This window comes from Hyperolius riggenbachi, chromosome 1 (assembly GCF_040937935.1).
Source record: "Hyperolius riggenbachi isolate aHypRig1 chromosome 1, aHypRig1.pri, whole genome shotgun sequence".
In the NCBI taxonomy this organism is placed as follows: Eukaryota; Metazoa; Chordata; class Amphibia; order Anura; family Hyperoliidae; genus Hyperolius; species Hyperolius riggenbachi.
The window spans coordinates 593,626,990-593,744,146 of record NC_090646.1 but is presented as its reverse complement, the minus strand read 5'-3'; the positions used below and the strand labels follow the sequence as shown (position 1 = coordinate 593,744,146).

Here is a 117,157-nt window from a genome sequence, read left to right as displayed (position 1 = left end):
ACACTGATTGTGTGCCTCTTTGTGATTACACACACTACCACTAATGAATATTGTGAGTATTACTGCATAACCCCAATATGGAAAAAATGGCAGGCAGAGGCAGGCCAGCCCTCAGGTCTTTTCGAGGTCGTGCTGGTGTGATTTTGTGTGGCCCTCGACCAATGCACAGTGTTCAGACGGCACGTACCATCAACCCTCAAAATTCTGAGGACTTAGTTGACTTAACGATGACATATCTTCCTCCTCCTACTCTGATTCTGGCGCCCTACAACTATTTACCACTCAGCCAGCAGCCACCACCACTACTACTAGCACCACACCCACTCCACTTGAAATGTTGGATGAATTTACTGATGCACAACCATTTTTGGTACAAGATAAAGGCGCTAAGGATGTTACACCAACACCACCTCATATGTCTGAGTTAGGCCTCACTACACACATGGATGTAAGTTGTCAGGATTATGATAAACTACCTGTTGTTTTTAATGTTTTGGAAGTGACTGATACAAGCAAAGCTATGGATGATGATGATGATGTGGGCGTGGATGCCACGTGGGAGCCCAGAAGACGAGATGAGCCTGGGGACAGTTCAGAGGGGGAGACAGAGAGAAAGCGGAGATGAGTTGCTGTAAGCAGCAGGGGGAGCTCTTCACAAACAGCTCGTGGCAGTGTCGGACGGCATATATCGCCACCTAGGGTCAGCCAGCCAAAAGGCCCTTCAACGCCTGCCGCTGCCACCACCAGAATGCCATTATCCCAGAGCTCACCAGAGTGGCATTTTTTTGTGTCTCTGCCTCAGATTACAGCGATGAAAAAAGCAACACCTACCTAGGGACAACTGCCTTACGAAGGCATTTAATCTCCTATCACAGACACCAAAGGGATAAGCACATAAGGAAAAGCAGCACACAAATGCAAAGACACCCTCCGCCTCCTCTTCCTCCTCCAGGTGCAGCATCTTCAGCCGCTTTATCCTCTGTTACCCTTGCACCTTCACAGCCACCCTTTTCCACTCCGACTCTTACCTTGAGCAGTTCCTGCTCCTATGTCCACAGCCAGGTGTCCGTTAAGGAAATATTTGTGCAGAAAAAGCCAATGTCTGCCAGTCACCCCCTTGCCTGGCATCTGACAGCTGGCTTGTCGGAACTGTCAGTCCACTAGCTGCTACCATACAAGCTGGTGGACTCTGAGACCTTCTGAAAATTTGTGGCAATTTGGGCACCCCAGTGGAAGATACCAGGCTGCAATTATTTTTCAAAAAAGGCGATACCCAAACTGTACTGTGATGTTGAAAGGCAAGTGGTGTCATCTCTGGCACACAGCTTTGGGTCAAGGGTCTGCAAAGCATGGTCAGGGCAGGTATATTACTTATACGGCACATTGGGTAAACCTGCTGACCACTACCAAGCATGGAGTATGTGGCTGTGCAGCGGACTCCTTGGCTGAATCCTACTCTACTGCTGCGCTCTCCTCTCAAACTGCACACCCCCAGCTCCCCTGGGCCTATTCCACATGCCAGGTATGACAGTATCACGCCATCTTGGACATGTCTTGCCTTAAAGCCGAGAGTCACACTGGACCAGCACTCCTGGCCGCTCTGAACAAACAGGTAGATCAGTGGCTGACCCCGCACCAACTGGAGATCGGCAACATGGTGTGTGACAATGGAAGCAATCTCTTGTCGGCTTTGAGTTTGGGCAGGTTGACACATGTGCCCTGCATGGCACATGTGCTGAATCTTATACTGTAATCCAACGATTTGTGTGTAAGTTCCCAGGCTTACAGGAGGTCCTGAAGCAGTCCAGGAAGGTGTGTTGACATTTCAGGCATTCCTACACGTCCATGGCGCACTTCACCGATATTCAGCAGAAAAAGAACTTGCCATTGAGGCGCTTGATTTGCGGTAGCTCGACTCGCTGGAATTCAACACTCCTCAAAATTGACCGCCTGCTATAACAGGAGAAAGCCAGCTACGGTGCTAGGGCAGGATCTAGGGGGCAAGGGATTTTCTTGCTGAGGTACTGGACACTCATGTGTAATGCCATGCAGGCGCATGCATCCGTTTGAGGAGGTGACAAACCTGGTGAGTCGCAGTGAAGGTACCATCAGCGACCTGATCCCATACGCCAGGTGCGAGCTAGGGGGGGTCGGGGTAGGACAAGTGCCCCGGGGCGCCTGGTCCCCAAGGGCGCCCAGCTGAGCTTCGGGGTTTTTTTAAAAAAAATTTATAATTTTTTTTGCGGGGGGGGGGGGGGGGGGGGGGGTGAGGGGAGCAGCGCAGAGAAGAGGGAGAGCTGTGCGGACGGTGGGGAAGGGGGGCCATCTCCAGCCTCCTTCCCTCCCCTTAGGTGCTCTCCCTTCCTCGCTCTCCCCTCCAATGTCCGGGTGGCTGGCTGGCAGCGGCGGGCGGAACTCACCTCCGTCTCGCTCCAGCGCCGGCCGGAAGTTCGGGTGCGTAGCCGCTGCTCTGGTCTGGACCAGACCAGAGTAGTGGCAGATCCATCCGGCGCTGCGACGAGACGGAGGTAAGTTCCGCCCGCCGCTGCCAGCCAGCCACCCGGACATTGGAGGGGAGAGCGAGGAACGGAGAGCAGCTCTTCTCTGCGCTGCTCCCCTCCTGCTGGGGAGGGGGGACACCTGGCTACCTACTCTGGGCACATATACCCCTGCCTACATATATTGGGCACATATACCCCTAACTACATATACTGGGCATATACCCCTGGCTACCTACTCTGGGCACATATACCCCTGGCTACCTACTCTGGGCACATATACCCCTGCCTACATTGGGCACATATACCTCTAACTACATATACTGGGCATATACCCCTGGCTACCTACTCTGGGCACATATACCCCTGCCTACATATATTGGGCATATACCCCTAACTACATATACTGGGCATATACCCCTGGCTACCTACTCTGGGCACATATACCCCTGGCTACCTACTCTGGGCACATATACCCCTGACTACATATATTGGGCACATATACCCCTAACTACATATACTGGGCATATACTCCTGGCTACCTACTCTGGGCACATATACCCCTGGCTACCTACTCTGGGCACATATACCCCTGCCTACATACGGTATACTGGGCACATAAACCCCTAACTACGTATACTGGGTGCATATACCCCTGGCTACATATACTGGGCATATATACCCCTGGCTACATATACTGGGCACATATACCCCTGGCTACATATACTGGGCATATATACCCCTGGCTACATATACTGGGCACATATACCCCTGACTATATATACTGGGCACATATTATACCCCTGGCTACATATACTGGACACATATAACCCTGACTACATATACTGGGCACATATACCCCTGGCTACATATACTGGGCACATATACCCCTGGCTATATATACTGGGCACATATACCCCTGACTATATATACTGGGCACATATATCCCTGGCTACATATACTGGGCACATATACTGGGGACACATACCCCTGCCTACATATACTGGGCACATATACCCCTGGCTACCTGTTCTGTGGACATCTCTACCCCTGGCTACCTGTTCTGGGGACATCTATACTGCTGGCCACCTATTCTGGGGACACCTATAGACCTGGGGCTACCTATTTTTGGGGAAGCACTGCTGTCAGATTGAGTGTATTTTGGGGAACTGCTGCCAGGTGAGAGGTGTCTACCATATTAAGGGGGCATTCTGCCTATTTAAGTGAAATGCTGTCTATTTATGTGCCTCATGACTGCTGAATTTGTCTTGTTGGGGGCCTCATGGTTACTGAATTTGTCTTGTTGGGGGCCTCATGATTTGTTGGGGGCCTCAAGATCGCTGAATTTGTCTTGTTAGGGGTCTCATGATTGCTGAATTTGTCTTGTTAGAGGCCTCATGATTGCTGAATTTGTCTTGTTGGGGGCCTCAGGATTGCCAAATTTGTCTTGTTGGGGGCCTCATGATTGCTGAGTTGGTCATGTTGGGGGCCTCATGTTTGCTCATGATTGCGGAATTTGTCTTGATGGGGGGGGCTCATGATTGCTGAATTTGTCTTGGAACATGCTGGAAGGTACATACTGAGGGAGGGTGGGTGAGCGTGAGCCTGCTAACCTCCATGTACATTTGAAGGGGCGTGACCAAATGTGGAGCACCCATAACCACGCCACATTTGGTCACGACCCTTCACCTTAGGGGGCGCATTAATAGTCTTTGTCCCCGGGCGCTAAAAAACCCTAGCTACGCCTCTGCCATACGCTTTCTTCCTGGAGTGTGCCATGAATAGAGTGGTGGATCAAGCTGTATAGGAGCATGAACAGAAAAAGAAAGAGTTGTGGGCACCATCACCACCAGAACCAGATTTGTCATCAACACCTGCGACAGCACAGAGAGGGGGGAGGATGAGGAGTCTGAGGAAGAGAAGTCAGAGGAGGAAGGTGGCTTAGAAGAGCAGATGGAAGAACAACCACAGCAGCAGTGGTGCTCAGCAAGATTTCTGATATCCGAACTACCCAGATAATCCAACCTTTTTCCACTATCCGAACTTCGAATAAAAATTTGGATATTTTTTAAAATCTGAATAGACTATCCGAGCAAACTCAGATTTCCCATAGTTAGTTAGTTCAGATATCCGAGCAGAAGCCAAAATCACCTTCAAGGGAAAAAATCCCTTTCGGAGAGAGAGAGAGAGAGAAGAGGAGAGAGAGAGAGGGAGAGAGAGAGAGGGAGAGAGAGAGAGAGAGAGAAGAGAGAGAGAGAGAGAGAGAGAGAGAGAGAGAGAGAGACCACCAAAAGGGATTTTGGCCATTTGAAGAGACTTTTGGAAGCATTTTGAGCCATTTTCAGGTCACTTCCGGTTTTCTATCTGGATACCCGTATCCGGCCAGATACTGAGGTCGGATATCCGATTCGGATCCGGATTGGAAAATTTTAAACTCGATGTCCGACCTGTATCGGATATCTGGGTATCCGAATCCGAATTGGATCCAGATAGTGAAAAGTGGTATCCGAGCAGCACTGCACAGCAGATGTCGCAGGGGGCTTTTGCTGCTCACCTTTCAGGTACCCGTGGTATTGATCGTGGCTGGGGGGAGGAGGAGAACTTCCATGACATCAGTGAGGAAGAGGAAGAGGAGATGACGACTAGGTCAGAATTCAACCTTGTGCAGATGGGGTCTTTCATGCTATCCAATTTGTTGAGTGACCCTCGGATAAAAAAAATCAAGGCAAAGTGGCGGAGATGTTACCAAATTACCAGAAGGCTGAAAAGATGCAGCACTTACACAACAATCTGGCAAGTATGTTTTACACTACATTTAAGGGTGATGTCACAACACAATGGGAAAGAGGTGCCAGTATTCTTCCTCCTCTTCCTCCTATGTCCACGCAGGCAAGGACAGGATGCTCTAGCGATCTGATGGTTATGTTGGACATGCGGACATGTGGACATTTCTTTAGTCCAAAGCGTCACCTCAGCCCTTCGGGATCCACCATCTAACAATGGCTTCGACTGGCAGGTAGCCGACTACCTGACCTTAAGTGCGGATATAGACACTATGAGCACATGTCACAATTTGCCATCCAACTTCTGGCTTGCCCCGCCTCAATCTTCCTGTCAGAAAGGACCTTCAGCGCAGCGGGAGGCATTGTCACTGCCAAGTAGAGATGGAGCAAACCTCAGATTTTCTTTGGGGACAGGGGAAGGGCGGACGTCTCCCCTCCCTTCCCTCACCTTGGGGCTCCCCTTCCTGGCTCTCCCCTCCGGTATTTTTTAAATCTCGGCGGCTAAAGTGGGCGGAGACTTACCACCGTTCCTCCAGCCGCAAGGGACGGTCTGCTCTGTGCGCGGCTAGTCTGGTCTTGAGTAGATCAGACTAGCCGTGCACAGAGTAGAGCTCCATCCAGCGTCTGGAAGAACGGTGGTAAGTCTCCGCCCACTTTAGCCTCCGAGATTTAAAAAATACCGGAGGGGAGAGCCAGGAAGGGGAGCCCCAAGCTGAGGGAAGGGAGGGGAGACATCTGCCCTTCCCCGCTGTCCCCAAAGCTCTCCTTCTCTGCGCTGCTCCCCTCCTGCTGGGGGGACACCTGGCTACCTGGGGACATATACACCTGCCTACATATACTGGTCACATATCCCCCTGCCTACATATACTGGGCACATATCCCCCTGCCTACATATACTGGGCACATATCCCCCTGCCTACATATACTGGGCACATATCCCCCTGCCTACATATACTGGGGACATATCCCCCTGGCTACATATACTGGGCACATTTACCCCTGGCTACATATACTGGGGACTACTATACCCCTGACTACATATACTGGGGACTACTATACCCCTGACTACATATACTGGGGACTACTATACATCTGGCTACATATACTGGGCACATATACCCCTGACTACATATACTGGGGACATATACCCCTGATTACATATACTGGGGACTACTATACACCTGCCTATATATGCTGGGCACATATACCCCTGACTACATATACTGGGGACATATACCCCTGCCTACATATACTGGGCACATATACCCCTGACTACATATACTGGGCATATATACCACTGACTACATATACTGGGCACATATACCCCTGACTACATATACTGGGCACATATCCCCCTGACTACATATACTGAGCACATTTTCCCCTGCCTACATATACTGGGCACATATACGCCTGCCTACATATACTGGGCACACATACCCCTGGTTACATATACTGGTCACATATACACCTGGCTACATATACTGGGGACATATTCCCCTGCCTACATATACTGGGCACATATACCCCTGACTACATATACTGGGCATATATACCACTGACTACATATACTGGGCACATATACCCCTGACTACATATACTGGGCACATATCCCCCTGACTACATATACTGGGCACATATCCCCCTGCCTACATATACTGGGCACATATACGCCTGCCTACATATACTGGGCACACATACCCCTGGTTACATATACTGGGCACATATACCCCTGGCTACATTTACTGGGGACTACTATACCCCTGACCACATATACTGGGCCCCTATACCCCTTGCTACATATACTAGGTACATATACCTCTGCCTACATATACTGGGGATATATACCCCTGCCTACATATACTGGGGATATATACCCCTGCCTACATATACTGGGGATATATACCCCTGCCTACATATACTGGGCACATATACCCCTGCCTACTTTTAATGGGCACATATACCTCTGGCTACATATACTGGGCACATATACCTCTGGTTACATATACTGGGCACATATACCCCCTGGCTACATCTACTGGGGACAGCTATACACCTGGCTACATATACTGAGGACTACTACACACCTGGCTACTTATGGAACATATATACCTGGCCACCTATTCTGTGGACATCTATACACATGGCTACCTATTCTGGGGACATTATACACCTGGCTACCTATTCTGGGGACAACTATACTCATGGCTTCTTATACTGGGGACACCTGTAGACCTGTCTACCTATGCTGGGGGTACCTATTTTGGGGGAACTGCTGTCAGATTATCTGCATTTTTGGGGAACCACTGTTAACAGATTAAGTGTATTTTGGGGAACCGCTGCCAGATTATGTGTATGTTAGGGGAATGGCTGCTGCCAGATTTCACGTATTTCGGGGAACTGCTGCCAGGTTGTGTATGTTTGGGGGACCACTGCTGCCAGATTACATGTATTTTGGGTGTTACATGTATTTTGGGTGATCCGCTGTCAGGTTTTGCGTATTTTGGGGAACTGCTTCCAGATTATGTGTATGTTGGGGGAACTGCTACTGCCACATTGTCTGTTTTGGGGGAACCGAACCACTGCCATATTATCTGTATTTTGGAGGAACTTCTACCAGATTACGTGTCTTTTTGGTGAAATGCTGTCAGATTACATCTATTTTGGGGGGATACACTACGGCAGAGCTCAAACTTCCCCGGCAGACCTTTTACATCACTGCTAAGGTCATGTATAGTTGGCCCCACCCATTACCACACCCATGTTGTGCTTGACCACGCCCATTTTTGGTGCACCGCGCGTAGGTCTTTTCCTAGGACTAGACCCCTGCTTTCAATGGTTCTTTCTCTAGCATTGTTAAAGCTTACATGTATTTTTTTTAATTACTTTACACGCAGGTACAGAGAAAATGAATAAATGCAGTGACTGCTGCTGGTAGTATATAATACAATTACTGTGGTCACACACAGGTACAGGTATGCAGCGTGGACTGGGGGTGGTATGGTCTTAAACAATTCAATGTGCGGCTTACACACACATGCAGGTACAGAGAAAATGAATAAATACAGTGACTGCTTCTGCTGGTGAGGTGACATATAATACAATTACTGCGGTCACACACAGGTATGCAGCGTGGACTGGTGGTGGTATGGTCTTACACAATTCAATGTGTGGCTTTCACACACGCAGGTACATTGAAAATGAATAAATGCAGTGACTGCTGCTGGTGGTGATATATACTGTAATACAATTAGAGATGTTGCGATCATCCGATTTTTGGTTTGCGAACCCAGTTCACTTATGCTGGCCAGAAAAGTGATGGAAAAGATGTTTCAAGGGCTCTAACACCTGGAGGGGGGCATGGCGGAGTGGCATACATGCCAAAAGTCCTGGGGAAAAATCTGGATTTGACGCAAAGCAGCGTTTTAAGGGCAGAAATCACATTGAATGCTAAATTGCAGGCCTAAAGTGCTTTAAAACATCTTGCATGTGTATACATCAATCAGGTAGTGTAATTAGTGTACTGCTTCACACCAAACTCACTATGTTACGCACCGCAACCAGCTGTTTGTGTAGTGACAGCCGTGCTGGACTGGTGTGCAACATGGCGAGACTGCAGGCCGTGGCGGTTTTCCAGCCCATATGGTCGCCGGGCTGTGGTAGCTCAATGATAGAACAACAGTGACTGTCCAGCTGATCAAATTTGGTCTGACCACAATGAAGCAACGACCTTATTATCTTTGGTGTGCCATCCCCACCCGAGACACTCATATAGCCGGCGGTCATTGCTTCATTGTAATACGCAAGCCCCTTCACCACGGCAAGGTAATGATCACGCAGTGCAGCCAGAAAAATGAGGCAGGCATGTACACGCACCAGAAAAATTACTATAACGGCTGCGGCTAGCAGTGGCCTTAAAAATTCAGGAATTCGCCTAGAGTCCTGGACCCTGTTGGTGGTGACGGAGAAGGCAAGCGGCCTGCAGGCAGAGATGCTGTGTGTGGGGACGGACTTAGTCTTCGGGCGGGCAGTAGCCCTCCGGGATCCATGCCTCATTCATTTTGATAAAGGTGAGGTACTGAACACTTTTGTGACTTAGGCGACTTCTCTTCTCAGTGACAATGCCTCCAGCTGCACTGAAGGTCCTTTCTAAAAGGACGCTTGCGGCAGGGCAAGAGAGAAGTTAGATGGCAAATCGGGACAGCTCTGGCCACAGGTCAAGCCTGCACACCCAGTAGTCCAAGGGTTCATCATCGCTGCTCGCAGTGTCTACATCCACAGTTAAGGCCAGGTAGTCAGCTACCTGCCGGTCCAGGCGTTGGTGGAGGGTGGATCCGGAAGGGCTACGGCGAGGCGTTGGACTAAAGAATGTCCGCATGTCTGACATCACCATGAGATCGCTGGAGCGTCCTGTCCTTGCCTGCGTGGACATGGGAGGAGGATTACTGGCAGTGGTACCTTTGCGTTGTGGTGTGACATCACCCTTAAATTCATTGTAAAGCATACTTGCCAGCTTGTTCTGCAAGTGCTGCATACTTTCCACCTTCTGTTGAGTTGGTAACAGGTCCGCCACTTTGTGCCTGTACCGAGGGTCTAGTAGCGTGGTCACCCAGTACAGGTCATTCCCTTTGAGTTTTTTGATACGGGGGTCCCTCAACAGGCTGGACAACATGAAAGAGGCCATCTGCACAAAGTCGGATCCATACATACTATCCATCTCCTCTTGCTCTTCCTGAGTGACGTCACGTAAGTCCTCTTCCTCCCCCCAGCCACGAACAATACCATGGGAACGTGGAGCAGCACAAGCCCCCTGTGACGGCTGCTGCGGTTGTTCTTCTGTCACCGCCTCTTCCTCCTCCACAGAAACACCTTCCTCATCATTCGAGTCTGACTCCTCTTCTTCCCCACATGACTCCTCTTCTTCCTCCTCCTCCCCCCCTCTGTGCTGCCGCAGGTGTTGAGGAAACATCTGGTTCGGATGAAAATTGCTCCCATGACTTCTCCTGCCGTAACTGTTCTTCTTCACACTCCTCCACAGCACGCTCCAGAAAGTAAGCGTAGGGGATCAAGTCGCTGATGGTGCCTTCAGCGTGACTCACCAGGTTGGTCACCTCCTCGAACGGCCGCATGATCCTGCATGCATTTCACATCAGTGTCCAGTTGTTGGGCCACAACATCCCCATCTTCCCAGATTGTGTCCTTCTACTGTAATTGTACAGGTACTGGGTGACGGCTTTCTCCTGGTCTAGCAGGCGAGAGAACATGAGCAGGGTCGAATTCCAGCGAGTCGGACTATCGCATATCAAGAATCTCACCGGCAAGTTGTTTCTCCGTTGAATGTCCGCAAAGCGTGGCATGGCCGTGTAACACCGCCTGAAATGCCCACACAACTTCCTGGCCTGCTTCAGGACGTCCTCTAAGCCTGGGTATTTTGACACAAATCTTTGAACGACCAGATTCAGCACATGTGCCATGCAGGGTACATGTGTCAGCTTTCCCAAATTCAAAGTGGAAAGGAGATTGCTGTCGTTGTCACACACCACGTTGCCAATCTCCAGCTGGTGCGGGGTCAGCCATTGCTCCACCTGTTTGTTAAGAGCAGCCAGGAGAGCTGGTCCAGTGTGACTCTCCGCTTTGAGGCAAGACATGTCTAAAATGGCGTGACACGGTCGTACCTGGCATGCAGCGTAGGCTCTGGGGAGATGGGGCTGTGTAGCTGGAGAGGAGGAGATGGCAGAACCACTAGAGTTGAACTGCCACTCAGCCAAGGAGGAGGAGGAGGATGACAGCGAAGAGGATGTAGCAGGAGGAGAAGGAGAGGAGGTGGCAGGAAGCCTGCCTGCAAGCCGTGGAGGTGCCACAAGTTGGTCCGCTGCGCAGCCACATACTCCCTGCTTGCCATCGGTCACCAGGTTGACCCAATGGGCTGTGTACGTAATGTAGCGGCCCTGCCCGTGCTTGGCAGACCAGGCATCCGTGGTCAGGTGGACCCTTGACCCAACACTCTTCGCCAGAGATGACACCACTTGCCTCTCAACTGCACAGTACAGTTTGGGTATGGCCTTTTTTGAAAAATAATTGCGGCCTGGTATCTTGAACTGTGGTGTCCCAATGGCCACACATTTACGGAAAGCCTCAGTCTCCACCAGCTTGTATGGTAATAGCTAGCGAGCTAATAGTTCAGCAGAAATGGGCTTCTCCCGCTCAAAGACTTCCTTCACGGACACCTGGCTGCTGTGGGCAGAGGAGCAGGAACCGCTCAAGGGCAGAGGTGGTGTGGAGGAGGGTGGCTGTGAAGGTGCAAGGGAGAAAGCGGCTGAAGATGATGCACGTGAAGGAGGAAGAGGAGGCGGAGGGTGGCTTGTCTTTTGGGTGCTGCTTTTCCTCAGGTGTTCTTGCCATAGCTGTTTGTGCCTTTTTTCCAGGTGCCTTCGTAAGGCACTTGTCCCTACGTGAGTTTTGGCCTTTCCACGGCAGAGACAACAGATGGCTTTGCTCCGATCTGAGGCACACACGTTAAAAAATGTCCAAACCGCTGAGCTCCCCTGGGGTGATGGCACTATGGTGGCATCAGCAGGTGACGTTGAAGGGCATGTTGGCTGGCTGTCCATAGCTGGCAATACATGGCGCCGGACACTGCCCCCAGCTTTTTCTGAGGATGAGCTCCCTCTGCTTCTTTCATGGACTCGTCTCCTCCTACTCCTCTCTGACTCCCCCTCTAAACTGTCCCCCTGGTGATCTCCTCTATTGGGAACATACGTGGCATCCGTATAATCATCATCATAATCCTCCTGCCCAGCTCCACTTTCCTCAGACACCTCCAAAACTGCACCAACACCAGGTACTTCATCATCCCCCTCCTCAAACGTTACGTCCATACTATTGCCACCTAACTCAGTTGTATGGGGTGGTGTAACTTGCTTCATCTTGTTGTAGCAGTATTGGCTGTGAATCAGTGATTTCCACACCAAATAACTCCTGCAAAGTGTTAAATGCAGCGGATGTGGTGCTTGTAGTAGCGCTGGTGGCTGCGGGAGATGAGGTGTTCTGTGTTAAATAGTCAAGCACGTCCTGACAACCTTGGGAAGTGATGGCACGTGCCTTCTTCTGAGCACTGTACTTTGGACCAGGGCCGCACAAAATCACATCAACACAACCTTGCACAGACCTGCCAGTGCCAGGTGGCCTTCCTCTGGGTCTGCCTCTACCTCTTCCTCTACCTGGTTTGTCCATTTTGTCCATCTCGGGGGGATGCTAGGTGTATGCAGTGAGGTGGGTTCACTGAACACAAAAGGTAGTTATATGCATTGAGGTGGGTTCACTCAACACAACAGCTAGGTATATGCAGTGAGGTGGGTTCACTGAACACAAAAGGTAGGTAGATGCAGTGAGGTGGGTTCACTGAACACAAAAGGTAGTTATATGCAGTCAGGTGGGTTAACTCAACACAACAGCTAGGTATATGCAGTGAGGTGGGTTCACTGAACACAAAAGGTAGTTAGATGCAGTGAAGTAGGTTCACTGAACGCAAAAGGTAGTTATATGCAAATAGGTGGGTTCACTCAACACAAAAGGTAGTTAGATGCAGTGAGGTGGGTTCACTGAACGCAAAAGGTAGTTATATGCAGTGAGGTGGGTTAACTCAACACACAGTTAGAATTATCAAGGCTGTGTATGCAACACAAGTGTCAGTGGGACACACATAAGAAAAAAAATAGATCACAAGAACAGGATTAGCTCTGAAAAGAGCTGTTGTGGGGTGCTATTACAGCAATAAGATTCAGCCAGGAGCAAGCTAACAAGCCAAGAGCCTAACTATTCTTTCCCTAGGAGAAACAATCTGCGGCAGCTTACCCTAATCTGACTATTGCAGCCACACGAGTGAGTGTAATGGCCGGCGGAGCCTGCTTTATATAAGGGGGGGAGCGGCTCCAGGGCTGAGTGTAGCCTGATTGGCTACAATGTGCCTGCTGACTGTAGAGGGTCAAAGTTGACCCTAATAGAGCACTATGGGGCAAATCGAACTTCCAGGAAAGTTCGCCTTCGCCGTTCGGGTGAACCGTTCGGGCCATCTCTAAATACAATCACTGCGGTCACACACAGTTACAGGTATGCATTGTGGACTGGTGGTGGTATGGTATTACACAATACAGTACAATGTGCAACTGGCACAGTCTGTCACACACACAGGTCCAATGCCAGTGAAGTATACAGTAAATGTGCTGGCCCTGGCTGGCACAGTATTAATTAGCAATTGCAAGAGGCAGCTGCAACACACAGCAGGGCTGTATAATGCAGTGCAGTGGGCCAGACACACACACAAAAAAACAGATCACACTATAACAGTAGTTCTGAAAAGAACTGTTTGGGTGGTGCTTCTCAGCAACAAATAGCAGCTAGGAGGAAGCTACAAGAGCATAACTACGCTTTCCCTATCTCCAGCAAGCACTGTCCCTTCCTCTCACTATAGCAAGATCAGCAGAATGAGATATTGGCCCGACGCTGCGCTGTTTTTATAGGGGGGGGGGGGGCGTGGGTCCAGGAGGGTGTGCAGTCTGATTGGCTGCCATGTGTCTGCTGACTGTGATGTATAGGGTCAAAGTTTAGCCCCATGATGTGGTATAGGGGGCAGGTCGAACTCGCTATGTGTTCGCGGTTCGCGAACCACCAAGGTTTGAGCGACAAGTTCGCCGGCGAACCGTTCGGGCCATCTCTACTGACAAGAGAAGTAACCTAGATCAAAAAAGTGTTCAGCATCTCACCTTTATTAAAATGAATGAGGCATGGATCCCGCAGGGCTACTGCCTGCCCGAAGACTAAGTCAGTCCCCACACGGCATCTCTGCCTGCACACCGCATGACTGCCTGCCCGAAGAGTGAAGACTAACTCCCCACAAGGCATATCTGCCTGCAGGTATCTCTGCCTGACTGCCTGTCCGAAGACTAAGTCAGTCCCTACACACAGCATCTCTGCCTGCAGGCCGCTTGACTGCCTTCTCCGCCACCACCAACAGGGTCCAGAACTCCTGGTGGATTCCTGAATGTTTAAGGCCACTGCTAGCAGCAGCCGCTACCAAAAATTTATATTTTTTCCTGGTTTGTGTACATGCCTAATTTTTCTGGATGTACTGTGGCTGCAACAACAACAAAACAAAAGGCATGTACATGTGTCAATTCCCCTTTGTGATCATTAACTTGCTGCGGTGAAGGGGCTTGCATATTCCAATGAAGCAATGACCTATATGAGTGTGTTGGGGGGCACACCCAAGGTAATAAGGTCTTTGCTTTATTGTGGAAAGACCAAATTCAATCAGCTGGACAGTCACTGTTGTTCTGTCATGGAGCTACCTCAGCCCGACCACATGGGCTATAAAACCGCCACCACCTGCTCTCTCGCCAACGTGCACAACAACACGGCCATCACTACACAAACAACTGTTTGTGGTGCATTAAACAGTGAGTTTGGTCTGTCAGTGTGAAGCAGTACACTACTTACACTACCTGATCGATGTATACAGTCCTGGCCAAAAGTTTTGAGACTGTCAAAAATATTAGTTTTCACAAAGTTTGCTGCTAAACTGTGTTTAGATCTTTGTTTCAGTTGTTTATGTGATGTACTGACATATAATTATAAGCACTTCATATGTTTCAAAGGCTTTTATTGACAATTACATGAGATTTATGCAAAGAGTCAGTATTTGCAGTCAGTGGCGTAGCTAAGGAGCTGTGGGCCCCGATGCAAGTTTTACAATGGGGCCCCCCCATGCACTCTATACATAACAATTGATACGGCGCACTAAAAGCTGGCAATGGCAACTACAGTGTCAGAGGTGCAAGAAGGGGATGGGGAACAGTTTGTTAATGATTACCACTATTCAAAGTATATATAGAAATGATTATTATGAGCACAGGAGCAATATAGAGCTAATACTGTAGTTGAGGTAGGGCCATTCGGGGCCCCACTGGCCCAAGGGCCCCGATGCGGTCGCTACCTCTGCACCCCCTATTGCTACGCCCCTGTTTGCAGTGTTGGCCCTTCTTTTTCAGGACCTCTTCTATTCGACTGGGCATGCTCTCAATTAACTTCTGGGCCAAATCCTGACTGATAGCAGCACTTTCTTTCATAATCACTTCTTTCAGTTTCTCAGAATTAGTTGGTTTTTGTTTGTACACCCGGGAGTTTCTAGGCCATGGACCCAAAAATTTCAAAGTTTTGGTCCCAGAGCCACTTAGTTATCACTTTTGCCTTATTACTCCATCGTGCTGGAAAATGCATTGTTCTTCACCAAACTGTTGTTGGATTGTTGGAAGAAGTTGCTGTTGGAGGGTGTTTTGGTACCATTCTTTATTCATGGCTGTGTTTTTTTGGCAAAATTGTGAGTGAGCCGACTCCCTTGGATGAGAAGCAACCCCACACATGAATGGTCTCAGGATGCTTTACTGTTGGCATGACACAGGGTTGATGGTAGCGCTCACCTTTTCTTCTCCTGACAAGCCTTTTTCCAGATGCCCCAAACAATCGGAAAGGGGCTTCATCAGAGAATATGACTTTGCCCCAGTCCTCAGCCGTCCATTCACCATACTTTCTGCAGAAGATCAATCTGTCCCTGATGTTTTTTTGGGAGAGAAGTGGCTTCTTTGCTTCCCTTCTTGATACCAGGCCATTTTCCAAAAGTCTTGACCTCACTGTGCGTGCAGATGCGCTCACACCTGCCTGCTGCCATTTCTGAGCAACCTCTGCACTGGTTGCACTCCGATCCCGCAGCTGAATCCTCTTTAAAGAGAATCTGTATTGATAAAATCGCACAAAAGTTAACATACCAGTGCGTTAGGGGACATCTCCCATTACCCTCTGTCACAATTTCGCCGCTCCCCGCCGCATTAAAAGTGGTTAACAACAGTTTTAGAAAGTTTGTTTGTAAACAAACAAAATGGCCACCAAAACAGGAAGTAGGTTGATGTACACATAGAAAATACATCCATACACAAGCAGGCTGTATACAGCCTTCCTTTTTAATCTCAAGAGATCATTTGTGTGTTTCTTTCCCTCTGCAGCTATCTTCCACTGAAGTGTCAGGCTGTTTCTTCCTGCAGAGTGCAGACAGCTCTGCCTGTATGTAATTCTTCAGTATGTGAAAGCCCAGCCAGCTCAGAGGAGGATTTATCCAGCTTGTAAAAGATAATAGAGCAGAGAGAAGCTGCACTAATCTAAATAATACACAGGCAGTGTGCAGAGAGGGGCCTGGAGGGGGAGATGCATCACAGAACCACAACACTGAAGAACTTGGCAGCCTTCCAGACACAGGCTGACAAGTCTGACAAGAGAGAGATAAGTTGATTTATTACAGAGATGGTGATAGTAGAACGTGCTGCAGTAAGCCAGAACACATTAGAATAGCTTTTGGAACTTGTAGGATGGAAGAAAACCGGATGAAATTTTTGTTACGGAGTCTCTTTAAGAGATGATCCTGGCACTAGTGTTGGGCGAACACCTAGATGTTCGGGTTCGGGCCGAACAGGTCGAACATGGCCGCGATGTCCGGGTGTTCGAGCTGAACTCCGAACATAATGGAAGTCAATGGGGACCCGAACTTTTGTGCTTTGTAAAGCCTCCTTACATGCTACATACCCCAAATTTACAGGGTATGTGCACCTTGGGAGTGGGTACAAGAGGAAGAAAAAATTTAGCAAAAAGAGCTTATAGTTTTTGAGAAAATCGATTTTAAAGTTTCAAAGGGAAAACTGTCTTTTAAATGGGGGAAATGTCTGTTTTCTTTGCACAGGTAACATGCTTTTTGTCGGCATGCAGTCATAAATGTAATACATATAAGAGGTTCCAGGAAAAGGGACCGGTAACGCTAACCCAGCAGCAGCACACGTGATGGAACAGGAGGAGGGTGGCGCAGGATGAGAAGGCCACGCTTTAAGACACAACAACCCAGGCCTTGCATGAGGACAAGAAGCGTGCGGATAGCAATTTGCATTTTGTCGCCATGCAGTCATAAATTTAATACAGATGAGAGGTTCAATAAACAGGGAACGGAAACGCTAACCCATCACAGATGTTCATTGTTCATGTTACTTGGTTGGGGTCCGGGAGTGTTGCGTAGTCGTTTCCAATCCAGGATTGATTCATTTTAATTTGAGTCAGACGGTCTGCATTTTCTGTGGAGAGGCGGATACGCCGATCTGTGACGATGCCTCCGGCAGCACTAAAACAGCGTTCCGACATAACGCTGGCTGCCGGGCAAGCCAGCACCTCTATTGCGTACATTGCTAGTTTGTGCCAGGTGTCTAGCTTCGATACCCAATAGTTGAAGGGTGCAGATGGATTGTTCAACACAGCTATGCCATCTGACATGTAGTCCTTGACCATCTTCTCCAGGCGATCGGTGTTGGAGGTGGATCTGCACGCTTGCTGTTCTGTGTGCTGCTGCATGGGTGTCAGAAAATTTTCCCACTCCAAGGACACTGCCGATACCATTCCCTTTTGGGCACTAGCTGCGGCTTGTGTTGTTTGCTGCCCTCCTGGTCGTCCTGGGTTTGCGGAAGTCAGTCTGTCGGCGTACAACTGGCTAGAGGAGGGGGAGGATGTCAATCTCCTCTTTAAAGTCTCCACAAGGGCCTGCTGGTATTCTTCCATTTTGACCTGTCGGACTCTTTCTTCAAGCAGTTTTGGAACATTGTGTTTGTACCGTGGATCCAGATCGCGTTCAATGCAGTCCTAGGCCGAAGAGGTCATAGCCTAGGGTCACAAAAACCTGTTTATTTGGGCTATTTCAATGGTAGTGACGGTGACGTACATAAATCTCAGCCATGGCCGTTAGCAACGTCTGAATTTCACGAAATGTCTCATGCAGGTAGAAGACATATTGTTAGACTTGGATTCCAAAGATGGGGTCCCTACATCTCTGCAAACCAGAGTTACAGGGGTCCAAAATTGGTAAAATCCCCCATAGGCTTTCATTGGGCCTCCTATTTACAGTTCCAAAATCTCACATCTTTTCAAAGGGCAATTGATCAGCAGTGGCAAATTTTCTAGCATTGTAGGGACCCTTAAGGGGGAACATGACTGGTGAGTTTCGGGCCCCTAGGCCAAAGAGGTCATAGCCTAGGGTCACAAAAACCTGTTTATTTGGGTTATTTCAATGGTAGTGATGGTGATGTACATAAATCTCAGCCATGGCCGTTAGCAACGTCTGAATTTCACGAAATGTCTCATGCAGGTAGAAGACATATTGTTAGACTTGGATTCCAAAGATGGGGTCCCTACATCTCTGCAAACCAGAGTTACAGGGGTCCAAAATTGGTAAAATCCCCCATAGACTTTCATTGCCTCCCTATTTCACTTTCCAAAATCTCACATCTTTTCAAAGGGCAATGGCTCAGCAGTACCAAATTTTCTAGCATTGTAGGGACCCTTAGGGGGAACATGACTGGTGAGTTTCGGGCCCCTAGGCCAAAGAGGTCATAGCCTAGGGTCACAAAAACCTGTTTATTTGGGCTATTTCAATGGTAGTGATGGTGACGTACATAAATCTCAGCTATGGCCGTTAGCAACGTCTGAATTTCACGAAATGTCTCATGCAGGTAGAAGACATATTGTTAGACTTGGATTCCAAAGATGGGGTCCCTACATCTCTGCAAACCAGAGTTACAGGGGTCCAAAATTGGTAAAATCCCCCATAGACTTTAATTGCCTCCCTATTTCACTTTCCAAAATCTCACATCTTTTCAAAGGGCAATGGCTCAGCAGTACCAAATTTTCTAGCATTGTAGGGACCCTTAGGGGGAACATGACTGGTGAGTTTCGGGCCCCTAGGCCAAAGAGGTCATAGCCTAGGGTCACAAAAACCTGTTTATTTGGGCTATTTCAATGGTAGTGATGGTGACGTACATAAATCTCAGCTATGGCCGTTAGCAACGTCTGAATTTCACGAAATGTCTCATGCAGGTAGAAGACATATTGTTAGACTTGGATTCCAAAGATGGGGTCCCTACATCTCTGCAAACCAGAGTTACAGGGGTCCAAAATTGGTAAAATCCCCCATAGACTTTCATTGCCTCCCTATTTCACTTTCCAAAATCTCACATCTTTTCAAAGGGCAATGGCTCAGCAGTACTAAATTTTCTAGCATTGTAGGGACCCTTAGGGGGATCATGACTGGTGAGTTTTGCCACTGCTGAGCCATTGCCCTTTGAAATGGTGTGAGATTTTGGAACAGTAAATAGTAGGCCCAATGAAAGCCTATGGGGGATTTTACCAATTTTGGACCCCTGTAACTCTGGTTTGCAGAGATGTAGGGACCCCATCTTTGGAATCCAAGTCTAACAATATGTCTTCTACCTGCATGAGACATTTCGTGAAATTCAGACGTTGCCAACGGCCATAGCTGAGATTTATGTACGTCACCATCACTACCATTGAAATAGCCCAAATAAACAGGTTTTTGTGACCCTAGGCTATGACCTCTTTGGCCTAGGGGCCCGAAACTCACCAGTCATGTTCCCCCTAAGGGTCCCTACAATGCTAGAAAATTTGGTACTGCTGAGCCATTGCCCTTTGAAAAGATGTGAGATTTTGGAAAGTGAAATAGGGAGGCAATGAAAGTCTGTGGGGGATTTTACCAATTTTGGACCTCTGTAACTCTGGTTTGCAGAGATGTAGGGACCCCATCTTTGGAATCCAAGTCTAACAATATGTCTTCTACCTGCATGAGACATTTCGTGAAATTCAGACGTTGCTAACGGCCATAGCTGAGATTTATGTACGTCACCATCACTACCATTGAAATAGCCCAAATAAACAGGTTTTTGTGACCCTAGGCTATGACCTCTTTGGCCTAGGGGCCCGAAACTCACCAGTCATGTTCCCCCTAAGGGTCCCTACAATGCTAGAAAATGTGGTACTGCTGAGCCATTGCCCTTTGAAAAGATGTGAGATTTTGGAAAGTGAAATAGGGAGGCAATGAAAGTCTATGGGGGATTTTACCAATTTTGGACCCCTGTAACTCTGGTTTGCAGAGATGTAGGGACCCCATCTTTGGAATCCAAGCCTAACAATATGTCTTCTACCTGCATGAGACATTTCGTGAAATTCAGACGTTGCTAACGGCCATAGCTGAGATTTATGTACGTCACCATCACTACCATTGAAATAGCCCAAATAAACAGGTTTTTGTGACCCTAGGCTATGACCTCTTTGGCCTAGGGGCCCGAAACTCACCAGTCATGTTCCCCCTAAGGGTCCCTACAATGCTAGAAAATTTGGTACTGCTGAGCCATTGCCCTTTGAAAAGATGTGAGATTTTGGAAAGTGAAATAGGGAGGCAATGAAAGTCTATGGGGGATTTTACCAATTTTGGACCCCTGTAACTCTGGTTTGCAGAGATGTAGGGACCCCATCTTTGGAATCCAAGTCTAACAATATGTCTTCTACCTGCATGAGACATTTCGTGAAATTCAGACGTTGCTAACGGCCATAGCTGAGATTTATGTACGTCACCATCACTACCATTGAAATAGCCCAAATAAACAGGTTTTTGTGACCCTAGGCTATGACCTCTTTGGCCTAGGGGCCCGAAACTCACCAGTCATGTTCCCCCTAAGGGTCCCTACAATGCTAGAAAATTTGGTACTGCTGAGCCATTGCCCTTTGAAAAGATGTGAGATTTTGGAAAGTGAAATAGGGAGGCAATGAAAGTCTATGGGGGATTTTACCAATTTTGGACCCCTGTAACTCTGGTTTGCAGAGATGTAGGGACCCCATCTTTGGAATCCAAGTCTAACAATATGTCTTCTACCTGCATGAGACATTTCGTGAAATTCAGACGTTGCTAACGGCCATGGCTGAGATTTATGTACATCACCATCACTACCATTGAAATAACCCAAATAAACAGGTTTTTGTGACCCTAGGCTATGACCTCTTTGGCCTAGGGGCCCGAAACTCACCAGTCATGTTCCCCCTTAAGGGTCCCTACAATGCTAGAAAATTTGCCACTGCTGATCAATTGCCCTTTGAAAAGATGTGAGATTTTGGAACTGTAAATAGGAGGCCCAATGAAAGCCTATGGGGGATTTTACCAATTTTGGACCCCTGTAACTCTGGTTTGCAGAGATGTAGGGACCCCATCTTTGGAATCCAAGTCTAACAATATGTCTTCTACCTGCATGAGACATTTCGTGAAATTCAGACGTTGCTAACGGCCATGGCTGAGATTTATGTACGTCACCATCACTACCATTGAAATAGCCCAAATAAACAGGTTTTTGTGACCCTAGGCTATGACCTCTTCGGCCTAGGACTGCATTGAACGCGACCCACGCATTGTGCGCATTCTGGACAACACCAATTACTGGGTTTATACCCTTCTGGATCCACGGTACAAACACAATGTTCCAAAACTGCTTGAAGAAAGAGTCCGACAGGTCAAAATGGAAGAATACCAGCAGGCCCTTGTGGAGACTTTAAAGAGGAGATTGACATCCTCCCCCTCCTCTAGCCAGTTGTTCGCCGACAGACTGACTTCCGCAAACCCAGGACGACCAGGAGGGCAGCAAACAACACAAGCCGCAGCTAGTGCCCAAAAGGGAATGGTATCGGCAGTGTCCTTGGAGTGGGAAAATTTTCTGACACCCATGCAGCAGCACACAGAACAGCAAGCGTGCAGATCCACCTCCAACACCGATCGCCTGGAGAAGATGGTCAAGGACTACATGTCAGATGGCATAGCTGTGTTGAACAATCCATCTGCACCCTTCAACTATTGGGTATCGAAGCTAGACACCTGGCACAAACTGGCAATGTACGCAATAGAGGTGCTGGCTTGCCCGGCAGCCAGCGTTATGTCGGAACGCTGTTTCAGTGCTGCCGGAGGCATTGTCACAGATCGGCGTATCCGCCTCTCCACAGAAAATGCAGACCGTCTGACTCAAATTAAAATGAATCAATCCTGGATTGGAAACGACTACGCAACACTCCCGGACCCCAACCAAGTAACATGAACAATGAACATCTGTGATGTGTTAGCGTTTCCGGTCCCTGTTTATTGAACCTCTCATCTGTATTACATTTATGACTGCATGGCGACAAAACGCAAATTGCTATCCGCACGCTTTTTGTCCTCATGCAAGGCCTGGGTTGTTGTGTCTCAAAGCGTGGCCTTCTCCTCCTGCGCCACCCTCCTCTTGTTCCATCACGTGTGCTGCTGCTGGGTTAGCGTTACCGGTCCCTTTTCCTGGAACCTCTTATATGTATTACATTTATGACTGCATGCCGACAAAAAGCATGTTACCTGTGCAAAGAAAACAGACATTTCCCGCATTTAAAAGACAGTTTTCCCTTTGAAACTTTAAAATCGATTTTCTCAAAAACTATAAGCTCTTTTTGCTAATTTTTTTTCCCTCTTGTACCCACTCCCAAGGTGCATATACCCTGTAAATTTGGGGTATGTAGCATATAAGGAGGCTTTACAAAGCACGAAAGTTCGGGTCCCCATTGACTTCCATTATGTTCGGAGTTCGGCTCGAACACCCGAACATCGCGGCCATGTTCGGCCCGAACCCGAACATCTAGATGTTCGCCCAACACTACACGTGACCCGTTCGGCCAATCACAGCGCTAGCCGAACGTTCGGGTAACGTTCGGCCATGCGCTCTTAGTTCGGCCATATGGCTGAACAGTTTGGCCGAACACCATCAGGTGTTCGGCCGAACCCGAACATCACCCGAACAGGGTGATGTTCTGCAGAACCCGAACAGTGGCGAACACTGTTCGCCCAACACTACCTGGCACTTGCTGGACTTTCTTGGATGCCCTGAAGCCTTCTTAACAAGAATTGAACCTCTTTCCTTGAAGTTATTGATGATCCTATAAATTGTTGATTTAGGTGCAATCTTAGTAGCCACAATATTCTTGCCTGTGAACCCATTTTTATGCAACGCAACGATGGCTGCATGCGTTTCTTTGCTGATCACCATGGTTAACAATGGAAGATCAATGATTTCAAGCATCACCCTCCTTTTAACATGTCAAGTCTGCCAATCTAGCCCAATCAGCCTGACATAATGATCTCCAGCCTTGTGCTCGACAACATTCTCACCTGATTTAACAAGAGTACAAGACAATTACTGAAATGATCCCAGCAGGTCCTTTAATGACAGCAATGAAATGCAGTGGAAAGGTTTTTTTTGGGATTCATTTAATTTTCATGGCAAAGAAGGACTATGCAATTCATCTGAACACTCTTCAAAACATTCTGAAGTATATGCAAATTGCTATTATAAAAATTTAAGCACCAACTTTTTTCATTTCCAATATTTTTGACAGTCTCAAAACGTTTGGCCAGGACTGTACACACGCAAAATATTTTAAAGCACTTTATGCCTCCAATTTAGAACCGTAATGTGATTTCTGCCCTTACGGATTATAACCCTACTCTGCATCAAATACGTATTTTTTCGAGGGACTTTTCGCATGTATCCCACTCCATCATGCCCCCCCCCTCCAGGTGTTAGACCCCTTGAAACAACTTTTCCATCACTTTTGTGGCCAGAAATAGTCCCTGCATGTTTTTAAATTTGCCTGCCCAATGAAGTCTATGGTGGTTCGCCCGATTCACGAGAACTCAGACTTTTGTGGAAGTTCGCGTTCGCTGTTCGCGAACCCAAAATCTAATGTTCAGGCCATCTCTAATAACTAAAAATCATGGGGCCCCCCAGCAAAACTTTGATGATGCTACCCATTGTTCACACCTTTTCCAAACTCTACCGCTACTTGGAATAGCCAATCTCCATCTTTGCTATCCCTGCCACTGGCCAGAGTTTGGTGACACAGTACCTGAATTAATCTCTCGCTACTGAACTCTGGCACCTCTGGTAATTTAAAGAGAATCTGAAGCCAGATTAAAAATGGCTTTTTACCTTATATACATGTGAGGCATGTTTGCCCCAGCTAAAATGCTGCTATCACGCGGCATAACGAGGGGTCTTTACCCCCTAAATCCCCTCTGTGGTGCCCGGGGAGAACTTCCGTGTGAGGCAGGGCTATGAGCTGCAGCCCTGCCTCACACACGTCTGTCAGCGGCGGATCTCCGCCTCTCCCCCGCCCCTCCCAGTCTTCCTTCACTGAGAGGGGCGGGGAAGAGGCGGAGATACGCGCTGACAGACGCGTGTGAGGCAGGGCTGCAGCTCGTAGCCCGGCCTCACACGGAAGCGCACAGGGGCAGCAAAGTCCACGACCAAGAAAGTCGTGGATTTTGCAGGGGGGGTTTGGGGGGTAAAGACCCCTCGTTATGCCGCAGGATAGCGGCATTTTAGCTGGGGCAAACATGCCTCACATGTACAGTGGTGTGAAAAACTATTTGCCCCCTTCCTGATTTCTTATTATTTTGCATGTTTGTCACACTTAAATGTTTCTGCTCATCAAAAACCGTTAACTATTAGTCAAAGATAACATAATTGAACACAAAATGCAGTTTTAAATGATGGTTTTTATTATTTAGTGAGAAAAATAACTCAAAACCTACATGGCCCTGTGTGAAAAAGAAATTGCCCCCTGAACCTAATAACTGGTTGGGCCACCCTTAGCAGCAATAACTGCAATCAAGCGTTTGCGATAACTTGCAACAAGTTTTTTACAGCGCTCTACAGGAATTTTGGCCCACTCATCTTTGCAGAATTGTTGTAATTCAGCTTTATTTGAGGGTTTTCTAGCATGAACCACCTGTTTAAGGTCATGCCACAACATTTCAATAGGATTCAGGTCAGGACTTTGACTAGGCCACTCCAAAGTCTTCATTTTGTTTTTCTTCAGCCATTCAGAGATGGATTTGCTGGTGTGTTTTGGGTCATTGTCCTGCTGCAGCACCCAAGATCGCTTCAGCTTGAGTTGACGAACAGATGGCCAGACATTCTCCTTCAGGATTTTTTGGTAGACAGTAGAAATCATGGTTCCATCTATCACAGCAAGCCTTCCAGGTCCTGAAGCAGCAAAACAACCCCAGAAAATCACACTACCACCACCATATTTTACTATTGGTATGATGTTCTTTTGCTGAAATTCTGTGTTACTTCTACGCCGGATGTAACGGGACACGCACCTTCCAAAAAGTTCAACTTTTGTCTCGTCGGTCAACAAGGTATTTTCCCAAAAGTCTTGGCAATCATTGAGATGTTTTTTAGCAAAATTGAGACGAGCCTTAATGTTCTTTTTGCTTAAAAGTGGTTTGCGCCTTGGATATCTGCCTTGCAGCCCGTTTTTGCTCAGTCTCTTTCTTATGGTGGAGTCGTGAACACTGACCTTAATTGAGGCAAGTGAGGCCTGCAGTTCTTTAGATGTTGTTCTGGGGTCTTTTGTAGCCTCTCGGATGAGTTTTCTCTGCGCTCTTGGGAAGGTTCATCACTGTTCCATGTTTTTGGCATTTGTGGATAATGGCTCTCACTGTGGTTCGCTGGAGTCCCAAAGCTTTAGAAATGGCTTTATAACCTTTACCAGACTGATAGATCTCAATTACTTTTGTTCTCATGTGTTCCTGAATTGCTTTGGATCTTGGCATGATGTCTAGCTTTTGAGGTGCTTTTGGTCTACTTCTCTGTGTCAGATATCTCCTATTTAAGTGATTTCTTGATTGAAACAGGTGTGGCAGTAATCAGGCCTGGGGGTGACTACAGAAATTGAACTCAGGTGTGATAAACCACAGTTATTTTTTAACAAGGGGGGCAATCACTTTTTCACACAGGGCCATGTAGATTTGGAGTTTTTTTTCTCACTAAATAATAAAAAACATCATTTAAAACTGCATTTTGTGTTCAATGATGTTATCTTTGACTAATAGTTAACATTTTTTGACGAGCAGAAACATTTAAGTGTGACAAACATGCAAAAGAATAAGAAATCAGGAGGGGGGCAAATAGTTTTTCACACCACTGTATATAAGGTAAAAAGCCATTTTTAATCTGGCTTCAGATTCTCTTTAAGAAATTAATCGTGGTGCCTATGGTGGTGCCCAATTTCTGGGCCACAAATCGCGTCAAAATTATCTGCTTCGGATACAGACAGAGATTAGGGAGAGAAAAAGGAGGATAAAGGGGGAGACACAGGGGAGCACAGATAGAGAGATCTGGCCTTGACAGCTCCAAAATGTCTGCTTCTACTATCCTTAAAATGTTTGAAAAGTCAGCAGGAAAGGAGAAGAGATGTTTCTGTTGTGTTAGCAAATCAGTTGAGAGCTAAGTGCAGCACACAGGGGTCAGAAGTCCAGACAGAGACCCACAGGAGACTGCATTACAGCCATCAGTATGTGTGCCTCTGCCAGTCAATTTGCACAACTGCGCTTCAGATTCCCCCTGTACAGAGCAGTCACCAGGTACTCCCTCTCTGTTGTGCAATATGCAGCCTTTGTGCATTTCTAGCATTGGGTCTCCCGCAGTGCACCAGTTCTCTCCTCTGCTCCACCCCCTGAGTCACATGATACTGAGCAGACTCGAGATTCCAGCTGCCCTTGTGTCTTCTGCAGGACACGGGAGGAGAAAGAGAGCGATCAAAGACACAGCAGCACTGCGCCCCCTAGTGGTTTAAAGGAGGAGTCGCCCATGACACATGCCATGCATGCACCCCTGTAAATGGGCATCTGCATGTGCTACTATTATGTTCCCCTATATAACAAATTCCACCATTATATTACCATGTATAAATGCCACCATGACACCCCCTTTCATGTCTGACGACAAATGCAGGAATCCTGCTATACATCATCCCCACTGTAAATCTTGCACCATGTGGGCCCACATCCCAAGTGCTTTGCTATTGTGTGGACCTACTGAGGTGGGTTCTTTTGCTAGGTATGACCACCTAAATAGTAAATTATTAGAATGAGGCAGAAGCCTGGAATGATCAGGAACCCCCCTTGTTATCTTCTGTGCCCATGTCTAGTTATGCTGTAGCCGGGTGAGGGGGAGATGGATGCCCATTGCTTGCTGTTGATTACTGGCCTCATAAACCTTTCACTTACTGAATGATTAAGTCATTTTCCTGTAAAAATAATTAGAAATACAAACAAACAAAAAACACACAAGCACAGCCACAAGGTGACTAAATGAATGAAATACTTTATTTCTTTGCACAATATACTAGAAAAAGCAAGGCACAGAATTGCAGTTGTATTAACAAATAGATGGTCCAGACAATGGACTTATTCTCACCTAATATGAGATCTTCATTTTTAAATGTATTTAATTGTTGCTCCAATCTAACTGTTTTTTATCCTTCTCTTCTTTCAGCTACTAATATGGCATTATTGGCAGCAAATAAGCACACAAGCAAGCAAAGAAAACAAAACAGTTGGTAAAAGCTGCTCATTTTCATTTCTTTTTGATTTCTCTTTTAATCCAGTTGACGTTTTTGATTGTTCCTTTAATCCAGTTGACGTTTTTGATTGTTCCTTTAATCCAGTTGACAATATTTTCATTGAGGAAAGCATATCCTGGTGGAAATTCAGTATGTCCACAATTATTTTTTGGGCCAAAAGAAACAACTCCTCGGAGCTCGTCCTGGCAAATCAAAGGTCCTCCAGAATCACCCTAAGGCAAAAAAAGAAAGAAACATCAAATCTATATTATTGATTGTACTGATTGTTGCCCATTGTTGTCTGCAGTTAGGTGATATGTTTTCTGTTTAAATGGTAATTAGTACAGTATAAAGTAAAAGGCTCCTATATTAAAAATACAATAGCCAACATACAGTACATAATTTTTAAATTATAAACTAAGGCTAGGCTCACAGTGCTCAGTTGCATTGCATAATAAGTCTGCATGTGAAATCACTACCCTTACTATTCTATGGGCCTGTTCACATATCTGTGTTGTGAGTGATCCCGTTACTCTAAAGCTTCGTACACACATACAACAAATATCGTTAGTTGTGAACAACGAACAATCTTTTAATTGACGAAAGAACGACCTAGCTTTTAAAGGTGTGTAACAATCTGATCGTTCGTTAACGAACGATCTGTTCCGCCCGCACGTAACGAACGGTTCAAAACGTACGTTACACTGTAAAACTAACGTTACGCATATGACATAACTAAATTTCTATTTCATACTGTCGGTATGTAATAGAGCATCTAGATAATATAGTGTTGACAAAACATAAAAAAAATACACTTTGTCCTGTTAAAATAAAAATTATGGTATAATCATGTAGTACACAACACGTCACTGGGCACAATCATAGAACAAACGTTACATCGCGAGGGGAAAATTTAATGTGCTGTGACTATAAAACGAAGTGCGCATGTCTTGCCTACTACGAACGACCGTTTCTTAAAGAGACTCCGTAACAAAAATTGCATCCTGTTTTTTATCATCCTACAAGTTCCAAAAGCTCTTCTAATGTGTTCTGGCTTACTGCAGCACTTTCTGCTATCACAGTCTCTGTAATAAATCAATGTATCTTTCCCCTGTCCGACTTGTCGGCTTGTGTCTGGAAGGCTGCCAAGTTCTTCAGTGTTGTGGTTCTGCTATGAATTCCCCTTTTCAGGACCCTCTCTGCACACTGCCTGTGTGATATTTAAATTAGTGCAGCTTCTCTCTGCTCTCTTATCTTTTACAAGCTGGATAAATCGTCCTCTGAGCTGGCTGGGCTTTCACATACTGAGGAAATTCAGACAAGGGCAAAGCTGTTTGCAGGAAGAAAAGAGCAGCCTGAAACTTCAGTGCATGAGAACAGGGGGAAAGAAACACACAAATGATCTCATGAGATTCAAAAGGAAGGCTGTATACTTGTGTATGGATGTATTTTCTATGTGTGGACATACTGTACATCAACCTACTTCCTGTGTTGGTGGCCATTTTGTTTGTTTATAAACAAACTTTTAAAAACGGTTTTTAACCACTTTTAATGCGGCGGGGAGCGGCGAAATTGTGACAGAGGGTAATAGGAGATGTCCCCTAACGCACTGGTATGTTTACTTTTGTGCGATTTTAACAATACAGATTCTCTTTAACGATGCACTACTTTTGCTAACGATCGTCATCTAAAAAAATCCGCCAGGACAGATCTTTCATTTTTAACGATCTAGCTCGTCCATCGGTTGACTTAATGATTGTTGGCTGTTTTTTTTAAACGATCGTCGTTTGAAATGATCGGGGAATGATCGTTTCAAGCGACTATAGTCGCATGTGTGTACGCACCTTAACTTGCTGCATGCAAGCTCTGAATCAATGTCTATCTATGTCCAGTCTCCATTGTAGTTCACACACTGTTTAATACATACGTTACAACACACACCGTGAATGTAGCCTTAAAGGACAACTAAAGTGAGAAGACTGTGGAGGCTGTCATGGTTATTTCCTTTAAAACAATGCTAGTTTCTGCAGCTCTGTTGATCTCTGTGGCTGCAGTAGATGGAATCACACAAGGAACAAGTATGCAGCTAATCTTGTCAGATCTGACAATATTGTCAGAAATACCCGATCTGTTGCATGCTTGTTCAGGGGCTATGGCCGAATGTTTTAGAGGCAGAGGACCATCAGGACTGCCAGGCAACTGGTATTGCTTAAATGGAAATAAATATGGCAGTCTCCATATCACTCTCACTTCAGTTGTCCTTTAACCGACAAAAAGTGGTTTTAAAGCACACCTGAACTGAAAGAGCTATGGGGGCCAACATATTTTTTTTATTTTAAACAATGCAAATTAAGTAGTGATCGTAATCGCCAATAATTCCCATAATTACATTCATAATCATTATTATAAATAGAAATGAAAATTATATTACAATTACGGGTCATAATTACTATTAAATAACATACATACACACATACATACATTTAAAGGAACACTATCAAACTAAGTGTTCTAAAATGACAATGTACAAATAATGTTTAAGTAGCTGTGTAAACATTTTCCTACTTTCTATGTTAAATATCAGAGCCAAAAGCTGTACCATATATACTTGAATGTAAGCCGACCCATGTATAAGCCGAGGTACCCACTTTTCCCTCAAAAACCAGGGCAAAGTGATTGACTTGCACATAAGGCCCCTCCCCAGTATAGCCCATCCACAGTAGACAGATGTCCCGCCAGTACAAGTCAGCGCCCCTCCCCACAACCAGATGTGCCCCAAAGATGATACAGCTGTGTTTCAAGATGCCACTAGATGGCATCATTGATAAGACACACAGTGATTGCCATACAGAAAGAATCCCTGATCACTACAATGCTGACATGTTGCTTGCACACTCTGCTCACAAGCAATGGCACACATGTAGTTTTGAACAGAACACTCTGCACACCATGTTGCAGAGGATGGGGCGCACTGACTCAGCAGGGAGTCAGCTGGCAAGAGCAAGACCACTAGTGCACGATCATTACGCTTCTCTGCCAGTAACAAAACCTGCTCCACCATCCGTTCTGTTCCATTGACTCGCATATGAGGCAAGGGGGTAACTTTCCACTATATTTTTTGTGCTGAAAAATTAGGCTTATATATGGATATATAAGGTAATTCATCGTGTGTAGATTTTAGTTTGGTTGGAATGTCTCATTTGCATAGGTGCATCTCAGCAGTCTGACATGCTAAGAACAGTAACAGTATAATATTTAAGCAGAGTTATATGACATGCCTCTGGTGTCAGGTTTCACACTCTATTACAAATGTTTATGTTGCACATAAGATACATTTCCTCTGCTTTCTGCAGAGAGCTCTCAGAGACAGGCAGCTGCAGTGAGAGCTATCTCTCTCACACAGGGTTAACAGATGTACTGTGTCAGCTAAATTTGTGTATTTGTATATACATGTCCATAACTATAATCTAGTGTGGGAAATGCTTTGGTCATAAATTACGAATTAGCAAAATGATTTAGTGGCTTCTGGTGTATATGTCAATCTTATCAGGGAGTTCATACGTTGATACAGGGCTCATTGCACCCCCACATATATCCAATCCAAAATTACTCTAAATGAATTCAACCTTTTCCTGGATGATTCCAGAATTTATTATTGCATTCCCAACAGCTGTTACATAACAGCAAAAAAAGTGCTTTTTTTTTGCTGCTATGTAACCGCTGTTGAGAATGCAACAATAAATTCTGGAATCATTCATGAAAATGTTGAGTTCTGTTGGAATAATTTTGAATTGATTGGTCTTAATCAATACATACATAAGAGATCTCATACTAATTAGAGGCTCTATTCATGCGCCAAGTATGGAAAATGTTTGGGGATTAAATCAAACCTTTGTATGCATAAGAAATATCACACCGGTGAGAATCTCTATGCATGTTCTGAGTGTGGGAAATGTTTTGCCCAGAAATCAGGCCTTGTCAAACACGAGAGATCACACACTCTTGAGAAGCCCTATAGATGTGCTGAGTGTGGGAAATATTTTGCTTGGAAACCACATCTTGTCAAACCAGAGATACAGTGGGCCTGATTCACAAAGCGGTGCTAACAGTTTGCACGCTGGTGAAAAGCCCTTTATCACGCCTAAACTCAGTTTAGGCATGATAAGTTTAGGTGTGATAAGTCTGGGTGTGATAAGTTTAGGCATGATAAGTTTAGGTGTGATAAGTTTAGGCGTGATAAGTTTAAGCACCAACTGGGTTAGCACTGCAGTGCACAGCTGATCAAAAGTTTTGCGCTAGCAAAGTCTGGTGCACTTCGCATAGAGTTTAATGGCGCTGCTTTGCGTGCGGGACTTTGCACGCAATCTAAACTTATCTAAACTTATCATGCCTAAACTTATCATGCCTAAACTTATCAAGCCTAAACTTATCACACCTAAACTGGCTTTTCATCAGCGTGGTGCAATGGTTATCATGCCTAAAGTCTCTAACTGGGTTAGCACCGCTTTGTGAATCGAGCCCAGTATCTCACATTAGCGAGAAACTCTATTCATGTGCTTAGTGTGGGAATGTTTTACACAGAAAACAGAGCTTGTTTCACATAAGGAGATCCTACACTGGTCAGGAGCCCTATTCATGTGCTGCCTTGGCACACCACCCATACCCGCAACCTTCCGGAGGTAACACATGCCACTGAACGGAAATGGAGGAAAACTTGACTCCAAACCAGGATTTCCTACAGTACAAGCCTAACCTGCTGCATTTCCACATGGCCCTTGCTGATGCGAAGCAGGAATACTTTACCAAGCTCATCAAAGCACAAGCTTCCAACCCCCACCCTCCATTCCCTCTGTTTCTGCCATGGATTTAGCCATCCACTTCACCAACAAAATTGTCTCCATCCATCTGGAAATAGCCAGCCTTTAATCCTCATCTCCCACTCCCTCCCATCTAACTCCTCCTCCACCGTATCCTATCATTGAGGAAGTCACCCACCTACTGTAGACTTCCCATACCACTACTTCACCCCTTGATCCTGTCCTTTCTGACTCAACCCGTCTTCACTTCTTGGATTTGGATTTGGCCCCAGTCCTCACTGCCCTGTTTAACCTCTCCCTATCCACAGGCACCTTCCACTCAAACATCAAGCAGGCAACTGTACTACGCCTGCTTAAGAAATCCTTCCTCGACCCCACACTACCCTCCAACTACAGCCCTATCTCCCTCCTTCCCTTTGCCTCAAAACTCCTGGAGCATCTTGTTCACAAATGCCTTACCCAGTACCTAAATGCCACTCCCTACTTGACCCACTGCAATCTGGATTTTGGCCTGCCCACTCAAGTGAAACAGCTCTCTCCAAAGTGGTGAATGACCTCACCTTAGCTAAAGCTGAAGGCAATTACTCAATGCTCCCCCTCCTTGATCTTTCAGCAGCAGCTTTTGACATAGTGGACCATTCCCTGATCTTCCATTGCATCCAGTCCATGGGCATTCATGACCTCACCCTGGCCTAGATCTCATCCGACCTCTCCAACTGCTCCTTCATGACCTTCTCCAATGGTGAGTCCTCATTCACCCCTAACCCCTTCTTGATTGGAGTCCCCCTAGGCTCAGACCTTGCCCTCCTACTTTTCTCCCTATACACATCCTCTATTGGCTAGGTTATCTCCTCCATGGGTTTTAACTATGATTTGTATGCAGATAACACCCAGATCTACTTCCACACCCCTGACCTATCCACCACTTCCAAGGACAAGGTCTCCTCCTGCCTATCAGCCATCTCCTCCTGGATGTCTACTAGGTTCCTGAAACTAAACCTGGACAAAACAGAAGTTATGATTTTCCCACCTTGACCCTCCCAGATGTAAATGTTACTGTTAACCACACTACCATTCGTCCTACCTCTCAAGCCCTCTGTCTGGGTGTCACCCTAGACTCTGCACTCTCCTTCACCTCCCACATCCAAAACCTCACAAAGTCGTGCAACTTCCACCTCCATAACATCTGCAAGATCCACCCTTTCCTGACCTCTGCCACCACCAAACTTCTCACTCATGCCCTCATAATTTCCTGCTTTGACTACTGCAATGCCCTTCTGTCTGGTCTCCCTATGACCCAAATTGCCCCACTGCAGTCCATCATGAATGTGGCAGCCAGAATTATCCACTCCTCCCATCACTCCACCATGGTGGCTCCCCTCTGTAAATCCCTCCACTGGCTTCCTATCCAGTTCAGAATCAGAATTAAGATACTGTGTCTGGCCTAAAAATCGGTCTACTGAACTTGCCCAAACTACATTTCTGCTCTTACTCAGAGGTACACACCTAGCCGCTCACTCCGCTCCTCCAATGAACTCCACCTGACCGCCCCCACATTAACCAGCCCCATGCACGCCTCCAGGTCTTCTCAAGAGCTGCTCCAACACTATGAAACGACCTACTTCCCCCCATTGGGGTTGCCTCCCCCCCCTTCAACATCTTCAAGAAGGCCCTCAGAAGGCACTTTTCCACTCTGACCTATCCCCCCTTACTGGTGTTCTAAACCAGCAGCTGAACTCTGGTCCCCTACTTTTCGTGTCCCTACCTCTCCCTCTAGATTGTAAGCCTTCGGCAGGGTCCTCCTCTTTGTGTCTCCTACCTGTTCACGCACCTCCATTACCATACACCCATGCTATGGATTTGAGTGAATCCTTGAGTGAACTCGACTTGCCCCATGCTCTCCATGCTCCCAACCAGAGATTGACTGAACAATACCTTGTACTCATACTGTGCTGCGTGATCTGGTTTGCGTGTATTCCTGTATTGTCTTATTGCTGTATGTCACCCCTAAATATAGTCTGTCACCCTAACTAATGTGCAGCGCTGTGGTGTAATATGTTGGTGGCACTTTATAAATACAATAAATATATAAGTCCTGTAACATTACAGTGACAAAGCCTAGTGGGGAGTCGGATGTTTGGGCAGTGTTCAAGCCTGTATGAGACTGTGCAACCTCTATTGCTGACTACTTACATATGAAGTTCTGGTAAATATCACCAGCCTGGGGAAAAGGATGCAACTTCTATCTAAGAGGTGCTATATATACATATACAGTGACAATACATGCACAAACTCTCCCGTGGGCCATCATCAGGAGTGAAATAAACAGGTGCAGTGCTATTTACAATAAATAGCGCTGTTTTTTTTTTACTCCTGCTTGTTAGTGGATGATGTGCCTGGAGATGTGAGCCTCGGCCGCTTACTCTGTCTTTTCATGTTTGTTTTATGTATGTATTTTTTTACAACCCAACCCGGATAACCTTCACCAGCCAACAATTACTGAGCATTCGGAAATTAGCTGAGTATAATCTACCCCTAGATATTTCATCTACTCTTGACCTTCTAGGAATTCTAAACAGCAGAGCTACTGTGCTGAATCACTCAGCAAGGCTTACAAAAAGAGACAAGTGATCCAGGATCCAGACTCGCTTTTGGTGCAGAAGACTGTGTTCTCTCCACTACCGAGAATCATACTCGCTAATGTCAGGTCGATATTCAACAAACTAGATGAGCTTCAACTACTGATCAGGACAGAGAAAGACTTTTATCTATCTGCTGCTCTTTGCGTCACAGAAATCTGGCTGTCTGAGCTTATACCAGATTACTGGATTTACACTCTATAGATCTGACTAGGACCCACTTATTTCTGGCAAAACCAAAGGTGGAAGACTCTATATTAATGACAGGTGATGCACAATGTTAAAGTTATCAAGAGAACATGCTCAGCTGGGCTGGAAACACTCTTCATAAACTTCAGACCCTACCATACACCCTGTGAGTTTTCTTCATTTATTCTGGTTGCTTTGTACATCCCGCCACAAACATGCATGCAGCCTGTGCTTCAAGATGCCGTGGATCAAACCATTGGGGCGGAAAGGGGGCACCCCAATTATTTTTTCATCATACTCTTGGATTTCAAAATGGCTATCCTGACCAGAGAACTTCCTAAATAAAGGCAACACGTCACAAGTGCAACTAGAGAAGTTTGATCACTGTTACACTACTACTTAGGACTCGTATAACTCTATCGGCAGGGCAGCTTTGGGGAACTCCGATCCAGGGCCAGCCTTTAATATGAGCGACCGGAGCAGTCACTCAGGGCGCCAGCTCTCAAGGGCGCATGCGCCCTGTTGCCCCTTGCCGCCCCGCTGTCTCTCCCTGCGTCCTCTCCATCTGTAATTAGAGCAGGACTACAAGAACATGGTCGCCGATGTCCACAAATGTGGACAATCGGCAGCCATTTTCCTGAAGCCCTGCTCCAACTACAGATGGAACGGAGGCGGGGAGAGAAGAGGGACGTCGGCGCTGGAGCTTGGAAGTCAGGTGACTTCACAGTCTCTGCCCGGCCTGCTGCCGCAGAAGGGGGGGGGGGGTTGACTGGGGGCATACTACCTACACTGGGGGCATACTACCTACATTGGGGGCATACCACCTACACTGGGGCATACTACCTACACTGGGGCATACTACCTACACTGGGGCTTACTACCTACACTGGGGGCATACTATCTACACTGGGGCATACTACCTACACTGGGGGCATACTACCTACATTGGGGGCATACCACTTACACTGGTGGCATACTACCTACACTGGGGCATACTACATACACTGAGGACATACTACCTACACTGGGGGCATACTACCTACACTGGGAGAAGCTATTGCTACTACACTGGGAGCAACTATGCTACTACACTGGGGGCAACTATACTTCCTACACTGGGGGTAGCTATGCTACCTATATGGGGCAACTATACTACCTACACTGGGGGTAACTATGCTACCTAGATGGGGCAACTATGCTACTTACACTTGGGGCAACTATACTAGCTACCTATACTGGGGCAACTATACTACCTATGCTTGGCTACCTACACTGAGGGCACCTACACATGAGATCCTATACTGAGGGCACCTATACCTGGCTACCTACCTACCTATACTGAGTCTGAGGGAATTTTTTGGGGAGGGACGCACCACAGCTATAACGAGCATTGCAAATTGTTGGTGCTGTATATGGGCCTGTGTGTGTATGCGCACAAAGAGAATGGGAGGCACCAAAATCTGGTTTTGCTCAGGGTGCAGTGGAACCTAAGGCCGGCCCTGCTCCGATCATGCAGTGATACAGCATGTCCCAACATACAGACTAAGACTAAAAACTGTCATACCTACAGTGACCACAGTTATGAAATGGACTAGTGAAGCAGTGGAAAAACTACAGAGCTGCTTCGATTCAACTACCTTGAATATATTCAAATAATCCACCAGTGACATAAATTAATACACTGATGCTGTGACATCTTATATTACCTTTTGTAAACAGTCCCGCATACCCACCAAAAAGTGCATCAGGCAAAACAATGATAAAGCCTGGTTTACATCACATCTTAGGAAGCGACACCTCAATAAAGAAAGGGTGAATCGTACAGGTGATAAAGTTATTTTGTTTGGGGGAGAAGGGGGGGCAGAAGGGGTTTACACACACACATACAGTGGTGTGAAAAACTATTTGCCCCCTTCCTGATTTCTTATTCTTTTGCATGTTGGTCACACTTAAATGTTTCTGCTCATCAAAAACCGTTAACTAATAGTCAAAGATAACATAATTGAACACAAAATGCAGTTTTAAATGATGGTTTTTATTATTTAGTGAGAAAAAAAAAACTCAAAACCTACATGGCCCTGTGTGAAAAAGAAATTGCCCCCTGAACCTAATAACTGGTTGGGCCACCCTTAGCAGCAATAACTGCAATCAAGTGTTTGCGATAACTTGCAACAAGTCTTTTACAGCGCTCTGGAGGAATTTTGGCCCACTCATCTTTGCAGAATTGTTGTAATTCAGCTTTATTTGAGGGTTTTCTAGCATGAACCGCCTTTTTAAGGTCATGCCACAACATCTCAATAGGATTCAGGTCAGGACTTTGACTAGGCCACTCCAAAGTCTTCATTTTGTTTTTCTTCAGCCATTCAGAGGTGGATTTGCTGGTGTGTTTTGGGTCATTGTCCTGCTGCAGCACCCAAGATCGCTTCAGCTTGAGTTGACGAACAGATGGCCAGACATTCTCCTTCAGGATTTTTTGGTAGACTGTAGAATTCATGGTTCCATCTATCACAGCAAACCTTCCAGGTCCTGAAGCAGCAAAACAACTCCAGACCATCACACTACCACCACCATATTTTACTGTTGGTATGATGTTCTTTTGCTGAAATGCTGTGTTACTTCTACGCCAGATGTAACGTGACACACACCTTCCAAAAAGTTCAACTTTTGTCTCGTCGGTCAACAAGGTATTTTCCCAAAAGTCTTGGCAATCACTGAGATGTTTTTTTTAGCAAAATTGAGACTCGCCTTAATGTTCTTTTTGTTTAAAAGTGGTTTGCGCCTTGGATATCTGCCATGCAGACCGTTTTTGCACAGTCTCTTTCTTATGGTGGAGTCGTGAACACTGACCTTAATTGAGGCAAGTGTGGCCTGCAGTTCTTTAGATGTTGTACTGGGGTCTTTTGTGGCCTCTCGGATGAGTTTTCTCTGTGCTCTTGGGGTAATTTTGGTCGGCTGGCCACTCCTGGGAAGGTTCATCACTGTTCCATGTTTTTGCCATTTGTGGATAATGGCTCTCACTGTGGTTCGCTGGAGTCCCAAAGCTTTAGAAATGGCTTTATAACCTTTACCAGACTGATAGATCCCAATTACAGTACTTTTGTTCTCATTTGTTCCTGAATTACTTTGGATCTTGGCATGATGTCTAGCTTTTGAGGTGCTTTTGGTCTACTTCTCTGTGTCAGATAGCTCCTATTTAAGTGATTTCTTGATTGAAACCGGTGTGGCAGTAATCAGGCCTGGGGGTGACTACAGAAATTGAACTTAGGTGTGATAAACCACAGTTAAGTTATTTTTTTAACAAGGGAGGCAATCACTTTTTCACACAGGGCCATGTAGATTTGGAGTTTTTTTTTCTCACTAAATAATAAAAACCATCATTTAAAACTGCATTTTGTGTTCAATTATGTTATCTTTGACTAATAGTTAACGGTTTTTGATGAGCAGAAACATTTAAGTGTGACAAACATGCAAAAGAATAAGAAATCAGGAAGGGGGCAAATAGTTTTTCACACCACTGTATATATATATATCAGGACTGGACAGAAGGAAAACATAGAGAAATGTGCCCTGTATGTATATAGGGAGTCCAATTCCTCCTCATTTGTCATCACAAGTTGTAATTTGATCTCTCCCCTGTGTCACCTGATAAGCTCATTTGAAAGCACAGGATGTCAACAATGTAGCCATTTGGTTCCAAACTGCTTCTAAGCTAAGTGCTTCAGCCTGCTACCTGCACTGACCCCTGCCTGGATTTTGACTACTCTCTGCTTGCCGCCTGCACCAACCTCTGCCTGGATTGTGTCTACTCTCTGTCTGTCTTCACCGATGTCTGTGTTCACTGATGTCTGCCTGGATTTTGACTGCTCTCTGCCTGCCGCCTGCATTGACCTCTGCCTGGATTTTGACTTTTCTCTGCCTGCCGCCTGCACCAACCTCTGACTGGATTTTGACTACTCTCTGGCTGCCTTATTTGTACAGTTTCACAATTTTTTTCAGTTTATTCATAAATGTAATTAATTTAACAAATACGGTATGTGTTCTAGTCTTTTATTATATGCAGAATGGAATGTCTACCAGGCTTTTATTCTGACATATTTTGGTGAGTTATGATGACTTAAAGAGAAACTCCAACCAAGAATTGAACTTTATCCCAATCAGTAGCTGATACCTCTTTATACATGAGAAATAGAATGCTTTTCACAAACAGACCATCAGGGGGCGCTGTGTGACTGATTTTGTGCTGAAACTCCTCCCACAAGAAGCTCTGAATACCGTGGTACTCTGGGCAAACTGCCACAATGTAACAATGTTCACAGACAGGAAATGGCTGTTTACAGCTGTCTGTAACAGCCAGAACAGCTAGAAACAGCTACATAACCTGCCCACAGTAACAATGTCACCATGTAATACATGTCAGAATGTGAATCTGGAAGAGGAAAGATTTTACAATGAGCAAACACTGACTAAATCACTTATACATAATAATTGTAAAAACGAGGCACTTTTTTTATTACATTATTTTCATGAAGTTCCTCTTTAAAGAGACTCTGTAACCAAATTGTCAGCCTTATTTATTCTATCCTATAAGCTCCTCTACCTGTTCTAATGTGGTCTGGATTACTGCAGCCTTTTCTAGTTGCACTGTCTCTGTAATATAGCTAATATTATTTTCTTTGTCAAGCTTTGTCACCCGGGGAGGAAGGAGCTGCCTCTGCTGTGATAGGTACAAGTTTTACACGCTTCCTGCATGCCCCCTCCAGGGTCTGTGTGTCTTGCTTTGTGTATTCCTCACAGACAGTTTGTGAGGCTGAGGGGGGAAGGGAGCTGTGTGGTGTGTATATATATATATATATATATATATATATATATATATATATATATATACATACATACATACACACGGACAGATAAAGTACAGAAGCGGAAGACTGATTCGGTATCCAGGTCAGGGATGGTCGTAGTCAGCCAACTTCGCTATGCTGGAACTACGCATAGTTTTACGCAATTATGCTTCGCCAAACTACGGCTTCGAAATCAAATAATCGCTTCGTATGCATTTTGTAGAATACGCGTTAAAATACGCAATTACGTGTAGTGCGAAGTGTAGTGTATGTGGATGCTTATGCCTGTATTCAGAAAATTTTACGCATTAATTCCTCCTTAGCTGCTTATCCCGGGAACTCTTCTATGCGTACATTCCCCTTTTCAATGCGTAAATTTGTAAGCATACAATTGTACGTGGAAAAATAGACGCGATTAATGCATACGTAGTTCACTACGCAATACACATGTTAACTACGCATAGTAAACATAAGCTACGCATAGTGGTACTTCGCTACGCGTAAATTCGTAAGCGTAGTTCTGCAACGTCACCTACGAACTATGATGCGTAGATGCAAACTACGATGCGTAAATTCGCACTGGCGTAGTTTCTGCTCATCCCTGATCCAGGTACAGGCAAAGTTGGCAACAGATAATCAGATGGGCGGAAGTACCAAATCAGAGAACAGGAGAGTAGTCAGGAAAGCCAAATGTCATAACAGGTTACAATAATGTATCACAGTCCTAGTCTTAGGTGTGAGGTCCTTGGTCTCAACACCTGGGATCTAGTCTAACAGATAAGCAGTAACAATGTAGAATCTCCTAGTCTTAGGTGTGAGGTCCTTGCAGGGCTGGTTTAAGCAACAATGGGGCCCCAGGAAAAAATAAACCTGCCCCCCCCCCTCCCCAACAGATACCCCGGAACAAAAATCGGCATTAAGGGACCTTTTTTTGCAGCTGGTATAGTCAGGGTGTGAAGCCCCAATCGGTCGGAGCTCCACATTCTGGCTACCCCAGCCTGCATAGGGGACAAGGGGTTAAAAAGTTTCAGGAGGGGGGACCCCACATAATTTTTTTTTAAAAAATTCCCACACTGTAAACATAAAAAAAATTGGGAAAATAGGAAAAAATGCAAGGGATCTTCATACAGCCATATTGCGACTGTATAGCGATCCCTGGCCAAAGCGCTGTGGCTGCGTATGTATCCCCTGGAAACCCCGTCAGGAAATGTATTGCTCTTTCTTTTGATGCATGTAAAATTACACTACTGTTAGGTTTGCTACTGAAGGTGACATTTACGGCATTTAAAAGTATACTTTTTTCCTTTGAAACTTTAAAATTGATTTTCTCAAAAACTATAAGGTCTTTTTGAAAAATAGTTTTTTCCTCTTAGTCCCAATGATCGCCTTAACATGTCCTGAAAATTTAGGGTTTCTAGCATTTAAGGTGGATTTGCTATTAACCATTAAAGTCGGCAGGTTTTTAAATGTGTATTTTTTTTCCTTTGAAACTTTAAAATCGATTTTCTCAAAAACTATAAGGTCGATTTGAAAAAAAAAATTCCTCTTGTAGCCACTGGGGGCCCTGGGGCAGTTGCCTCCTTTGCCTCTATGATAGCGCCGGCCCTGGGTCCTTGGTCTCAACACTTGGGAACTAGTCTAACACATAAACAGTAGCAAGCAATAGTACTTTAAAGCTATCAATAGAATCTGACTCAGTGTGAATTCCCAACTCCGGCTGGTTCTAACACACTGTGGGTTCTGACTCAGGTCTGAGCGCTCACACGTTAATGTTTGCAACAGCAGTCCTATATATACTAAAAGCGCTCCACAGCGCCGCCCCAGTCACTCAGCCAATCCGGAGCATAGCTGGAGTCAGCTGATCGGCATGATCAGCTGACTCCCCTTCTAGCAGCATAAAGGTCCTGTCGCCTGGCGCGCGTAGCTCTCCATCTGTGTGCATTAGAAGGACCAGGCAAAGCAGCATCACGCTGCTGCACGGCAGCAGCCGCCGGCTGGGACGCGGAGATAGCCGCCATGCCGCTTGCCCATGCGGCGGCATCTCCGCTATTCATTACAGTATATTTTTATTGTGCAAACCGGACAGTACAGATTCTCTTTAAGAATTGGAGGTCTAAAATTCTTGAAAAAATGTATTACTTTTAACTCATAATTCCAGACAGAAATAGACTGCCAGCAGGGAGCTTAACCGCTAAATTAGAAGGCCGTTTACTGTAATGTAAAATGCAGAAAAGCCCCATTAACCAATATGCAGTAATTTTAAGCCAATCAGAATATTTAAAATGAATAAGCCAATCAGAGAATGCGAAAATTTCCACCTAAATCCGCTTTTTCTGATTGGCTTATTAATTCTGAGTCTTCTGATTGTCATAAAGTGACCTCATATTGGTAATGCAGATTTTCTGCCGAATTAAGCAGTTAATAGCACAGCCCACGAAGATGCTAGAAACACCAAATTTGCCAAATTTGCAGATTTGCGAGGTATGTTAAGAAAAAAAATGGGAACAAAAGGGAAAGAAAAACATTTTCAAAAAGACCTTGCAGTCTTTGAGAAAATTGATGTTAAAGTTGGCAGAAATTTCTGTGGAAATGTTCAGCAAAAAAATCTGCATCGGAATGCTAAAATCAGTAGCGGAAAGCGGAAGTGGTATTGGTAATCGGTAGTGGTTGAAAGCGGATTTTTTTTTGCAGAAGTTATTACGAGCTGTAATTATGAGATTGTAATAAGCATCCCTGGTGGTTCAAATCTAGTTATAGGAATCTTCTCAAATAAACAGAAGTATTATATACTCACATTGCAGGTAGTTTTTCCTCCTATGGCATCCAGAGTGCACATCATATTTTTGGTGATTTCATGAGATCCCCACATGTCAGCACATGCCTCTCTACTTATAGCAGGCAGGCTGACTTCCAATAGCTTGTCTGACCCGCTGTTTGGCGCATTCCTGGTTCTGCCCCATCCTGCTGATTCACAAATGGTCCCAGGTTCCACATCACTGAATGTTGTTGGCAAATTCAGAGGTTTCACAGCACAGTTTAACGTTGCTTTACCAGAGAACTGAAAGAAGAAGTTTTGTAAAGACCTGGCTCAGGCAACAAGTCAAATCGCTCTAATAACTCTGAATCTATCCATTTTAAACATCACAGTTATAGAAAAATCTGAGAACTTGCTCAAGTCCCAAAGTATACATTCTATTTTGGAATTATAGTAGTGCCTGTGCTGCACTAGCCTGGAGCTATATTTAATGAAAACATATTTGTTATATTCAAACATTGCTGTTATTTTGGAAGTCAATTCAATGTAATGTATTAGTGTGCTAAAGCTCATGTCTAGGTTTGAGCAAGTTTGCCTTCTCATCCTACCCTCAAACAAACTTAAAGCTTATCCTTACAATCCCCCTTTTATTTGAAAGGTGTGCGTGTGTGTGTGTGTGTGTGTGTGTGTGTGGGGGGGGGGGGGGGGGGTATTGCAGTGGCATAGCCTCATATGAGTGTCACAATCCATCCTGTTGACTCTGATTGGAAGGGAGACATGGCTGGAACTAAAGATTTCTTACCAGTATAGTGAAAGATAGGGGTAAGGGGTTGTGATGTGGTCCATTGGCACTGTGGTAATGTGACAGTGAAATTCTTGAGATTCTTGGGAAAAAAATGCAGAAGCTCTTGAGGTACAGGGGTTGTACAGTGTAGCAGACAGTGGTGCTTGGAAACAACCCGATTACGAATTTGAGTGGTTTTGAATACGGCTTCACCTACTTCTGATTTGATCATAATCAAAATTATGAATAGGAGTTCCAATTCGAATGCGGTTACAAATCGGAATTACACATTATTTCCGTAACAATAAGTCTGAATCCATAATTCATTTAGTGGTTAATAGCAAAGCCCCTGTATGTGCTAGAAACAGAACATCCAAATGTGCAGGGCATGTTAAGAAGAATAGTGGAAAGAAGAGGAAAAAAAAACTAAAAACACCTTATAGGTTTTGAGAAAATCCATTTTAAATTACTCATTCTGTGTGTGCAAAATGTTTTAGCCGACTTTAGCAGTCAATGCTAGAAACACCAAATTTGCATGGTATGTTAACGTGGCAGTGGGAGCAAGAGGGAAAAAATGTTTTCAAAAAGACTTAATCGTTTTTTTTTTTAAATGACGTTAAAGTTAGAAGGAAAAATTAGCAAAGTCACAGCGCTAAAATGACAGGTAATGTATTCACATATATATATATATATACATTTTTTTTATATGTTCAGTGTGTGGAAAATGTAAAAAAAATGATGTGGGGTCCTCCCTCCTGAGCCTCTTTAACCCCTTGTCCACCATGCAGGCTGGGATAGCCAGAATGCGGAGCCCAGATGTGTGAGGCTTCGCGCCCTAAGCTTTACCCGTCTGCATGGCTCATGGTATGGGGGGCTCCAGGAAAGAGGGACGGCCAAGCCTTCCCCTCTCCCCTGGATCCCATGTCAAATTAATGGACAAGGGGCTCTTCCCCACCTCCGGTTCCACAGGAGGAGGTGGGGGCCGACAACACCATGGAGGGGGGGGGGTTATGGTGGTGTCTGGGAGTCCCCTTTAAGGAGGAGACCCCCAAATGTAATCCCCCCTCCTTGGAGAAATGGGTATAAGGGTACATAGTACCCCTTACCCATTTTCACAAAGGGGTAAATGACATAAAAACACAACAATGTGTAAGTCATTTAATACTCTTAATTAAAGTGAACCTCCAGACTAAAAATCTACTCAGCAGCACTGAAAAGGGTTGGTGTTTCTTTAACAGTTTCACAGCATCAGAACTTTGTTTTTCTTACCCAAGTCTCATTTTTACCTGCACAGAAAAAAACTGCTCGGGCATTTTCCCATGATGCTGTGCAAAGCATGATGGGATTTCTGATGTTGTTGTTCTCCTTCTGCTGTTTTGACACAAATTTTTTTTTTTTTTAATTTGAATTTGAAATTTGAAGCATATTGCGCGCAGCTGAAAGGGGTGATCACGACACAGGACAGTTGAAACTGTGTCTCATGCTCCCTGTCACCTCCTTTCAACCAAAAAAATGGCTGTCCCCACGAAAAAGATGGTTGCCCCATGAAATCACAAACATTCGCCTGTTATTTTAAAACAGGATGGGTAAGAGACTATATTACCTACAGTATCTATTTTAATTAACATAACTAATGTAACTTAATAACAGTATGTTTGTTTAGGCTGAAGCTCTCCTTTAACCATAAATACTTACCTGTACCTTTAAAAAAATGACCACATGCCAATATCCTTGGAAATGGTCCCATGCCAATATCCTATAATCTTGCGAGCTTGGTAAACTTGATTGAAGATCTCCGCATACCCACGTCACACACCACTGCCCCTCGTGCAGCTCTAGCTTTACTAAGTATAACTAGAGCTAAAGCATCTTTAAGTTTTGGCTCCAAGGCTCCCCAATGAGGATCCTCCTGATCTTCTCCTGTCTCCCAGATTTCACCATGAATTCCCCCCATGGCGTCATCGACCCCCACCTCCTCCTGAGGCAAAGGAGGTGAGGAAGAGCCCCTTGTCCATGGATTGGACAAGGGCTCTGGGAAGAGGGAAGGCTTGGCTGCCCCTCTCCACGAGAACTCCCCCCATACTCCGGACCATGCGGGCTGGTATAGCTCAGGGTGTGAAGCCCCACGTGTCCGGGGCTCCACATTCTGACTATCCCAGCCTGCATGGGGGACAAGAGGTTAAAGAGGCTCAGGAGGGGGACCCCACATCATTTTTTTTAAATTTACCACATTCTGAACATATAAAAAATACATTTATATACATGTTGATACATTATTTATCATTTTACCGCATTTAAATTGCAACTTTTTTACTCTAATTTTAATAAATCATCTTGCTGCTTTTTTTCTAACTTTAACATCGATTTTCTCAAAAACTATGAGGTCTTTTTGATTTTTTTTCTTCTTGTTCCCACTGTTCTTCTTAACATACCCTGCAAATTTGAAGTTTCTAGCACTTACGGGGGCTGTGCGATTAACCTCTAAAGTCAGCGGCCGCTGAAACATTTCCCACACTCAGAACAAGAAATTTAAAATGTTCTCAAAAACTATAAGGTCTTTTTGAAAAAAAAAATCCTCTTGTTCCCACTGTCCCCTTTGAACATACCCTGCAAATTTGGAGCTTCTAGCACATACGGGGGCTTTGCTATTAACCACTAATAATAGCACTCATAATTCCGACTCATAAGCCAGAGTTATGCGTCTTATGCTGCAGCTGATCATGGATGCCGATTCCGTAATTGCTCAAATCGGCCTGTAATTACAGGTTACCCGTAATTACGAAGTTGTAAGTGATGAGCACCACTGCTGGCAGCACCAATTGAAGCCAAAGGGGCCTTGGATGTGATTCTGCCCTATGGACTGTCTGGATGAATGTTAAGGTCATGTGACTTGAAAGATAAAGACATTTGTAGGAGAGAATATGGTGGATTTGGGTCACAAATTTACTGACAGTCCGGAGTGAAGGTAGGTGGAAAGAAGGTATAAGTAAGCTTCCACAACTGCAGAGCATGCAGTGGAGTAAAAGGTGTTAACTTAACTGTTCATTGGTGTGTCTCTGTCATAATGGCTACCCACAGTGTCAGTGTTCCTGTGACTTGCTGGCATGTAGCAATGTTCCATGAGAGACAGGAGTAGATATACTGGAAGAGGAGGGATTGTGATGGCAGGACAGGTAAGACAACCTTTTGCTTACTGCTGAATATTTTTTTGGGTGTGGGGGAGGTGGCAGCAACCTAATTGTGATGTAAGGGTTGAGAGCTGTCAGTAGGAAACCCTATTCTGATAAAGCGTAGTGGGGCTACAGGCAATATAATATTAATGGGGAGGAGGGTATCAACTGGAATCTTAAAACTGCCACGTTTAGAATCGCTCTCTCTTCTGCAAAACAATCATACTTTTCCTCCCTCATATCTTCCCACTCGCACAATCCAAAGTGCCTGTTCAGCACTTTCAACTCCCTTCTCTGTCCTCCCCCTCCTCCTCCTTCTTCATGCTTATAAGCTGAAGAATTTGCAACATACTTTACAGATAAAATTGCCAAAATCCGTAGTGTGTTTTCCATGCAGACATTAAACTCCATCTCCACTCCTCTTGATGATTGCTCTCTTTCCAGTTTCTCTCCACTCTCCGAACATTCTCTCCCCTCTCTTCTCCAAATCCCATCTAACCACCTGTTCTTTGGATTCTATCCCATCACATCTCATTCCACAGCTATCCACATCCCTCATCCTTGCCCTAACATTGCTGTTTAACCTATTCCTCTCAAGAAGGCTGTTGTAACACCACTACTTTAAAAACATTCTCTAGACCCCACCGAAGTTGCCAACTACCGCCCAGTGTCACTTCTCCCATTTGCATCTAAATTACTTAAACGCCACATTCATGCTGAGCTAATTCAGTATTTATCTGCAAATTTTTTGCTTGATCAGATCCAGTCTGGCTTCCGGGCAAACCACTCCACAGAAACAGCCCTCATCAAAGTAGCCAATGATCTCCTCACAGCTAAATCCAAAGGCTATTATTCCATACTAATCCTTTTAGATCCGTCATCAGCATTTGACACTGTTGACCACACTCTGCTCCTACAGATCCTTTCATCTAGAGGAATAAAGGACCTCGCTCTCTCCTGGATATCTTCCTACCTCTCTGGATGGTCTTTCACTGTTTCTTATTCAGATCAGGCCTCGTCTTCACATCCTCTGTCTGTAGGGGTACCTCAAGGCTCTGTTCTCGGTCCCCTCCTCTTTTCCATCTACTTGCGCGGCCTTGGTAACTTAACTCATTTGGTTTTCAATACCACCTATATGCAGATGATGCACAACTGTATCTCTCGGCCCCAGACCTTAACTCCCTCCTCATACGGGTTCCCGACTGCCTGTCCGCTATTTCCTCTTTCATGTCCTCACGCTTCATAAAACTTAATATGATTAAAACAGAACTAATAGTCTTGTCCACCTCTTTGCCTGATATTACAATAAATGTTAATAACACGTCTATAAGTTCAGTTCCCAAAGCACGGTGCTTAGGGGTAATATTTGATTCTTCTCTCTCATTTATTCCTCACATTAACTCCCTAACCAGCTCCTGTCATCTCCAACTCAAAAACATAGCACATATCCGACCTTGTCTCTCTCATGACACAACCAAAATGTTAGTACATGCTCTTGTTATATCTCATTTGGACTATTGCAATATATTTATTGGCGGACTTCCAACTAACCGACTAGCACCACTCAATTCTGTACTGAACTCTGCTGCTCGACTCATTCATCTCACCCTTTTACTTTTCCTCTGCTGCTCCTCTTTGTCAAGCTCTTCACTGGCTACCAATTAACCAGAGGATCCAGTTCAAACTCTTAACCCTAACCTAAAAAGCTCTCCACAGTCTCTCTCCCCTGTACATCTCCTCACTAGTCTCCAGATACCAACCCAACCGCAATCTCAGATTTGCACACAAGCTTCTTTTATCCTCTTCTACAATTGCCTCCTCACATTCACGTGTACAAGACTTCTCACGTGCCTCACCCCTCCTCTGGAATGCCCTTCTACAGCACATCCGCCACTCTCCCACCTTTGAAATCTTTAAACGATCCCTCAAAACCCACCTCTTCCGACAAGCATATTCTCTAGCTTAGGCCATGCACCCTTCAACCTCACATGTACATTTACTCCTTACTAAATAACCTAATTATGCACTGCCTGTACATATACTGTATACTTACCCCACCTCTTGTTTCCACCCCATTCCTTTAGATTGTAAGCTTGCAAGGGCAGGGCTCTCACATTTTTGTGTCATGGAATGTTATTAATTTAATTGCTTGCACTCTGGTAGACATTTATACATTTTAGTCATCATGTTAAATTTGCTATTGTAATCACCAGTTCTGTATTTTGTACCAGTGTTCATATTTGATGTATATCATTGTCTGTATCATTATGTATCCCTTGTTTTGTTTTCTTACATTGTACAGCGCCATCATGGAATATGTTGGCGCTTTATAAATAAATAATAATAATAAACATGCATCAGTTCACTATCATGATGAGCCCACTCTCTTCAGTGAATTATACCCTGAGTGCAGACTCTGCAGTTTTCCTGTCAGGGCTGTTAGATGTCAGATGATGCTCCATTCATTGCTATGGAGCATCAGAGGACTTGTGCCAAGAGGAAAAAAAAGAGAGAAGAGGATGCATAATTAATGTGATCTCTTGCCTGGAAAACCTTTAGCTAGCACTAGGCTAGCAAGTGCAAGTGTCCAGCTCCCCCCGCTTGCCTGTGATCCCCCCCGACCCCCCATTAATACATTACCCAGCCAGGATCCAGCGATCGCGCAGCCTTCCCGCACAGCTCCGGGCTCTCTATGGGGAGGATCGGGTTTGCGCATGACGTCATGACGTCGGCGACATCATGACGTCATGTGCGATCCTCCCCATAGTGAAGACCATAGCTGTGCGGGGAGATTGCGCTGATCGCTGGATCCAGGCTGGGTAATGTATAAACGGGGGAGCAGCGGGGATCGGGGGGGTGCCAGACACTTGAGCTAGCTAGCCTAGTGCTAGATAATGGTTTTACAGGCATGAGATCACATTAATTTTACATGGGGGACACACACTGGCAAAATCTCCTGAGCGGCGTAACGCTCAGGAGGTTAATACACACTCTTTTCCCCATGAATGGAAATATTGTGATTCCGTGTCCCTTCTTAGTGACTTCTATACAATATATGCAGTTTCATGTCACATGCCAAGTCATCATGTAAATGTAGAACCAATCAAAATGTTATCATGGGCTAACTGTCAAAAAAATGAGGCATTAGGCTATGCAGGCCCCTCCTCCTCCCATCCCCCAACCGCAAGTGCAGGCAATTAGCAAAAAAACTCCACTTTCACTGAGAAAAATGTCCCTGGCACCTCCCCCTACCATGCAATAGAGCAAGTAGCGGGCACATATGTAATGCAGAACACTCCCTGCTGCCGTTCGCCAATCCCGATCACATGACCCTCATAGGGTTCAGAGACCAAGGGGACCCCATGCTATCATTTGTGCAGTGGTGTCCCTATTAAGTCTAGTTATGCTCCTGCCCAGTTACCATATAATATATTAAAATGTGGAACTAATTTCTAGCAGAGGCTTGTTCTGAAGCACCAGATGAGGCAATAAGCCCTGGGAAAGTTTGCCCTGAAATGTATGTTACTTTAAGGCACATTTTATGATTTCTAATCAGATAAGGATACCTTTCCTCACTCCAAACACAGAGATCCCAGGGCAGCAGCAGTTTCAGGAGAAGTATTGAAGAGTACTTGTGTGGTAAGTGTCTGGCGCTATTTGAGAATAGTGTACTTACCTGTACAAGCTGGACATCATTATCAAATGTTAATTTATTATAGCGAGGATGAGGACGCCACTTTGACACTTGCAACCTCTGTACATATTGATCTTCTTTACTCAGGGAGTGGAGCCCCAATTTGATTGTCGTGGCAGAATTACTAAAAAAAGAAAAGTATTGTAAATTGATGTCTTTAACCAGTTGTCGGAGCAGCGACATTATATCTACGCTTATTGAGACTTCATCTCAGCGTGCATGTCTTTTGACGGTGCCCAAATTACTGACTGAACGCTGCTATAGCCGTAATTTACATTAAGGTGCCTGGTGCCCACAAATTTCCTGCACCATTTAAGCCTGTCTCCAACAAAAGACCCTGTGACCCTTTTTAGAAAATAGATTTTAAAAATTGAAAGAAAATGTTTTTTTTTGTTTTTTTGCTAAAAAAAATTCATTTTGCAGAATTTAAAAAACATTTTTCATTTATATTTGAAACCGCTTGCCGCCTGCGTCACAGGACTGCCTAACGCCGAACGTGTAAGGTCCTTGGGGCGTGGTTTGGGGATTTAACACTGCGGTCCTCAAGTGGTTAAAATCAATCTTCTTGTTTTTTTTGTTTGACTTTTTTTTTTACTTGTTCCCACTATTCCTTTTACCATATGTAGCAGTTTTAGTGACAATAGTAGCATGCATGACAGTTTTGCTATTAACTCCTAAATTCAGCATGTAATTATGCAAAATTACATGAAATTATGCAAAAACATCTGGGAATATGCCTAAAGAAAGGGACTAGATCCCAAAAAGCTTGCATAATTTAACTCTATCAGCAATTAAAAGGTATTACTTTTACAAAATGTTATTTTCTACCTACATGAAATTACACAAAATTACAAATATATTTTGTGTCAAATGTTTAAATCGTTATTACATGTGGCTGCAATTGAGAAATGTAATGCAAAATTTTACGTAATTGTTATTACGATCATCACTACCTATCACTCATTCAAATATCCTTATAACCTCAAAGTTCAAGAAGGATTCAGTTTAACCACTTTGCATTCCTGGGTTTTTACCCCTTAAAGAGAATCTGTACTCTAATATTCTTACAATAAAAAGCATACCAGTCTATTCCTTATTTTATCCTGTGCCCCTCTGTGCTGTTTCTGCCACTCCCTGCTGCAATCCTGGTTTGTAATGAACAGTTTTAGGCAGTGTTAACAAACAAAATACTGGCTTCTAACCACAGTATCGTAACCTGAGAACTAGCTTACTGTGTGACTCATGCAGAGCTTGGAGGGTGTGTGTAAGGCTTCTGCCAATGACAAGCAGTACTGCACATTCCACACATTCCAGCCTCAGCCCGACAGACACGACAGGGGAAAGGAGATAAGATTTATCACAGAGACAGTGCAAGTAGTGTAAGACAGGCCACATTAGAACAGGTAAAGGAACTTATAGGATAGAAGAAATAAGGCTTAACATTTTGTTACAGAGTCTCTTTAAGATTTCAGACAATTTTGGTGTTTCATTTGTTAGACCTAATAGGGTCACACGCGCACCTCATTTTTAATGTGCATACGTTTTAACATAAATGTTCCCTCTTCCCGTTCAATAGTTATAGGCAAATGGGTAAGTCAATGGGAGTTTACTGTGGACCAGTTATTCTTAGAGTGTTAATACAATCATATGTCATTCATGATTGAAACCTTAATTTTTTTTAACATCTTATAAAAAATCAACAGACAACAATACAAAACTGGTATTATACTAAAAAGGAAAAACATTGGGGGCGTGACCAAAATGGTGCCATAACAAGACATGTTGAAGAGAGCTCCACTGCCTGGCCTCATCTTTAACAACCCTAAGCCATTATTCAGGCACTTTTCTGCACTGCTAATTACCTCCCGGCAAGTGATCACAGCACTGTGTACACTCTGAATCAGTTGTACAACCTACTGGTGCCAAGGCCTGTGGATGAAAAGTCATCGACCAGCGACACACAGGTGGCGGGCTCAGCCAACCCAAACATGTCGCAGAGAGATTCTCTCCATACAACAGTCTGGGAATGTCACAGAAAATGTCCAAGATGCAGAAGGACAAAGGAGAGAAAAATAAATCACTGGAGCGGCACACCTCCACCACTGCTCTACAACGAACAAGCAACAGAGCCAAGCTAGGTAATAAAGATACAGAACCTGTGGATGATATCTCAGATGAGTCTGCACAACCACTGAACCCCTTTAAAATAATGGAGGCTATTAAACTATGCAAGACCACACTTATCTGGAAAATGGAGTGCTATTTATTTAATTTAATTTATTTATTTAAGTATTTATATAGCGCCAACATATTACGCAGCGCTGTACAGAGTATATATTGTCTCTTCACTAACTGTCCCTCAGAGGGGCTCACAATCTAGTTCCTATCATAGTTGTATGTCTATGCATGTATCATAGTCTAGGGCCAACTCAGGGGGAAGCCAATGAACTTATCTGTATGTTTTTGGAATGTGGGAGGAAACCAGAGTGCCCAGAGGAAACCCACAACGACACGGGGAGAACATAAAAACTCCTTGCAGATGTTGACCTTGCTGGGATTCGAACCGGGAACCCAGTGTTGCAAGGCAAGTGCGCTAACCACTATGCCACCGTGCTGCCCCGTGCTATGAAGATGGCTTAAGTTTTCTTCAGCAAGATGTTAGCAACCTCCGTGACCGCACCAGCAAAGTGGAGCGCAGAGTATCGGAGATGGAATACACAGTCCACGCATACTCAAAAGTCATACCCAGCAAGGAGAAGCAGCTCAAATACCTGGAAAACTGTGCCATTGATGCAAAAAATAAAATCAGGAGCCACAACCTGAGTCTGCAAGGTCTCCCTGATGGAGCAGAGGGGAGGAATGTGCCTGAGCTTGTTGATTCCTTGCTGAAAAAGCTGCTGCCTGCAGTCACCTTTTCATCATTCTTTGTGATCAATACTTACCTAAGGAGAGGGAAGGCTCTGGATCCTATAGAGCCTTCCCATTCCTCTCATAGTCCACTCGTTCCAGTGCCGTCACCGCCATTCAGTGCTCCCAAAGACAGGCCAGTCCATACTGTGTATGCATGAGCATGCGGCAGAGCACACTAGCACAGGTGCGGTACGGTGCCACACATGTTTGGGAGCACTCAGGCTCGGGACTTCTGAAGCTTCCCGCAGCGGCACAGAGCAGTATTGGACCGATTGGTTGGATACTGCTACCGGGGGTGACAACGATGAAACGAGGGGACCATGAAAAGAGCAGGAAGGTTTTATAGCAGCCAGAGCCTTCACTCTCCATAGATAAGATTCTAGATTCTAGAATATCTGAAGGTATCCTGCAGCTCACAGCACCACCCCCTTTCTTTCCCTGCTATAGTTGACTTTGGATGTAGTAGCTGCGTGTCTAGAGAGAGCATGCGGCAGTTCTGGGGAACTTAACAGAGTCAGGTATGTGCACAGCCCCGTGCCCTGCTGTGTGAATGCTTCACTTTCCCCTTCATTACACTGTTATACTGTTTATATTATTTTTATACAATTATACTGTATTGTGAGTGGCTGAGAGAGACCTTTCAGGAATCCCCTTCCCCCTTGAAAATCCTGGGTTTGCCCCTGATGACAGTAATCAAGCTGAACCAGCCCCACCGCTAAAGATGACAGTGAAGAATGTTGGTATCTAGCATTCTTTGGAGTTTACCACCCATCAGCTAGGACAGGTTAGAGTTGTATTTGTTCAGTTCAGTGGAACTTCTCTGAATGATGTCCTACTCACTGGACCAAATCTAACAAACAGTTTGATTCAAAAAAGAACCTATTGCATTTACAGTTGATATTCAGCAAATGTTTCACTGCTTCTTAGTTAGAAAAGATCACAGTTTGGATCAGACAGAGCCAGGACAAGGTCCTCCAGCACCCAAGGCTGAGACCGCAAAGTAAGCCCCCCATCCCTCCCACCCCAGCTATCCCACACTGATTACTATTAGACTAAGAGGCGCCCCAGGGACACAAACCCCCAACACCTTTAATTTCTAGTTATCTGGCTGGCAGTCACTTCCATGAATCCCCTTTTCTTATTTCTCTCTGCTTCAAACACAATAGGGGAATGATAGCTGAGCGAGTTGTGCTCCCCCTCCTGCACTGCGCCCTGAGGCTAAAGCCTCTCTCACTTCTGCCTCGGCCCGGCCCTGGGATCAGATGTCATATACTTTATTGAGAGAAACTTTTATGCTGATGATGGACTTAAGTCCATATCTACACTAGAGGAAGCAATTGATTTGTTGAAGAGAACTCAGCAGCTTTTGTCTTTAGCTATCTTAAGACTTCACAACAAAGCAGAGGCTTAGCTAGGGCTTTCAGCACCCAGGGACAAAGACAGTTTATGCGTCCCCTACAGTGGATGCAAAAAAGGGGCTGGACCACACATTAGTATATCAGTGTGGTTATGGGGGGAGCCCAATGTGCAGAAAGTTGGCAGTGGCAAGAGGCCGCCCTCAGGTAGAGTGACCAGATTTTTGTAGGCTCAACCTGGGACACAGGGGGAATTGGGGGGGGGGGGGGGCGGCTGCGGCGCTGAGCGCGCCACGTCGAAAAATAGGGGGTGCGTTGGTGTCTGCAGCGCGCGTGAAAAATGGGCGTGGTCATGACATTCTATGGGCGGAGCTAACAGAATGATGCAACAGCGAGGCATAAGAAAGCAGTGTTTACGCCATGATGTGGTCAAACGTGGATTCACATCATAGGTGTGCAGAAACTGTGTGATGCTATTTAATAGTATGCCATAACCCCAAAGCAGCAAACACAGCCAACTATGACCATTAAATAATAAATGCAGCAACAGTTACCCCAGACACCACAAAATAAACGCAATGGGCAACATTTCAGCACAAAATAAACACATTGCGGGCAACATTTCAGCACAAAATAATCGCATTGCGGGCAACATGTCAGCATAAAATAAACGCAATGGGGGCAAACATGTCAGTACAAAATAAACGCAATGGGGGCAAACATGTCAGTACAAAATGAACGCACTGCGGGCAAACATGTCAGTACAAAATAAACGCACTGCGGGCAAACATGTCAGTACAAAATACACGCAATGCGGCCAAACATGTCAGTACAAGATAAACGCACTGCGGGCAAACATGTCAGTACAAGATAAACGCACTGCGGGCAAACATGTCAGTACAAGATAAACGCACTGCGGGCAAACATGTCAGTACAAGATAAACGCACTGCGGGCAAACATGTCAGTACAAGATAAACGCACTGCGGGCAAACATGTCAGTACAAGATAAACGCACTGCGGGCAAACATGTCAGTACAAGATAAACGCACTGCGGCCAAACATGTCAGTACAAGATAAATGCACTGCGGACAAACATGTCAGTACAAGATAAACGCACTGCGGGCAAACATGTCAGTACAAGATAAACGCACTGCGGGCAAACATGTCAGTACAAAATACACGCAATGCGGCCAAACATGTCAGTACAAGATAAACGCACTGCGGGCAAACATGTCAGTACAAAATACACGCAATGCGGCCAAACATGTCAGTACAAGATAAACGCACTGCGGGCAAACATGTCAGTACAAGATAAACGCACTGCGGGCAAACATGTCAGTACAAGATAAACGCACTGCGGGCAAACATGTCAGTACAAGATAAACGCACTGCGGGCAAACATGTCAGTACAAGATAAACGCAATGCGGGCAAACATGTCAGTACAAGATAAACACACTGCGGGCAAACATGTCAGTACAAAATACACGCAATGCGGCCAAACATGTCAGTACAAGATAAATGCACTGCGGGCAAACATGTCAGTACAAAATGAACACAATGTGGGCAAACACTTCACCTGCAAGAAAAAGCATTTACTCACCTGGCAGAAGACGTCCCCTCACGCAGCCGGCCTCTGGTGCCTCAGGTGCAGCTCCCCCTGGCCTGGACGATCTTCAATCTCCCGCTCAGCCTCTCACAGGCAGAGCAGGGCTACGGCAAGATGGCGTCCGGAGGCGGAGCCCTGTACTGGAGACAAATAGTCTCCAATACAGGGCTCCGCCTCCGGACGCCATCTTCCCGTAGCCCTGCTCTGCCTGTGCCTGCCGGAGGAGAACATTGCAGGCTGGAGCGGGGCTGCGGGGAATGAACTAGCGCAGCGTCTAGTAGATGCTGCGGCTAGTTCATTGTACGGTGGCCAGAGTCCCAAGGCCGGGACGTCCCGCTGCTAAAAGCGGGACGTTTCCCGGGACCTCATGCAGCCTGGGACAGCGCCCCCCGAAGGCGGGACGCGTCCCGGGTAAAGCGGGATGTATGGTCACCGTACCTCAGGCCTGCTGGTGGAGGGATCAGGCCTAGTGGGATAGAGGCCTCAGTCCTGGTGGCTTTTGGCTGGAGGCCTCAGGCTCAGGCCTGCTGCTTGTGTGTTCAGGCCTAGTGGGCTAAGAACCTCAAGACTGGTGGCGTCTGGCTGGAGGCTTCAGCCTTAGACCTGGTGGTGGTGGTGGGCTCAGGCCTAGTGGGAACTGAGCTGGAAAAAAATGGGAGTAGTCCTGACAGGATGTGGGTGAAGCTAAGTGTAATATAACAGTGTAACTCAAAGGCAGCGGGCCTAAGTTTTCTCCCAAAACAAAGGTAACGTGGGGTAATTAGATAACATTCCCCTCCCTGCAGAATAGTTTTTTTTTTTAAACACACATATAAGGAAGCAGTGTTTCCCCTATGAGTGGTGGAACAGGAAATTCGCATCGTGTACATGCAGACAATAAATCTGCAGAAACTGTGTGATGCTATCATGTTAATACCTGAGGGATGCCATGAAGAATAAGGAAGTTCTAAAGGCAAAAAGGGATCACACTCAGAACTAGCCAGATGTACCTAATAAAGGGACCAGAAGAAGATATATCAATGTTCCTGTTGTGTTTCTTCACATGAAATACAACAAATGTTAGGGCCTGTTTCCACTAGAAGTGGTGCGATGCGGCTACATAGCTGCATTGAACCGCAGGTGTCCTGAAATACAGTGGGTTGCAAAAGTATTCGGCCCCCTTGAAGTTTTCCACATTTTGTCATATTGCTGCCACAAACATGAATCAATTTTATTGGAATTCCACATGAAAGACCAACACAAAGTGGTGTACACATGAGAAGTGGAACGAAAATCATACATGATTCCAAACATTTTTTACAAATAAATAACTGCAAAGTGGTGTGTGCATAATTATTCGGCCCCCTTTGATCTGAGTGCAGTCAGTTGCCTATAGACATTGCCTGATGAGTGCTAATGACTAAATAGAGTGCACCTGTGTGTAATCTAATGTCAGTACAAATACAGCTGCTCTGTGAGGGCCTCAGAGGTTGTCTAAGAGAATATTGGGAGCAACAACACCATGAAATCCAAAGAACACACAAGACAGGTCAGGGATCAAGTTATTGAGAAATTTAAAGCAGGCTTAGGCTACAAAAAGATTTCCAAAGCCTTGAACATCCCACGGAGCACTGTTCAAGCGGTCATTCAGAAATGGAAGGAGTATGGCACAACTCTACACCTACCAAGACAAGGCCGTCCACCTAAACTCACAGGCCGAACAAGGAGAGCGCTGATCAGAAGTGCAGTCAAGAGGCCCATGGTGACTCTGGACGAGCTGCAGAGATCTACAGCTCAGGTGGGACACTCTGTCCATAGGACAACTATTAGTCATGCACTGTACAAAGTTGGCCTTTATGGAAGAGTGGCAAGAAGAAAGGCATTGTTAACAGAAAGCAGAAGAAGTCCCGTTTGCAGTTTGCCACAAGCCATGGGGGGGGGGGGGGGGGGCAGCAACCATGTGGAAGAAGGTGCTCTGGTCAGATGAGACCAAAATGGAACTTTTTGGCCAAAATGCAAAACGCTGTGTGAGGCGGAAAACTAACACTGCACATCACTCTGAACACACCATCGCCACTGTCAGATATGGTGGTGGCAGCATCATGCTCGGGGGGTGCATCTCTTCAGCAGGGACAGGAAAGCTGGTCAGAGTTGATGGGCAGATGGATGGAGCCAAATACAGGGCAAACTTGGAAGAAAACCTATTGGAGACTGCAGAAGACTTGAGACTGGGGTGGAGGTTCACCTTCCAGCAGGACAATGACCCTAAACATAAAGCCAGGGCAACAATGGAATAGTTTAAAACAAAACATATCTATGTGTTAGAATGGCCCAGTCAAAGTCCAAATCTAAATCCAATCGAGAATTTGTGGCAAGATCTGAAATCTGCTGTTCACAAACACTGTCCATCTAATCTGACTGAGCTGGAGCTGTTTTGCAAAGAAGAATGGGCAAGGATTTCAGTCTCTAGATGTGCAAAGCTGGTAGAGACATACCCTAAAAGACTGGCAGCTGTAATTGCAGCAAAAGGTGGTTCTACAAAGTATTGACTCAGGGGGACGAATAATTACGCACACCCCACTTTGCAGTTATTTATTTGTAAAAAATGTTTGGAATGATGTATTATTTTAGATCCACTTCTCACATGTACACTACTTTGTATTGGTCTTTCACGTGAAATTCCAATAAAATTGATGCATGTTTGTAGCAGTAATGTGACAAAATGTGGAAAACTTCAAGGGGGCCGAATACTTTTGCAACCCACTGTACATGCACGGCATTCTGTGCATGTTGTGTGGAGTGATCTGAGAATCTGCAGCATGCTGTAGATTCTCACACGGCCGCAAATGCCAGCACCTGCATTCCATCTCCTCCAATACACTTCCGCATCTGGAAATGCGGAACTGATGCGGCCAGCAGCGGAACTGATGTGAAGCATTCGCATCACTATCCGAGTGAAAACGGGCCCTTACCTCTGAGTCTCTGACACATGATGTCTTTAACCTCCTAAATCCAACTGTCAACTGTTAGGGTTCAGTGAAAACGTTTCTAATAGAGGCTACTAGGAGTTTTTGATTCAGCAACACTATTAACTTTTTCACCTGAATTTTCTCCTAGGTGATTTGTTTACATCTTATCAATAAACTGCATTTTATTGGAAGTCTGAGGCGGGGTGAAAAAGTTGGCTTTTACAGTACTTACCTTAGACTTCTTCCAGCCTCCCATAGTATTGAAGATCCCTCTCTGTCCTCCAGGTCCCCTCCAATTTGCAACTGTCAGTCCTGATAAATTCCACCAGTTGGCAGATAACACACTTCTGCGCATGGGCTGACCTGGGTGGTGCACCTATTCAAGTGCGCTCCCCTTGCCAGGAGCATTTTGCACATCATGCAGCTCGACAAGATTTGTAATTGCACATGTACAGAATGTTCTTGTTGTTTGAGGAGACACACCTTCAGGTCAGCGCATGCGTCACAGGGCATGCCCCAGCTGAATTGCAGAATTTACCAGTGCTGACAACAGGTCTATGAAAGGGACCGAGTGGACATTGAGGGCCCTTCAAGAGTACGGGACGCTAGAAGAAGCCCCCGGTAAGTAAAAGCACACTTTATCACCCCACTGCAGGCTTCATTTAAGTCACCAGCAAGCAAGTACTTTTTTTGTAAAGCAAAGATAAAAAAATATTTTCTGGGAGAAAACTCAGCGGGAAAAGACAATTGAATAAGGGTCAATATCTATACAATCAGTGACGTAGCTAAGAAGCTGTGGGCCCCAGTGCAAGTTTTGGATTGGGGCCCCCCAAGCTCTCTATACATAACAATTGATACGCCACACCAAGGACAACCACAGTGTCAGAGGTGCAAGAAAGGGATGGGAAACAGTGTGTTAATGATCACTGCTATTCTAATCATCTATAGAAGTGAATATTATCAGCATAGGACCAATAAAGAGCTAATACTGTGGTTGAAGATGGGCCCCTTGGGGCCCCTCTAGCCCAAGAGCCCCGATGTGGTGGCTACCTCTGCACCCTCTATTGCTACGCCCCTGTATACAATGTCCTATTAAAACAAACTGGACTGCAACATGCACTGATAGAACAAGTGCTCTATAAACACTGGCAGGGTAGCTAAAACTAACAACACAAGGCATACATACTGAAACTAGTACGTTATGCAATAAATCAATTTATAGAGGACAGAGAATGCTGAATTGAGTTGTGGAAGTCAGGAGTTACTGAACCTTTATAGCTATATCACTGACGGGCCATGCTCTCATTTGCAGTGTTGCCAACTCATCCCTTTAATTACTGACACATCTAAGTTATACAGGTTCTGAGGCTAATCAGTGCCTTAAAGGGGAACTGAAGAGAGAGGTGTATGGAGGCTGTCATGTTTATTTCCTTTTAAGCAATACCAGTTGCCTGGCAGCCCTGCTGATCCTCTGCCTCTAATACTATTAGCCATAGACCCTGAACAAGCATGCAGCAGATCAGGTGTTTCAGTGGTTCAGACTTTAAAGTCAGATCTGACAAGACTAGCTGCATGCTTGTTTCTGATGTTATTCCGATACTACTGCAGAGAATTAGTCCAGCAGGACTGCCAGGCAACTGGTATTGATTAAAAGGAAATAAACATGACAGCCTCCATATACCTCTCTCTTCAGTTCCCCTTTAACTGCATCTACCTAGCCACAAAACCTGTATAATTCATATGTGTCAGTAATTAAAGGGATGAGTTGGCAACACTGCTCACTTGTAGTGCCACGACAGTTTTACAGCCATCTAGAGCCATCTCCACTGCAGCCAGCTGACAATCTTCATTCATACAGTGAAATGGTAGGGAGTCTCCACAGGATGAGCACCTCTTGTACTCAATTACGCATCATATTTTACACAGTGTGGCATTGTGTGTGGAGAGCAGGTCTGCTGAAATGCAGGCAAAGATACTGTAACAAACAGAACAATCAATGTGCAGAGATACTGGGAGAAGAGGAATCCACGGTGACAATTGCTGCACACTATGTTATGTATGCCACAGACTGAGAGGAGCATAACGGGACTGTAAACCTAAAATTGTCCACAGACTGCTTAGGCATTGTCCCCCTACCCCACCCCCTTCCATGTCCCCTTTTTCCCCCTGCTTTGGCAATACCTATATGAATCTTGGTCATGCCAATAAAGCTATCCTTGATTTGATTTGATAAGAGCAGGGAGGAAGCCACCGCAATAAATGAAAGTGCACATTCCATTCCTTGCTGTTTTGTTGTCTCTGGAGCCCGGCAAGTTACAAGACTTAGGTCAGAGGAGGTGTGGATGTAAACGGTGCAGAGGGAGTTACAGTCTGTGCTGAGTGTCAGAGGACCTTCAGATGATGTAGGGGAGGAAGGGGATCCTATACTGAGCGGAGTGTCTCACATGAGGCTCAAGTGAAGAGCTAGATATTTAAAAACAAAAATTCCCGGGCTGAGAAACACAAGACCGCATTGGAAAACCTGCCACTGCAGTCATCAGAAAGACTTAGCTCTGCTCTCTCCGCGTACCCATCCCCCTTTCACATTCGAGTCACTTGAATTTACCTAACCCCGGGGACTTTCTCCCCTCTTGCGAAGCAGCAACTCGCTCACGCATGTGACATCATGGACAGACAACACATTGACTTCAATTTAAAAAAAAAGTCAGACGCATGGAGTGCGTTTACAGTTCTGCGCCTGGGGACACATGTCCCTCCTGGCCCACCCCACCCTTCGCGTCTGCAGTGAAGTGATGAAAGCTTTTAGTTGCGTAGATGCGAACTACGATGTGTAAATTTGCACTGGTGTAGTTTCTGCTCATTTACTACACTACAAAGTGTAGTAAAATCCTCAGTGAATCAAATACTCACATCCTGCAATGAGCGGCAGTCAGGACCCATCTCGAATCAATCAAGGTACCGCCACACGTGTATCCTTGAGTATTTATATAAGCCATGTATGGCCTTGAATGAGGTATGGCCTCCTTTCCTCCGATGATTTCCATGCACACATCTGAAAATAATTTACAAAGAAGGAAATATAAATAAAGTGTAAGATGTAACAATAAAAAGAAATATGTGATGTTAAAGTATAGCTGAGATGATTGGGAGAAAAGGATTTTTACTTACCTGGGGATTTTTCCAGCTTCCTGTAGTCCATTAGCTCCCTTGTTGTTCTCCTAGTTACCGCCTGTAATGATCCGCTCAGCTGTCTGCACAGACAGACAGCTGTTTGACCATTCCTTAAGTCGGAGGGCTGCAGGTCTCTGGAAAAGAGACCTGTCTTTGTTTTGCAAGTTTCAGACCTGCTCTGCTGCTGAGGAATTTGCATACATTCGTTATGCACATTGCCTACTTGCCTCCTTTGAAGGCTGGCAGTATAAATACCATGTTCTCCCAGAATCCTTTGCTGGTCATCTTAATGGTTTGTTACTGCTAAACACTCCTAGAGTGTCTGCCTTGCCTGTTTGTCAAAGATTATCTTAGAGTAATTCCTTGGGACTGTACTAGGCATTCCCTCTAGTGCAGTCAGATTGTATTATCTGTTTTGCCTGTACAGTCTTTGCGTTGCAATTGTCCTGTCACCAGCGGTGGTCGACAGGAAATCGTTCTGTCTGTCTGGGGGTGCTAACCAGAGCAGCGGTTGCTACTGGTAGCCTCTTCTGTTCATCTGTCTGGATTGCATTAGCCCTAATGGTAGTGGCAATGCTTCCTTCTGTGTCTCGCTGCCTTGTCGCCAGTGGCGGTCGACAGAGAATCGTTCTGTCTGTCTGGGAGTGTAGGCCAGAGCTGCGGTTGCTGCTGGCTGCTCCATCTGTCTGGATCGCACTTGCCCTAGTGGTAGTGGCAGTGCCTCCTTCTGTATCTCTGCCTTATGGATGCTGGCCAGAGCAGCGGTTGCTACTGGCAGCCCCATCTGTCTGTCTGTCTGTCTTGTCTGATACGAACGCTTGCTGTAGGCTCGGTGAGGTAATCGTTTAGCAAGCGTTCGCGTTGTCTATTTCGTGTTTGTCTGTCATTGGTTAGTTAGGGTAGCCCGTTTATCACTGGGCGCCTAACGCGCGGTGATCGTGCAGAAATGCGTTCGCTGTTGCGAATGAGTGCGGTGTTCGCGTTTAGCTAGCGTTTGTTATTTTCCTTATCGTCTCATTGTTGTTTGCTGTGCCTTTGCTACTCTCATGCTCTGTCCTTCTCAGTCTGGTGTCTGTTGGCAATCGCCTCTCTCCTGCGATTGCATTCCCGCTTTTGTTTCTGCAGATGTGTGTTCACCGCCGCTGGGTGGGGGCTAGATTGGGGAACGCACATTTAGTCTCTGTGCTCTCTCTCTTAGAGGGCTACCGTGCCCTACTTTGCCTTATTTGTACAATTCCCAATTGGCATCTGTGGCCGTGCAGAGGCTGTGCTCGTCTGCACTCCACAGCTCCATCTGCTGGTGGGAATTGCCCTCTACTGGTGCATTGCACCTAACCTGGGTTCTCCCAATTACACGTTTGTGGAGGATTTCCGCCACGTCAGCGCACGTCTGGTGTGCTGACCACGGAAACGATTCCGCAAACGTTACACCTCCACTATGCTGCTGTCAGCCCCATAAACTCTTCATCTCAGCTCAGTCATGGGCTACTGCGCATGCACAGTCCCAGGCCACGCACACCCCCTGATAACACTCCCATTTATTAGGTCCATAGCTGCACTTACAAAAAATTTAGAAGCATTGGACCAATCAGAGAATGCAGAATTTGTTCTGTAAAAAGCAGATTACCGTAGTAATTTTAGACCAATCACAAGACTTGGAAGCTACCGAATATTCCTTAGTCTTGTGATTTGCCTAATTATTATTCCGATTCCCGTGGTAAAATTCTGCATTCTCTGATTGGTCCAATACTTCTGAGTCAACTTGGAAGAATTTAGCCAAAAAATGACCAACAAGAAACTTCAGAAATCGTCATTAGCAGAAATTGGAATTTGCATGAAATTGGAAATTGGCATTTCCAACCATCCCTAGTCCCAGAGTAGTTCTGAAGACTCACACATCCCTAAAGGGCATGTGCAAGTCCTTTACAAGCATGTCCAGGCAGTAGCTACTCGGGTTGACAGTGCTGGAATGATGGGCCAGATGGAGAAACAGGAAGGGTCTATGCTATCCAGAGCCTTGCCTTTAGTAAGTAAAGTATCAAACCTGAGGCCAGATTCTCTGGAGTACTGCATACAGTGATTTGCTGCAAGCCTACATACTACACAACTGAGCCCTATACTGGGAAACAGGGAGCACTGTCCTAGTGATAAATAGACACAATGGGCTTGATTTACTAAGACAAATAGCGTGTCTTATCCGAGTTAACATGCCTTATCAAAGATAACACACCTTATCAAAGTTAACACGCCTTATCAAAGTTAACACGCCTTATCAGAGTAGCATAGCGAGCGCTACGAACCTGCAGGGGCTCAGGGCAGGACAAGTGGAGTGCCAATTAGTAGGCATAAGTTTGTAGCACTCGCTATACTACTCTGATAAGGCATGTTAACTTTAATAAGGCGTGTTAACTTTGATAAGGAGTGTTAATTTGGATAAGGCATGCTATTTGTCTTAGTAAATCAAGCCCAATGGGCCCAATCCAGTTTAGTTTTTATCCAATTTTTCTCCTAGGTGATATTTCCCATCTTACCAATGAAATGCCTTTTCAGCCAATAGCAAGGCAGAAAATACTCTGAATTATTTTGACTGCACTTTTTCATCCAATTTTTGGTACATTTTCAGGTGCAGAGAGCTGAAAAGTTATGTTAAACTGGTAAAACATATATTTTAGGAATAAACTTTAGGAGGAAAAGGGAATAAAATAATAGCCATATGTTCCAGGTAACACTCAATTTCTGCTAAGGTACACAGACTGTATGGTTAGAATATGGTTAGAATATGACATCAACTTTTTAGGAATACGGCATCAGCGACAATCCATGGACCCGACCTACCTTTTAACATACAGTATTTAAAACAGTTTACCTGAATTTTGTCCCTCAGTTTGTAACTCAATTTCAAAATAAGCCTTATTATAAAAAAAGCAGTACTAGTGACTAACATGGTACAACTACTGCTTTTATAAAATGCAGGCATGTATACTTACATGGATGGATGAGTAAGGTGAATGTTGCAGCAAATAGTGGCAAGAAAACCCTCATGGTGACTGCAGAGTGTTGTCACTTGTGTGGTCAATGCACAATACAGTGAGAAGTTAGAGTAGCTTTTATATTGATGAAGCGGAGCCATAGCTGAAAGCTGTAGAAGTCTGATTGGTGCAGGGTTGGTCTGGTCACTGTAATAGGAACACCCTGAGCTCTGCCCCCTAACTTCCATCACACAATTCTCTTGTGTAACACCTTCCTGGTCTTTCCAGTTACTAGTCATGAAATAACGTCCACAGTGACAGAATGCTGGAAGACAACTTACTATTTATTATTTTTTAATTTATAAAGTGACAACATATTCCATGGTGCTGTACAGAGTAGTGGTGCTCAAATACCCCTTTTTAAAATTCGAGTTTGGTCGAATTCGAATAGTAAATTATTCGAGGTCAGTCGAATATTCGAGTCGAATAAATTTTACTATTCGATTCGACCTCGGACTTCGAGCTCACTATTCGAGTCGGTATTCGAGCTCATTATTCGAGCTGACTATTCGAATTGGCCTTAAATAGCTTCCCAACACTTGTTTTGAGGGTGAATGATGCAAGAAACATATTTTTTTCCAAGTAACAACAGCAAGTGATTATGTGGGGATGTTCCTTTAAAAAAAAAAAGGTGAAAAGAGAAGTTGTGTCCAGAATTTTGTTCAGTACTGTATATACTTCTTCTTCTTCTTCTTCTTCTTTATCTTCTATATCTTCTTCTTCTTCTTCTATATCTTCTTCTTCTTCTTCTATATTGTCTTCTTCTTCTTCTTCTTCTTCTTCATCTTCTTCTTCTTCATCTTCTTCATCTTCATCTTCTTCATCTTCTTCTTCATCTTCTTCATCTTCATCTTCATCATCTTCTTCTTCATCTTCTTCATCTTCATCTTCTTCATCTTCTTCTTCTTCATCTTCTTCATCTTCTTCTTCATCTTCATCTTCTTCATCTTCTTCTTCTTCTTCTTCTTCTTCTTCTTCTTCTTCTTCTTCTTCTTCTTCTTCTTCTTCTTCTTCTTCTTCTTCTTCTTCTTCTTCTTCTTCATCTTCTTCTTCTTCTTCTTCATCTTCTTCTTCTTCTTCTTCATCTTCTTCTTCTTCATCTTCTTCATCTTCATCTTCTTCATCTTCTTCTTCATCTTCTTCATCTTCATCTTCTTCATCTTCTTCTTCATCTTCTTCATCTTCATCTTCTTCATCTTCTTCTTCTTCATCTTCTTCATCTTCTTCATCTTCTTCTTCTTCATCTTCTTCATCTTCTTCTTCATCTTCTTCATCTTCTTCATCTTCTTCTTCATCTTCTTCATCTTCATCTTCTTCATCTTCTTCTTCTTCTTCTTCTTCTTCTTCTTCTTCTTCTTCTTCTTCTTCTTCTTCTTCTTCTTCTTCTTCTTCTTCTTCTTCATCTTCTTCTTCTTCTTCTTCATCTTCTTCTTCTTCATCTTCTTCTTCTTCATCTTCTCCTATATCGTCTTCTTCTTCTTCACTTATTTCTCTTTTCATTTTTTTTTTTTAAAGAAATGCAGCTATTTTTGAGCGTAACAACAAATAGCTGGTGGCGCACGCATGTTGGAAGCGCCATTGTATGTGCTCCCTGGCAGTGGAAACACACAGACAGCAGGAGGTAAATTCAGCAGCAGGAGGAGGAGGATGAGTGTGTGGCAGCATGCAGTCAATGAGGCAGGCAGCGTGACATAATAGCCCTGGTACCTAGCGGTGATACCAGGGCTGTAAATAAACACAACAGGAGGTCCCAGACAGCGGTCGTGCAGCCCACATTGTGTCCAATACACAACTGGGACAACACAGTTTTCAACCCGGGCACCTCAGAAAAATTAAACCTTTTTTTGTAATGGTTTTGTAGTTTTGGTTTTACAACCAATTACACAGATATATAGCTATTTTTTGACGTAATAGCTGGTGGCAGAGTGGCAGCAGAAGGTAAATCTGTGTACCCTGGCGGTGGGAAACACAGACAGACAGCAGCAGCAGGAGTAATGGAGGAGTAGTGTGAGTGTGGCAGCAGGTAGACAGCGTGACATAATAGCCCTGGTACCTAGCGGTGATACCAGGCCGTAAATAAACACAACAGGAGGTCCCAGACAGCGGTCGTGCAGCCCACATTGTGTCCAATACACAACTGGGACAACACAGTTTTCAACCCGGGCACCTCAGAAAAATTAAACCTTTTTTTGTAATGGTTTTGTAGTTTTGGTTTTACAACCAATTACACAGATATATAGCTATTTTTTGACGTAATAGCTGGTGGCAGAGTGGCAGCAGAAGGTAAATCTGTGTACCCTGGCGGTGGGAAACACAGACAGACAGCAGCAGCAGCAGGAGGAGGAATGGAGGAGTAATTATGTGAGCAGCTATTGTTTGACGTAATAGCTGGTGGCAGTGTGGCAGCAGAAGGTAATTCTGTGTACCCTGGCAGTGGGAAACACAGACAGACAGCAGCAGCAGGAGTAATGGAGGAGTAGTGTGAGTGTGGCAGCAGGTAGACAGCGTGACATAATAGCCCTGGTACCTAGCGGTGATACCAGGCCGTAAATAAACACAACAGGAGGTCCCAGACAGCGGTCGTGCAGCCCACATTGTGTCCAATACACAACTGGGACAACACAGTTTTCAACCCGGGCACCTCAGAAAAATTAAACCTTTTTTTGTAATGGTTTTGTAGTTTTGGTTTTACAACCAATTACACAGATATATAGCTATTTTTTGACGTAATAGCTGGTGGCAGAGTGGCAGCAGAAGGTAAATCTGTGTACCCTGGCGGTGGGAAACACAGACAGACAGCAGCAGCAGCAGGAGGAGGAATGGAGGAGTAATTATGTGAGCAGCTATTGTTTGACGTAATAGCTGGTGGCAGTGTGGCAGCAGAAGGTAATTCTGTGTACCCTGGCAGTGGGAAACACAGACAGACAGCAGCAGCAGGAGTAATGGAGGAGTAGTGTGAGTGTGGCAGCAGGTAGACAGCGTGACATAATAGCCCTGGTACCTAGCGGTGATACCAGGCCGTAAATAAACACAACAGGAGGTCCCAGACAGCGGTCGTGCAGCCCACATTGTGTCCAATACACAACTGGGACAACACAGTTTTCAACCCGGGCACCTCAGAAAAATTAAACCTTTTTTTGTAATGGTTTTGTAGTTTTGGTTTTACAACCAATTACACAGATATATAGCTATTTTTTGACGTAATAGCTGGTGGCAGAGTGGCAGCAGAAGGTAAATCTGTGTACCCTGGCGGTGGGAAACACAGACAGACAGCAGCAGCAGCAGGAGGAGGAATGGAGGAGTAATTATGTGAGCAGCTATTGTTTGACGTAATAGCTGGTGGCAGTGTGGCAGCAGAAGGTAATTCTGTGTACCCTGGCAGTGGGAAACACAGACAGACAGCAGGAGGTAAATTCAGCAGCAGGAGGAGGAGGATGAGTGTGTGGCAGCATGCAGTCAATGAGGCAGGCAGCGTGACATAATAGCCCTGGTACCTAGCGGTGATACCAGGGCTGTAAATAAACACAACAGGAGGTCCCAGACAGCGGTCGTGCAGCCCACATTGTGTCCAATACACAACTGGGACAACACAGTTTTCAACCCGGGCACCTCAGAAAAATTAAACCTTTTTTTGTAATGGTTTTGTAGTTTTGGTTTTACAACCAATTACACAGATATATAGCTATTTTTTGACGTAATAGCTGGTGGCAGAGTGGCAGCAGAAGGTAAATCTGTGTACCCTGGCGGTGGGAAACACAGACAGACAGCAGCAGCAGGAGTAATGGAGGAGTAGTGTGAGTGTGGCAGCAGGTAGACAGCGTGACATAATAGCCCTGGTACCTAGCGGTGATACCAGGCCGTAAATAAACACAACAGGAGGTCCCAGACAGCGGTCGTGCAGCCCACATTGTGTCCAATACACAACTGGGACAACACAGTTTTCAACCCGGGCACCTCAGAAAAATTAAACCTTTTTTTGTAATGGTTTTGTAGTTTTGGTTTTACAACCAATTACACAGATATATAGCTATTTTTTGACGTAATAGCTGGTGGCAGAGTGGCAGCAGAAGGTAAATCTGTGTACCCTGGCGGTGGGAAACACAGACAGACAGCAGCAGCAGCAGAAGGAGGAATGGAGGAGTAATTATGTGAGCAGCTATTGTTTGACGTAATAGCTGGTGGCAGTGTGGCAGCAGAAGGTAATTCTGTGTACCCTGGCAGTGGGAAACACAGACAGACAGCAGCAGCAGGAGTAATGGAGGAGTAGTGTGAGTGTGGCAGCAGGTAGACAGCGTGACATAATAGCCCTGGTACCTAGCGGTGATACCAGGCCGTAAATAAACACAACAGGAGGTCCCAGACAGCGGTCGTGCAGCCCACATTGTGTCCAATACACAACTGGGACAACACAGTTTTCAACCCGGGCACCTCAGAAAAATTAAACCTTTTTTTGTAATGGTTTTGTAGTTTTGGTTTTACAACCAATTACACAGATATATAGCTATTTTTTGACGTAATAGCTGGTGGCAGAGTGGCAGCAGAAGGTAAATCTGTGTACCCTGGCGGTGGGAAACACAGACAGACAGCAGCAGCAGCAGGAGGAGGAATGGAGGAGTAATTATGTGAGCAGCTATTGTTTGACGTAATAGCTGGTGGCAGTGTGGCAGCAGAAGGTAATTCTGTGTACCCTGGCAGTGGGAAACACAGACAGACAGCAGCAGCAGGAGTAATGGAGGAGTAGTGTGAGTGTGGCAGCAGGTAGACAGCGTGACATAATAGCCCTGGTACCTAGCGGTGATACCAGGCCGTAAATAAACACAACAGGAGGTCCCAGACAGCGGTCGTGCAGCCCACATTGTGTCCAATACACAACTGGGACAACACAGTTTTCAACCCGGGCACCTCAGAAAAATTAAACCTTTTTTTGTAATGGTTTTGTAGTTTTGGTTTTACAACCAATTACACAGATATATAGCTATTTTTTGACGTAATAGCTGGTGGCAGAGTGGCAGCAGAAGGTAAATCTGTGTACCCTGGCGGTGGGAAACACAGACAGACAGCAGCAGCAGGAGTAATGGAGGAGTAGTGTGAGTGTGGCAGCAGGTAGACAGCGTGACATAATAGCCCTGGTACCTAGCGGTGATACCAGGCCGTAAATAAACACAACAGGAGGTCCCAGACAGCGGTCGTGAAGCCCACATTGTGTCCAATACACAACTGGGACAACACAGTTTTCAACCCGGGCACCTCAGAAAAATTAAACCTTTTTTTTTTTAATGGTTTTTTGGTTTTGTTTGTAAAAGAAATTACACAGATATATAGCTATTTTTTGACGTAATAGCTGGTGGCAGAGTGGCAGCAGAAGGTAAATCTGTGTACCCTGGCGGTGGGAAACACAGACAGACAGCAGCAGCAGCACACAGCAGCCCACTGTAGGTGTAAAATGTGTGGCTGCAGGCGACGTAATAGTCAAAGTGAACCAGGCTGGCTTAGTGAGCAGGAGCCAGGAGGTGGTAAAGGGTGGTAAGGCACATTAACGATGGTTCTTAGACAGTTCATGTCCCCCTCTCGCCGACAACAGGGGCCAGGAACTCGCCTTCCACCCACGCCTGGTTCATCTTGAGAAACGTCAGTCTGTCCACAGACTTGTGAGACAGACGTGAGCGTTTCTCGGTGACCACGCCACCAGCTGCACTGAAGCAGCGCTCGGACAGCACGCTGGAAGGGGGGCAGGACAGCACTTCCAGGGCGTACTGCGCCAGCTCGCTCCAGATCTCCAGGCGCTTGACCCAATACTCCATGGGATCAACAGGGGCATCGCTGTCAAGCCCGCTGTAGGACCCCATGTAGTCAGCCACCATGCGGGTCAGGCGCTGGCTGTGACCGGTGGAGGATGCTGCTGCATGCACCTCCTCTCTAGTCACTGCTGCCGGAGCCTCTACAGTCCTGTAGAGCTCGTGGCTGAGAGACAGCAGGTCTGTGGGGCGCTTGCTGCTGGATGCAGGCACCTGCTGCTGCCTCTGTGCTGGCTGCTGGACAGTGGGGGTGGAAGGCTGGGGGAAGGCTTCCTCCAAGCGCTCAACAAGGGCCTGCTGCAAGCTCCTTATTTGTTGCGCTGGGTCTCCTCCTGCAGGCGGCAGGAACTGGCTCAACTTCCCCTTGAGGCGTGGGTCCAACATCATGCTGATCCAGATGTCCTCCCTCTGCTTCATCTGGATCACCCTGGGGTCTCTGCGCAGGCACGTCAGCATGTGCGCTGCCATTGGGAAGAGGCGGGCCACGTCTGCTGGCACATCGACGGCAGTGCTGCTGTCCTCATCCTCCTCCTCTGCCTCGTCAGCCTCATCCTCTCTCCACCCCCGCACCAACTCAGCTGCACTGTGCTGCTCCCCCTCTTCAGCAGCAAGGTCAGGGACCTCCACCAAGTCCTCCTCCTCCTCCCCCTCAGAGGTGGACTGTGCAGCTGCTTGCCGCTCCTGCTGGTCCAAGGCTGCCGCTCCCTGTTCCAGCAAAGCATCGAGGGCCCTGTTCAGCAGACAAACCAGGGGCACCCACTCGCAGACCATAGCATGGTCCCTGCTCACCATGTTAGTGGCCTGCAGAAAAGGAGCCAGCACTAAGCACACCTGCTGCATGTGCCTCCAGTCATCATCGGGGACGATGGACGGGATGTTGCTGGTCTTGTCCCTTCTCTGAGCGGCGGAAACAGTGGCCAGGGCAAGGTACTGTTTGACAGCGCGCTTCTGTTCAACCAGACGCTCCAACATCGCCAGGGTGGAGTTCCAGCGAGTCGGAACGTCAAGGATCAGCCGATGGCGTGGCAGATCCAGCTCCTTTTGCACGTCTTCCAGGCTCGCACAGGCTGCAGCCGAGCGCCGGAAGTGACGCACAACGTTCCTTGCCGTTTCCAGCAGTTCGCCCATCCCCTGGTAGGTGCGCAAGAACTTCTGCACTACCAGGTTCAGCACGTGGGCAAGACAAGGGATGTGGGTCAGGTTTCCCCTGTCTATTGCGGCAACCAGATTGGCCCCATTGTCGGCCACCACCTCTCCGACTCTGAGGCTTCTGGGGGTCAGCCAAATCCTCTCCTGCTCCTGGAGTTTGGCCAACACATGGGTTGCCGTCAGCTTGGTCTTCCCAAGGCTGACCAAGTGCAGCAGCGCTTGGCAGTGGCGGGCCTTCACGCTGCTGCTGAGGCGGGGGGTTTGGCCAGGTGTGCCGGAGGATGGCAGAGGATCGGAGGAACCTGCTGCAGTTCCCCTGACCCTGCGGGGTGGCACCACCCACTGTGTTGCTGCTGCTGCTGTGCCCGCTGCTGCTCTCCCATCCTCACCCCCTTCCACCAAGCTGACCCAGTGGACAGTGAAGGACAGGTAGCGGCCTGTCCCGAAGCGGCTGCTCCAGGAGTCCATGGTGACGTGGACCCTTTCACCAACCGCGTGCTCCAGCCCTCGCTCCACATTGGCCATCACAAAGCGGTGCAGTGCAGGAATGGCCTTGCGGGAGAAAAAGTGTCTGCTGGGGAGCTGCCAGTCTGGGGCTGCGCAAGCAAGCAGCGCACGAATGTCGCTCCCCTCCTGCACGAGCGTGTACGGCAGGAGTTGGGAGCACATGGCCCGTGCCAGCAAGCCGTTCAGCTGCCGCACGCGACGGCTGCTGGGAGGCAGAGCCCTAACCACCCCCTGGAAGGACTCACTCAAAAGGCTCTGGCGTGGCCTTTTGCTGGCACGGGAATCAGCAGACACAGCGGAGGAGGCCACTGAGGACTGGCTGCCAGAACAGGCCTCAGTGTCGGCGGCAGGAGTTGCAGAGGGGGGAGGAGCAGTGCGTTTCCGCACTCCTGCTGGTGCTGCTGGAGGAGCAGGAGGGCGGGTGGCTGCTGTTGCTGCTGCTGCTGAAGGCTGTGCAGTGATGGGTGTGGTGCCACTGCCAGCACCAGATGCCTTCAGCCTCTGGAACTCCTGATGCTGGTGGAAATGTTTCGCAGCAAGGTGGTTGATGAGCGAGCTGGTGCAGAACTTTAAGGGGTCTGCACCTCTGCTCAACTTCCGCTGACAGTGGTTGCAAGTGGCGTACTTGCTGTACACTGTGGGCATGGTGAAAAAGCGCCAGATTGGTGACAGAAACATCCCCCTACGGCATGGAAGCGCTGCTGCCTGTCTCCCTGTGGTGGTTGGGGGTGGGGCTTGGGGGGCTTGGGTGCGGCTGGTGGTGGTACTGGCAGATGCTGCTGCTGCTGCTGCTGAGCCTGAGACACCAGCAGGCTGTGGGACCTGCCTACTGCTGCTGCCAATGCTTGCAATGATGCGCCTCCTTGCAAGGCCCACAAGAGCATCCTCCTCCTCCTCCTCAGAGCTGCTGAGGACGACATCCCCTGGAGGTGGTGGCACCCAGTCTCTGTCTGTCACCGGGTCATCAACATCCTCCCCCTCCTGAAACATGTCCTGCTGGGATGAGGACCCCCCAAACTCCTCTCCTGATGCATGGATGGGCTGCTTGACTGTCGCCACAGTCTTGCTGTCCAATCCCTCATCCCCCAAAGTGCCCATCAGCATCTCCTCCTCAAGATCGCCAACAACAGCAGACAATTTACTCATGATGCCTGGGGTCAAAAGACTGCTGAATGACAGGTCGGCGAGTGACGGTGAACTGGCCTCCTCCCCAGACCCTGCTGGGCGGCTGCTGCGAACAGGGGTGGTGGTGGTGGTGGTGAGGGTGGAGGCCTCAGATGCAGAGCTGATGGCGGGCTGCTCATCCTCCGTCATGAGTTGCACCACAGTGTCTGCATGCTTTTCCTCAATGGGACATTTCCGACCCGGCTGGAGGAAAATCGGAGCAGGTGCTACACGCTGCTGCTGCTGTGTCTCTGCAGCGTGAGTTGCAGATGCTCCTGCTGGGCGGCGCCCAAGGCGTCCACGGCCAGTGGCTATGGGAGGAATGTTAGCCACTGACGCTGCTGCTGCTGCTGCGGAACTGTGCATGGTGGCGCGCCCGCGCCTGCGGCTTGCCACAATGCTGCTCCCTCTCCTCCTGATTCCCTTGCTGCCCTTCCCCTTGCCCAAACCGCGCTGGCTGCCACTTCCAGACATCTTCGATGTTTTGGGCGTATAGACAAAAGTTTTTTAAGAGGGCGGGTGAAAAGTGGGGTACTTTAATGGAGTGGGTTGGTGGGTGAGGTGACTGAGTGAGTGTCCCTAGTACAGTAAGTAAGTAGTAACAGTCAGGAAGTACAACTAGCAGTTACAATAATCAGTAATCACAAGTAAATTTAGTGTGTGTACACTACAGACAGTGAGTGCACGCACGCGCAAACACGCGCAGGAGCTAGCCTATGAACAGTGACTGAGTGAGTGTCCCTAGTACAGTAAGTAAGTAAGTAGTAACAGTCAGTAAGTACAACTAACTAATTACAATAATCAATCAGTTATCAGAAGGAAATAGAGTGTGTGTAGTGTGTACACAGACAGTGAGTGCACACACGCAGGAGCTAGTAGCCTATGAACAGTGACTGAGTGTCCTAGACTCCTAGTACAGTAAGTAGTAACAGTAAGTACAACTAACTAATTACAATAATCAATCAGTTATCAGAAGGAAATAGAGTGTGTGTAGTGTGTACACAGACAGTGAGTGCACACACGCAGGAGCTAGTAGCCTATGAACAGTGACTGAGTGTCCTAGACTCCTAGTACAGTAAGTAGTAACAGTGAGTACAACTAACTAATTACAATATTCAATTACAATAATCAATCAGTTATCAGAACTTGGAAATAGAGTGTGTGTAGTGTGTACACAGACAGTGAGTGCACACACGCAGGAGCAGCTAGTAGCCTATGAACAGTGACAGTGAGTGTCCTAGTACAGTTACAGTATATAACTACAATACTAATACAATCAGTAGTAAAGGACAGCAGAAATACTGGTATAGAATAGAGAGAAATAAACAGAGGACAGGAGGACAGCTGCCCACACAGGCAGGCCCTGAGGCCTAAAGCTGTAAGCCTGCAGCAGCTGGCCTGTCTCTATGTAACACAAAAGCCTACTAACTAAAATACAATGTCTAACTAACTAACAACAATATAGGTGTGTATAGGAGGTGTATGTGAGCAAAAACGCTAGGTAAATGACCACAATAAAGCTCTTGCTAAGCCAAAGCACAAAGGAGCAACTCTCTCTCTATGCAAGTCTCAGGCAAGGACGGAGAAACGTAACATGGCGGCCGCTATTTATAGGGTAGGGGCTGGCCAGGGTCCCCCTCTGTGATTGGCTGCCGTCAGAGGGCCTGGGAGCCCTCTGATTGGCTCTAAGGAGATCAATCTGGGCTATGACGCTATTCGAGCTCGGTACCGAGCTCGAATAGCGCCGTTTGCTCGAATAGCTCGAATAGTGAATGGGCTATTCGAGTGTACGCGAATAGCCCATTCGAATAGCTACAGCTATTCGGAGCTCGAATACCGAGCTCGAATAGCTGGAAAAGAGCTCGAATATTCGAGCTACTCGAATATTTGAGCTCTGCTGTGCACCACTGGTACAGAGTACTAAACAGTCAAATGCATAAAGTACAGAGTACTAAACCCAAACATATGTCCTCCTGCCTGCATAGTACAATTGTAAATCCAGCAACACCAGTACTAAAAAATACATAGTTTATGCATGGTGTAAAGTAAGTACTGCATAGATAAGAGAGGAGATCCCTGGCCCTGCCCTTGCGAGCTTACAATCTAGAGAGTATTGGGGTGGAGTCAGTAGGGCCCATATGCAATTAACTCCTGAGTTTTATCCTAGGCAAATATTTTCAAACTTGTTAATAAAATGTCTTTTAATCAATTAGCAAGCAAGAAAATACTCGAAAATAGTTTCAATAGTACTTTTCCACCTTAAAGGATACCCAAAGTAACGTGACATGATGAGATAGACATGTGTACTGTATGTACAGTGCCTAGCACACAAATAACTATGCTGTGTTCCTTTTTTTCTTTCTCTGCCTGAAAGAGTTAAATATTTGGTATGTAAGTGGCTGACTCAGTCCTGACTCAGACTGGAAGTGACTACAGTGTGACCCTCACTGATAAGAAATTCCCCTTTTTATCTTTTTCTTGCTCTCAGAAGCCATTTTCTGCTAGGAAAGTGTTTTATAGTTGGAATTTTTTATCAGTGAGGGTCAGGACTGAGTGGCCGCTTACAAAAAGAAGAAGAATTTTTCTGGTGCGTGTACATGCCTGTCTACTTTTTCTGGCTGCACTATGGCTGCAACAACAAAACAAAAGGCATGTACATGTTTCAACTCCCCTTCGTGATCATTCCCTTGCCGCTGTGAAAGGGCTTGCATATCACAATGAAGCAATGACCTATATGAGAGTGTTGGGGGCACACCAAAGGTGATAAGGTCATTACTTCATTATGAACAGACCAAATTCGATCAGGTGAAAATCCACCTGGAGTCCTGAACCCTGTTGGTGGTGGCGGAGAAGGCAGTCAAGCGGCCTGCAGGCAGAGATGCTGTGTGGGGATTGACTTAGTCTTCTGGCAGGCAGTAGCCCCCCGGGATCCATGCCTCATTCATTTTGATAAAGGTCAGGTACTGAACACTGTCATGACTTAGGCGACTTCTCTTCTCAGTGACAATGCCTTCAGCTGCACTGAAGGTCCTTTCTGACAGGACGCTTGCGGCAGGGCAAGAGAGAAGTTGTATGGCAAATTGGGCCAGCTCTGGCCACAGGTCAAGCATGCGCAACCAGTAGAGCAAGGGTTCATCGTCGCTGCTCGCAGTCGCAGTGTGTACATCCACACTTAAGGCCAGGTAGTCGGCTACCTGCCGGTCCACGCGTTGGTGGAGGGTGGATCCCGAAGGGCTACTGCGAGGCGTTGGACTAAAGAATGTCCGCATGTCCGACATCACCCCGAGATTGCTGGAACGTCCTGTCCTTGCCTGCGTGGACTGGGGAGGAGGAGGAGGATTACTGCCAGTGGTACCTTTATTGCGTTGTACTGTCACATCACCCTTAAATGCATTGTAAAGCATCATTGACAGCTTGTTCTGCAAGTGCTGCATCCTTTCCGCCTTGTGTTGAGTTGGTAACAGGTCTGCCACTTTGTGCCTGTACCGAGGGTCTAGTAGCGTGGCCACCCAGTACAGGTCATTCGCCTTGAGTTTTTTGATACGGGGGTCCCTCAACAGGCTGGACAACATGAAAGAGGCCATCTGCGCAAAGTCGGATCCAGACGTACTCTCCATCTCCTCTTGCTCTTCCACAGTGACGTCACGCAACTCCTCTTCCTCCCCCCAGCCACGAACAATACCACGGGAACGTGGAGCAGCAGAAGCCCCCTGTGATGGCTGCTGTGGTTGTTCTTCTGCCGCCGCCGCCGCCGCCTCTTCCTCCTCCACAGAAACACCTTCCTCATAAACGTCATCCGAGTCTGACTCCTCTACTTTCCCACACAACTCCTCTTCTTCCTCCTCCTCCCCCTTTGTGGTGCCGCAGGTGTCGAGGAAACATGTGGTTCGGATGAAAATAGCTCCCACGACTCCTCCTGCCGTAGCTGTTCCTGTTCCCGCGCCTCCACAGCTTCATCCACCACTCTACGCATGGCACGCTCCCGGAAGTAAGCGTAGGGGATCAAGTCGCTGATGGTGCCTTCAGAACGACTCACCAGGTTGGTCACCTCCTCAAACGGCCGCATGGTCCTGCATGCATTTCGCATCAGTGTCCAGCTGTTGGGTCACAACATCCCCATCTTCCCAGATTGTGTCCTTCTACTGTAGTTGTACAGGTACTGGGTGATGGCTTTCTCCTGGTCTAGCAGATGACAGAACATGAGCAGGGTGGAATTCCAGCGAGTTGGGCTATCGCATATCAAGCGTCTCACCGGCAAGTTGTTTTTTCCGCTGAATGTCCGCAAAGCGTGCCATGGCTGTATAAGACCGCCTGAAATGCCCACAAAACTTCCTGGTCGGGTCTACATGAAAAGGGCGCCGGTAAAAAAGGGCGCCTGGTGGAGCCCATATATACATACTTCGGCTACAAAAAAGGCGCCTGGTGTAGCCCATATAAATTTCGGCTACAAAAAAGGCGCCTGGTGTAGCCCATATAAAAACTTCGGCTACAAAAAAACTCGGGGATGTGTTAATTACTATTCCCCCTCCAGGCCGCCATGGATAGTGGGGGAATGAAATAATTTGGCTTCCAGCGCTTGTAGCCCATATAAAAACTTCGGCTAGAAAAAAAGGCAATAATATGGGCTACAAAGGGGCACCTTACTGTAGCCGAAAACCTTGTAGCCGAAAAAAATACGGGTTACAAAGGGGAGCCCGCTTGTAGCCGAAAACCTTGTAGCCGAAAAAATATGGGCTACAAAGGGGAGCCCGCTTGTAGCCTATATCAAAACTCGGGCGCCCTTTTCTACACCTTGTAGCCCATATTTCCAGAAATAACATTGATGTCCATGGCGGCGCCCTTTTCATACAGGCAGCTCGGGCGCCCTTTTCAACCGATCCCTCCTGGTCTGCTTCAGGACGTCCTCTAAGCCTGGGTACTTTGAGACAAATCTTTGCACGACCAGATTCAGCACATGTGCCATGCAGGGTACAAGTGTCAGCATTCCCAAATTCAAAGCGGAAAGGAGATTGCTGCCATTGTCACACACCACGTTGCCGATCTCCAGCTGGTGCGGGGTCAGCCATTGCTCCACCTGTTTGTTAAAGGGAACCAGAGAGGAACGGGGGGGTGAAAAAAGAAAAAGATTTTATACATACCTGGGGCTTCTTCCAGCCCCATAAGCCTGAATCGCTCTCACGCCGCCGTCCTCAGCTTCCTGGATCCGCCGGTACCGGGCCCATCACTTCTGGCAGACGCGGCCAATTGTCCGCATCACAGGGGCTCCCTCCATACATGTACGCATGCGGCTGCGCAGTTAGCAGCCACATGCGTATCTGTATGGGGAGAGCACCCTGTGATGCGGAGAATTGGCCGCGTCCGCCGGCCGACTTGCCGACTCGCGGCAATGACGGGACCCGGTGGCGGCGGATCCAGGCAGCGGAGGACGGCGGCGTGGGAGCGATCCGTGCGTATGGGGCTGGAGGAAGCCCCAGGTATGTATATTGCATCCTCTCTGGTTCCCTTTAAGAGCAGCCAGGAGAGCTGCTCCAGTGTGACTCTCCACGTTGAGGCAAGACATGTCTAAAATTACGCGACACCGTCGTACCTGGCATACAGCGTAGGCTCTGGGGAGATGGGGCTGTGTAGCTGGAGAGGAAGAGGAGATGGCAGCACCGCTAGAGTTCAACTGACACTCAGCCAAGGAGGAGGAGGAGGTTGACAGCGAAGAGGATGTAGCTGGAGGAGAAGGAGAGGAGGTGGCAGGAGGCCTGCCTGCAAGCCGTGGAGGTGTCACAAGTCGGTCCGCTGCACAGCCATGTACTCCCTGCTTGCTGCCATCGGTCACCAGGTTGACCCAATGGGCTGTGTACGTAATGTAGCGGCCCTGCCCGTGCTTGGCAGACCAGGCATCCGTGGTCAGGTGGACCCTTGACCTAACGCTCTTCGCAATAGATGACACCACTTGCCTCTCAACTGCACGGTACGGTTTGAGTATGGCCTTTCGTAAAAAATAAGTGTGGCCTGGTATCTTCCACTGCGGTGTCCCAATGGCCACAAATTTACGGAAAGCCTCTGACTCCACCAGCTTGTATGGTAATAGCTGGCGAGCTAATAGTTCCACCACACCAGCTGTGAGACGCCGGGCAAGAGGGTGACTGGCCGAAATTGGCTTCTTCCGCTCAAAGACTTCCTTCACGGACACGTGGCTACTGCTGTGGGCAGAGGAGCAGGAACCGCTCAAGGGCAGAGGCGGTGTGAAGGAGGGTGGCTGTGAAGGTACAAGGGAGAAAGCGGATGAAGACGATGCACCTGAAGGAGGAAGAGGAGAAGGAAGGTGGCTTGTCTTTTGAGCAGTGCTGCTTTTCCTCAGGTGTTCTTCCCATAGCTGTTTGTGCTTTTTCTCCAGGTGCCTTCGTAAGGCACTTGTCCCTACGTGAGTGTTGGCCTTTCCACGCTAAATTTTCGGAGGCAGAGAGAACAGATGGCTTTGCTCCTATCTGAGGCACACACGTTAAAATATTTCCAAACCGCTGAGCCCCCCTGGGGTGATGGCACTACGGTGGCATCAACAGCTGACCTTGAAGGGCATGTTGTCTGGCTGGCCATAGCTGGCGATACATGGTGCCGGACACTGCCCCCAGCTGTTTCTGAGGACGAGCTCCCTCTGCTTCTATCATGGAGTCGTCTCCTCCTACTCCTCTCTGGCTCCCCCTCTGAACTGTCCCCCTGGTCATCTCCTCCATTGGGAACATACGTGGCATCCGTATAATCATCATCATAATCCTCCTGCCCAGCTTCGCTTTCCTCAGACAACTCCACAACTGCACCAACTTCAGGTGGTTCATCATGCTGCTCCTCACATGTTACATCCATACTATCGCCACCTAACTCAGACGTATGAGGTGGTGTACCTGCGCCTTCTTCTTGTTGTTGCAGTAGTGGCAGTGAATCAGTGATTTCACCACCACCAAATTACTCCTGCGAAGTGTCAAATGCAATGGATGTGGTGCTTATTGTAGTGCTGGTGGCTGCGGGAGATGAGGTGTTCTGTGTTAAATACTCAAGCACGTCCTCACAATTTTGGGAAGTGATGGCACGTGCCTTCTTCTGAGCACTGTACTTTGGCCAGGTCCGCACGAAATCACAGCAACACCACCTCGCACAGACCTGCCAGTGCCAGGTGGCCTTCCTCTGGGTCTGCCTCTACCTCTTCCTCTACCTGGTTTGTCCATTTTGTCTATCTCGGGGGAAAGCTAGGTATATGCAGTGAGGTGAGTTCACTCAACACAAAAGGTAGTTATATGCAGAGAGGTGAGTTCACTGAACATAAAACGTAGTTATATATGCAGTGAGGTGAGTTCACTAAACACAAAAGGTAGTTATATGCAGAGAGGTGAGTTCACTCAACACAAAACAGGTAGTTATATGCAGAGAGGTGAGTTCACTGAACACAAAAGGTAGCTATATGCAGTGAGGTGAGTTCACTCAACCCAAAGGTAGTTATATATGCAGTGAGGTAAGTTCACTGAACACAAAAGGTAGCTATATGCAGTGAGGTGAGTTCACTCAACCCAAAGGTAGTTATATATGCAGTGAGGTGAGTTCACTTAACACAACAGGTAGTTAGATGCAGTCAGCTGAGTTCACTCAACACAAAGGTAGTTATATGCAGTGAGGTGAGTTCACTGAACACAAAAGGTAGCTATATGCAGTGAGGTGAGTTCACTCAACCCAAAGGTAGTTATATATGCAGTGAGGTGAGTTCACTCAACACAAAAGGTAGTTATATGCAGAGAGGTGAGTTCACTGAACACAAAAGGTAGCTATATGCAGTGAGGTGAGTTCACTCAACCCAAAGGTAGTTATATATGCATGTTACACAAGAGAAAAGGGATGTGTGCTCAGACCAGTCAACTCCTGACTTCATTACTGGCTGCCTCAAGTCTGCTGGCTAATTAAAATGGCAAAGCGTTTGCATAATGCATTCGCCTACCAGAATGTGCAGGATCTAAACTATCAACCTGCCTTTCCTGCAGGAGTTGGCCCACGCAATGTGCATTGCATCTCAACAGGGGTGCCGCGTGTAGGCCTCCTTGTACCCCCAAGAAAGAAAGAGCAGCGCAGACACCCCCAAAAATCTGGGAGCGCCGCAACTGCCCCCCCCCCCCGGGAGGGGGAAGCGAGATTACATGGCCGGTTCGCCCCCCAGACATGGCCTGTGTCCGGGGGGGACCACCCATGCAGCCCCCCCAAAGGATAGATTCCCTACCTTGCATATTTACTTACCTGTGGTGCAAAATTGCATGTCCTGGGAGGGAACACACCAATGGTGGGGTGATGCGGAGGGGGGGCAGGGCGCAGGCAAGGCCCCCAGACGCTGCCACCGCTGGGAGAGTCCGTCCGCACCCCGCCCCCCCCCCCCCACACCAACCACCACACCACCCCCAAGAAGGAAGAACCAGATGTATGCTACACAAGAGAAAAGGGATGTGTGCTCAGACCAGTCAACTCCTGACTTCATTACTGGCTGCCTCCAGGGATGCTCGGATGTGCCTCATCCACGAATTCGGAAATCCGCGTGGTTGCAAAAAAAAAATCCGCATTCGGCCCCGCCGCATGCGGATTTTCGTCCGCGTCCACGCAACCACGCGGATTTTTTCCCGTGAATGGCGTAATCACGCGCGGATTTACGCCCGGAGGCGGATTTTCTTTTAACGTTAATAACAAAGCCCCCATACATGCTACAGTCCCCCAAATAGCATGGATTATCGAGGTGATAAGGGGCAACATAACTTCAACATAAAAAATTCCCCCCCAAAAAATTTTTCTAGAGAAAATGGATTTTAAAGTGAAATCAACACTTTAAATGGGGCTATTAATTGGTAATAAGTGGTTTTAAAAAGGGATATACGCGTTAAGCAGTCAAAGAGGTGAAGGCGAGTTCCAATGGCACTTGGCGGCGAAGGTACCGCTGGAGGAGGATGAGTGGCTGACGGCAAAAAGGCTCCAGAGAGGTTTTTGTAATTTTTTTTTTTTTTTTTGCAGCAATTAGCAATGACATCGCAGCAGAGTTGTCAGTGGACACGGGCAGTGTGAACGCAGAGTGCAGTGGTGGTAGCGACTGAGTCAGGAGAAGGACTATGCGGGCGGTCAGTTCAGCAGCACAGAAGGACCACGGCAACATACTGGTGGTAGTAGTAGCAGCACAGCGTCATAGTGCTGGCCAAAAAATTAAATGCACCCGGTGACCCGGGCAGTGTGAACGCAGAGTGTAGTAGCGACTGAGTCAGGAGGACAAAGCAGGCGGTCAGTTCAGCAGCAGCAGCACAGTAGTAATAGCACAGCGTCATAGTGCTGGCCAAAAAATTAAATGCACCCGGCGACCCGGGCAGTGTGAACGCAGAGTGTAGTAGCGACTGAGTCTGGAGGACAAAGCGGGCGGTCAGTTCAGCAGCAGCAGCACAGTAGTAGTAGCACAGCGTCATAGTGCTGGCCAAAAAATTAAATTCACCCGGTGACTCGGGCAGTGTGAACGCAGAGTGTAGTAGCGACTGAGTCAGGAGGACAAAGCGGGCGGTCAGTTCAGCAGCAGCAGCACAGTAGTAGTAGCACAGCGTCATAGTGCTGGCCAAAAAATTAAATGCACCCGGCGACCCGGGCAGTGTGAACGCAGAGTGTAGTAGCGACTGAGTCAGGAGGACAAAGCGGGCGGTCAGTTCAGCAGCAGCAGCACAGTAGTAGTAGCACAGCGTCATAGTGCTGGCCAAAAAATTAAATGCACCCGGTGACCCGGGCAGTGTGAACGCAGAGTGTAGTAGCGACTGAGTCAGGAGGACAAAGCGGGCGGTCAGTTCAGCAGCAGCAGCACAGTAGTAGTAGCACAGCGTCATAGTGCTGGCCAAAAAATTAAATGCACCCGGTGACCCGGGCAGTGTGAACGCAGAGTGTAGTAGCGACTGAGTCAGGAGGACAAAGCGGGCGGTCAGTTCAGCAGCAGCAGCACAGTAGTAGTAGCACAGCGTCATAGTGCTGGCCAAAAAATTAAATGCACCCGGCGACCCGGGCAGTGTGAACGCAGAGTGTAGTAGCGACTGAGTCAGGAGGACAAAGCGGGCGGTCAGTTCAGCAGCAGCAGCACAGTAGTAGTAGCACAGCGTCATAGTGCTGGCCAAAAAATTAAATGCACCCGGTGACCCGGGCAGTGTGAACGCAGAGTGTAGTAGCGACTGAGTCAGGAGGACAAAGCGGGCGGTCAGTTCAGCAGCTCAGAAGGAGGACCATGGCAACTTACTGGTAGTAGTACCATAACACCAAAAAATTAACCAAGGTAGGCACTAGGCAGGTAGTAAATGTCTTTATAAAGGCAGGCATAGTTAACAACAGCACATGCAGCAGCCACTTCATGTCCCCCTGTGTCCGACAATAGGGGCCAGAAACTCACCTTCCACCCAAGCCTGGTTGATTTTCAGGAAGGTGAGTTTGTCCACAGAGGCGTGGGAGAGCCGAGAGCGCTTCTCTGTGACCACGCCACCGGCCGCACTAAAGCATCTCTCTGAGAGGACACTGGAAGGAGGGCAGGATAGGAGTTCCAGGGCGTACTGGGAAAGCTCGCTCCAGATGTCCAGTCTCTTGACCCAGTACTCCAAGGGGTCCACGGGGCTGTCGGTGTCATTGAGCCCGCTGGATGACCCCATATAGTCAGACACCATGGTGGTCAGTCGTTGCTTGTGCTGGTTGGTGGTGGATGCTGTGGCGGGCACCTCTGTTCTGGGCTGCTGCACTGCATACAGGCTCTTGCTTAGGCTCTTCAGGTCTCCGGGGCGCCAGTTGCTGCTGCTGCTGCTGCTGGTGGTTGTTGTTGTGCTGCTAGTGGCAATGGCAGGCACCTCTTGCTGGCTTGGCAGAGCAGTTACAGTGGGGGTGGAAGGCTGGGGGAATGCTTCCAGTAGTCTGCGCACAAGGGCCTCCTTCAACTCCCTTGTGCGTTGCTCGGTGGTGGATGGCGTCATTAAGTCTCCCAGCTTCCCCTTCAGACGGGGATCAAGCATCAAGGTAATCCAGATGTCCTCCCTTGAACGCATCTGGATCACCCGGGGGTCCCTGCGAAGGCAGCGCAACATGTGCACAGCCATGGGAAACAAGTGGGCCCTGCCAGCAAGATCTTCCTCGTCCTCGCCATTGTCCCATAACGCATGCCTGTCCTCTTCCTGTGCCATGTCGTTGTCCTCCTCAAACCGCCATCCACGTACAACGCCTGCTGCACTCTGCTCCTCCTCCTCCTCCTCATTCAGGTTAGGGACCTCCAACTCTTCCACTACCTGCTTTGAGCCCTCCTCTGAGCTGGACTGTGCTGCCATCTGCTCCTGTTCTTCCAACTGCCTCAGGGCAAGCGGAGGAAAGAGGCGCCCTGGGATGATAAAAACGTTTAAAAACGACTAAAATAAGTAAGAATTTTGAGGTAGCTTACCTCAAAGACGAAATCTCTGCAAGTTATTACAAAAGATTTTTATTAGCACAAGCGGCAACGCGTTTCACGGGTCGCAGCCCGCTTCATCAGGCCAATTGCAGTGCCAAATGAATGAATTCCTAAAGCATAGGGAGCTTTGCTTTATGCTTTAGGAATTCATTCATTTGGCACTGCAATTGGCCTGATGAAGCGGGCTGCGACCCGTGAAACGCGTTGCCGCTTGTGCTAATAAAAATCTTTTGTAATAACTTGCAGAGATTTCGTCTTTGAGGTAAGCTACCTCAAAATTCTTACTTATTTTAGTCGTTTTTAAACGTTTTTATCATCCCAGGGCGCCTCTTTCCTCCGCTTGTGCTAAGTATACCCCCGAACAGACTCTGTTCGAGGGGTGGTGATACGCCACTAGTGGGTCTCCACAGTGGTGGTCACAACCTTTTTCCACTAAGAGAGCGACCGTTCCTCCGATCCTGGCCAGGACCACCCCGAGTGGAGTCGGGTTTATTGTCTCCACCTGCTTCCTGTGGTTGGTTGCCCCCAGCAACCCTCCTTTGTGAGTAGTGCTTTTATTCCTTCCATTACCTTGGTGTTTTAACATATTGCACTACTGGGCTCCCGTTTTTTGTCTCCTGTGTCTTTTCCTATAGGGTGCTGCATCACCCCTACCACTAACTGCCTCAGGGCTTCATCCCCACGCTCAATTAAATTGTCCATTGCCTGCTCCAGTAGACAAACCAAGGGCACCCACTGGCACACAGAGGCCCGCTCCTCACTGACCATCTTGGTTGCCTCCAGGAAGGGACTCAGCACCAGGCATACTTGCTGCATCAGTGTCCACTGAGTGGCAGTAATCATGGGGACTTGCTGGTTGCTGGGGACACTTGGGTCTAGCATGTAGGCCCTAAGAGCCAGCCTGTGCTGACACAGCTGCTCCAACATGGCCAGAGTCGAATTCCAGCGAACTGGCATGTCGATGATCATCCGGTGTTGTGGCCTTCCATACTGCTGCTGTAAGGTGGACAAGAGTGCAGAGGCAGTGGCTGACAGGCGGAAAAAGCGTACCACCGCCCGGGCATCCTGCAGCAGCTCGCTCATCCCCTTGTAGGTGCGCAAGAAGCGCTGCACCACAAGATTGAGCACGTGGGCCAAGCAGGGGATGTGCTGGAGGTTTCCCTGCTGCACTGCTGCCACCAGGTTGGCCCCGTTATCGGCTGCCACATACCCCACTTCCAGGCCTCTGGGGGTCAGCCACCTCCGCTCCTGCTTCCTGAGGGCGGCCAGGACGTTGGTGGCTGTAAGCCTCTCCTTCCCCAGGGTCACCAATTTTAAAAGGGCTTGGCAGTGCCGAGGCTTGGCGCTGCTGCTGCCGAGGCGGGCTTGCTTTCCGGGTGCTGAGGGAGTGTCGTGACAGGACCCTTCTGCATCCCCCCTGATCCCGCGTGGTGGCACCACTAGCTGGGCTGATGCGCTCTTGTCCTCCCTCCCTTCCATCAGTGTCACCCAGTGGGCCGTAAAGGACAGGTAGCGACCTGTCCCAAATCTGCTACTCCACGAGGCCATGGTCACGTGGACCCGCTTGCCCACAGAGTAGTCCAGGGAACGGGCCACGTTTTCCACCGCAAACTTGTGGAGTGCTGGGATCGCGCTCCTGCTGAAATAGTGGCGACTGGGGACTTGCCACTCGGGGATGCCAAATTGGAGCAGCGTCCGCATGGCGCTCCCCTCCTGCACCAGGGAGTAGGGAAGCAGCTGTGATGCCATGGCCCGGGCCAGCAAGCCATTTAGTTTGCGGATCCGCCTGTGGCTTGGAGGCAGAGGCTTGGTCAGACCCTGAAAGGTGTCGCTGAGCAGGGTCTGACGACGCTGGGATGCAGGGGAGACAGAGGAGAGAGACGAACACTGGCTGCCAGCCTCAATGTCTGTGTCCTGAGCAGCCGAGGTGGAAGAGCGCTTGCGTGCTACTACTGCTGCTGCTGTGGGGGATTCACGACCCTGAGGGAGGGAGGATGCTGCTGCGCTGGTGGGCCTTCTGCTCTCAGGAACCCCTGCCAGCAGTGCCTGCTTCCTCTTAAAGTCCGCATACTCGCGGCAGTGGCGGCTTCTCAGGTGGCCCTGGAGGGATGAGGTACCCATCTTGCTCAGACTTTTCCCACGGCTCAATCTTTTGCTGCATAACCTGCACACCGCATACCTTTTGTCATCAGTACATTCCTCAAAGCAATCCCACACTGGTGACTTTAATTTACTGCGGCCCCCACTAGCAGAGGGTGCAGCGGAGCAATGTGTGGTAGTAGTTGCCGGGGGTTGCATGGTGGTGGTGCCGGCTGAAGCAGTGTCCTGTCTACTTCCTCCACGCCCACTGCTGCCGATGCCCCTGCCCCTGCCTGACATATGGCGATATCCTTGCCTAGGCCGAGGTGACTCGTCATCCTGCTCTGACCATTCTTCCACGGACTCAGCAGGCTGCACATAGTTAGGGTCCACAACGTCATCATCAGCAGCATCATCATAATCCAGCTCTTCCTCTGACTCCCCCGCCTCCTCTTCTGTCCCTACATCCCCAGACACAGACCCCTCTTCTTCATCACCAGAACTCAACAACGCTTGTGATTGTGGCCCGATCTCAATCTCTGCCACATCAGTCCCCAGTAAGTCCTGTGCTTCTTGCATCAGCAGGTTCCCAGATGCCGGACTGAGGGACAGAACGCTGTCATCCTGGGAGGGCTGCTGACCAGTGGGTGCTGGGGTGGATGTCACAACAAGCGTGGGATGTTGGCTGCTGCTGCTACTGCTTGGAGTGGTGCTCACAGTAGAGGTCTGGGAGGAAGTCATGATGTCCATGAGTACGTCAGGTTCCATTTGCTCAACCACCACACGGGGACCAGAAACTTTAAAATATTTGGACAATGGCGTCCGCTGACTCGGCCCAGGCTTTGCTGCCCCCTTTTCTGCTGCATCACGACCACGTACAGCTGGGCGTCCTCTCCCTGGACGTGGAGCAGTCCCAGAAGTGGCTGAGGCAATTGAACTCCCTTTCCTCTCACCCCGCGAAACCCTGCCAGACATGTTGCTAGTAATGAATCACTGGATGCAGTGGGCACAGTACAAGGTCACTGAAGGATGCAGTGGGCACAGCACAAGGTCACTGAAGGATGCAGTGGCCACAGTACAAGGTCACTGAAGGATGCAGTGGGCACAGCAGTGGGCACTGGATATACAACTAGGTCACTGAAGGATGCAGTGGCCACAGTACAAGGTCACTGAAGGATGCAGTGGGCACAGCAGTGGGCACTGGATATACAACTAGGTCACTGAAGGATGCAGTGGGCACAGTACAAGGTCACTGAAGGATGCAGTGGGCACAGTACAAGGTCACTGAAGGATGCAGTGGCCACAGTACAAGGTCACTGAAGAATGCAGTGGGAACAGCAGTGGGCACTGGATATACAACTAGGTCACTGAAGGATGCAGTGGCCACAGTACAAGGTCACTGAAGGATGCAGTGGGCACAGCAGTGGGCACTGGATATACAACTAGGTCACTGAAGGATGCAGTGGCCACAGTACAAGGTCACTGAAGGATGCAGTGGGCACAGCAGTGGGCACTGGATATAATCAACTAGGTCACTGAAGGATGCAGTGGGCACACAAGGATGTCACACTGTGTAATGAGATGCTCATATGCCAGCGAGCGAGCGAGCAGTGGGCACTGGGCACGGCACAAGGTCACTGACAGAATGAATGAACAGCGCTGGCAGAGAGTGGCGGCGCTGGCGGTGTGACTGGCTGCCTGCAAATAGTACAAGTGTATAACTGTCACTGGAATATACAAGTGAACACTGCAGCTGCACTAACCTGCCTGCCTGCACTCTACACACAGATAATCCCCACTCCCACTACACTGCAGCACTGAACCTGCCTGCACAGCACTACACACAGTTAAATAATCACTAGACTCCCACACTCCCACTACACTACACTGACTACAACTAACTACAGCAATCACTCACTGACTAGCTAACTGTGTACAGTATAAGAGCAGTGTTAGCAAAAAAAACGCTTTGTTTTTAACACAATAAATGCACTTGCTCAAACAACAATGGCCTGGAGATAATCCTCTCAGCACCACAGTCTAGTAGCAAGGACAGAGCTTTTCCATCATGGCCGCCGCTTTATATTCAGGAGGGGAGGGCATAGCTCCCCTCCTGTGATTGGTTGCTAGGGCCTGGCTGGGGCACTCTGATTGGCCTGCAATGTGTCACTTCCGCATAGTTTGACGCATTTCCGCAAACCACGACTTCAGCCCCGGGTTTCACGAGCGTGAATGCGGATTTCTGTCCGCATTCACGCGAAGCCGAAGTAGATTTTCGTGGTTGAAAATCTATTCACGGATTTTCGTGTCCGAGGCGGAATGCGTCAAAATGGTCGTGAATCCACGCGTAAGCGTGATCACGACCTGGCGGTGAGCACCACTAGCTGCCTCAAGTCTGCTGGCTAATTAAAATGGCAAAGCGTTTGCATAATGCATTCGCCTACCAGAATGTGCAGGATCTAAACTATCAACCTGCCTTTCCTGCAGGAGTTGGCCCACGCAATATACATTGCATCTCAACAGGGGTGCCGCGTGTAGGCCTCCTTGTACCCCCAAGAAAGAAAAGGCAGCGCAGACACCCCCAAAAATCTGGGAGCGCCGCAACTGCCCCCCCCCCCCCCCGGGAGGGGGGAGCGAGATTACATGGCCGGTTCGCCCCCCAGACATGGCCTGTGTCCGGGGGGGACCACCCATGCAGCCCCCTCAAAGGATAGATTCCCTACCTTGCATTTTTACTTACCTGTGGTGCAAAATTGCATGTCCTGGGAGCGAACACACCAATGGTGGGGTGATGCGGAGGGGGAGGGGGGGGCAGGGCGCAGGCAAGCCCCCCAGACGCTGCCACCGCTGGGAGAGTCCGTCCGCACCCCGCACCCCCACACCAACCACCACACCACCCCCAAGAAGGAAGAACCAGATGTATGCTACACAAGAGAAAAGGGATGTGTGCTCAGACCAGTCAACTCCTGACTTCATTACTGGCTGCCTCAAGTCTGCTTGTGCAGTGAGGTGAGTTCACTGAACACAAAAGGTAGTTATATATGCAGTGAGGTGAGTTCACTGAACACAACAGGTAGTTAGATGCAGTCAGCTGAGTTCATTCAACACAAAGTTAGTTATATGCAGTGAGGTGAGTTCATTCAACCCAAAGGTAGTTATATATGCGGTGAGGTGAGCTAACTCAACCCAAAGGTAGTTATATATGCAGTGAGGTGAGTTCACCGAACACAAAAGGTAGTTATATGCAGAGAGGTGAGTTCACTCAACACAAAAAAGGTAGTTATATGCAGAGAGGTGAGTTCACTGAACACAAAAGGTAGCTATATGCAGTGAGGTGAGTTCACTCAACCCAAAGGTAGTTATATATGCAGTGAGGTGAGTTCACTCAACACAAAAGGTAGTTATATGCAGAGAGGTGAGTTCACTGAACACAAAAGGTAGCTATATGCAGTGAGGTGAGTTCACTCAACCCAAAGGTAGTTATATATGCATGTTACACAAGAGAAAAGGGATGTGTGCTCAGACCAGTCAACTCCTGACTTCATTACTGGCTGCCTCAAGTCTGCTGGCTAATTAAAATGGCAAAGCGTTTGCATAATGCATTCGCCTACCAGAATGTGCAGGATCTAAACTATCAACCTGCCTTTCCTGCAGGAGTTGGCCCACGCAATGTGCATTGCATCTCAACAGGGGTGCCGCGTGTAGGCCTCCTTGTACCCCCAAGAAAGAAAGGGCAGCGCAGACACCCCCAAAAATCTGGGAGCGCCGCAACTGCCCCCCCCCCCCCCCCGGGAGGGGGAAGCGAGATTACATGGCCGGTTCGTCCCCCAGACATGGCCTGTGTCCGGGGGGGACCACCCATGCAGTCCCCCCAGCCCCCCCAAAGGATAGATTCCCTACCTTGCATATTTACTTACCTGTGGTGCAAAATTGCATGTCCTGGGAGCGAACACACCAATGGTGGGGTGATGCGGAGGGAGAGGGGGGGCAGGGCGCAGGCAAGGCCCCCAGACGCTGCCACCACTGGGAGAGTCCGTCCGCACCCCGCCCCCCCCCCCCCCCACACACCAACCACCACACCACCCCCAAGAAGGAAGAACCAGATGTATGCTACACAAGAGAAAAAGGATGTGTGCTCAGACCAGTCAACTCCTGACTTCATTACTGGCTGCCTCAAGTCTGCTTGTGCAGTGAGGTGAGTTCACTGAACACAAAAGGTAGTTATATATGCAGTGAGGTGAGTTCACTGAACACAACAGGTAGTTAGATGCAGTCAGCTGAGTTCATTCAACACAAAGTTAGTTATATGCAGTGAGGTGAGTTCATTCAACCCAAAGGTAGTTATATATGCGGTGAGGTGAGCTAACTCAACCCAAAGGTAGTTATATATGCAGTGAGGTGAGTTCACCGAACACAAAAGGTAGTTATATGCAGAGAGGTGAGTTCACTCAACACAAAAAAAGGTAGTTATATGCAGAGAGGTGAGTTCACTGAACACAAAAGGTAGCTATATGCAGTGAGGTGAGTTCACTCAACCCAAAGGTAGTTATATATGCAGCGAGGTGAGTTCACTGAACACAAAAGGTAGCTATATGCAGTGAGGTTAGTTCACTCAACCCAAAGGTAGTTATATATGCAGTGAGGTGAGTTCACTGAACACAAAAGGTAGTTATATGCAGAGAGGTGGAAAATAGAAATATATAACACAGTATATATATATATATATATATATATATATATATATATATATATATATATATATATATATATATATATATATATATATATATAATCTTTGGTCGTTTTACTACAGCAGTAACTTTTTAATTATCTATGCCATCTTAGTGATACATGTCTTGTTTCTTTCAGTACAATCTAGCCTTTTTTGGGTAATATTTTTCTCCCAAAAATAGAGAAAAATTAGGCGTAAATGCAGAAAATAACCATTTTTTTTACCTTTCACCCCTCCTAATTTTCACATCACACGTCCCACAGTTATAAAATATTTACAAATAAATTATTTGGCTCTTCCCGATTAAAATGATACCCCATATGCCACATTTTACTTCTAGCTGAGCATGTGGCGGACCATTATCCACAGTCTGCACGTCTGTGGTGATCAAATGCGTTCGCTAGGGTGACAGTTCAGGGGGCATAGAGCTGTACAGATGCATCACTAGGTAATGGCAGAACGTTACATCTGTAGAGCATTGGGGCCTGAAACTTTCGCCCTAGTGATTACATTCAATTGCTACTGGCGGCAGTGATTACCGTATTTTTCGGAATATAAGACGCACTTTTTCTCTCCCAAAAATAGGAAGAAAAAGTGCCTGCGTCTTATATTCCAAAGGCAGGGAATCCCCGACTTCAGAACCGCCGATCCGCCGCATTGTCGGGGACTCCCTGCCTTGTCCCCCTGTGTGGTCTGCCGGTCCGCTCCCCGGGTAACAATAACTGCAGAGCAACTCACCTTTCTATGGATTCCAGCGCTGTGTGGTCTGCTGTGTGGTCTTCTGCTTCCAGCATGTCAGCTACACCTGTAAATGAAAAGTTAGCGCAGAGACGCTCACCTACTCAGCGGCAGCCGCGGTGGTGGCAGCACGATCTGCAGACATCTCTCCCGAGAGGCTTCCTCTAGTGACGGCTCCTGCTAATGACTCATTGAGTCATGGGGAATGACTCATTGAATCATTAACAGGAGCCGTCACTAGGGGGAGCCGCGCAGCTTCCCCTAGAGACGGCTCCTGTGAATGATTCAATGAGTCATTCCCCATGACTCAATGAGTCATTAGCAGGAGCCCTCACTAGAGGAAGCCTCCCGGGAGAGATGTCTGCAGATCGTGCTGCCACCGCCGCGGCTGCCGCTGAGTAGGTGAGTGTCTCTGCGCTAACTTTTCATTTACAGGTGTAGCTGAAATGCTGGAGGCAGAGGACCACACAGCAGACTACACAGCGCTGGAATCCATAGAAAGGTGAGTTGCTCTGCAGTTATTGTTACCGGGGGAGAGCGTCGACATGGGGGGGGGGGACAGAGGACAGGATGGGGACTGGGGGGGCACACACATAGACATGCACAGGAGGGGGCACACATAGGAGGACAGGAGGGGGACACAGGGACTGGAGGACCACACAGGGGGGGGACAGGGACTGGAGGACCACACAAGGGGGGTGAAGGGGACACAGAAACACACACAAGGGGGGCAGGAGGGGACACAGACACACACACACACACAGGGGGACAGGAGTGGACACAAGGGGCCTGGAGGACCACAGAGGGGGGCTGGAGGAGACACACAGGACATGAGGGGACACATGGGACAAGAGGATCACACAAGGTGGCAGGAAGGGATGCCACACACAGGGGGACAGAAAGGGACACATAGTGGACACAAGAGGACAATGGGGAGAACATGTACTGTACAATACGCTCCTGGAATATGGACGCACCAGGTTTAGTATATACTGTATACAATTTTTTTTTTCCAGATTTTTGCCCTCTAAACCTAGGTGCGTCTTATATTCCAGAGCGTCTTATATTCCGAAAAATACGGTAAACGTTTATAAACAGGCTTAGGTATTGTAGGGGTTAATAATGGGTTAATAGGCTAGGTTTGGGTTAAAAATTAATGGGTAATTAAAAAAGGAACTCTGTCACTTTAATCTTTATTTTTTTTTTTACATTTACAACTTTTTTTTCCTTAACTTTATGAATAATTGTTGCTAGCTAACAGCAACAATCATTCACTTGACCATTCACATGACTGTGCACAAGTGTGCACAGTCACATGCACGCGCGGTCATGTGCACTGTCACTTGCACACGTGGGAGTGCGCGTGCATGCGCTTGCACGTGCATGCGCGGTGGCAGACAGCGGTAATTAATGCAGGACGTAGATTCCTCAACCAAGAAAACAGGGGGGGGGGGGCTAATTAGGACGTAGAATTTATCTATTGTGAGTAGGATGGATATTAAGTGATATTTGAATGGGTTGAACCAGGCTTTATACTTCCAGACAAAAGCACCTTTGAGAGACACATTAGGGTTCATATGAACATCATGAGTACAGCCATGCAAGAGTGGAGCTTCACTAGGCTATAAGCCATGCATGCCTAGTAGGCAGAAGCTCTCATGCATGTGTCTTTTTGTTTCAGTCATGGAGGATGACATTTATCCACACCACCTCTGCCCACTAGACATACGGGTGAGTATACGGGTGTAAGCCATTTGGAAAGTTTATATTCAGTTATTTCTGTCTTCCGTTGAAGAAAGTTAGTTCATGCTCGTGTTGCACCACCTGTTGTTGTGGGGAAAAAGAAGCAGAATTCCAGTGAAATGTTTGAGCCTAATCATACTTTGAAATACAATTAGTAATTTGGACAATTGATACTCTTGGTCTAGGCCTTATTTCTTTGTTCTTGTTGTTTGTATTTTGTGTTAGTGATCTACTATTATTATTTATTGTAGTTATAAAGTGCCAACCGGATAATAAATAGGGATACATACAATGCAAACAAGGGGTGACAGACAGAGAGGTAGCAAATAGTTATACAACATAGCACAAGGTTATCCATGCAAGCACGATATAAGATGCATGATCATGTGATTTCACAGAGACCCAGCAAATCGAGTCTGAGTTAGTCCATGGGAAGGGTGTCATAGCTGAGGTTGCAAGATCAAGAAGGACACACGAAGGGAGGGGAAAACCCTGCCAAAGGCTTACAATCTACAGGCTGGGGGAGGTGTGGGATGGGATCTAGGTGGTTGATTTATCTTAGTGCAGTAGCTAATTATATTTGACTACTTTTCTCAGTTCTGCCCTGAGTGGGTTGGTCAAAGAAAGAGTTAAGGAGTCTACCTTTCCCTCGCCCAGGCGGGTAGCGCTCATTTCTGTACAATTGTGATGCTCATGATTAACTTGTTTAAGGTTTGTTGTAATGTTACTATTGGTGTGTAATGATCTGCTCTGCTGTCTGCACAGGCAGACAGCTTTTTGACCATTTTTTAGGTCTGAGTGCTGCAGGTCTCTGGAAAAGAGACCTGTCTTCACTCTGCAAGTTTCAGAGTTGCTCTTCTGGTGAGGAATTTGCATCCACTTGTCATGCAAATTGCTTAGCTGCTTCCTTTGATGGCTTGCAGTATAAATGCCATTTCCTTCCAGAATTCCCTGCTGGTCATGAAGGTTTGTTCCTGCTAACTTTCCTGGAGTTTCAGCCCCTCTGCTGTTTATTGGCGAAGATTCTAGTGTAGTTAATTATTGGGGAGTGCATTTTGCATTCTCTATAGTGCAGTTAGGCTTTGTATTATTTGTACTGTTTATTCCTGTGCTGTTTTTGTCTGGTCCCTGCGATTGCACTGTCGCCGGCGGCGGCTGGCAGTAAATCGTTTGGTCTCATTTCTAGATCGCCTTCGCCCTGGCGGTAGTGGCGGTGGATCTCTTTTGTCTGTCTTGGAGTATAACCTTAGCTGCGGTTGCTACTGGTTACTCCTTTAGTCTGTCTTGTCCAGCATGAATGCTTGCTGTTGTCTGGTGGGAGGCAACCGATTAGCAAGCGTTCGCGTTATTTGTCTGTCGTCTTTGTTAGGTTCATTTGTTAGTAAGGGTTGGCGTGTTTTGTCTCTGTTGCGCTTCTCGTGCGGTGACCGCGCCATTAACGTGTTTTGTCGCTGTTGCGCTTCTCGTGCGGCGACCACTTTTAGGTAGTTTGCTTGTTATTTTCTTTGACGTTCAGATTGTGGTTCTTTGCTGTGCCTTTCCTACTCAGTCACGCTCTGTCTCATTCAGTCTTGTGTCTCTATTAGCAGTCGCCATTCTGGCGATTGCTTTCTCACTTTGGTTTTCGCTGTTGAATGTCAACCGTCGCCAGGTGGCGACTGGATTGGTGGACATACATACATTTTGTCTCTGTGCTCACTCTCTCTTTAGGGTTTCTGTGTCTTCCCTACTCAGTCACACTCTGTCTCATTCAGTCTTGTGTCTCTATTAGCAGTTGCCATTCTGGCGATTGCTTTCTCACCTTGGTTTATGCTGTTGTATGTCAACCGTCGCCGGGTGGCGACTGGATTGGTGGACATACATACATTCTGTTTCTGTGCTCACGCTCTCTCTGGGGGCTATCTTGCCCTGTATTGTTTCACCTCGTACAATTTCCAACTGGCATCTGTGTCAGTGCAGAGGGTTCATTCCTCTGCACTCCACAGCTCCATCTGCCGGTGGGAATTCCTCTCTACAGGTGCATTGCACCAAAGCTGGGTTCTGTTATTGAAACGCTTGTGGAGGATTTCCGTAGTATCAGCACACATCTTGTGCGCTGATCACGGAGATAATTCCCCAATCGTCACAGTATGACCAGCCAAACCAAAATTCCCAGTGTAGAGGGAATTTCCGATTTGTATGATTTTGTCGAATATGGTTCTTGTACCTTTAAGAGGTTTAAAAAACTTGACTCTGAAACCAAAGAGGACTTTCTTTCTGAATGTGTTAGATTTCTAGGAAATTCCGAGTTTCAGGGTACTCCCGTTTCTACCTGGGCGCTCCAGATAGCATATTGCCTGTTGCCGGGGGATCTGTTTAGCTGGGCCTATGAGGTTTTGAATCAAAGCGAATTTAAGGAAAGATCCTTGGAATTCCTAGCGTTTATGATTCACAACGTGTTTAAGGATATTGATTTGCCTTACCCTCTTAATGAGCTCTTAGCAGCAAGTCAATCACTTGTTCCATCTACTGCATACAGAACTATGCAGTTTACAAAGGATGGTATTGACAATCAGTTTAATGTCTCAGTACTTAAAGCAACTGAAGGTGAAATCTATGAGTGTGTACCTGCTAATCAGTCAGCTGTTCTATCCCTTCCATGCAAAACCATTCAGTGTAATAATGAATGCAGGAACAGCTCCCTTGTATCTAGACAGCAGCCACTTGTAGCGGTTAAAACTAAAAAGAGAAAGTCTAAAAGATGCAAACACCTGAATGAAACACTTCCTATAGATGTTGACAATAAAATGGTTCAGCCTGTGTCTAGGAAGACTTCCCAGCGGAAAAATCCATTGCCCATAGCAACTACAAATAAAGAAATTATTTCTGTAAAGTCTGAAATGTGGAACACTCTTAAATGTGATGAATCCAGAGAGACTTCTCAGTCTCAGGTTTTATTACCCCAAGCAAAAGCATATGTGGATCCTATGGCAGAATTATTCAGTATATTAAAGGTGTAAGAAAATCTATGCAAGTTCCTGATCCCAACCCGTATGAGTGTTACCTTGATACAGGGTTGTTTGAGCCTCCATTTGCTTCATGGGAGATTGGGGCTTTGATTGAGGAGTTTGAGATTGATTGGAAGGCGTTTTGCGATTTTTACATCGCAGAAAGCGAAGAGATTCTTAATGCCTGTGTTAATTCTGTGTACACTTTGATTGATTCTGATGAGTGTGACAAATGTTTTGTGGATCCGGTGATTTGTGTGTGGCAGACGATTTTGGATGAATTGCACACACACCAACCAATTGACTCCAATAAAGAAACACCATTATCGGATGATTGTTCCTGCCTTTCTGGGGTAAAGCAAGTGAGTTTAGACTTTGTGCGATCTGAAATGATTGAGGGTGCTACTGTTGTAATACACCATTGTGAATTCTGAAAGATTCTTTCCCATGGCAACTGATTGTGTGGAGTTTGAATCTGTGCAATTCAATGCCTGTTTCTCAGGTGTTCCTGCAGATTATAATCAACATGAATGTGTCAGTTTTGTCAAAGATATGTGGGATCTCTTGTCATTTAAGAACAGATCTTTTTCTCCCAGTAATTCTTTAAGATCTTCCATCTATGATCCTGCTATGGGGAAAATTCCTAAACTATGCAACCTCAAGAGTAATGTTAATATGACTAATAAAGTTTCTCATGTTGTCACAACTTCTTCTGCAAATACATCTATGTCTCACTCTGTTCACACCTGTAAAGGCACGTTGCCAGATGACAGTTGTTCCAGTGTTTCTGTCCTGAACACTTTGCAGTCTGGTCCACAGATTGCGGAGGCTTGCGCTTTGGAAGCATCAGTTTCACAACCTAAAGCGATCTTGGATTTGCAAATTTTGCGTTCTGACTCCTCGGATTCGACATTGTAAGCCGAGTCTAAGGGAGAGACAGCGCTTTGGTTTTGCGAATCTGATACTGAGGGATCTTTGCTCTGTCCAGAGAATATTTCTGTGAGCCTACCCTGTACCATGAATGAATCTATGATGTCCACTCGCATTGACATTTGTGAGTCCCTTTCTTGCTCTGAAGAAAGTACTGACTTCCCAACCTGTACTCTGGATGAGTCAATGTTACCTTGCATAAAATCTCCTGCAGGGAGCCCAGAGGCTCATCTAGGTATTACAACTAGTCTCATCTGTTTTTCTGCCATTTCAGAATTGCAGTCTGGTTTGACTGCTATGAAGGATTCTGCCTGCAGTGAAACTAGACTCAGGGAGTCAGTGTTGGTTCCACTAGATATTCCTGTGCATCCTGTTCATGAAGATGAAACTCAGTCCCAGCGTATGGTAAAACCATCCCTGGGACATCTGCCCTGTCCGCAAAATGTATTTAATGTTTTGCCCTGTAACATGTATAGTTCAGAATCCTTGATTACTTTGTCAGAAAACTTGGGAAATGATGCTCCTGAGGTTTTGGTTGATGTTCTGGAGGTCTCCGAGTTCCTCCCAAAGGGTGCAGAACTTTTAGGAGATGCCTCCTGCCCCCCTAGTCCTTGTAAGGTTTTGCCCACTTTAGTAAGCATTGCTGTTCTGCTGACTACTTTTGCAGCTCTTGTGGAGCTTCAGTCTTGCGTAGTCAATGATGAGTTTTGGTTAGGTATTATTACAGTCACAGAGACTTCTAAGTCTGAGACCAAGTCTTCTTTTGAAAGACCACTACTCGTGATGATTTTCTGCCCGGTCCTGGTTTTGGTCTTGTCGTGACGGACTCTGAGGTTTGCAGTTCCTCGACATGTCCTGAAGTTCCTCTTGTACTAGTGTACCCCGATGCGCTCTGTGAGCCAGAGTGCCCAAGTGTGTCTCGGTTACCAGCATGCTCAGGCGCTTCCTCGGTGGAGACATGTTCTGATGTTGCCTGCCTGCCTGCATGCCCAGAAGTGGTCCCTGAAAGCCCTGATCTTGATGGTTGTCCAGGTAATCCTGAATCCGGAGTTGTCATGGGTTCCATAGGGGTTCTTGATAGTTCTCCATGTGAACCTAATGAGCATTCTGACATCTTGGGATCTCTGCAGAGCTTCAAAGTGTTCTGGGAGATTCTGGGAGAAATTTTTCTTGGTACCCTGGATGGGATCAACATTGGCTTTTGGCTTGATAGGGACACTTCGAATAGGTATTGTGGGAGGTTTGGTATTTTTGGACGGTCCCTGGAAGGTGGTGGGTATTGCTCGGAGAGTTTCGATGGGTTCTTCTCTGGCACTCACAGTTCTGATGGGTGTTGCGCTGAAACTTGTAGTGCTGATGGGCATGTTTCGGTAGGTCCTGCTTCCGAAGAGTTCGGTTTCGGGAGGATTGACTCTGGAATTAGGCCTTGTCAGGCTGCCCCGGCCTTCATGAGTGTTCAGTCAGACTGCTTTGTTGGAAATATCAGTTTTGAGGGACGTCTGGAAGCCGTCCCTAGAGGGGGGGGGGGGGGTACTGTAATGATCTGCTCTGCTGTCTGCACAGGCAGACAGCTTTTTGACCATTTTTTAGGTCTGAGTGCTGCAGGTCTCTGGAAAAGAGACCTGTCTTCACTCTGCAAGTTTCAGAGTTGCTCTTCTGGTGAGGAATTTGCATCCACTTGTCATGCAAATTGCTTAGCTCCTTCCTTTGATGGCTTGCAGTATAAATGCCATTTCCTCCTAGAATTCCCTGCTGGTCATGAAGGTTTGTTCCTGCTAACTTTCCTGGAGTTTCAGCCCCTCTGCTGATTGTTGGTGAAGATTCTAGTGTAGTTAATTATTGGGGAGTGCATTTTGCATTCTCTACAGTGCAGTCAGGCTTTGTATTATTTGTACTGTTTATTCCTGTGCTGTTTTTGTCTGGTCCCTGCGATTGTACTGTCGCTGGCAGCGGCTGGCAGTAAATCGTTTGGTCTCGTTTCTAGATCGCATTCGCCCTGGCGGTAGTGGCGGTGGATCTCCTTTGTCTGTCCTGGAGTATAACCTTAGCTGCGGTTGCTACTGGTTACTCCTTTAGTCTGTCTTGTCCAGCACGAACGCTTGCTGTTGTCTGGTGGGAGGCAACCGATTAGCAAGCGTTCGCGTTATTTGTCTGTCGTCTTTGTTAGGTTCATTTGTTAGTCAGGGTTGGCGTGTTTTGTCTCTGTTGCGCTTCTCGTGCGGAGACCGCGCCATTAACGTGTTTTGTCGCTGTTTGTTTGTTATTTTCTTTGACGTTCAGATTGTGGTTCTTTGCTGTGCCTTTCCTACTCAGTCACGCTCTGTCTCATTCAGTCTTGTGTCTCTATTAGCAATCGCCATTCTGGCGATTGGTTTCTCACCTTGGTTTATGCTGTTGTATGTCAACCGTCGCCGGGTGGCGACTGGATTGGTGGACATACATACATTCTGTCTCTGTGCTCACTCTCTCTCTGGGGGCTATCTTGCCCTGTATTGTTTCACCTCATACAATTTTCAACTGGCATCTGTGTCAGTGCAGAGGGTTCATTCCTCTGCCCTCCATAGCTCCATCTGCCGGTGGGAATTTCTCTCTACAGGTGCATTGCACCAAAGCTGGGTTCTGTTATTTAAACTCTTGTGGAGGATTTCCGTAGTATCGGAACATACTTCTTGTGCGCTGATCACGGAGATAATTCCCCAATCGTTACATGGTGCTATTATAGTCAGGGACAATCCCTACCTTATGTTTGGCTTAATATACTTTGAAACAAGGGAAGAATAGTGCTCACAATACGCTAAGGCTAGGCTCACAGTGGTCAGTTGCATTGCAGAAAAATTCTGCATGTCAACTTGCTGCCCATACAATTCTATGGACTTGCTCACAGTAATGGATCGCATTATTCTAACTATATCTATCTATGTCCAGTCTCTATTGCCGTTCACACTCATTTTAACACGTGTGTTATGCAACTGACCACTGTGAATCCAGTCTAAGGCCTCTTGCACACTACATGCATTTCCGATTCAGATTCCACTTTTTAATCGGTTTTTACATTCGATTCCGATTCAGATTTTTAATCTTCACTGCATGCTGCGTTTTCTGATCCGTTTTTCTGTTGAATGTATTCAGGGAAAATCGGAATTGAAAATTGAAATCAGAAACGAAATCGGAATCAGAATCAGAAAACGGATTTGCAGTGTGCAGGGAGCCTAAGGCCCAGTACAAGATCTGTTAAACGGTTCGATTTGGTACACATTCATATATATATATATATATATATATATATATATATATATATATATATATATATATATATATACAGTGGGTTGCAAAAGTATTCGGCCCCCTTGAAGTTTTCCACATTTTTTTGTCATATTACTGCCACAAACATGAATACATTTTATTGGAATTCCACATGAAAGACCAACACAAAGTGGTGTACACATGAGAAGTGGAACGAAAATCATACATGATTCCAAACATTTTTTACAAATAAATAACTACAAAGTGGTGTGTGCATAATTATTCGGCCCGCTTTGATCTGAGTGCAGTCAGTTGCCTATAGACATTGCCTGATGAGTGCTAATGACTAAATAGAGTGCACCTGTGTGTAATCTAATGTCAGTACAAATACAGCTGCTCTGTGAGGGCCTCAGAGGTTGTCTCAGAGAATATTGGGAGCAACAACACCGTGAAGTCCAAAGAACACACAAGACAGGTCAGGGATCAAGTTATTGAGAAATGTAAAGCAGGCTTAGGCTACAAAAAGATTTCCAAAGCCTTGAACATCCCACGGAGCACTGTTCAAGCGATCATTCAGAAATGGAAGGAGTATGGCACAACTGTAAACCTACCAAGACAAGGCCATCCACCTAAACTCACAGGCCGAACAAGGAGAGCGCTGATCAGAAATGCAGTCAAGAGGCCCATGGTGACTCTGGACGAACTGCAGAGATCTACAGCTCAGGTGGGAGACTCTGTCCATAGGACAACTATTAGTCATGCACTGCACAAAGTTGGCCTTTATGGAAGAGTGGCAAGAAGAAAGGCATTGTTAACAGAAAGCATAAGAAGTCCCGTTTTCAGTTTGCCACACGCCATGTGGGGGACACAGCAACCATGTGGAAGAAGGTGCTCTGGTCAGATGAGACCAAAATGGAACTTTTTGTCAAAAATGCAAAACGCTATGTGTGGCGGAAAACTAACACTGCACATCACTCTGAACACACCATCCCCACCGTCAAATATGGTGGTGGCAACATCATGCTGAGGGGTGTATTTCTTCAGCAGGGACAGGGAAGCTGGTCAGAGTTGATGGGCAGATGGATGGAGCCAAATACAGGGCAAACTTGGAAGAAAACCTCTTGGAGACTGCAAAAGACTTGAGACTGGGGCGGAGGTTCACCTTCCAGCAGGACAATGACCCTAAACCACGCCCAGTCAAAGTCCAGATCTAAATCCAATCCAGAATCTGTGGCAAGATCTGAGAACGTCTGTTCACAAACGCTGTCCATCTAATCTGACTTAGCTGGAGCTGTTTTGCGAAGAAGAATGGGCAAGGATTTCAGACTCTAGATGTGCAAAGCTGGTAGAGACATACCCTAAAATTGATTCATGTTTGTGGCAGTAATATGACAAAATGTGGAAAACTTCAAGGGGGTCGAATACTTTTGCAACCCACTGTATATATACTTTGATCATTTTTAGATTGAATATCAGACACTGATACCAGACGGAAATACACACAAAATTATGGTAGGAAGTATACATGGGTGAGTATACTGGTGTAAGCAGTTTGGAAAGTTTATGTTCAGTTATTTCTTTCTTCCATTGAAGAAAGTCAGTTCATGCTTGTGTTGCACCACCTTTTGTGGGGAAAAGAAGCCGAATTCCAATGAAATGTTTGAGCCTAACCATACTTAAAATACAATTACTACTGAGACTCTTGGTCTAGGCCTTTTTTCTTTGTTCTTGTTGTTTGTATTTTGTTTTATTGATATATTATTATTATTATTATTATTATTATTTATTGTGCTTCTAAAGCGCAAACTGAAAAATAAAGCGTGATACATACAATGTAAACAGGGGGTGACAGACAGAGAAGTAACAAACGGTTATACAGCATAGCACAAGGTTATCCATGCAAGCACGATATAAGATGCATGATCATGTGATTTCACAGAGACCCAACAATTCAAGTCTGAGTTAGTCCATGGGAAGGGTGTCATATCTGGGGTTGCAAGATCAAGAACGACACACTAAGGGAGGGAAAGAATGTGCCAAAGGCTTACAATCTAAAGGCTGGGGAAGGTGAGGGGATGGGATCTAAGTGGTTAATTTATCTTAGTGCAGTAGTTAATTTTATTTGACTACTTTTCTCAGTTCTGCCCTGAGTGGATTGGTCAAAGAAAGAGTTAAGGAGTCTACCTTTACTTCGACCAGGCGGTTGCATTCATTTCTGCACAATCGTGATGCTCATTATTAACCTGTTGTTTAAGGTTTGTTGTAATGTTACTATTGGTGCTATTATAGTCAGGCACAATCCCTAATATACTTGGCTTAATATTGTAACGATCGGTGAAGCACAGAGAGGATCTGATTACCGGTGATCTGCAGTATCATTGGGAATACAGATGTATACCAGATTATAAGTGATCTGCAGTATCACCGATAATCCGATATACCAGCTAACCTCTGTTCACCTGAGTAGAGTGTAGTGTTTGGTGTAACAGTAACACTTAGAGGACTAGGCCTCAATGTAGTAAGGAGTACTACGCAGATTCCTTCCGAAGACCTGAGCTCTCCAAGGCGGGAGGAGTCAGTTTGCAGGAGTAGGAAGGTTTGTCCGAAAGTGACACTCTGGAGGAAGTGTCATTAGCCGGACGGGGAACCGCCTCTAACAATAAGGTTGGTTCTCGAGGTCAGACAAGCTAGGTCGTAAACACACTGGCAGATAAAGTACAGATACAGTAGGCAGAGGCGGAGTCTAAAGTACAAGCAGGGTTCGGCAACAGGGGATTAGAAATATCGAGGTACAAGATCAGGAGGCAGGAGCAGAGTCAAGGACGAGCCGGGGTTCAGCAACAGAGTATCAGAAATATCGAGGTACAAGATCAGAGTTCAGATGGATAGTCAGGCAGGCAAAGAGTCATAACAGATAATCACAATCAAACTAGCACTTTAGCTATCAAACAGAATCTAGCTAAGTGTAGGATTACAGCTCCAGCTGGTCCCGCCACACTTGCGGATCTGACTACGGATCTGGGTGCTTCCACATAAGTGATCGCAATGCCAGACACCAGAGAAATGACCAGCTAGCAGTATATATACATATCTGCACTCCCAGCACCTCCCTAAGTGCTGGACCAATGAGGAGTGGAGTCAGAGTCAGCTGACCAGCCTGGTCAGCTGACTCACTTCTGACTGTAATATAAATCCTGCCTGAGTGCGCGCGCGCGCGTCACTCTAAATCTAGAGGGACTACGAGTCCCAGCCACATCACTGTGCGGCAAGCCCTCGGGTGCCCCATGCGCGGGGTTGGCCGCACCGCTAGCCGTATGGGCGGCAGCCTCCCCGCGCTGGGACCCAGTGGAGACAGGGTCACGTGCACCAACCGCCGCGTCAGACGCGGCGGTTCCTCCGCATTCAGTGGGAGCAGCCGCCTCGCGCTGATCAGAGGCGGCTGCTCCTCCGCGCCTCCTTACAGTACCCCCCCTCCCCCCCCCCCCCCCGAGGAGTGGACTCCGGACAACTCCTACCAGGCTTTTCTGGGTGCACAGTGTGAAACTCCCTCTTTAACTCATCAGCAGGCTGCTTCAGGGTCAAGTGACGTGTGGACACCCAGACTAAATCCCCTGGCTGAAACTTCTATTCCACGGACCGTCTCTTGTCCGCTTGACCCTTCTGACTCTGAAACGCCTTCTGCAAGTTCCCCTTAACGATTCCCCAATTGTCCCTGAGTGATCTCTGCTAATCCTCCAGTGCTGGAAATGGAGAAGAGACAACTGGAAAAGGGGAGAATTTGGGTGACCTCCCTGTCACAATCTGGAATGGCGAGAACCCGGATGAAGAATTCTTCAAATTATTTTGTGCGAGTTCCGCGAAAGGCAAAAATTTTACCCAGTCACTCTGTGCCTCCGCAACGTAACATCTTAGGAATTGCTCTAAAGACTGGTTAATTTGTTCAGTCTGCCTATTTGTCTGTGGGTGGTAGCCTGACGAGAAAGACAATTTCATGCCCATTAGATGGCAAAATGCCCTCCAGAATCCAGACACAAATTGGACTCCCCTATCTGACACAATGTCTTCCGGAATGCCATGCAGCCGGAAGACGTGAATGATAAACAATTCGGCCAGTTTTTGAGCCGAGGGGAGTCCTTTCAGGGGCACAAAATGGGCCATTTTGCTAAAACGGTCGACTACCACCCAAATTACCGAAATGCCTTCAGACCTGGGCAATTCCCCCACAAAATCCATGGACAAGTGGGTCCATGGCTCACTCGGGGTGGGCAAAGGCTGCAACCTTCCTACAGATGCCAGCTGGGAGGGTTTACTCTTGGCACATACGGCACACTCCCTGACATACTCCTTGCAATCTGTTGCCAAAGAAGGCCACCAAGCACACCTGGCAATTAGATCCTGCGTTCTGGCAGCTCCAGGATGACCAGCATTCTTATGGGCGTGAAAGAGTTGCAGGACTTGTAAACGAAATGGCAGAGGGATAAACATGACCCCTTCGGGTTTTCCTTCAGGAACATCCTGCTGAAAGGGACCCAAAACCTCCGTCCAATCCTCCCAAGTCTCGGTGGCGGCTAACACTAGTTTCTGCAGGATGATGGACTCAGGAGCGGGAGGCTGTGCCGTCTCTGGTTCAAAACACCTGGAGAGGGCATCTGCCTTGACGTTTTTGCTGCCTGGAGTGTACGTGATTATAAACCTGAACCTCGTAAAAAATAAAGACCACCGGGCCTGTCGGGGACTTAGCCTCTTAGCCCCCTCGATGTATTCCAAGTGCTTGTGGTCGGTGTAAACTGTGATCATGTGTTCTGCCCCCTCTAACCAGTGGCGCCATTCCTCAAACGCCAATTTAATGGCCAGAAGTTCCCGGTTGCCTATATCGTAATTTTTTTCTGCAGGTGAAAACCTACGAGAAAAGTAAGCGCACGGGTGTAATCTGCCCTGCAACCCAGACCGCTGAGACAGCACCGCCCCCACCCCAAGTTCTGAGGCATCAACCTCCACGATAAAGGGAAAGGACGTGTCCACATGCCTCAAAATTGGTGCTGAGCAAAATAATTTCTTCAAATGAGAAAATGCTGCCACGGCTTCAGGGGACCAGTGGTTGGTATCTGCCCCTTTTTTCGTGAGACTGGTAAGGGGGGGCAACTATCGTGGAGTACCCCTTAATGAACCACCTGTAATAGCTTGCAAAACCTAGAAATCTCTGTAGGGCCTTCAACCCCACTGGCTGTGGCCACTCCAACACAGCTGTGACTTTGGCAGGATCCATTGAGAGGCCCGAGGTAGAAATTACGTACCCTAGGAACGTGACAGTGGTCACCTCGAAAATACACTTTTCCACTTTAGCATAGAGCATATTTTGTCTTAATTTGTTCAAAACAAACTTCACGTGGACCCTGTGCTCGGAGAGGTTATTGGAATAGATTAGTATATCATCAAGGTATACCAGGACGAATCTACCCAATACCTCCCGGAATACCTCATTGATTAATTCTTGGAAGACGGCTGGCGCATTGCACAACCCGAAGGGCATCACTAAGTACTCGTAATGCCCGTCGGGTGTGTTGAAGGCCGTCTTCCATTCATCGCCCTTTCTAATGCGTATTAGGTTGTATGCCCCCCTCAGATCCAACTTAGAGAAGATCTTTGCGGTTGTGACCTGCGTGAATAAATCGTCTATCAAAGGTAACGGATAGCGATTTTTCACCGTAATTTTATTAAGACCCCGGTAATCGATACAGGGTCGAAGACCCTCGTCTTTCTTCTCAACAAAAAAGAAACCGGCCCCAGCAGGCGACCGGGACGGCCGGATGAACCACTTGGCCAAGTTGTCACGAATGTATTCCTGCATGGCCACCTTCTCTGGACCGGACAAGTTATACAGGTGACCCCTAGGGGGCATACAACCAGCACGGAGATCAATGAGGCAATCGAAAGGGCGATGAGGAGGTAATTGATCAGCAGCCTTGGGACAAAATACATCAGAAAACTCAGAATATTCCTCGGGAACACCCTCCACGCAAATCTTGGTCTGACCCAATGTCACCTTCCCTAAACACTGTTGGTGACAATGATCGGACCATCTGGTTACCTGACCCGTAGCCCAGTCTATTTGTGGAGAATGGACTTGTAACCACGGCATGCCTAGGATGATAGTGGAGGTTGACATATGCAGTACAAAAAACTGTAATTGTTCCCCATGCAGTACCCCTATCGTGACCTTCATCTGCGGGGTCTGTGACAGGGGGCGATTCCATTGCAGAGGGGAATCGTCTACTGCCGTGACCTGAATGGGGGGACTCACTGGAGTAAGAGGAATACCCAACTCCTGAGCAAATTCTACGTTCATAAAATTAGCCGCTGAGCCAGAATCAATAAAAGCCTCAGTGGCTACAGACTTATTATCCCATGTAATCGTACAGGGGAGAAGCAATTTTTTCTCTTTTTGGGGTGAGAATGGTGTGCCTAGGATGTCACCCCCCACTACTCCTAGGCAGACTCGTTTCCCGGCTTGTTAGGGCAGTTTCGCACTCTATGCCCCGCTTCTGCACAGTACAGGCACAATTGTTCAGTTAGTCTCCGCCTCCGTTCCACCTGGGTCAGTTTTGATCGACCAATCTGCATTGGCTCGGGTGGTGGCAGGGCTGGAGAGGGTGAGACAGGCGGAGATGTCGTTACTAAGGGCGCAGCGGAAGGTGCCGTATAAGATGTCACCCTGACACGGTGACTGCCCCTAGTCTGCCTCTGATAACGTAGCCTACGGTCGGCTCGAATGGCCGATGAGATGGCCTCATCGACTGTCTTGGGCTCGGGTAAGGTTAACATTAGGTCGGAGACCTCCTCCGACAACCCAGACAGGAAGTAATCCATCAGGGCATAGGTGTCAAATCTGGCAGTAACTGACCACCTACAGAATTCTGCCGCGTAATCCTCGACCGAACCTCTGCCTTGCCGCAAAAGTTTGAGCTTCCGCTCCGAGGTCGCAGCAAGGTCAGGGTCGTCGTATATTACGGCCATGGCTTTAAAAAATTCCTCTACCGAGGTCAGAGCTGTATCTGTGGGGGGTAAGTTGTATGCCCAGGACTGGGAGTCACCAGTTAACAAAGTTTTAATAAAAATGACCCGTTGGGTCTCAGTCCCCGAGGATCGGGGTCTCAACTCAAAATATGATAACACTCTACTCTTAAAATTCCGGAAGTCAGACTTGTGGCCGGAAAATTCATCAGGTACAGGCATACGTATGTCATCATTAGGAGGGGATCGCACTGAATCGACTGACGTCTGGAGGGTTCGCACAGAGCCCGACAGGGCATCAATTAAGGCTTTGTGCTGGCCCAGTGCTTGATGGATGTTATCTACCGAAGTGGAAAGCACATTCAGAGGATCAGCGCGTGCGTCCATCTGTATTTTGGTCTGGCGTTCTGTAACGATCGGTGAAGCACAGAGAGGATCTGATTACCGGGGATCTGCAGTATCACTGGGAATACAGATGCATACCAGATTATAAGTGATCTGCAGTATCACCGATAATCCGATATACCAGCTAACCTCTGTTCACCTGAGTAGAGTGTAGTGTTTGGTGTAACAGTAACACTTAGAGGACTAGGCCTCAATGTAGTAAGGAGTACTACGCAGATTCCTTCCGAAAACCTGAGCTCTCCAAGGCGGGAGGAGTCAGGTTGCAGGAGTAGGAAGGTTTGTCCGAAAGTGACACTCTGGAGGAAGTGTCACTAGCCGGACGGGGAACCGCCTCTAACAATAAGGTCGGTTCTCGAGGTCGGACAAGCTAGGTCATAAACACACTGGCAGATAAAGTACAGATACAGTAGGCAGAGGCGGAGTCTAAAGTACAAGCAGGGTTCGGCAACAGGGGATCAGAAATATCGAAGTACAAGATCAGGAGGCAGGAGCAGAGTCAAGGACGAGCCGGGGTTCAGCAACAGAGTATCAGAAATATCGAGGTACAAGATCAGAGTTCAGATGGATAGTCAGGCAGGCAAAGAGTCATAACAGATAATCACAATCAAACTAGTACTTTAGCTATCAAACAGAATCTAGCTAAGTGTAGGATTACAGCTCCAGCTTGTCCCGGCACACTTGCGGATCTGACTACGGATCTGGGTGCTTCCACATAAGTGATCGCAACGCCAGACACCAGAGAAATGACCAGCTAGCAGTATATATACATATCTGCACTCCCAGCACCTCCCTAAGTGCTGGACCAATGAGGAGTGGAGTCAGAGTCAGCTGACCAGCCTGGTCAGCTGACTCACTTCTGACTGTAATATAAATCCTGCCTGAGTGCTCGTGCGTGCGTCACTCTAAATCTAGAGGGACTACGAGTCCCAGCCCCATCACTGTGCGGCAAGCCCTCGGGTGCCCCATGCGCGGGGTTGGCCGCACCGCTAGCCGTACGGGCGGCGGCCTCCCCGCGCTGGGACCCAGTGGAGACAGGGTCACGTGCACCAATGCGGTTCCTCCGCATTCAGTGGGAGCAGCCGCCTCGCGCTGATCAGAGGCAGCTGCTCCTCCGCGCCTCCTTACAAATATACTTTAAAACAAGGAGAGAATAGTGCTCTGCTCAGAATATTCTAAGGCCCAGTACAAGACCTGTAAATTGGTTTGGTTCATAATATGATGTGTAAGGAAATTTAACCGTTACTACTCCTATTTCTCCTACTTCTTCTTTTATACCTATTTTTGGATAAGGCTTAATCAATAGCTTATGAGTTGCACACTGTATGCACCAAACGTGGATATTCTTGCTACTTCTTGTATCTACTTTTTCTCGTATGTATAAAAACTCCAAATTTGAATGGAAAAAAAAATACATATACCTTGTTTTTCTGTTTTCCAGATTTGCCAGTTTATTGTTAGAGGATACATGAGGGGCAAAAATTATAGCACATTTGCTTACCTGAGGCCTCCTCCAGCCCCTAGCAGCCTTTATGGCCCTCACTGCAGTGCCGCCTTCAGCCACTCTTCTGGGGTCCCCTCCGTACCAGCCGCCAACCCATCCAGGTCAGCAGCTTCTGCACATGTGCAAACACGTGGATGGACACGCCGCTCATGGTCGTGCTTTCATGGCCAGGAGTATTCTGCGCAGACACAGAAGTACTGCACCTGCATAGACTGCTCCCGGCCATGGCAGCATGACTGTAGGTGGCTATAAATATTTCAACCACATGTATCTAGGGTTGCTCGAATACCCCTTTTTACTATTCGAGTTGCCGCGAATTCAGGTTTGCAGAAATCAGAATTCGGCAGTGAAAAAGACCATACAAACTAATCCGAATCTGCATTCGCTTTGTGATTACGGCGGAATCCGGAATCACGATTCGTAATCGCGAATTCGGCCTTTAAATTGCTTCCAAAACTTATTTTAAGGTAAATGACGCATAAAGCATCATTTTAATTTTTTTTTGAAGAAAAACCAAAATTAATTATGTATAATTAAAATAAAAATTGGATGAAAAACATTTTTTCCTGTATTTGTTTGTTTATTCTTCTTCACCATCTTCTTCTCCTTGTTCTTCTTCTTCTTGGTGTACTAAAGAGATTCCCAGCCAGGCAGCCACCTCATGTCCCCCTGTCGCCGACAACAGGGGCCAGGAACGTGCCTTCAATCCAGGCCTGGTTGATCTTCAGGTGAGTCTGTCCACAAACTCTGGGGACAGATGAGAGCGCTTCTCGGTGACCACGCCACCGGCCGCACTGAAGCACCTCTCGGACAGCACGCTGGAAGGGTGGCAAAACAGGACTCCCAGGGCGTACTGCGCCAGCTCACTCCAGATCTCCAAGTGCTTGACCCAGTACTCCAAGGGGTCCACAGGGTCATTGTCGCCGGTGTCGAGCCCGCTGAAGGACCCCATGTAGTCTGCCACTATCCGGGTCAGGCGCTGGTTCTGGTTCTGACTTTGAGAGGAGGATGCTGCTGCTGCAGCTGGCACCTCCTCTCTCAGCAGCTCTACCGTCTTGTATAGTGCCTTACTCAGAGACAGCAGGTCTCCTGGGCGCCTGCTTCTGCTGCTGGCCACAGGCACCAGCTGCTGTACTGGCTGGACAGGAACAGAGGGGGTTGAAGGCTGGAGGAAGGCTTCCTCCAATCACGGAACAAGGATCCGCTGCAGCTCCCTTGTTCACTGCTTAGGCTCTCCAGCAGGAAGGAACTGACCCAGCTTCTCCTTCAGCTGTAGGTCCAGGATCATACGGATGCAGATGTCCTCCTGAGCACGCATCTGCTTCACCCTGGGGTCCCTGCGCAGGCACCGCAGCATCTGCACTGCCACAGGGAAAAGTTCTGACACAGCAGAGACGTCATCATCAGGGTCGTCGTCAGTGGTACCCCCAGAGCCGACATCTCTGCTGTCCTCCTCCTCTGGCCCCTGAGCCTCGCCCTGCTCTCTCCACCCTTGCACCACTGCAGCTGTGCTCAGCTGTTCCCCCTCAACAACAAGGTCAGGGACATCAAACCCCCCCTCCAACAACTCAAACTCCTCCTCAGCGGTGGATTGCACAGCCGCCTGCTGATCCAGATGGGTCAGGGCCTCCTCTCCCGCTTCCATCAGATCACACAGGGCCCTGTCCAGCAGATAAACCATGGGCAACTACTCACAGAGGGATGCCCATTCTTGGCTCACCAGGTTGGTTCCCTGCAGGAAGGGAGCCAACACCAAACACACCTGCTGCATCTGCCCCCACTGTGCGTTGGAGGGGTATTGGAGGTTGGTGGTGCCGGAAATAATCGCCATGAGGATGTAATGGCTGACAGCCCTCCTTTGCTCAAGCTCCAACATCACCAGGGTGGAATTTCAACAAGTTTGCACATCGATGACAAGCTGGTGTTTTGGCAGGCCCTGGCACTGCTGCAGGTCGGCCAGGTTTGCTGAGGCACTGGCAGAGCGGCAGAAATGGCGCACAATTTTCCTTGCCGCTTCCAGCAGATCGTTCATCCCCTGGTAGGTGCACAGGAACTTCTGCAACACCAGGATCAGGATGTGGGCCAAACAGGGGATGTGGGTCAAGTGTTCCCAGCGATGGCAGCCAGCAGGTTGGCTGCATTGTCGGACACCACCAATCTGACTCTGTGTCCTCTGGGGGTCAGCCACCTCTGCTCCTGCTCCCTGAGTTGTTGCAAACTGCACGGCTCTTATCCATGTCGGACACGAGAAAAAAATGCCAGATTGGGGATCTGAACTTTTTTTCCTTTGGTTGTGCCTTTTTTCCCTTTGGTTGGGGGTTGACTGGTGCGGGTGCCGGTGGTGGTAGTAGTGGCTGAAGCAGCAGGCTGTGGCTCCTGCCTTCTGCTGGCCCTGCCCCTAGTTGCCATGCTGCTGCATCTCTGTGCCACAGCCGCTGCCTGCTCCTCCTCCGAGCTGCCTTCACCCAACTGGGGCACATAGGGATGGTCCTGCACCTCATCATCATCACCATCATAATCATCATCCCCAAACAGCTCCTCTGAGCCCCCAACCACCTCTTCTGCCCCAACATCAAGCCTCTTATCCCCCAAGTCCTCATCAAAATCAGGTTGTTGTTCGCCGACAACAACCTCCTCCATCTCAAACTCCTCCTCACCTGTCCCCATCATTCCTCAAACTCTGCCACAACAGCCCTCAAGTCGCTCACGGTCTTTGGGGTTAACAGCGAGCTCAGTGAGGGCGGGCTGGTGGCCGCTGGGGTCGACGTGACCTTAAGTGGTGGTGGCGGGCGGCGGCTGCTGCTGCTTCGGACCGGAGTGCTGGTGATGGTACTGGTCTCACTGGAGGTCTGGGTGGAACCGGTGGCCTGCTGCTCCGCCATCAGTTCAACGACAGCCTGTGCCTGACTCTGGTCATGGTAATTAGTAGACAGTAGTAAACTAGAAGACAGCTCACTCATGCAGTACAAGTCACGAACGATGACAGGTAGAGGTAGTTCACTTCACTGCACGTGAGTGACAGACGTCAGTGTCCCACTACACTATAGAAGACGAAGTAATTTAGCACCACTAGCTAGGTAACAAGAGTGACAGAAAGTGACACTAAAACACTGTTTGACTCTCACAATGCACATATTCTGGCCTGCCTGCTGCTAAGTGCTAACTAGTACTGCGGCTGCTAGTCTAACACTAAATGAAGCGATAAACAACAGTACAAATGATGAACTACTAGGCTAAGGCCACCCTAGGCTAGCTAGCAGGCCTAGCCTGCACACAGACCTAACACTAGCCTAGAACAGTATACAGTATATACACTAGCTGACTGAAAAATATAACACTCAAATCACTAGCTATCTATACAGCAATATAATTCAGAAAGTGGTTAGGATGCAAAAAGCTCTGTTTTCACAGTAAAAGCACTTGCTCAGACACACAGCAGCACTGGAGATGCTCTCAGTACCACAAGTCACACAGCAAGGATGAGATCCTTAAGATGGCTGCCACCTTATATAGAGGAGGGGGGACCAGGATCCCCTCTGATTGTCCCAACGATTTTAGCCAAAGGTTACTGTGCATGTGCAATGCGAATTCCTGAACGCCGAATTTCCGCTATTCACGTATTGACGCAAATTCGGAATTCGTGATCTGTATTGATCACGGATTCATTATTTTCCCGAAATTCAGAACCAAAAAATGCTCGTAATCACAGGTATTCTGTGATCACGAGGTACTCGAGAGCATCCCTGCATGTATCCTTTAACAGAATGGTTTTAAGTTTGAATAAAAGTTTTCATATAAAGGTAGTCCCCGGGTTACGTACGCCCGCTTTACGAACTCCTCGCCGATATGAACGGCCCGCCGATAGCTCCGCCCCGTCCATGACGTCACTGCGAGCGCCGGATTTTTGTGATTTACGAGTTATTAAGTAGTTTAACATTGCTCTAAAGACGCGTGTGTGGGGAGGTAAGCAGCTACATACCGCACACCTCCCGTGCCCTGGCGTCATCCTCTGTCTCTGAAAACCACCTCCGTATCACTAAACAGATCGGCGTCCTCTGACGCAGGCCAGGAGGCGACCCGGCGTACTGCGCTTGCGCATCCAGTATAGTATCCGGGTCAGAGGGCGCGGATCTGTTTAATGATACGGAGGTGGTTTTCAGAGGCAGAGGGTGACGCCACGGCACGGGAGGTGTGCGGTATGTAGCTGCTCACCTCCCCACACACACATGGCGTCTTTAGAGCAATGTTAAAGTACTTAATAACTCGTAAATCACTAAAATCTGGCGCTGTCCCGACTTAAGGACAGATTCAGGTTAAGAACGAGATGACAGTCCCTATCTCGTTCGTTAACCGAGGACTACCTGTACTCATTTGGTTTTTCCTCTAACGTCTATGACTTTTAGGCTGGTTTCACAGTGGGACGTTACAGGCGCACGTTAGAGCAGCCTGTAACGCAGCCCACCGCACAGTAATGAAAAATCAATGGGGCTGTTCACAGTGCGGACGTTGCGTTACATTGTAACGCTGCGTCACAAGGCAACGTACTGCATGCAGTACTTTGGACGCGGCTGAGCCGCGTTAGACTGCTTGCACATGCTCAGTAATGTTGGGGAGGAGCGGAGAGCGGCCAGGCACATGGCTAATTAATATGCACTGCACGTTATGACGTGCAGTGTTTACTTCCTGGAGCAGCCGCTCTGTGCAGCGATTGGCCGGCGGGACCACGTGATGCCGCATGCGCACAATAGTGCGCATCACGGCATTACTGACGCCAGAGTGAGCTGCACAACGCGGCTCACTCTGACGTCCAGATCCAGCACAACCAGGCGTTGAGTTAGGGGGACGTTATGCGACCTTAACGCCCCCTCTAACGCAACGTCCTGGTGTGAAATTAGCCTTATAATGTCAGATCTGAAATCAATCATATTTTTTAGCTTTGATCATGTTTGAGATTGGATATGGGTAAATGATACCAGACTCTGACTTACACATGATGGTACAAATGATGTACAAATGTAACAAATGACTTACAAATGATGGTAGGAAGCTTAATTAATATTTTCCAGCCTATCTAATCTGCTTCTGATCAAGAAAGAGAATGATTTTGAGCTTGGGATTGGGCAATTATAGACTGTGTGTATAATTCATTAAACCAATCAATTTATCAATTGTAAGTAGGATATTAAGTGATATTTGCATGTGGTGTACCAGGCTTTAGACTACCGGACAACAACACCTTTGAGACACACATTAGGGTTCATATGAAGTACAGCCATGCATGAATAAAGCTTCACTAGGCTAAAAGCTGTGCATGCCTAGTTGGTAGAGGCGCTCATGTACGTGTCTTTTTTTTTTTTTTCTTTTTTACTCAGTGTATGGAGGAAAACAAAATCCATCCATGACAACTTCTGCCCACTAGACATAAGGGTGAGTATACTTGTGTAAGCAGTTTGGAAAGTTTATGTTCAGTTATTTCTTTCTTCCGTTGAAGAAAGTTAGTTCATGCTCGTGTTGCACCACCTGTTCTGGTGAAAAGAAGCAGAATTCCAGTGAAATGTTTGAGCCTTACTATACTTTGATCTAGTGCTGATTTAACAATTAATTCAAATACTTTAAATATAAAAACAAATCTGTCAGTTGTCTCCTCTTCAAACCTCCCCCTGCACAGCAGATTTCAGAAAAAGAAAGCCTAAAAGGCTTATATGTATGTAGGAATTGCATGTACTGACGTAACATTGCATTTAGCTATGGGATAGAAATAGTAGAAGTATTTCAGAGAGAGGCAAGTGAATGAAATGAATCAGGAATATGTTGACTGAAGCAGGCAGGTGACAAAGCAACCACAGCTAATGGTGTCTCCCAGGGGCGTAACTAGAAATCACTTTAAGGGCCTTTTTCCACTAGCCTGCGATTTGCGATTTGCTTCTGATCGCAAATCGCAAGGTACATTAAACTAATGGAAACTGCAGCAGCAATTTCCATTAGTGCGATCCGATTGTGATGCGATTTTGGTCAAAGCGCAATCGTTGTCCTGCTGCGTTTTGTATGCGATTGAGCTGGACTAGAATGAGTATAGTAGCTCAATCGCAATCGCAATCGCATGGTGGAAACTGAAACGCGATTGCGATCGCGATCGCATTTCATAGTGGAAAAGAGCCCTAAGGGCCTTTTTCCACT

General features: G+C 47.1%; 1 protein-coding gene across 2 annotated transcripts; it reads right to left on the bottom strand.

Moving 5' to 3' along the window:
- Positions 1-27,431: 27,431 nt before the first annotated feature.
- LOC137528033 (granzyme A-like) lies at positions 27,432-93,325 on the bottom strand. 2 transcript variants are annotated; one of them, XM_068249257.1, is made up of 5 exons: positions 93,261-93,325; positions 62,249-62,390; positions 50,500-50,641; positions 42,909-43,172; positions 27,432-27,861 (listed from the first exon to the last, which is right to left on the bottom strand). In XM_068249257.1, the coding sequence occupies exons 2-5, from the start codon at positions 62,380-62,382 to the stop codon at positions 27,643-27,645; spliced, it is 759 nt and encodes a 252-aa protein (XP_068105358.1). In that variant the 5' UTR covers positions 62,383-62,390; positions 93,261-93,325; the 3' UTR covers positions 27,432-27,642. The 2 variants fall into 2 exon arrangements, with proteins under 2 accessions (XP_068105358.1, XP_068105357.1); XM_068249256.1 differs by lacking the exon at positions 93,261-93,325 and adding an exon at positions 65,497-65,581.
- Positions 93,326-117,157: the final 23,832 nt, after the last annotated feature.

Bases quoted from the DNA above. Each gene is read 5' to 3' on its own strand.
- LOC137528033 (XM_068249256.1), bottom strand. From the start codon at position 65,551: ATGAGGGTTTTCTTGCCACTATTTGCTGCAACATTCACCTTACTCATC. The intron at 50,642-62,248 runs GTGAGTATTTGA...TTCTTTTTTTAG, and splicing joins ACTGCCGCTCATTGCAGGAT to TAATTCTGCCACGACAATCA. The intron at 43,173-50,499 runs GTAAGTACACTA...TTCTTCTTTCAG, and splicing joins ATGATGTCCAGCTTGTACAG to TTCTCTGGTAAAGCAACGTT.